This window comes from Phascolarctos cinereus, unplaced genomic scaffold, assembly GCF_003287225.1.
Source record: "Phascolarctos cinereus isolate Bilbo 61053 unplaced genomic scaffold, phaCin_HiC Scaffold_8;HRSCAF=390, whole genome shotgun sequence".
In the NCBI taxonomy this organism is placed as follows: Eukaryota; Metazoa; Chordata; class Mammalia; order Diprotodontia; family Phascolarctidae; genus Phascolarctos; species Phascolarctos cinereus.
The window spans coordinates 2,309,701-2,447,781 of NW_027556291.1; the positions used below are offsets into that span (position 1 = coordinate 2,309,701).

The window sequence follows — 138,081 nt, forward strand, 5'->3', positions numbered from 1 at the left end:
CCCCAAGCCGGCCTAGTGAATTCATTTGAATCCTGACCATGGCTGCATAAGGTCTTGTGGAATTTCAGCCTCACCCTGAATAGGAAATGGCAGTGAGGGATGCCCCCGGCTAAGAGATGGCAGTGGCGAATAAGGCCAGCAGACAGCCACTAGCTGGCCACTGATGTAAGTACAGCCTCTTCAGGCAATAGTGCTAGCCTGGGTCCGATGAGAGGGCGCAAACGTGGTTGGCAGACTCAACAGGCATCTGAGAGAAATGCCCACCGAAGGCAAAGGAGGACTTTTGTAGACATGCCTAGGAGCCCAAAGAAGAGCAGGCCTCAGAGCCTCTGACCAGTGCTCAGGGCCAAGCGGGTAAGACAGGGTGAGAGATCTGCTGTTCTGCTCACCCCACAGAATCTCCCACTCTGGGAGGAGGAAAGACTGCCCAAACATTGTTTATTGGTGGGGGGAGGCAGGGCTACTCCATTCATTGAGTGGAGGGAGAAGGGGAGGGAGGAAGAGAGAGACGGAAAGGGACAGGGAGAGACAGAGACAATGACAGAGAGGCAGAGAGGGATAAGAGACAGATGGAGAGAATCAGACACAGGAGGTGGGAAAAGAGGGAGAGGATAGAAGAGAGAGGGCAGAGTAGGAAAGGAAGAGGGAGGGAGAACAAGTGATAGACCATATCGCTTTCCCTCCCCAGTGAATTAAGCCCAGTTCAGTCCCTTGATCCCATACTGTGTGCCAGCTATTAAACAAGGTGCTGAGAGTGCAAAGATGAACTAACCCAGAGCACGATGGGACGAACCTTGGATCTGGGAGCAGGGGACCCAAGATTATTTACCATGACCACTTGGGGATTGTGGTGGAAGACAGGGCGAAGGTAGGAAAATGAGGCCCCAGCAGCAAGATACAGCAGGCGTATGTCTAAAGTCTGGCATAAGCGGGAGAAGCATTGTGATATAGTAGAAAGCCAACTGGATGTGGAGTCCTGAGTCCCGGTGTTCAAATCCCAACACTACCACTTCCTGGTCATATGACCTGGGGTATGTCATTTCCCTCCCTCTCTTTATCTGCAAAGGGGGGGAGGGGTTAGATTAACTGATCTCTAGGGTCCTTTTCATCTCTGAATAGATGTTCCCCTGAGAGCCTGAATGCTCCAGGGGTACCTCAGAAAGGTGACCAGAGGAAGAGAGGAGTTAGGCTTAACCATAACCCTGAGGATATGGATAGAGTTGGTCAGGATGGGTTGAAATGTGCACCATCAGAGGAAATAAACACATCCAGGAAATCACAGATCATTCAGATATGCCAAGAAGACCTTGTTGCCAATTCCCAGTGTCCAGTTCCAAGAGGGCGCTGCTCTCTCCCACTTGAGATTTCCAAGTGAAGGCTGATGATTACCTGGAAGAGACATTGAAGAAATGGAGCTTCAGGTTGAGCGGGCGGCTGCTGAGGGTCCCTCAAGCTACAATTCAGAGACTAGGGCCCTAGATCTGATGAGAATTGAAAGGCATCCCCCAAAATATGTATTTCTTCCTCCTTAGCCTCTGAATTACCCCACTCCTTTGGGTTACAATCTTAAAATGCAGGTGCTGCTGGAAAAGACAGCCCAGCAGCCAGACTTGTCCCCTCATCCCTTCAACAGATATGTACTGAGTAGCTTTTTCCATGCTAAGGGCAATACAGAGCTGTGTCTAAGGGGTCCCGAGGGAGCTGAGAGTCTGAGTGGGACCAGAAGGCACACAGAGGAAACTAACTGAGAATATGGCCCAGGCCAGTAAAGAATGCCACAAGGTATGATGCAGCCACTGCCAGAGGGCGGCAGCAGCAGCAGCAGCAACACAAATTCCTAGAACACTGTAAGGTTTGCAAATAACTTTACAAACGTGATCTGATTGTATCCTCTTTTTTTTTTTTTTTTTGGCTAGGCAATGGGGTTAAGTGACTTGCCCAGGGTCACACAGCTGGTAAGTGTTATGTGTCTGAGGCCAGATTTGAACTCAGGTCCTCCTGACTGTAGGCCCGGTGCTCTATCCACTGCGCCACCTAGCTGCCCCTTATTGTATCCTCTTAACCACACTGGGGAGTAGGTGCAATTAGGAACCCCCATTTTACAGTTAAGGAAACTGAGGCAAGCAGAAGTTAAGTAGCTTACAGGGTCATCCAACTAGTAAGTATCTGAGGTCTGTTTTGAGCTCAGATCTCCTTGGCTGTAGCTGCAGCATTCTGGGCCCTGTGGTGCCGCCTCATTGGCCCTGGGCTAGGGCCATAGTTCAAGTAAGAGGCAGTAAAGCCCTAGACTAGGGTGGAGGCAGTGAGAATGGAAAAGAAGGCATGGGGTAGGGGTAAGCAGCATTGCCAAGTGGACTCTAAGACTCTGGAGGGATTGAGGATTTAGTCAGCATGGTAGGCCAAAGTGAGGGGGCAGGGAAGGGCAGGGAGAAGAAAGAAGACCAAGGATGTACTGAAGCTCTGAGCCTGAGGAGGATGAGGTCAGGAGGTCAGGAGGTCAGGAAAGGGGCTGACTTGGCTGGAAAGAGAAGTCCAACAAGCCCTGCATTGGGGCCACGATGGAGGGGAGGAGATGGGGGCTTTAACAGAGAAGCTTGGTTGTGAGAGGAAGTGAGAGTGGAGGCTGATTTTTTTTAAGAGCAGAGAGGCATGGCCCAGTGGGACAGCAAGGCCTAAAGATGCTGAATTGGGCAGGGATGAATAAGGGAGCAGGGAGGGGGCCTGGAAGAGATAGGATGGGATGGGGTCAGAGCGAAGACACAGATGGAGTCTTAGAAGGGTACAGGGCTCCCCTCCCCCCTTTAGACTTGGAGAAGAGGATGAGTGCAGACGCTGAGCTCCCAGGATGTGAAGAGCAGCAGAGCTGAGGGAAGCCAGGCCAGATGGCCTCGATCTTCTTAAGGAAGGGGAAAGCAATGTCATCTGTCAAGAGGGAGAGCAAGTGGGCCATGGGCCTCAGGCTTGAGGAAAGCAGAAGAGATTCAGCAGAGCCCCTATGGGAAGGTGGCTAGGGACTCCCCGAGGACAGAAGAGTCCTGCCAAACAGCAGTGAACAAGGAACCTTGGGAATTAATCCAAACCCCTCTCATTTTACGGATGGAGCAAGGAAGGCCCAGAGAGGGAAAGTACCTTGCCTGAAGATACACAGCTAATTCGTAGTGGGCCCAGGCCTCAAACTTAGATATCCTGGCTTATTACTCTGAAACCAGCACCATACCCAGCCATAGTCCAGGGAAGCAACTCATGTAAAGACAGGACTTGGCAACTGGCCTACCTACGCTGAGCCCTGGCCAACAAAGAGTTCTCACCACCAAAGGCCTTGGCACCAGCACTTGGCTATGTCAGTGGAAATGACCCACAAGAAGATACACTCGAAGAACCGTTACCCCCCAGGTCCTATCTCCCCCTACAAGAACCAGAGCTCCTCATGGTCCATCATCTGGCTTTTCTCTTGTTCTCAGCCTTGAGCTCAGCACAGAGCTTGACTTATAAGAAGTACTTAATCAATGCTCTTTCATTCATTCATTCAGTCAGTCAGTCAGTTAGTCAGTCAGTCATATACCATGGGCCATGGATTCAGGCCACATGGGTCTGCTGCTTGGGGATCAGAAGGCCAAGGGGATGGAGGAACGTAGGGTGCCAAGACAGCATTGAAGATGTCCAGGGGAGCCAACCAAAAGCAAGTGGACTGGCAGAATGACAGGAGGGCCGGGAGCTTTGGGGGAGTCAGGGAGGCTGAAGATAACGAAGTTTTTTCTAAATTTCTGAGGTAAGGCCAAGCTCCAGGCTCTGGCTCTGGTGGTCTCTGGAGTTGAGACAAAAAGTCACAAGCAGAAGAGATCCCAGGCCCAGCACCAGACATCTGAAACCAAGGAAGGGAGCAGCGAGGGGATTGTTGCTACCTGAGGAAAGGGTGGCTACCCCATGGCTGTAGCACATTAAGGCTCCTGAAGCACCTTTCCCAGAACAACCCAGCCAGGGAGGTAGAGTGCAAGGATTATTATCCCCATTTTACAGAGGAGGAAATAGAGGCTTGGAGAGAGGAAGTGACTTGCCCAGGGTCACACTGATAAGTGTCAGGGCTGGTACTCAAACCCAAGTCTCCTGATTCCAGGATTGGCCCCTTTCCCAGTGCATCTCACTGACACTAGGGGATGGGAGAGCACTGAAGACAGCCAGCCAGCCGTTTTCACTATTTCTTCTTCAGCCGGGCCCTCTCTCCTCAAAGGAAGCCCAGGCTGCCATCATATGAGGCCTAGAGGCCACGGGATCCGGACATAGTCAGGATTCAAAGGTGGGCATACCTACTGCTTCTGGTGCTCTGTGCTTCCCTGGGCTCCCTCTTCTCTAAGGGCCACAGGCCAGGGATGAGGCATCTAGCAGTGACTGACTCAATGTTGATCCTGCGCAAGAGCCCACAGGCCCCTGGACTTGGACTTGTACCCCTCCTAAACTATATTCATTCTCTCTCTGTCTCTCTCTGTTTCTCTCTCTTCTCTCTCCCCTCTCTCCCCTTTCCCCTCTCCCCTCTCTTCCCTCTCTCCTCTCTCCTCTCTCCTCTCTCCTCTCCCCTCTCCCCTCTCTCCCCTCTCTCCCCTCTCTCCCCTCTCTCTCTCTCTCTCTCTCTCTCTCTCTCTCTCTCTCTCTCTCTCTCTCTCTCTCTCTCTCTCTCTCTCTCTCTCTCTCTCTCACCCTCTCTCTCCTGTGATCCAGGACAAGAGCTAAATGAACCACAAAAGATAAGCCCATAAAGGGTCCCTATGGCTCGCACGTTCTCAGGCTCACTCCATCTGTCTCTGACCCAACCAGCCTTTAATTAAGTCTGTGAGTTGGGCAAATACTCTATCTGCAAACAGCAATAAAGGAGAGGGGCCCACTTGGTAGCAGGCTCAGTTCCAAAGGCCACTGGCAGCCTGGCCTGGCTGTTTGGGTGACCCCCGTGGCCCCACCCCACTCCCAGGGCCCCACTGCTCCCGGTAAGCTGCTGACAAGCTGACCTTAAGTATTCTAGCTGCTGGAGAATGCTCAGGCATACCACAGCCTGGGGATTATGCCTTATCCCAGTGGCCTAGAGACACCTGGGTACCTCCCCCTTCTCCTTCTGTCTGTCAGTATGACATGAATCAGGCCAGCCTGGAATCACTAGAGGTCCTTGGCACCCCTGGTCTGACACCCAGGAAAATTCATTCCATTCCATCCACATATGGACAGGAATAGTTCAGTGTTAAAAGCAGCATCAGAAAGAAACAGGTTCCTTGGATCACAGGAGCCAGAAAGGCCTTAGAGATGATCTTCATCATTCCACAGATGAGGAAACTGAGGTCTGCATACAGGTGGCAAATAGCAGAGTGGGGCTTGCTGGCTCCAAATCCGAGCAGCTCTATGTCCCAGGTGATGAGCAGGGGCTTGGCTAGGTCAGGTTGCCATTAGCAGAGCCCCAGCCGGAGATGGAGCAGGAAAGGACTTGGGGCCAGGGCCCTTTCCTTCACACTTCTAAGGCCAGATCCTTGCTTGGTAATCTCATCAGACACCATGAGGGCCAATGGCCCCTTTGCCCCCCCCCCAACATTCCAGTCCCTCTGCCTTGAGGATGACGTGCAGCCGTTCTATGGGGCTGGCCCCTACCTGCAGCTGCTCTCCTCTGACCGGGATACAAGTGCCAGGGAGGAGACCATATGGGCCTGGTTCGGCCTTTTGCGACAGAGTTGCCACAGCTGCCGCTGATACTTGTCCCCTGTGAGGAGGTAGAGCACAGGATCCGGGCAGCTGTTGGCACTGGCCAGAGGGCGGGTCACCTTGTAGGTAATATTGATGATGCCCAGCGTCTGACAATTCACCTCCAAGAGGCAGGCCAGGTAGTAGATGGTGCGGGTGATATGGAAGGGTACAAAGCAGATGGCAAAGACAGTCAAGACCACGGCAAGGGAGCAGAGGCAGGCGGAGGATTGGGCAGCACCTGGCAGGGGCCAGCACAGACGCCGGGCCATGAGGCCACAGCACACCAGGGTAACCAGAAAGGGGAGTCCAAGGAGCAGAACCCTAACTATGGAACTGAAATAGACATAGCAGTCGAAGTCCTCAGGCTTCATGGTGTCATCATGACACAGGGCGGTGGTCCCTCGAGTGCTGGTGGTGACAAAGAGGTTGGGCACGAGGCAAGCAGCCACGGCCAACTTGATGGCCAGGCAGATGAGGCTAGCGACATGTGGGTGGCCCCAGCGCGGGGCCCGCAGAGGGGGGCAGATGCCCAGGTAGCGATGCACGCTGATACAGGTCAGAAACGGGATGCTGCTATACAAGTTCCAATAGAAGAGGAAACGGATGAACTTACAGAGACCAGTCCCAAATGGCCAATCATTGCGGGCTGCGTAGTAATAGATGAGGGTTGGCAGTGAAAGCACGTAGAGAGTGTCGGACAGTGCCAGGTGGAACATGTAGGTGGCTGTGGCATCCCAGGGGTAAAGACGGAAGAGAAAGAGGAAGAGGGTGGGGGACATCGAGGCCCAGGCCCAACACGAAGACCACAGCATAGCTCACCAGGAGCAGAATGAACTTCAATTCTTCATCAAACCAGCACTCCACCTCCATGTCACCACTGCCGGGGCCAGGGGTGGGGGATGGACCAGGGGACAGGCCAGGAGACGAGCCAGGGAATGAGCCAGGGGATGGGCCAGGGGACGGGACAGGGGATGGGCCAGGGGATGGGCCAGGGGAGGCAGGGGACAGGGGACCGGGATGGGCCAGGGGATGGGCCAGGGGACGGGCCAGGGGACGGCAGGGGACGGGACAGGGGATGGGCCAGGGGACGGGCCAGGGGAGCTGAGCACCAAGGTGTCAATGCTGCCCATGGTCTGGAGAAATAAGGGGCACCTCAAAGGAGGGCACAGCAGGCACAGGGGGGGATCGGGGACTAAGGAATGCCCTGCTGATTTCACAAACTTCAGGAAACAGGGAGGTAAGAGGGCAGGGGAAATCAACTCGGCTTGCCCAGAAAGGTGGGGTAGGGTGTGCCAGATAGTCGGTGGCCTGCAATGGCCTCTGCCCTTCAAAGTGGGTAAAGACAGGCAGATCGGAGCCAGGGATTCCTGACTCCCTGCCCAGAGAGGAGAGGGTGAGGCCGAGGTCACCACTCCTGTCTCAGTAATTCCTATCTCCTTCCCTGTCCCAGGTAGGCTAGTGCCTGTCTGAGGAGATCTCGGCCTTCCTTGCAGCCCCGCAGCCTGTCTGTAATCACAATGGTAGAGAAAAGGGTGGGGGGCTTAGCTAGGGAGACCTAGGCTCACCCCTAGCCAAGGGCTTTGGCACTGCTCCTACCTGGTCCCCTGGAGCTGAGTTCAGGTGCCTCTGTGCCAGAGGGCATATCTAGAGGGTGGGGCAGAGGGCTGAGGCCTGTTCCTCCTCCCATGCCATCCCATCCCAGAAGCTCATAGGCTCACAGGATCTGAGGATCCCAGCTGGAAGGCACCTCACACAGCATCTAGTGCCACCGCCTTACACAGAGGAGGAAACTCTGGGTCTGGGGAGGCTGGGTGATTCACCCAAAGTCACACAGATGACACGGGGCCTGTCTGACTTCTCTTGGGGCCGCAGGCCTTGAAGCAGGTCTCTGCACAATAGCCTGATCTGGAATCAGGGAAGGGGGGGAGAACCCCCTCTTGGTCAGCCCTGTGCCCCCTGGCCTAGATTCGCTGGGAAACTGGGACTCCAAGGATAGGGGTGGGGGGATGAGGGGAGGGTGAGCCTTTGGGATTTGGGAAAGGAAGGGAAGTTGAGGAAGCCTGAGCTGGGGCCTCAGCCCCCAGGAATACTTTCCTGACAACTGCATAACTGGTTCCTGGAGGTAAGAGGAAGGGGAGGCCTTCAAGCTGAGCCAGGGCTAGAGCTCATGGGGCATCAGAGAGACCCACAAACAGCTTGTGGAGATGGGGGGGCTCTCAATCCCCTCAGAAGGCAGGAAGTCTGGCCCAAGGAAGCCCTGCTATTTCACACTTGGTGAAGTCCCAGAAATCTCTCTAGCCCTGGGCTTCCATGGCTGAGAGATGAGGCTTGCTGAGCCTTTCACTGCCAACACACTCAAACACACACGCGCGCACGCATGCACACATGCACACACATGCACACACACATGCATGCACACACATGCATGCACACACACATGCACACACTTCCTCAGTCAAACATACACATTCACATATACACTCATACACATAAACTTACACAGACTCATATAAACACATACTCATTGACATATATTCACACAAATACACATACTTCACACACAAACACAGTAACATTCATACTCACATACACTAACATATACACACACCCAGTCACACAATCATGTACTCACATACACTCATGTAATACATATGATGGCACACATACGAACACACTCATGTACATTTATACATTCATACACACATACACATACTTATACATGCAGTCACATTCCTACATAAACACACACTCACACCCTGACATACACACATAAGCACACGCTGAAATAGTCCCCCCCCACATCACACTCAGTCACAGGAGCACACTGATAGACACACACTGACATGCACACACACACACTCATGTAGTTACGTACACCATCATACTCATGCACACACTCACACTGATGCACACATGCATGCACGCACACATTCATCCACATAGAACGAAGGCCAAGTTCCTAGTGTGACCCAGCTCCCCCAGCTCAGCTCACTCTCCGCTCCCTAGAGGCGGCTACTGCTGCCATCTAGTGGAACCTCCTCTCTCTGCATCCTTTTCTCTCTGACCACATTCCCTTCCCAAACTCCCTATGCTACAGTAATAATTCTTGTGTTGTGAGGCCCTTCACATGTGGCATGGAGAGTGTAGTGTATGGCATGAAGGAAGACAGGCTAGACATCTTGAGCCTCTTCTCCCCCCATTCCCAGCTTCTCCAAGAGAGACATTGATTCCTGCTATTGGCCACTCCTCTCTCCCCAGAGAGAAGGCAAGTGGAATAGAATTAGATCCGTTTGCTCCTTTGAGTATTGTTCATCTAGACAATGTGATTCTCAGGTCCAAACTAACTTCTGATCACTGTTTCATTAATGGGGGAACAGGACCTCAAGCTCTGTATCCCAGATTTGATCCCTTTCCCACCAAATACCAATTCTACAATGAACACACATAGTAGGTAGTCAAGAAACTCATTTATTTGATTTGAATGGCAAAAACAGAGATCAGAGATGGTATACATGGGAGAAGGTACACCAGACAATGTAGAGTAAAGAAGCTCTCCCATTGGGAGCAAGGCAACACAGCTCAACCAAAGGAGAGTCTCAGATCTCATCCAAGGAGAAACTCCCCAAAGTCTCTAGTGTAGCAAGCTGGGGGTAGGGACATGATAGAAGCTGCCAGCTCCTCTCATGTCAACTTCTTCCCAGAGGCTTTTCCTTCAGTAATGGGAAGTAGGGTGGACCGTGTCCATCCTCTCTCTCCAAGATGGAAGCCAGAAGTGCCGGAGGCCACTGAAGAGGCTTAAAGAGATTCTCACCAAGCCTGCATTGCCTTTTGTGCAGACACAGAATGCTGATCTCTACCAATGAGGAGAGAGTCCCATGCTAATAGGCTTGGGGATTCAGGTTACATGTGTTTATTAGCGTCTTATGGTTGACAAAGCGTTTTCCTTACAACAATTCTGTGAGGGAAACTGTGTAAGTACATTTTGCAGATGAGAGAACTGAGGAACAGGGAGACAGAGCACCTTGGCCCAGCTAGTAAGTGTCCAGCTTTCACCCGACTCTCACCTGTGGCTCCCAAGAAGCTGTAGAGTGTGCAGTGGCAAGACCCTGGTGAAACCATCTCTGCAGACAGACTAAAGCAGTTGAGGGTAACAGACAAGCTTCAAACCCAATGATGAGTTGGAGGGGGCGGGGCGGGGTCTACCCCCAGCATGTGAAAACTTCCATTGGCAGAATGGGAGGATGCGAACAATTTGTTCCACTGGCCACGAAGGCGGCTGAAGCAGGGGCTGTGGAGGGCTTAGAGCTTGGGCAGACGTGGAAGAAGCCAAGGTCATCCCCTGAATCCTGGGCCATCTCCAGTCAGCCTGACTTTTGTCTCATCACTGGACTTCAATGATTCTAGAAGAGAGAATGAGGCTGATGACTTTGTGCAGCCCTGCCTCACTTCAATCCAAGTCACTCACAAGTCAAGACGTCACCCCCTCACGTCATTGGTCCTCTTTGGAAATGAAGGGACAACAGGTGTCAGAGCACTTCTCTATAAATGTATGAATAAGTCCTTATCAGTGAGAGAGGATAACAGGGCTTTGTCCATTGGGTGGAGGTGGGTGATGAGACACAAGAAATATCTTACAATTGGCTGAGACAAACAATCACAGCCCTCAGGTCTATGTATGGAGCCCAGTGCTGGAGTACTCCAGGTTTGGGACTTGAGAATTACAGTTGGATGGTTGGAGTTGAGAGTTACCCCTTTCCACACATGTTCTCTACATATGGCCCCACTGCCACCATACTCTAAGTACCCTCTTCCCATGGACCCTGTATTTGGGGGTGAACACACCCCAGTCTTTCAAGGGAATGTTTTTGTAACTGCTCTTCCTGGTATACCTTCTGAGCAAATACCTTTGCTCAAAGCTAATTATCTGGCAGCACAAGAGGAGGTGCTCCTAGAACCTGAGGGTAGCAGCTGCCCTCTGGGGATCCCAGCATACTATTCCAAGTTTGGAGGAGTACTCCAGAAGGGAGTGACAAATGAAATTTCAAAGATATAAAGAGAAACATTCTGATGATGGAAAAGGGACACGTGTCTAGAGGGGGGTAATCTTAAACGTGGGGAACTCATTAAAAAGACCTGCAGAGGAAGGAAGCAAGGGGAGCTAACAGCCAATGAAACAGAAAGCAGGCGCGTCATGGAAGATGAGTGCCAAGACAAAAAGCCAGGTCTTTCTCCTGATGAGTACTGGGGATGGAGGTAACCACAGAGATGACAGAGCATTCAATTCCATTCTGCTCCACACTTTGCATGAAGCAAGTCAGAGCAGCAAGGCTTTCAATGAGGATAAAGCTTTGTGGCCAATATCTCTGCCACAGTGTTCACTTCCAAGCCCAAAAGCCACTTTAGCAGCCACAAGAAAGAACGCTCCAGATCACTAATAAGAAGAGAAACACACATCAGAACAGCCCTAAGGTTTCACTTCACACCCAGCACGTTAACAAGAATGGGAAGAGATCGAAGGAGCCAATGGTGCAGCAGCTGCAGAAAGACAAGCCAGCCCCTGACGCATTTTTGTTGGAACTGCGCATTGGTCCAACCATCTTAGAAATCAGTTGGGAATTATGCTTTGCTTAAAAGTGATTAAAATGTTCCTATCATTTGATGTTGTTTGTCCTTTGTTTTCGAAGAGGACCAATGACGTGAGGGGGTGACGTCTTAACTTGTGAGTGACTTGGATTGAAGTGAGGCAGGGCTGCACAAAGTCATCAGCCTCACTCTCTCTTCTAGAATCATTGAAGTCCAGTGATGAGACAAAAGTCAGGCTGACTGGAGATGGCCCAGGATTCAGGGGATGACCTTGGCTTCTTCCACGTCTGCCCAAGCTCTAAGCCCTCCACAGCCCCTGCTTCAGCCGCCTTCGTGGCCGGTGGAACAAATTGTTCTCATCCTCCCATTCTGCCAATGGAAGTTTTTCACATGCTGGGGGTAGACTCCGCCCCGCCCCCTCCAACTCACCATTGGGTTTGAAGCTTGTCTGTTACCCTCAACTGCTTTAGTCTGTCTGCAGAGATGGTTTCACTAGGGTATTGCCACTGCACACTCTACAGCTTCTTGGGAGCCACAGGTGACAGTTGAGCAGCAGGTGAACACCAAAGATTGATGAGCAGCCCTGAACTCAGCAAGCCCTCACACAGGACAGGCTAGTCCTTCCTGAACACCCCAAACAGCTGTCGTCTGAGGTCGAGATCTTACACGTGCCCCCAAGGAAGAAGCAAAACTACCAATAGCAGCACTTTTTGGTAGCAGCAAAGAATTAGAAACAAAGTAGATGCCCATTGACTAGGGATAGGCCAAGCACATTGTGCTATGTGAATATAATAGAATATTACTGAGCCCTAAGAAACATATGAATAGGAAGAATTCAGAGAAGCTTGGGAAGACTTACATGAATTAATGAAGAGTTAAGTAAGCCAAGCCAGAGAAACAATATACAAAATGACTACAACAATGGGAAATGGAAAGTATAGCAAAACAAAGCCAAACTCTGAGTGATTCAAATGATCGATTTTGGCCTCCTTGTGGCAGAGAGGTGGGGCTCTATGGGTACAGTGTCAGACATAGTCACTGTGTCAACTGGTTTTTCTGAACTCTTCTTTGGGGCAGGCGCCTCTATCTGGAAATGACTCCGATGTAAAAAGAAAAGCTTAGCAGAAAGCTAGAGACAACAAAAATATTTGAGGGAAAAGAAGAGGATCAAAGAATGTCTAGGACCATTGAATGGGGAAGATGGGACAGGATAGCAGATGACAGAGATAAGGAAGAACTTTCAAGTCCTGTGTTGCTTCTATTTTCTCTGCCAAGTAAAAAGATCTTTGGACCGGAAAGGACAGAACAAAAGGGGCTACATAAGAGCTGATGTCCCAGATAAGTAGGGAAATAGTAGGAGGGAGATAAACGGCCTTTCATGAGCTCATGGCATCAGGCCCAGGGGACTGAAGGAAGTAGCAGATATGATTGCTGAGTGACCATCAGTGATTTTTGAAGGACTGTGGGAAATGGAAGAGATGCTATGGGACTAGAAAAAGGCAAATGTAACAATTTTCAAAAAAACAGAATAGATTTAAGCTGACAAACTATAGGCCAATGAGCTTGACTTCAGTTGCTGGTAAAATTATGGCTTGTGTTATTAAAGAGACAGGTAGTGAACACTTTAAAAAGGAAGCAGCGACCACAAAGAGCCAGCATGGCTTCAGCATGAACACGTCATGCAATGCCAAGCTAATTTCCATTGTTTGCCTGGAAGATCATGGGAATGCCGGTAGACCTAGATTGACTTTTCTGCTTTTTTAATTACTACCAAATCATCAGAGGGAGTATTACTTTATAATACAATTGGAGGTCTGGGAGTGCTATGCCCTCTTTATTTCTTTTGTTTTTTCATGCTTTCCCTTGATTCTACACCTTTCGTTACTCCAAATGAATTGTGCTATTATTTTATCTAGCTTTAAAAAGTAATCCCTTGGAAGTTTAACATACCACAAAACCTGTAAACTAATAATTATTAATAGTTAATATTATTAATAGTTACTACTATTGTCATTTTTAAATTATATTGGCATGGCCCAACCATGGACACCCATCCAATTGTTTATCTTCCTTCATTTCTGTAAAGAGTGTTTTGCAGTTCTATTCATATAAATCTTGAGTAGGTCTTGGTAGATTGATTCTGATATATTTCATATCTTTCCTAATTGTTTTGAATGGGATTCCCCTTTCTATAGTCTCCTCCTGGATTTTTGTTCTTTTCCCCAACTCCTAAGAGACTTCAACAACATATATTGACATTCCCTCAAATACCCTTACCTCCCGGTTCCTCAACTTCTGGGTTTCTTATGATCTCCTCATCCACCCACAGAGATGGATATACCCTCGATCTTGCCCATATCTATGTTAGTGAACTCTCAAACTCCCTTATGTGATCACAGTCCATTGCCATTCTACCTATTCTTTGTGCTCTTTCCCCAGGTTATCACCCCTGCACTGACTACACTCTCCTCTATTTCCCATCTTGATCCCTTGGTGAATCAGTTCAACTCTACCCTATCCTCCTCTCTCAACTCCCTTGCCCCCCATTCTTATATAGCCCCCAGTCTCACATCCCCAATTACTTCTTGAACATCTCAAAGTGGATGTCCTGTGGACGTCTCAAATTCAATATGCCCCAAACTAAACTCCCTATCTTTCTCCCACCCTCCAAATTTTGGAAATGTCCTTGTTCCTTTGGAGGGCCCCATCATCCTCCCAATCACTCAGGCTCACACCTGAGGCATCATCTCCGATTCCTTATTCTCTCTCACTCTTCTATGTCCAATCAGTTGCAAGCACCTTCATGATATCTCTTGTATATTCACTCTTCTCTCCTGTGCCCTGCCCCACTTCTGGTGCAAGCCCTCATCACCTCATGCCTGGCCTATCATAATAGCTGCTGTAGAGTCTCCTGGCCTCTTGAGCTCTCCCCCATTCCAGTCCATCTTCCCCTCAGCCATCAAAGTGATCTTCCCAAAGCACAGGTCTGATGCCACCCCCCCCCAAACTCAGTAAACTCCAATGACTCCCCTCCTGCCTCCAGGATCAGATAGCAAATCCTCTTTGGGGCATTCAAATGCCTTCCTATCTTTCCTGTCTTCTTCCACCTACCCCAACCCAATCCAGTGACACTGGCCTCTATGCTGTCCCACAAACAAGAGGCTCCATCCCCAGTTTCCAGGCATTTCCAAGATGTTCTCCCTCCTCATCTCCACCCCCTGACTTCCTTTAAGTCCCTGCTAAAATCCCACCTTCTTCAAGAAGCCTTTCCCAGTCTCACTTAATGATAGTGCCTTCCTTCTGTTCATTGTCTCCCATCTCCCCTGGATGTAGTGGCTTGTAAGATTGTGATTAGGAGCTTCTTGACAGCAGGGACTGTCTTTTACCTTGCTGTGTAGCCCCACTGTCTAATGCAGTGCCTAGAACACAGTAGGAGCTTACTAAATGCTCATTGACTGACTGTTAGATAGAAACACTGGTTTGCTGATGTGGATCATAGCCAAGAGTTTGACAGAGGCACTGGTGCTCTTCTTGTGGACAATACGAAAGGATGGAGGCCATACAATCCTGTGACTAGATGGATTTTGATCTAGTTGTCATTAAGGCTTTATGTCAGCTTGGGAAGAGGTCTCTAGTGCAGTTCCCCAGGGCTCTATGCTTGACCCTGTGCTATTTAACATTTTTATCAATGGCTTAGGGGCATAGATGACTGTGCTTATGACATTTTCTCATGAAACAAAGCTGTGGGGGAGATTTACATACTGGGAGCCCTGTGCACCTATGGGGCAGAAGGAGAGGAAGAGGATAGGAAGGGGTACAAGAAAAACTGGTAGATGTCCAGGCTCATTTTGGTCCCTTGGCATTGTCCAGAACCCTGCTTCATCCTCCCAGAATCCATATGTGTCCAGCCTCAAGTCCCACTGTGCTGTGGGTCATGGTAGAATGTGAGTCTCTGATTTTCTCTGGAGAGCCCATGATATTTCTAGGGCGAGGTTGGGACCTCTGGATGCTTCCTGGCCAGCTTCAGTCAAGGCAGTACTAGGAGAGGAAACCAGGGTGTCTGGGACCTGGTGAAGAGAAGGCCCTGATGAGGCAAGGTTCAACAGGCCTGCTACTGAGCAGATTGGTTTTAGAAAATCCTGGAAAGACTCACATGAAATAATGCAGAGTGAAGCAAGGAGAACCAAGAGAATGTTGTACACAGGAACAGCAGTATTGTCTAAAGAGTGACTGTGAACGACTAAGCTGTTCTGAGTAACGTGATCATTCAAATCAGTTACGAAGGACTTGGGAAGGAGAATGCCATCCACCTCCAGAGAAAGAACTGATGAATGGAAGGCTAAATTGTATGGTTCCACATATGTGTGTGTGTGTGTGTGTGTGTGTGTGTGTGTGTGTGTCTGTGTCAAATGCTGGCCTTCTTTAATGCAGCCTAGGGATAGAGGGAGGGAGACAGCTCAGAACTCAAAATATAACAAAAAAAGAAATTCTAAAAAATGAAAAGAACAAAAAGAAAAGCCCTGCTTCCAGCTGGGCGAGCCCTGCCAGCCTCCACCAGCCATCGGGAACAGCAGGTTAAGACTGGCTCTGAGGCAGATCAGAGATCAGTGTTCTGCCTGTGGAAAGGGCTGGTAAGGGCAATTAAGCAGGCTGAAGGATCGGGAATAAGCCCCAGCCTCAATCTCTGCTCAATCAGGCCAAGCACTAGAGCTGCTTAGGGTCACTTCCATAGGCTTAGCTAGGCCCCTGGAGACTAGCAGATGGAGAGGGAGGCTGTGAGCCAAGGGCCAGTGCTCCAAGTGGTACCTCTAGTCTCCTCACCCCTGCCTCGTGAATCCAAGACATTAGCTGCTCCCAAGAGAAAAGGTTCAGGATCCCCTCCTCACTCCCACCCCACCCTGACTTCCTATCTCTCTCTCTCTCTCTCTGCCTCTGTCTGCTTCTGTGTCTGTGTCTGTCTGTCTGTCTCTCTCTCTCTCACACACACACACATTCTTACATGCAAACATCTACACACGCAGATCTTAGAAGTATATACATTTGCAAACATCCCATCTCATCCTTTAAAAAAAAGCCCTCCCCTTGCCTCTGCCATCCCTCAAACTATGCTCCCATAGCTCACCATCCTTGCACTTCTAAACTCCTAGGGGAAAACCCCCAGACTCCTCCATTCACTGCCTAGTCCTAATTTGATTCTTTGCAACTCGGCTTCCAGCTCTCCCACTCTCTTACAATGACCGTCTCCACGGGCACCAAAGATCTTGTCATCACTATATTCCCTTCTCAGCCCACACCCTCTGACCTCCTAGAGCTTGCTTTCTCTGGGTCCTCCTCCAACTTGTCTGACTACTCAGTTTCCTTTGTTGGGTCTGTCTTCTAAGATTCTGTCGTGGACCCTCTTCTCTTTTAAATTTAGGGCTTCAGTCAATCAATCAGTCAAGTGACTAAAAGCTTACAAAGCAATCAGTGTGCATGCATGCATGCCAACATCCACCTCACTTGGTCTTCACAACTCCCCTGGGAGGCAGCAGCTACTGTGACTATTAGCTCAGTGTTGTATATGAGAAAGTGGACATGCTGAGAAACAAAGAGGCTTGCCCAAGACCTAGAAAGGGCCAGGCCAGGCCAGCCCTCTTTTTACATCGCCACACATGTCATCATGCACATCACCTAGGTCACAGCCAGCATGTCCTCGAGGCCCCAGTGAGCCTGGCTGCCAGCCTCAGGGACCACACTCCCCCTCCCACCCAGTCTGACATGGGGGAATCTTCTTAACACGGATGGACAGAAGAAGTGGGAAGAGCCTCCAGGCCCCTGAAATAGGACATTGGTGAGGTGTGGGAAGGAGGGCTGCCAAAGCCTCAATCTCCCTGTCCAGCCCCCTGCCTCTACAAGCTAATCTCTTCGCCCATAATCTGCTTTCCAAACTCTTATTTCCTGAGCTATTAGGGGCTATGCTACTTCTCTGCCCCTCCACCCCCACTCCCGAGCTAATCTGCCAGAGCCCCCTCTGCCCCAAGGGCCTGGGCTATAAAAGGACTATGGCCGAGAGCAGTGAAAGCAGAGCAGGAGACCGGGCCACTTTTCATATTTCTCTTCAGGTAATATTTCCTGCCACTCCAGTTCCATCCCATGCTGACAATCCTACGTTAGCAGGGGCGGGGGGTGTTGGGAGAAAGTCGTCCCTCCTCCAGCTGAGCAGCTGCCACCCAGGTGAGGTGACCCTGGGTAGCAGAGTCTGGGAGCCGTGTGGTCCTAGGCCCCTTGGCCACAGCCTGGCATACCCCTCTACAACCCAGCCTCCACCACCAGAGAATGGCAGCAGGAAGAGCCCTGTGGTCCAGCGAGCACCACTAATGGTGTTGGTGATGTTTCCAGTCCTGAGGTGATGGGGCATCAGGATGGCAATGCGAGGAGAAGGGATTGGGGAGGACGAGCAATAGCAATGGTGGGGAGGGGGAAGAAACGAGTTTGAGGGAGACTCCTGGCCCTCACTCCCACTTCTTTTACTACCACTTAACAACCTGGGGCTTCCTGCCACCAATAACCGAGGTCCCTTAGGGAGGGAACATGGCAGAGGGGGATAACAACGGACTTTGCATCCAGAAAAGTTGAGTGTGAATCTAGACTCTGCCTATTACTGCATCTTTGTGACCTTGGACAAGTCACTGCCCCTTTCTAGGCCCCTGCTTCCTTCTTTGCCCATGAAACAAACAGATTGAAATCACCAACCTCTCAGGGCCCTTCTAAGTCTGAGTCTGTGAGACAATGATCCTTCCTGTTCATTAAACCTCCTCGGTAGCCAAAAGATGCTTGTAGCCTTCCTGAGGAGGCCTGAGAGTACACGGTCCAGGGACAGAAAGATGCACAGACGCCTGCCTCCATCTATCCCTGCAGACAGGTCTCACTCAAAGCCCTGGGGGCTGGAGGTCTCAATCAGCTCAGCACAGTCTGTTCCAGTGCCAGGTCCTTCTGCATCTGGTGCCCTGGGAGCGTCTTCTCCTCCTGCCCAGGGCCAGAGCCCTGCCTCTCCCTCCCCATCCCCGGCCCCTGAGGACAGAGATCTGGACAGTCTGATTCTCTAGATCACTTCCTTCACTTAGCAGAACAGCTCCCAAGCTCCCAAGGTTCAGGTCTGTGCTAGCCCTTTCCTCTCTCCTTTCTTCCTTCTCCCCTCCTCTCTCTGCTCCTAACCTGCTCTCTACCTGCTTACTCTTCCATTCTCCCCAAGGTCTCCCTTTTCTTTTAGCCTTCTTTCATGCATGGTATGATTAAACCTGGCCCCCCCCCCAACTCTAAGTCTTCTGCATTGGGCCTTTCTTATCACTGCACAGCTGACAATGAGGTAACTCCAGCTCATAAGCACAGCCAGTCTCCAAAAATATACAGCAGGCCAATTCAAGAACAAAAATACATATATATTTTCCTGAATTGAAAGTTCCATTGTGTGTATACATATATATACATATATATATATATGTATGTATTCTTTGTATATATGTAAGTATACATATGTATTTATATGCACATATAAAATAGGACATGAAGAGGTGAGGGAAAGCGTGTGTGTGAGGGGTGAGGAAGGGCCCATGACAGCTGGGGAGGGCAAGGGGTTACAGAACAAGGAAACCAGTCTCTTGTGGCACCAGGTAACTGCTTTGCTGTTGCCCGTCTACCATCATCCCACCACTGAGACTCCTGCTGGGGGTTCAGGAGCTGGCATAAGGGAGAGGTGCCAGGGAGCCAACTTGCTGAGGCCTCTTCTCTCTGAGGATCATGGGTATTGATGCTGGAAGGGACCTTGGAGAGCCTGTTATCTAACCCCTTCATTTTATAGCTCAAGAAACTGAGGTCCAGAGAGGAGTGATTTGCCCAAGGTTACCAAGGTGGTCACAGATACCAGGCTCCACGTCAAGACTTCCAGCTCCCCAGCGAGTAATCTTGCCTCCCTCCCTGCTCCGAAGTGCCCCCAAACTGAGCCCATGTCCACCAGCTCCAAGTAAGACATCCTTTACACTCCCTGTGATTCAGCACCCCATACTTCATGTCCCCCAGTCTTCACTATAACCCCAGACAGTGCGTGCTGTGAGCATAGAGGGGGCAGCTCCCAGCCTTCCCACTCTCACTCCCAGCTCCATTCCCACCACCATTTCTCCCTAATTCCAGCAGCAACTGTTTCCTTCACACAAAGCCCACCCCCCATAACCCTTCCTGTCTCCTGTTCCCCAGGGTATTTAAGAAGACCTGCCCCAATGGGAAGGTGAGAGGCCCAAGGCCAGCTGGAGGGAGGTCCATGTGCATCATTGAGGGATCCCAGGGAGGTTTGGGGAGAGGGGTCATGGTGTGGGGGAAGAGCAACACACAGTGATTTGGAGAACTACAGCAGGGGCTTTTTCTCTAACAGCTTTCCATCTACCTGGGGAAACGGGACTTTGTGGACCATATAGACTCAGTGGAACCCATTGGTCAGTGACCTCCAAATGGCCAGAGATCTTGACATCAATAGGGCAGAGGGGAGGGAAGTAAAGTCATGAAAAAAGAAGGAAGCAAATGAGAGGGGAGGGGGGTCAGCCTGGCTGGAGAGCAGGGAGAGGTCCCTTCCAGGGGCATCTCTTTCCAAGCCTTCTCATTCACTTCCACAGATGGTGTTGTCCTGATTGACCCTGAGCACTTGAAAGATAGAAAAGGTAACGGGGTGTGTGTGTGTGTGTGTGTGTGTGTGTGTGTGTGTGTGTGTGTGTGTGTGTGTGTGTGTGTGATAGACACACAGACAGAGACAGAGAGAGACAGAGAGAGAGTGCCCCACATATGACTCTGTATGTTGCTTTCTATCCTTCTTGAGTCTGCATCTATCAAGTCTGGGATAGAGGACCATGCTGTCCTTCCCCAGGCCCTGAAGTAATTAGGAAGAAAGAGAGAATGTTCTGATCCCATTGCTGAGACTGGGAGCATAATTTCTCACCCAGTGAGCTGATGTCACTAACCCGTTCCAAGCAGAAGAGAAGCACTAAGAGAAGAGGAAGAGCTGGGGGTGGGAGCTACTCTATGTCTGAAGAAGACCCCCTAGTGCAGCCCCCTCCCTTCACAGATGAGGAAGCTGAAGGGCTGAGAAAATGCACATGTGTGCTCACGGACTCGGAGAGCTCAGTACTAAGAGTTGCACTTAGGGGCTTTTCCTTGGGGAAGGGGTATTTGGTTTTTTGTTCCTCTATTAACCCTCCTAAGACCCAACTGGACTTGATTTGGAAAATAACTCATGAGTTAAAAGTTGGTTTGAAATCAAGCTTTTGGCCATGGTGAGCTGTGGGAGGCCAGAGAGAGCCCTGAGTGGCCTGGTGGTCAGGACCCTCTCCTCTGCCTTGCTAGCCCTCTCTGCATCACCTCCATTCCATCTTCTGTAAAATGAGGGAATTGGCCTCGATGGCCTGATGGTCTGAGAGCTAAGCTAAGTGACAGCTTTGGTGCATCGAACGGGCTCAGAGGTTAAATGAGTTTCCAAAGCTAAAAACCCCACAGCCTTCAGCATGTTCCCCTAGAATGAACTTGTCTTTAGAAAAGAAATTTTTCAAGTTAAAAAAAAAAAGTGGACAAATCGTTCTCCTGGCAGAAAGGAAAGTTGTGCTGCTAACCAATAAGCATTTCAAAGGATGGTGACACCTTCTGGCCAGGGCTCCCGTGCACCCTAATGTTCATCTTTGTTGTGTCCAACTCTTGGTGACCCCACTTGGGGTTTTCTGAGTAGAGTACTGGAATGGCTCACCATTTCCTGCTCCGGCTCATTTTATAGATGAGGAAACAGGGTTAAATGACTTACCCAGAGGCACACAGCTATGAAGTGTCTGAACCAGATTTGAACTCAGGTCATCCTGACTCCAGGCCCTGCACTCTCTCCACTGCACCACTTCTCACCCTTGCTGTTTGCCTACTTCCTGTCTAATTCCTACCCACCTCCCAGTCTATTGAGGCTCCCTCTGTCTCCTGCCCTCTTCTACGTCCTCCTTTATGCCTCTCCAGCTCTTGGGCTCTCTGTCTCTCCCCCTGTTCTTCCTCTCCTTTTCTATTCCAATTCTGCTCATCCCCTCCCCTCTCTGGACCTCAGTTTGCCCATCTCAAATGAAAGAATAGAACTAAATCTCTATTCTTACATTCATTCAGTCATTTGATAAGCACATATTCCACACTGACCGAAGTGCCAGACACTGTCCTAGGTGCTGGAGCTACATAGAGAAAAATCACTAAGTCCCTGTCTTCAGGGATCTTACAGGCTAGCAGGAGGGTGAGGCCTAAGCAGCTCTGGTACACTGAGGACCTGTGATTGTTGGTTTGGAAACCCCGTCTACCAACACAGACCCCAACCTGCTTTTCTATAGCTTAGAGTCAGAGAGAGTTACCTGAAGCTCAGAGAGATTAAGTGATGTCCCCACAACTAGTGAGTATAAGAAATAGGACGTGAATCGATTTCGTTCTGCCCCCAAATCCAACACTCAACCGTGCTGCCTTCGGGTTGCATCCATGGGACTTTCAAGTTACTCGTGTCCCTGGGCACAGCCTTATTCTGGGCCAGGCCCCTAGGGTCCTGGTCAGGGCCAGCTTGCTGTTCTTCCTGCCCACCAGGGACCACCACCCCCAGCCCTCCATGGCGGTTTCTCCTCATTTCCCCAGTGTTTGTGGTGCTGACTTGTGCCTTCCGCTATGGCCGGGATGATCTGGATGTGATCGGTCTGACGTTCCGCAAAGACCTCTATGTGCAGGCCCTGCAAGTTCTCCCCAAAGAGCCCACCCAAGACCCATTGCCCCTCACAAACCTTCAAGAATGCCTGCTGCACAAGCTTGGTGACAATGCCCATCCATTCACCTTCCAGGTGAGCCACAAGCCTTGGACTGGACATGGGGGCACTGGGCTCTCCCCCAAGGAGAGCAAAGCTGGCAGAGGGAGGGCAGGTTGAGGTGGGGAAGGGGAGGACACAGAGAGTAGGGGAAGTAGAGGAAAGGCCCTGGCCTTCCTATTTGCTGACCTCCCTCCGACATCCCCCTTCCTCTTACAGCTACCCACCAATCTGCCCTGTTCAGTGACCCTGCAGCCTGGGCCTGAGGATGCTGAAAAGGTGAGATCCTGCTTCCCTGGGGGAACAGGCCAGTGGGACAGTAGGAGAAAGCAGGAGAGACTGATGCAGGGAGCTGGGGGGACCAACCCAAGAGCCGAGGGTCAAGGCCTGGTACGTTGTCTCTGTGGCCCATAAAGGGAGGGGAGAGCCTCATGCCTAGGGCAGATACCTTTGTCCTCCTTCCCCACCCCCCTGCAGGCCTGTGGCGTGGACTACGAAGTGAAGAGTTTCTATGCTGAGAATTTAGAGGAGAAAATCCACAAGAGGTACTGGCTGGGAGGACCCTTCGAGGTCATCTAGGCCAATCTCCTGCCTTTTACAGAGGGATAAACTGAGGCCCAGGGAAGGGAAGGCATTTGCCCAAGGCCACACAGGCAACAAACGGCATGTCACCGGCTCCTTTCCCTCCCCAACTCCAATACAGAGCCAAGAAACAGGCCTACCCCCTCTGGCCCAAGACATCCCTGGCCACTACAGCCTTGCTCCTCCTTTTCTTCTGACTGTCCTTCTTCCCTCTGGAGGTTTAGACTGGGAGGCACATTATAAGAGAATTAAGGTACCAGAGTAGCCCTGTTTGTATGCTGAGACAGAAGGAAAAGGAACGGGTTGGCTGGGGTAGGGGAAAGTGTCTCTGAGAGAATCCACTCTCCCCCAGGAACTCTGTGCGTCTGATCATTCGAAAGGTGCAGTTTGCCCCCCTGGACCTAGGCCCCATGCCCCGGGCTGAGACCACTCGTCACTTCCTTCTGTCTGACCACCCCCTAAAGCTAGAAGCTTGGATGGACAAGGAGGTCTGTGGCCCTCTTCTCTGACTGGGAGCACCGAGCTGGGAGGTGGGGTGGGCTTCCTGGGGTTCCCTGCCCGCCTGGTGACGGGCCGCACCCCCCGGACTGCAGGTTCACTACCATGGGGAGCCCATCTCCATCCATGTGGTCATCTGTAATGGCACCAGCAAGCTCATCAAGAAAATCAAGGTGTCAGGTGCGCTTCGCCCACAACGCCTACTCTTGAGGGTCCTGGGGCAGGGTGCTGGCTCGGGGTGAGGCGGGCTCTGCTCTTATGTTGTGTTCTATTCCTGGCCGTGGCGGGGATGTGCAGTTGACCAGATTGTGGATGTCGTCTTGTACTCCGGGGACAAGTACACCAAGACTGTGTTTACTGCAGAGTTTGGGTGAGAACGTCTACTGAGGACAGGGGACCAAGGCGGGGGGGGGGCAGAAGGGAGGACTTGGCAAAGGGCTGGTGGCTGAAGGGGAGGATAGGGCTGAAAGGAGGAGAAGGGGGCTAGTGGCTGGGGCCTGAGAAAAACTCTGTCTTGGGGGAAGCAAGTGAAGGGGGGCCCAGGAAAGTAGAGGAAGATCACAGGGTTGTAAATGACCACAGAGGTCACCCAACCCAACCCCCCCTCTGAGGAGGGGGGGAAGGAGGAGGCAGAGGAGTCTCTCCCCAGCCCCCCTGGGCTCACTGCTCCCACCTCTTAACTCAGACATGACAGCTGTCAAGATTACCCAGGAGTCTTCTGGAATCATCCAAGATTGTAATGGAATCTTGCATTCATGTTGGGAGAAGACATTCAACGGAAGAGGGAAAGAGGGGTGGACTTAGAGTCAGGAAAGATCTAGGCTTGCTGCTCCTGTACCACATGCAAACTGTGTGATCTTGGGCAAGTCACTGCCCTTCTCTGAGCCTCAGTTTCCTCATATGGAAAGTGGGCCTGGGCAGCTAGATGTCAAAGTGGATGGAGTGCTGGGCTTGCAATCAGGAAGACTCCTCTTCCTGAGTTCAAATCTGGCCTCAGACACTTACCAGCTATGTGACCCTGAGCCAGTCACTTCACCTGGTTTGCCTCAGTTTCCTCATCTGTAAAATGGGCTGGAAAAAGAAATGGCGAAGTACTCCAGTATTTTTGCCAAGGAAACCCCAAATGAGGTCACAAAGACTTGGACACGACTGAAACGATTACACAACTAATGCCCATGGTGCCTACCTCACAGCCCTTGTGACAATGGCGTTTGAGGAACTTTAACGTACTACTGCATGGCCAGCAATCATGTGGACAGGCTTTCACAACAAGGTTACAGAAAAGGAAACTGAGGCCCAGAAAGGAGAAGTGAGTGTCTAGGGCTTTTTCCCGCCCGCCCCGTGACTAGAAGTAGACTCTGCTTGGTCGGTCCTTGTTTGCCCCCTCTCCAACAGAGAGACCGTGCCTGGCCATTCCACCTTCTCCAAGAGCTTCACGGCAACTCCAAGCCTGGCTGCCAACCGCCAGAAACAGGGCCTGGCCTTGGACGGCAAACTCAAGCATGAAGACACCAACCTGGCCTCTACTACCATGTGAGGATGGTCCTGCTCCCTCCCCCCTCTGGCCCTCCTCCTTCACACTGACCCCCAGTGACCCAAGGCCTCAAACCCAAATGGTCAACAGCCTCCCTGTCCCTGCAGGCCACTAGCAGCCAGCGCAATCCCCCAGGGGGCACCCAATAGACCTAGGGCCACCAGAGGGCACCAGAGAAGAGGAGAAAATAGAGTGCAAAGGTGCAAGAGGAAAGAGGGGCAGAAGGAGGGGGATGAAAGGAGAGAAAGCAAATGAAAAGCAAGGTGACTGAAGAGTGGGATGGAGTACCGTGAGCACACGTAGCGCCAGCCACTGGAAGGGTTCAAGCCAAGTTGGCACAGGCTGTCCTAATCCTCTAGCTTCAATTCCCAAGGCATAGGGCCCCCTGTCTCTTCCTTCGTGCCTAAGTCCACCCTTTCCCCAGTCAACGAGTCGCACAATCAGAGAATCTAAGGGCTCAGCAAAAGACTTTGCACATAGTAGAGAAGAAAGAAGGATTTGCTGAGCTGAATGTGAATATTCTAGAATGTCAGAAGTCAAAGGATCTGAGGATCTGAGGTCTTAAGCTGGAAGAAACCTCAGCCAACAATTAGCTCAACTCTGTCATTTTACAGATAATGAAATTGAGACCCAGAGAGGAAAAGTTACTTGCCTAAGGTCACACAGCTCTCTGTGTCTCCTTCAGTCTCAACAAATATTTCTTCAGTACCTACCAAGGGCTCTGGCCTGTGCTAGTAGATGTAAGGGGATGCAATGAATGAAGTTCTGCCCTCAGGATGTTTATTATCTAGCTGGAGAGCTAGATTGGAATGCTCCCATTTCCCAGGCAAGTTGAGGAATAGTTCAATGGCAGAGTTGGCCCACTCCAGCTCTGCTACTTAGTAGCTGTTTTACCTTCTTCAGGTCCCTGGCCCTCTCTGTACCTCCGTAAACTGAGGGAGTGGGCCTGGCTGCCTTCTCAAGCATCTTCCAGCCCTGCCTTTCTAAGCAGAGTATGGGGCCAGACTGGGGAGGGCCTTGAATGCGAGGTGAAAGAACTTGGACTTGGGCCTAGGAGGGACCTGTTGAGAGAGACCTCCTAGTGTGCTGGAAAGCACAATGGCTCTACATTCAAGAGGACTTGGGTTCAAATCTTGCCTGTGACACATTTACTGCTTGTGTGATGTTGGACTGAGGTCAGTGACCTGGAGAGGGCAATAATCAGCAGAATGGAAAGGGACCTTTTAAAGGAAAAAAACATAACAACAACACAATTCCATTCCCCTCAAAAACAACAAAACCGGGGCAGCTAGGTGGTGCAGTGGATAGAGCTCTGACCTTGGAGTCAGGAGGACCTGAGTTCAAATCCAGCCTCAGATGCATGACACTTATTAGATGTGTGCCTCACCAAAAAAAAAAATATATATATATATATGTACACATACACATATGTATGTATGTGTATGTATGTATGTATGTATGTATGTATGTACAAAACAACAAAGCCACTCCTTCTCAGCCTTCAGCCGGGCACAGACAAAGAGGCTCTGGGGATCCTAGTGTCCTACCAAGTCAGGATCAGCACAGTGGCATCTCGTGGAGGGTGAGTGAAGGCCCAATTGGGGGGTGGGGCAAGTTAAGCAGAGAGCAGGGCCCTCCCACAGCTGCCTCCTGCCCTTGTTGGTCCTCTGTTCAGGGGTCTTTTTTCCCGCTCCCTCCCAAGGCAAGCCCTCCACTCATCTTCACCCTCTCCCCACATACCCACGTGTAGTCATGCCAGTCTGTTCAGTGGGCAAATACATCCCCCTGCCCGCTGTGGATTGGAGTTATTCCAAACCTGCTCCCTTCCAAGGTTAGGTGCCTCTTTTGTTCGCCTAGCTGCTAACCCTGGGGATCCCTCTGTCCCCAGCATCCTAGGAGATCTGACGTCCAGGTGAGAAGGAGGAAGGGCTGCCTGGGGGTGCGAGGCTCAGAGGAGTGAGTAGGGGACCACGTGAGGGGTCGGGCTTGGGGAGGTCAGTGACTGCAATGACTAGATCGGGGGCATCTTGGCAGTGACGTGAGCGTGGTGCTTCCCTTGAGCCTGATGCATCCCAAGCCATCTTCTGGTGAGTGGCCCTGGGGAATCGGGCAGGAACACTTCAGTCTGGGAGCGGAGACCAGCTGAGGACTGGGGGTTGGAAGTGGGCCAGAGGGGGCTGGGAGAGGCTGTGGGGAATATGTTGGAAGGATTAGATGCTACTGAGTAAACACGCCTTCCCAGGACTTGGCCACCTGGAATCTTGGAGTCAGAGGCCCTGGGTTCGAATCCTAGCTCAGTTACTTACTCTCTGGGTGGCCTTGGGCAAAGCCCTTATCATCTTTGTTGCCTCAGTCTACTCCTCTATCAAATGAATGGGTTGAATGCAAATGACCTCTCCAGGAAGATCTAGCTCCAGAGTGAGCTGACTTGGGTTCCTAGTCCACCTCTGATGTTTACTACTTGTGTGCCCTTGGGCAAGTCACAGTCCCCTTCGCTCCCTAACTCTCATCAGTTAGCTCCTTTATCAAATGAAGGAGCCTGCCTAGCTGTCTCAGCGCTAGCTCTGGGAGCCCACGATTTCAGTCCTGTGCTCTCTCCCCTGGGCTGCAGATGTCACCAGGTACCAAGGGGTGGGCGGGGGGGAGGGGCTGGCCTTTACAAGTGTCTGAAGGACAATTCGAATTCTGGTGGAGGAGATTCCTTTCAACTTGACAGTGTCTTTCATGTGCTTTTCTGGCTTTTGCCTGCTTCTCTCTGCCTCTGAGGGGAAAAGGACCTGGGTGTGGGGGCACAGGAGAGTCAAGAAGAGGACAGGGGTCTCTCAGAGGAGGGTGCAATTAATGGACAGTCCAGATAGTTGGAGGACAGATGATGAGAAGGGGAAAGGAAAAGGGAAGGGGGAGGGGAAGGGAAAAGGAGGGGGAGGGGAAGAGGAAGGGAGGGGTCAAGGCTGGGAGATGACAGGGAGGGCAATGAAGAAGGAAAGGATTCATTGTAGATGTGGGTCCTTCCTTCTCCCTCATCCTTTTGCTGCTACTCCAGAAGTGAGGATGTCGTCATTGAAGACTTTTCTCAGCAGTGGCCGAAGATCCAGGGTGCAGATGAGACTGAGGAAGAGGCCACCTCTACCGCCTCGGGGACTGAGGACAACTGAGTAGGGCTGTTGAGCCTGGGACCTGGTGTAGCCCTTCGGGCCCCATGAAACTGAGCAAGGCCCAAATAAAGTGCACTGCCTTGAGTGAGGGTGTTTCTTCTTCCAAGATGGGCCCTGACTGCCCACGTTTCACTGGAAGCCTGCACTTCAGGCTTCATCATTGACTGGTCAAGGGGGAAAAAAAGACACAATGGTGCCACTAGTTGAGCTTATTCAGGGTGGGTGGACAGGGGAATGAACTGGATTCTGGCCCAATGGATGGCCTAGAAGCTGGACTGTGATGGGCCACTGCCTCTGCTTGGCTAGGAGCTCCTGATCTTCTCTTCAGAAGATCATCAAAGGTTTGTACTAAACAAAACACCCAGAACTTTCTTTATGAGTCTGAGGTCTACAAGTGAATCCTGTGTCACATGGGCACAGTCCCTTTGGCTCTCTGAGCCAGTTTCCCCATACAAAGGGATTGGACTAGAAGATCATTCAGGTCCATTCTAGCCCCAAGCCTACAATTCAGTCTATGATCTCTGTGGAAATCTACTGAATCCTGCCATTGCAATACCTGGTTGAGGATGTCTTGGCAAGGTGGATGATGATGGCTCTTTAGTCTTAATGGTAATTAAGGAATGACATGTAGATCAGGGCAATAGATTTTTAGTAGGAAGTCTAAGTAGTCTTCATCAGAAAATTCATGTGGGGAGGGCAGCTAGGTGGCGCAGTGGATAGAGCACCGGCCCTGAAGTCAGGAGTACCTGAGTTCAAATCCGGCCTCAGACCAAACAGTTGACACTTACTAGCTGTGTGACCCTGGGCAAGTCACTTAACCCCAATTGCCTAAAAAGAAAAAAAAGAAAGAAAATTCATGTGAAGCTTGGAACTGAGAGCTTTGGGGCAGAACTGGGGGAGTGTACACATAGCTAGTTAGCTGCCAGTGCAGCTAAACCAAGAAAGCCTAGCTCCCCGACAATCTGTTCCGACTTCTAAGCTTGCAGGACGTTGAGAAGTGGTAGAAATGTGGACTACCGAATGGAATCCTACTCAGGAAAGCCAAATGAAGCCTTTCCTCCAAGCCTGTAATAGGCAGCCCCAGAGGATGAAGCAAGGAGTAAATGGGGGAGGTGGGGGCGGGGCAGGGGGAGAATATGTTTCAGAAGAGCAGATTCAGGCTCAAGGTCAGGATCAACCTCCCAACAATGAGAGCCAGCCCAGAGTGGAACAGTAAAACAGTAAAAGGGATTCTTGATCCAGTACAGGTTGGGTTTGGGGACCTTGGAGATCCCTTCTGACTGAGGTTCTAGGATCCTCCTGACAAGGAGTGTGACAAATAGCAAGGACCCTGGCCTTGGAGTCTGGAGGCTCTAGTTTAAAGCCTACCTCCAACACTTCCTGTGTGACCTAAGCAAGTCATTCCCCTCAGAGCCTGAATCTCCTGTGTGCCCCTCCAGGGCTTCCAGAGGGTTGATCTGGTCAGGCCCATGGATGACAAGGGGTCAGAGGAAGCAGAGCCCTTGGAGACCATATAGTCCAACTTCCTCCACCCTAGCCAGTGTTGGGGAGAGGGACTGAGCTCAGGGAGGCTCACAGGCTGGATGGCACTCGTGCCTAGAACCGTAGAGACCATCCAATACATCTAATACTGGAAAGTGAGGGCAGACAGGGATGCGAGGCAGGGAGCAGGAGCCTGCGGGACAAAGTCTGCTGGGTTTGTAGGCAGATCGGGGTTCACATCTTAGCTTCTTGTCATACTGTGGGCGAAACCTTGGCCAAATCGCTTGCCCGCTTTCTCTGTTAAATGAGGGATTAGGCGGGACGGCCCCTCAGGTCCTTTCCAGCTTTCGAGTTAGTATCCTATGAATTCCAGGACAATAAAACTGGAAGGGGCCTTCAGCCCTGGGAGACCCAGTAGCCTAATGCCTCATGGGCAAAGGGAGAAAGCGAGGCCCAGAGAGGGGACGACCCTGAGGAACGCCGAAAGATGTACCGGGCGGGGCCTGCTGAGGCCTTCCAGTGCAAGCCCACCACGTTATAGAGGAGTAAACTGGAGTCCAGAGGCCCGAAGCTGGGGGCGGAGGTGGCTCAGCGGGCACCGAAGCACCTGACTCCAGCCCTCTACTCTTCCCCCGGGGCCGGATAGCTTGCCAGGCACACTCCTCCCCCCAGGCGAAGGCTGGCACGTGCCGGGCGCCCGCAGGGGGCGTGGCCAAGGCCACCAGTTGGGCTCCCTAATGTTCATTCCATCCCTAACTGTTGTCCATGTGAGTCGCCAGCCGACCCGCGGAGAGTGAGAGGGCTGATAATGGCCAGGGTCTCCTGGGTCCCGCCTTCAGGGCAGTCCCCGGTCGCGATGCAGTCCGGCCTGAGCAGCGGCGACGCGGCCACTGGCACCAACAGTTTCTGCGACTTCGGCGCGGCGTCGAGCAAGTTCCAGCTGGTCTTCCTCGGGGAGCAGAGAGGTTCGTTGCGGGGGATGTGAGGGTGGGGCAGCTTGACCGGCGGGAGGGACAGGCAGAGGGCAGGGAGGGGGACAGCGATGGCTGGGACAGCCGGGGGGGGGGGTGCAGGGAGGGAGAAGGGTGAAGGACTGGAACAGTGGAAGGGATCGGGGCAAAGAGTGAGGGAGCAGCGGAGGGGAGAGTCATCCTCTCCCCCACACAGCCCAGCTGCTCCCCTCGCCCACAGTAGGGAAGACTTCACTCATCACCCGATTTGTGTATGACAGCTTCGACAATACCTACCAGGTGAGAGAGTACCTGCTCAGGAAAAGCTGGCCCCTTCCCCTCTTGGGCCCCTTCAAGGTAGCCATAGGGGCTTGAAGGAGACTTCCAGGCCTTAGCAGCTAGCCGGCCCTCCCTCTGGGGTGTTTTGGGGGAGAGGTCACCTGGTACTCCTGATTCCAACTCTCTCTCTCTCTCTCTCTCTCTCTCTCTCTCTCTCTCTCTCTCTCTCTCTCTCTCTCTCTCTCTCTCTCTCTGGCAACTATTGGCATCGATTTCTTGTCTAAGACCATGTACCTGGAGGATCATTCAGTAAGTAATCAAAAGTTTGAGAGGTAGACTAATTTAAAACTGTCCTGTTATCTAGGCCAACTCTTTCATGGTACAATGAAAAAACTGAGGCCCAGAGAGGGGAAGGAACTTGCCCAGTGTCACACAGCACACCAGGTTTTCCAGTTCTTTTCGTTATAAGACACGTAGCCTCAGACCCTCCATTTTCTACCTCTCCATGCCATGATTTTCCTGACTTCTCCAGTTCCTAAGCCTTATGGATAGCATTTCAACACAGCCTGTGCAAACAGTCTAATAGATTTGTCAGTTCCCCATATATCTTGGATAGCAAGCTTTGATCAGAGATATCTAATGCAGAGATTCCCTCCCCCATGACAGCATTCCTTCCTAGCTGCATTCTGTTCAAAGAAAAGCTTTTAAATTTATCATTGAAGTCGTTTAGCTTGCCTTTTTCTTGGGTAAGAATTCTCCTCCAAGCCGTAGTTGTACAAGATACTTCCTCTTCTCCTCTAATTGTAAAATGGCATCACCTTTTATACTTAGGTCAAATATTCATTTGGAGTTTTTTGTTGTATATATTGAGATACTGGGCACAGAAACATCACCCCAGTAGTTTGTGGGTTAGATTATTTCCATGTCTGGCTGATCTAGTGTGTTCCACTTTAAAAAATGTTTTAACCAAGTCATTTTTATTGCTATTCTCCAATTAAGTTGGAGACCTGGCCCTAAAAGGCCCCCTTCGTCCCTACTTTATACATTATTTCCCTTGAGATGCTAGATCTTCTGTTCCTGCAAATGAATGTTGGTTTTCTAGCTGTGTAAGGTGGTTGACCTTTTGGGAGCTTCATTAGTATAGCACTGAATCTGTAAATGTTCTCCGCAGGTCAAGCTGCAGCTATGGGACACTGCCGGCCAGGAGCGCTTCCAAAGCCTCATTCCCAGCTACATCCGGGATTCCACTGTTGCCGTTATTGTTTATGATATTACAAGTGGGTACTCTGGGATTTCATTAATTCCTGGGATGGAAAGTGGGAAAAGGGATGGGAGGAAAGTCTTCTGAGAATCCTGGCCTCCCCATAACCTTTTCTCTATAGATCTCAACACCTTTTATCAGACAAGCAGGTGGGCAGAACGAGCTGGGGATGTCATTATCATGTTGGTAGGGAACAAGAATGACCTGAGCCACAAGAGGTAAGAGACTAAAGGGCAGAGTCTGGGGGTAGAAACCTAGGGCCCTTATGGGCCCTCTAGTGCCTGGGTCCGCCCTCTCAGCGGACCAGGTGTGCTGGGCGTAGTGGGGAAGGGATGCCAGAATTCTGAGGCTACTGACTCGGGGGCTCTTAGCCCAAGGTAAGCTGAGAAGCAGGGACAGCTTGTTTAGACAGACTCCCTGCTGAGATAAATCTGTGAGCCCTCTGTTAGGGGTTATCTTGGAGAATGTCGTTCCTGGGGCAAAAGGGATCTTCTCTACCTCCCTATCTGAACCCATCCCTCTCTGGTCTGTCCAGGCAAGTAACATTAGAGGAGGGAAAACAAAGAGCCAAGGAAATGAATGTCATGTTTATTGAGACGAGTGCCAAAACTGGACACAACGTCAAACAGGTAACGCCTCATTCCCTTGGTGGCCTCCCCATTCCTGCCTGCCCTGCGCCCTTTGCTATTTACTGTCTTGGAGAAAAGGAGAAAGCTCAGGTGGCCGTACTGTCTCCAATGGAAAGCCCTTCAACCACCCCATCCTTTCATGAGGATAGGGACTGCACTTTGTCTATATACTGTCCTGGAGATCCCATTTCCCCCCTCTCCCCCATGTCACCTCTGACACACACACATTCAGCCCACAAGACAATCCAAATCCAATTTTCTATATATGTATGTATATGTATATGTGTGTGTGCATGTGTGCATGCATGCATCCATGTATGCATCCATGTATGTATTTCCCTAGCTCTTCCGGCGAGTGGCTACTGTACTTCCTTTCATGAATAGTGTCTCAGATCAAAGCAAAAGCGAAAGTATCCTGTTTCCCAGTCCAGTGAGGGGCCAAGGAGGGAGGGAGTGGGGGGCAGGGAGGCACATAAGGTTCCTTAGGCAGGGACAGGGAGCTGAAAAGATCAGAGTTTTGGCACCCAGGGAGGAGGAGAAAATAGAACTGACTTTACTTATTTGAGCCCTGAGGAGATGCCTGCCTGGTTCTTCTCCCACCCCCACCTCCCTCTAACATACCCAGCCCCCAACACAAACATCTCACACACACACACACACACACACACACACACACACACACACCACACCACACCACACCACACACACTCATACCACGCACATACACACACATTGAATTCGAAGACAGAAGGTCCAGTTTGCCTCACTGAGCCTCCCCCCTCCCCTTTGCCCCACTCCTCCGGGCAGCCCTGGCCCTGGAGCTCCCTCCCTCCCCGGCCCCGCCCACTGCTCTTGAACTTCCTTAAACCCCTCCGCAGTGGTGGAGATCATGCTGGAGAAGTCCCATGAGCCAGTTGCTGAGGGCGGCGGCGGCCGCCGCTGTTCCTGCTGAGCCTCGCTCCCCTGCATTCTCCTCGGGTAGCCAGCCTCCCCTACTTCCCCGTGGGCGGGATCTATTTACTGGATTTGGGCCTCGCACTTCCAGATTTGCTCCCCGATCTGAAGCCCCCGCCTCCCTTTCCCGCGCGTGGACCCCGCAGCGGGTGGAGGCTGGAAGCCGCGGCCACTTGGCCAGTTTCAACCCCGAGGAGCCGATCCCCGGCGGCCCTTTCCAAGCCTAGTCCGGATGGCCTCCAGCCTTCCCTCCTAGTCCCCGACCCTTGTTTGCCCGACTTGCCCTGACCTTCCCCGTGCATTCACTTCTTTAATAAACGGCTAGTCTTCGCCCCCGGCCCCGCCGCCGAGTGCCTCTGCCCATCTTGGCCGCCGCCCACCCCCTCCTTTTGGGGACTCTTGCCCTTTGTGCCCGACACCCGAGGAAGCTTGGAGCGCCCCCTCCCCTTTCCTCCACGCTGAGGCTGGGCGGGGGGCGCGGGGCGCGGGGGCGGCAGTGGGGGCGGGGAGCAACCCAAGCAACTCCGGAGGACTCTGGGAGACCGAACCAGCCCCTCCCTGCAACCCGGGGCTTTTTAGAGCGGCCAATCACAAAGGAGCCGCAGAGATGGACTTGGCCGTGTGACCAATAGGAGCGAGCCGTCGAGGCTCAGCCAATGGGCTCCCCCGTGGTGCTCTAGCCCATGTTCCGTAGGTTTGTTCTCGGAGCCCGTAGCCACAGGCGAAGATTAGGGACGGGTTTTCTAGGAACAGATAGGCAGATTGACTGACTGACGGTGACAGACAGACAGAGTCTGGGCTGAGAGGGGCTTTAACACGACGAGGTCCCGCTCTGTTCCGCCTAGACAGAGGGTAGTTCATTCCAGCTGCTGGGGAAGCAAAGGGACGGGCGCGCTTCCCAGCTCGGGGGAGGCCCGGGAGCTAATGGGATGGTTGGCTTCCATGACCCATGGCCCACGGGACCAACTTCCTTCGGTCTAAGCAGCTCCCGAATGACACCCCACCCCCACCCCAGCCTATTTACCTGGGCAGTCCAGCCAGCCAGCATGTCGGCGTCCTGGCCAGCCCACGGGGAGACTCGAGGGCCTTCAGTAACTTTTGCCAGCCCTGCCCAGGAATGGCATGCGCAGTTGGCTGTGCCCAGAACCTTCAGGGAGGATGTTGGCCCTACCCCCAGGGAGATACACATGGTCCTTCCCTGGGTTCTGGGGTGATGGCCCCCCCAAAGCGGTACGATACGGCCGAAGGAAGAAGCTTTGGGCTAGGGCTTTGCTTACCAGCGCCACCTGGTGGGGAGGACCTTGCTTTGTCTCCCAATCACAAACCTTTAGCGCCAAATTGACCTCGAGGTTTTCCCAATGGAAAAAATATGTAATGTGCTAGATGACCACAAATAGCAGAACCACTGGGATTCTAGTGTGCTGGGAACCTTTGATATCAATCAAATCAGCAGCACTGTAGTGCTGGGCTATTATGCCCGTGAAGGCAGGGCAAGGGCCTCTGGTGGGGGAATTCCCAAGGTGCTCTGTCACTGGGGAGGAGAGATGGTGTTCAGCCTAAAAATGGGACATGCTGGAGCAGGGGCTCTTGGCCAAGCCTGGGACCAGAGCACCCTGAGTACCTTTGCTTGTCTTTGGACAGAGGGATATCTGGGAAAGAGGCTTTTAGCCTTGGCCTAAGTCCTTTGGAATCTAAGGATATGGGGCCGGGGGGGGGGGGGGGGGGCGGGGAGACAGACAGATGAGGCAGAGAGAGAGAAAAAAACTGCTAACGTTGTCCCTACCAGGGAAATGCCTCACTCTGAAAAAGAGTGGTGATTCTCCCAGCCTGGCAGGTTGTCAGATCATTAACTTCTCTAGCACACATTGGCGAGCATGACGGTTGGCCATCTGTATCACTCCCTAAGCACAGTAAGTTCAGAGACCCCTCACCAGACATAGGTTGGCCAATGGCTAACGAGCAAGGCTCTTGCTCACTTCTTCCAGGTTTTTAGTTTTCGACATTCACTTCCACAAGATTTTGAGTTCCAAATTTTCTCCCCATCTCATCCCTCCCCCCTCCCCAAGACAGTGTGCATTCCTGAATACTCCTTCCCCCAATCTGCCCTCCCTTCTATCCTGCCCCCCTTCTCTTATCCCCTTCCCCTTCAATTTTCCTGTAGGGCAGGATAGATTTCTATACTCCATTCCCTGTATATCCTATTTCCCAGTTGCATGTGAAAACATTTGTTGTTTTTTTTTTTCACATTTGTTTTTAAAACCTTGGGTTCCAAATTTTCTTCCTCCCAACTCTGATTCTCTTTTGTTCAGCTTCATGCCCCAGATGGCAGCAAACCAAGTTTTCGTGTATCTGGCTCCAGCTGTGAGTGAGGAGCAGGAGGCAGGGTGGGAGAGACAACAGAACAGGCTGCCCTGACTTGGGGAAGCCAGAAGTGGGGCCTGTGCTGGCCCCACTGAGCTTCTACCAGCCATTTCCCTTTAGAGGATGCTGAGGAAATGGCACAAGACCTCACAGAAGTATCCAGAATGGAAGCAACAGTGGAGTGGGCCCCTAAAGCCTGGGCTCTTCCAGCCACAATGCCTGTAGAGGATCCCAAGGATATCTTTGTAGTCTGCCAGAGTCAGGGGGGGGCGGTTCTGGGGTGACTTTCCTCCCTCCTAACCCTGGTGAGGTGAGGGCTACTCGGCCACTTCATAGGTCACTCCTGCCTGTTACAAAGACTTTCACATCCTCTTCCCTCCCTGCCTCAAACCTGGCACTTGCCAGGTCCAAATGATAGAGCCACATCAACAGTAATCCAGATTTTCCTTTTATTTAGCTGGGGGGGGGTGGAGAAGGGAAGTTGAGGTTTCCATTGGGCTCCCTGTCTCAGATCAATGCTGATTCCCCCCTAAAGAGGTTCCCTTGCCTTTACTAGGCCTGAAGCCCACCCAGAAAATGAGGAAAAGTGCAGTGTAGTCTAGGACAGTGCAGGCTGAGGTCTGGTTCAGTGCTTCCAAAGTCAGGCATCTTCTAGTGCACAGTCCGCTCCTTCTGGCGATGGTAATCTGGGAATGAAAGAACCTACAGGCAGGCAGGGCAGACAGCCGGCCTCCCCCTTCCTCCTAGTTTCTGCAGCTAAAGAGTCCTAAAACCCAGGGCCCTTGGCAATGACAAAGGGAACTGGGACCATGAGCTCCAGAGCCCAGGGTCTGTCACTCAGAAACATACTGTAGGGGAAGAAGCGGACCCGCATGCTGATGTCCCGAGCTGTCTTCAGAATCTCCACAGCCTGCAAAACAGAAGAAGCTAGGAAAAAGGAGAAATGGGCCGCAACCAGCCCCCAACATCCACCACGTGCTACTCTGTATTTCCTGAGCTGCCCAGTGGGACTGAGCCAGGGCCGGGGGCTCTTCCACCATACCCTACCTTGCTGTGCTCAATATCTTGGAAATCTACTTCATTCACAGCTAGGACCTGGTCTCCTTCCTGTAGTCCAGCCCGATGGGCATCTGAATCAGGAATCACCTGTTGGGAACATGAAGGACATGTGTGATTGGTGTAGGAAAATGGAAAATCTTAGGGAAGAGGGCATGAACCAGATGGGGGAAGGTGATTTGGCAGTTAGGGGGATCAAAGTGAGAAACAGGTCTGCCAGCAGTTAAGAGCTGCTTTGTGAACAGAACGTCCATCTTCTAGCTGCAGGCCAACTGCAGGGTTAATCTCAGATATCCTGGTCAAATACAATGCAGGAGGTCACCTTCCTCGCTGACCCACCTTGGAGATGAAGATACCCAGCTGGGAGGCCTTTCCCCCACGGATGTTAAATCCCAACTGTAAGAGAAGGACACAGTGAAGGAGATTCAACAGAGAAGGCACCACAGACAAGAGCATCTAGTCCCAGCAAAGGACAATAGTAAAGTTTGCTTGTCTCTTGGGAAATAAGTGGAATGGCATTTCTGCTCACCCAGGATTGAGGGAAGAATAGTGCCTGCTTTGGATTATAGCAACTTCAACCCTGGGCCGAGCTCCAAGTAAACACCCTTGGCAAGGCCCACCCCAACCTGGCATAAGAAAACACTGCTCTGCAGGCTCACCTGGGCTCCCGGGGGCTTCTTCAGTGTGATGGTCCGAGGCAGGAACTGGGTCAATTCATTGTTGTAGTCTGGGTGGTAGACCCTCTGCAATACAGAGCCCACCCCCAGGAATCACACTCCCTTTCCAGGGCTCCTCCCTCTCTTCTGCTTTCAGATCATTCTGGAAGCAAGACAAGAGAAAGTAGCCACGGCCCAAGGAGGCCCGCCAATATCACCCAGCTGAGCAGGCAAATAGTAGTCCTCTCCTCCTGAAGAAATGAAAACCATTGGGCTCTACGTGTTTAGAATGCCCTAGAAGGGACAGGTTGGGCAGAAATTAGAGTACAGTATAACTACAGTTATTTGGGTAGCTAGGTGGTGTGGTGGATAGAGAGCTGGGCCTGGAATTGGGAAGACTCATCTTCCTGAGTTCAAATCCAGCTGCAGATACTTCTTAGCTGTGTGACCCTGAGCAAGTCCCTTAACCCTGTTTGCCTCAGTTTCCTCATCCATAAAATGAGCTGGAGAAGGAAATGGCAAGTGTTTTTGCCAAGCAAATCTCAAATGGGACAGAGAGTCGGACACAACTGAAGCAACTCAAGGGAGGCACACGCTGGAGATTTGCTATTCCACAAATCATAAGTACCAGGAACAGAGCAGGATGTCCAGAGCCCTTTACGGAAGGTTCCCAGGCAGGACAGTGAGGCAGATCTGCTTCATTCTAGGCCTTGCCCTACAATCAATCACTGACTTCCTTCTATCCTCTAGGTACCACCCCCCTGAGTCACAGCAGCCTCCCACGCCCCCACTGCCCCCACACAGGAACTGGATAACCACACACCTCATGAGGAGGAATCCAGGCAGGGGGGTTCTCATAGGGCGGCAGGAAGACCACCGGGTAATCATCATAAGGAATCTGGCCTTCCATTTCTGGAGAGGGGCTGAAGGGCACAAACAAAAACTGGCATTCAGCTCAGAAGGGTGAGTCAAACCAGGGCACAATTGATTGAGAGAGTGCTGGTTCTGGACCAGGGTTCAAATTCTACCTTGGGGGAATCACTGCCTCTCTCTGGGTCTTTGTTGTCTCCTCTGGAAAATAAGAATGATGACCTCTGCAGCCCCTTCCAGCTCTCACTCTAAAATTCTGTAGTTCAATCTGAGCATCAGAATGACGCCAAGGTGATCTGAGCCAAACCCTCCCTCCTCCCCCTCAACCGCCCATGGCTGTTAGCTTGGCTCAGATGAGGAAATGTTGAAGGCTGCGATTAAGAATGGGGGGCTGGTTCTGGGTCAGTTATCTACAGGGGCACCAGATGCCACTCCCCCACCACACACACACACACGCACACACACACACACATCTCTCTCTCTCTCTCTCTCACACACACACACACACACACACACACACACACACACACTCTCTCTCTCTCTCTCTCTCTCTCTCTCTCATAGGGTCTCCTTTGCCTGAGGTACAGTAGCAAGAGCAGGGTCTGATTGATTGGTTAGAAACAGGGTTAGATAGAGCTGCTTTAAAGTTCACAAATCAATTTCCACACGTTATCTCATGCCATCCTGTAATACACATTCTGAAGGCCTATCCATAACTATATGTATACACATATGGACAGCCTGGTCCAGACCTGTGATTTCCTTAATACAGAAAACTCCCTCTCCCAATGCTGGCTGGGTAAAAAAGAGATAATATTTGCAAAGTGCTTTGCAAGTTTAAATCGGTATGGCACCTACATGGCAAACTGAATAGAACATTAGCCCTGGGTTCAAGAAGACCTGGCTTCAAAGTCGGCCTCGGAAAATTATTAACTGCTTGGCCTTGGGCAAGTCATTGCACCTCCATCTGCCTCTATTTCAAAAACTCAACTATAAAATGGGAATCAATAGCATCTACCTCCCGGGGTGTTGGGAGGCTCAAAGATTTGTAAAATGCCTAGCGCCAAGTCGGCGCTTAATAAATGATTCTTCCCTTCGGTGCCCCTTCAAGTCTTGGAGAGGGGCCAACGGGCACCGAGAGACGCCATGACTCGCCTAGGGTACCAAACTAGGAGGTGTGAGAGGCAGGACATGAACCCAGCTCTTCCACGCTTACCAGACGTAGGGGGGCGGGAAGGCGCAGGCGCAGGCCAGCTCCGAGCAGTGGCAGGGCTGGAGAAGCCCTTGGCTAGGGCGAGCCAACCTCCTTGGCTTCCCCCGCCTTCCCCCGCCGCCCTCCATCCTGCTGCCAGCCGGCCGCGCCCTCGCGCCCCCGCCCCCGGGCCGGCGCTGCCGCCGCCTCACCTGGACTGGGGCTCCGGCGCCACCGCCAGCTTGGACTTTCGGGCGCCCGTGCCGGTGACTGAGAGCCGGAAGCGGAAGCAAAGAGGACCCCGGCAGGCGGAGAGCTCGGGAGAGCCCGGCCCAGCCGCGGTGTCTCCCTGGGCGGGGCGGGGTGCCGAGGGGGCGGGGCGAGAGCCGGCGGGCGTGCGCCTGCGCTCCGGGCCTGGCCTCCGCCCCTGAGGCCCCGCCCCCTGCGTCCGTCGGCGGATTGGCCGGCACCGCCCAGGCCGATTTGAAACTTGGCGGTTAAAAGCTGCGGCGGGGTGATCGCGGCCCGGGAGGCCTCGGCAAGGATCTCGGCGGAGGTGAGCCCGCGCGGCGGGGCGCGTGCGTGCGTGCGCGCGGGAGGAGGGCGCGGCGCGGGACTTGGGGGGGGACTACGGAGACCCGGCGGCGCGGGGGGGAGGAGAGGGGAAGGGGCGCGGGAGGAACCGGGGCGCCGCGGAGACGGGAGGGAAGGCCTCGCGGAGCGGGGGGAGGGGGGTGCCGAGGGGCTCGTGGCCGTCGTGGGGAGACAGGAGATTCTGGCTCTCGTGAGGAGACTAGGGAGAATTGGGGAGTGAGGAGGCCGAGGCAGTGGTGGCGATCGTGAGGAGTTGGGGGGGGGTTAAGAGTCGGAGGAGACTTTGGAGGTTGCTTAGGTTGAGGAGATGTTGATGTCATGAGAAGTCGGAGATTTGGGGGCGAGCCAGAAGAAATTTGGGGGGCCGAAGAGACTGCAGAGATCGTGGCAGAGGTGAGGAGGCCCAGGAGATTTGGGGGGCCCAGAGGCTGGGAAGATGTTGGCATCGTAAAGGGGGTGAGGAGGCCAAGATGTTTGCATTGTGAAGAGGCTAAGATTTGGGGGTGAGGAGGCAGAGGAGATATTCAGGGGGTTAGAAATTGGATTAGATTGGGGGGGGTTGAGGAAATGTTGATGTCATGAAGTCTGAAATTTGGGGGGTGAGGAGTCAGGAGACTTGGAAGGTGAAGAGTCTGAAGAGGTTTGGGGGAATGAAGAGGCTGAGGAGATGTTGGAAGTGTGAGGAGACTGTGGCTCTTATTGTGAGGAAGCCAAGGAGATTTTGGCCATTATAAGATGGACAAGTAGATGGCGGGGAGGGGGCAGTGAAGAGTCTGAGGAGATTGAGGTGGTTATGAGAAGGCCAAGGAGACTGGGAGATTGGAGAGGTTGGAGATATTGTGGCTGTTGTGAGGAGGCTGAAGAGATTGGGAGGTCCTCAAGTCAAGCACCCCCCAACAGTCCTCACCTTTCTCGAATTCAGGATCAAAACTTCAAGAGGATGATGAAGGAGGAGGTGAAAGGTATCCCAGTCAAGGTGGCCCTGCGCTGCCGCCCACTTCTCCCCAAGGAACTGGATGAAGGCTGCCATACCTGCCTTTCCTTTGTGCCTGGAGAGCCTCAGGTAAGGGGGCAGGGTGGCCGGGGCAGACCGTTTGCTGACACCAATGACCTTGCCCAGTGAGTGGGGCCCATGCTCATCACCCAGCTCACGCCTGCCTGTTCTTTGCTGTTCTAGGTGGTAGTTGGCAGTGGGGACAAATGCTTCACCTACGATTTTGTGTTTGACCCATCGGTGGAGCAGGAAGAAGTCTTCAACACTGCAGTTGCTCCTCTCATAAAGGGCATTTTTCAAGGTGAGGGAGCACTCTGCCTTAGTGTTGGGGGATATGTCTCCAGGCACTAGGGCATCTTGTCCATGCTGTAGATGTCTTTGAACCTTCTTACTCTTTAGACATACATAGTCCTTGTGACTGAAAAAACAGAAACTATTGCTAAGCCTGTTACCTTGTTCCAAAAGTATGTGGGCAACATTGAGAGTGACTCCTAGTTATTGTGCTGACATCTGTTTATCTTGTAGGACGCCAGGATGCCCAGATTCAGTTGACAAGTTAAAATGCAGTGTGACGTTAGACATTTAGGGATTTAAAAAAAAGAAAGAAAGAAAAGAAAAAACAATCCATCTGAAACAAGGTTTCTGAAGCTTTTTCATGTTGTGGAGCCCTTGAGCAGTCTGGTGAAGCCTATGGACCCCTCCTCAGAATGATATATGTAAATGTATAGAATGAAATACATGGGGATTATAAAGCAAACAGATGATGTCAAAGGGAAGCTGTAATTTTTTCTCATCTGAGTTCACAGAAGTGGCAGTGGGGAGAGAACAGGAATTTGTGAAATGCCTGCTATATGCCAGGCATTGTGCTGAGCTTTATAAAGATTATCTCATTTGATCATTATAACAACCCTGGCTGGTAAGTGCTATTATTATCCCCATTTTATAGTTCAGGAAACGTGAGGCAGACAGAGGTTAAGGTATTTACCCAGTGTCACACAGCTAGTGAATGTTTAAGATGGGATTTGAATTCAGATCTTCCTGACTCTAGGCCCAGGGTTCTATCTGCTGTGCCATCCAGCTATTTCTGGTTAAGAACATCTCATATAAAAGAAGCAGAAATGAAAGGATTTATCAAATTGAAATGGCCTTAAAGATTATCAAGCACCACTCCATTACCAAAACAGGAATTCTTAGTAAATGATTTTCCAGCCCCTGCTGAAACATTACCAGTTATAGAGAGCTCCCTGTCTCTCAGTGCGGTTCATCCTATTGTTGGACAGCTCGAACCATCAGAAAGAAGCTTTCCAAACATGGATTCTCTCCTTGGGTCCTGAGCTGCCCTCTCCAGCTGTCAAGTCTAACCTTTCTCCCACACTGTTGCCTTTCAGATTTTGAAGACAGCAGCCATCTTCCCTCGAAGTCTATTCTGCTAGAGACTAAACATGCCCACTTGGGCTTTTTCTTAGGTGACATCACTTCTGACGCCTCACAAACCTATCCTTATTCTTGTAGGTCTGTGACCATGGCCAAGTCCCTTAACCTTTCTGAGCCTCAGGGGTTGGTTTGGTTTGGTTTAGTTTTAAGCTAAAAGTTACAGGCAGATTGTGTGGGAAGTGACCTGTACAATGAGATTGACAGCTTGAGGGAGCCTTAGAGAGCTTCACTACCTTCATGGATGAGGAAATGGAGGCCTAGAGTCCAACAGGCAGTGAACCTCAAAGCTGGATTTGAACCCAGATCTTCTGATTGACAGGTGGTAGGTCCTGGTTCATGATGAGATATTCTAATTAAATGTATAATTCTATGTGCTTGTGGCATAACTAGCCTATGCTGTTGATTAAAGCAAGAGTCAGTAATGTTGTCCCCTTTCATCTCCTTTCTATTGTAAAACTGGTAACAGCTGAGATTGTGCTTTTCTCCAGAGCAGAGGCTCTTGAACCGATGCATGGTCCACAGGTCCGTGAGCCTCAGGGCACACTTTCCAGCATTTTTAACAGTGCTAAATTGATTTGGGCATTAGGTACAGTGTCCATTATTATACAAATGTTTAAACATTTTTATATGCAAGATAAGCTTTGTGTTCAGTAGAAAAGGATTTGGCTGTACCTTTTTTTTTTTTTTTGGTGAGGGGAATGTGGTTGACTTAAATAAATTATTTCCTAAACTATAAAATGCTGAACTACAGAAGCCACAAAGATGTTAATTATGATCATGTATTCAGAGCTCTCTTAACTGACAGCCTTTAACTTGGTAACAGAGCCAGAAAATCAGGAAGTAAACAAAAACAAAAACAGCTTCTGGGCCACTGAAAGAAATGTTCTAAAACCAGCCCCATGCTCCGAGGAGAAGCCGACCTAGCCAATTCTGAATGCCTTCCTTCTCATGTCTCACCTATTCCCCCCTCCCTCAAGAGAAGCATCAAAACAGCAGACAGCAGGTAGCCATACTGATGGCAAGAAGCAACAGGGACACCCTGAGAGGGAAAGAGGGAAGATCTAAAAAGTTGACTGGATTCAAAGCACAGCAGTCTGGGCCCTTTCAGTAATAAGGCTATCAAGCCTCTCAGGTTCAAGCCTGGCATACGTTAATATAGGTTGTATTACAGAACCACACCTGACATGACCCTTGGTGTTCAAAACCAATTAGACCGTGTTCTGTATACAAGCTGTGGGCAGCTAGGTAGCCCAGTGGATAGAGCGCTGGGCCTGGAATCAAGCAGACTCATCTTCCTGAGTTCCAGGCTAGCCTCAGACACTGCCTAGCTGCCCTAGAAGAGTGGGACATGACTGAAACAACTGAACAACAACAAAAATACAGACTGTTGGAAAACTTCCTTCTGTGGAATATCTCATTCTTCACTGATGCTCTCTAAGTGAAATGGTGTTGTAATGACCTTCAGAGATCATAAAGACAAAAACTGTCACACAAGGAGAGTGAATAGTGACCAACAGACGAAATAACTAAACTTTTTTTCAGTCAATCAACAAGCAGTTATTAAGTATTTACTATGTGCAAAGTTCTGTTGCCATATTTGTTCTTTTTAGGTTTTAGAATGGTTGACCTATATTGGAACTCCATCCCTTTACAGATAGGGAAACTGAGGCACACAAAGGTTGTAAATGGCGTGACTACAGTCATGTAGTTAGTTAATGGGAGAGCCAGGGCTAATTCAGAATTGGAAAGGACCTCAGAGGCCATTTGGTCTAGCCCAGACCTCATAAAAAACAGGTCATCTTGTCTCATATTTGTTTAAAGACCTCCAGTGTGAGGGGAGATGCTGTGTCTTGGGGCAGCCCACTCTTTGAGATAACTCTCATGGTTATAGAGTTCTTTGCTCATAGAGGCCAGGTCTGCCTCCAGGTTGTTACTGGTTTGAGTTTGGCCTCCTGGAGCAAAGCTTGGCCGCACATATTTGAGGGTAGCTCTCGTCTCCCAGATTGTCTCATGTTCCGAAGATTCTTCTTTCCCCTCCTGGTCAGTATTCACTAGATTTCTTCAGCTTCTCAGTGTGTCTTCCTTCCTAAAATGTGGTGCTTCGAAAAGAACAGAACCCTGGACCTGGGCAGTGCCCATGCCAGGGAGGGACTGCTGCCTTCCCAGTCCTAGGTACTCTGCAGCTCCAGGCAGCCTGTTGGGGGGCCACCATATTACACCGTTGACTTGTCTTGAGCTTGCAGCTCTTTCAGACAAACCGCTGTCTGTTCCTGCTACTTCCTTATTTTAGGATCATAGATTTAGGACTGGAAGTCCAACCTCTTGATTTTACGGATTAGAAAACTGAGGCCTGAGAGATTAAATGACTGGCCTAGATCACAAACATAGGTCATTTGAATTGTAGTCTTCTGAAGTTCAAGTCAAGTGCCTTCTCCACCACACTTGATACTTAAGAAGCTGATTTTTTTTAACCCAAGACGTTTTTGTCCATATTTAATCTCATCATACTGAGTTCGCCTCAACATTCTAGCCTCTCAGGATTTAGCAGATTCTGACCAAAATCCAGTGTGTTAGCTGTCACTCCAAGCCCTGCCCTCCCAGTTCCTTCGTCTCTTCCATTCCTGTGACCTTTTCTAGAGGTGTCGTAAAGATCAAATGAGACACGTTGCAACCTTAAAGTGTTACAGAAATGCTGTTAGGGTGCAGCTAGTGGCCACACTGCTGGACCTGGAGTCCAGGACACCTAATTTCCAAGCCTGGGGCCCTAAGCTGTGTGACTCTGGGCAAAGCACTTCGCTCTTTGGTCACAATTTCTTCATCTGTAAAAGGGAGATGATAATAATAGCATCTGCCTCCCGGGCTTGCTGTGAAGGTCAAATGACATAGTGGATGTAAGACACCTTGCTAGCCTTAAATGTTGGCCATTATGATGACTGCGGTTGTTATCCTGCCTTTGAGTCATCTTTGTATGTGATAAACCGGCTCTTCACGTCTTGATCCAAGTCACTGGTCAACCATTGGGCTGCCCAGGGCCAAGCCCGTATTCCCAGGACCCTCCATTTCAAGGTGACATTGGCAAGTATTCATGCCGACTCTGGGCCATTCATTGGGTTCGAACTCCTATCTAACAGTACTACTGTCTAGCTCACAACTGTCTGTCTTTTCCAAGGGAGTAGAAGGAAAGCATTTGTCAAATGTTTCCCTAAATCCTGGCAAACTCATCTCTAGCATTCCCCTGATCTACCAGTGAGGTAACTACTGAAACAGAAATGAAGAGGTTAGTCTGGCATCTTTCCGGAGACCTTGGGATAGTCTGCAACCCCCTGCAATGAGCACACACAAAACCTGTGTGGCAGGGGCAGCTAGGTGGCGCAGTGGATAGAGCACCAGCCCTGAATTCAGAAGGACCTGAGTTCAAATCTGGCCTCAGACACATAACACTAGCTGTGTGACCCTGGGCAAGTCACTTAACCCCATTGCCTAGCCAAAAAACAAAAACAAAACCTGTGTGGTTTTAGCTGGGCCAAGGACAGAGGCAATGTCACCTACACACCAACATATAGATGCAGCCCAAAATCACACTCATTGTTTTCATCCGAGTCCAGTGGCTTAAACTCAAGAGTAGCTACTTGCTCTTCTCTTTTCAGTTTGGGGCTTCAGCTCCCTAATATCTTCTACATATTGTATTAAGCCTGAAGGTTTACAAAGCTTTTTTCATCACAACTAGTCTGTTGGGGATACAGTCGTGGAGGAATAGCGTGGCCTTATTCAAGTTACAGCTAGTGAGCGGCAGAGCCGGGCCTTGAACCTAGACTTTCTGATTGATTCCAAATCTGATTCTCCTTTCTCCTGCGTACCAAAGGCTTGGTAACAGTAGTTATTCTGTTCGGAACAGTGAAAGCAAGCCAACTCTAAGATTGTTAGCAGAGCCAGGAGGTCACAGAAACACCAGAGCTCAAGTGGCTTCTTGTATGAGGAAACAGGGAGAGGAGGAAGCTTGTTCATGCTCATGGACTTTGTACCTGAGTTGCCCTGGAGATTCCTGAAGGTGGTAGAAGTCAGTCAGTGGTTTGGCGTTTTGGGTCAGAGAAGAGCATTCTAGTATATGGGGATTCTGTTTAACTGATAGCAAGATATACCTGGATATGTGTTTTCAGCTAAGGGGATTATTAATAACAAATTCGTATTAAGCTTACTTCCTACTTTGCATGGCTTCTAAAATTTAATTACAGTTTGAATACTCTACTCCAGGGTTTCCCCAGTTAGGGGTAGACAAGGTCCAGGTGTTTTTGAGACAGCTTGATTTTAATTTGGCTGGCAGGGTGATGATGGAGTTACTGGATTCTAGTCAAAATAGGCCAGGGTATTTTGGGAATGAAAAGGTTCTGAGAACCACTGTGTGTGATCTCTGTTCTGCCTAGGGTATAATGCAACCGTTCTGGCCTATGGACAGACTGGCTCTGGCAAAACATTTTCAATGGGCAGTGCATATACTGCAGCTCAAGAGCATGAACCAACAGTTGGGGTCATCCCTCGGGTAATACAGCTACTTTTCACAGAAATGGACAAGAAGGTGGACTTTGAATTCACCCTGAAAGTGTCTTACTTGGAGGTAAGTGATGTATCTTCGAGTATTCTGAATTAAAAATAACTTCTGTTGAATTGAAAAGTAGACTGCCGGGGTGGGGAACCTTGACTGAATCCAAACTTCACAGAACAGATCCCCTTAATAAAAGGATTTGTTCTGTGAAGTTTGGATTTAGTCAAAAGGCCGCACCCGAGGACCTAGAAGGCCACATGTAGCCTCAAGGCCACAGGTTCCTAACCCCTGGAGTATGCTTTCCTCAGCCAAAACATATTTAACTTAAGAGGGGTTGTGAGGGTCAAATGGTAACGTATACAGATCTCTTTGCAAACCTTCAGTTTAGTGCTTTGGAAATATCGTTGCTACTGCTAGGCTAAGTTGGATGATCAAGCAGTAATGATGGCTGCATGTGTGGGTTGGGAAGCAGCGTAGTACCGTGGGAAGAACACTCACTGGCTGTGGAGTTAGAGAACCTGAGTTCAAATCCAACTTCTGAAGCTTATTTTCTCTATGACCTTGGGCAAGTCACTTGGCCTCCCTGGGTCTCCTTTTCCTCCTCAGTTAATTGAGGAGATTAAATGAGATATGGCCTTTAAGCACCTTCCAGCTCTAGATCAAGATCTAGATAACATATAAATACAGATAGATGGAGAAGTCAATAGCCACCTGACAACTTGAACATATGTATTTAGGGACCATTAGTATACTCTAAAAAATTAGATAACCATTTCCATAGGAGAGGAAAGGAGTTGTAGACAGTATTGCATCGTCAAAGAGAAGGAGGTAGGTTTTCAAATTAGACTTTTAAAAGATCTAACATGACCACCTATTTGATCCTGGTGGAGAGCCATGTGTGGAAGTTTGAAAGCAGGTTTCTTAACTTTTTTGTGTGTCATGAACCCCTTTGGCAGTCTGGTAAACCCATGGACTTCTTCCCAGATTAATGTTTTTAGATGAGTAAAATATATATGCTTACAAAGGAAACCAACTATATTAAAATCTAGTTATCACAGTATTTAAAAAAAACGTTTAGAGGTCCCCAAGTCAAGAACCTCTGGCATAAACTTCTTTAAACTCTTACTTTCCTGCCTAATCTAGGTATGGTTAAGGTGCTTTGGGTGTGAGCCCTACATTTAAGGACCTGGTATCTGGAAGCAAGCTAGTTGAACTTCTGTTGAGAAAGTGTTGTTGGCCTCCTCTGCTCTCTTAGGTATCTGTGGGATAAAAGCAGCGATGAAGGAGGCGGCTCTGCTACTAGATGGCCGAATTTGGGGGCATCTTTTAGCTCTGTTCTTTTATATATGTCTGCTGTTTCACCATGAAGAAAAACCTTAATTTAGTTTATACGGTATCCTTTAGTGTAAAAGCGAAATTTCTGGAATTTCATCTTTGGGTTTGAGGCTACTATTTTGGAGACTGGATGTCCCTATCTGACGCAGACTGGAAGTATATTGGCCAGATGCCACTACTGATCACCATGGGATCTTTGACCTACTGTTTCTGATCCCTCCTTAGGCAGCTTGGTTCCCCATCCCACCCCATTCTTACTGTCCTGGTGCTGGGCCTACTTCAGTCACCTTAACAAACTGCATCTCTAAGCTCCTGCCCTGCCAGCCTCAAGCTTCCTCTGGAGTAGGGATCACCAGTACCACCACCTATACCCAGCAGAAAGTGGCGACTTTGATGTTTTTCTTTTGTCATCTTGTTTTTAACAGATCTACAATGAGGAGATTCTGGACCTGCTATGTCCATCTCGAGAGAAATCCTCCCAAATAAATATACGAGAAGATCCTAAGGAAGGCATAAAGGTGAATTGCTTTCTTTTTGTGATACAGAAATGTTTGGCAGTGCTGATGGTAAGGTTCAGCTCACGAGCACTTATACATGCCTACTGTGTGTGTGAGGTACTGTGCGGAGTGCTGGGGATACAGAGAGAAAAATGAAACTGTCCCTGCCCTTAAGGAGCTATCATAAGTGAATGTGAACATCACACCTCCAGATTCTTGTAGCCCCCATTTTCTCTGAAGCCAGGGAATGCTAAATATATTCCTGAATGGAAACTTTTGGGGGTAGAGGCAAGGAGAAGAGAAAGCCACATTCAGTCTCTTAAGGATTCCCATTTCTGTTTTTATATATGCTGATAGCATCTAGGACTTGTTTAGAACACAGAAGCTTAGGGAACTTAAGTTGCTTAGGGAATACAGGAGTATAAGTCATATTTCTTACCCTCAGGTAGTTTAGAGTCTAATTGGAGAGGTAAGACAGACATACATGAAACGCTTAAATTACTGCCTTTTATTTTGTGTTATATAGGCAGTACATACTCAAAGAGATCAATGTAGGTTAGAGCAGTCAGGAAAAGTTTTCTGGAAGAGGCGTTACATTTATGTTGGATTAGACCTTTAAAAGATGAGTCTGTAGAAGAGGTGCTTCCTTCTAGACAAAGAGAATGTGAAGTATTTACTGCGTACTACTCTATACAAGTCCTACTCCACTGCCTCATCATGGCATCGAGGCTACCCTGGATTCTCAAAGGCTGTGCCAGTGGGGCAAAACGGACATTTTCTACCGAACTGAAAACACTTTGAGGATGGTTCCATATGACAGGCTGTAACTCCTATCTTTAGACCAGCCTAGTTAGGTATGGAAAGGCTCATCACCAGCAGGTTGGCCACTAGGTGATGAATTTATTTGGCCACGGCAACCCATAAAACAGATAAAACTACATTTGTGTGAGACCCACTTCTCCTTCTGCAGTGATGGTGGCAGAGTGGTGTGAAACGGGGCAGAGGGTGCTAAGCATCCCTGCTTTTAGACTTTATGTAAACCATTAATTACCTGTTGGTGTGCTAAACATGAACTCTTTGTCCGACAACCCACGTGTGGAAATGCTCCTGGAGGATCTGAATTGTGTCAACATTGAGATTCTTGCTCTAAATGAAACCAGAAGACCTAAAGAAATGCCTTCTACATGGAAAGGCCACTTGAATTCTCTTAGGAGAAGCGAATAAAGGAGTTAGTGGAGTTGGTTTTATTGTGTGCCCAAAGGTAGCAAGAAAAAAAAGATCATTTTGTGGAATACCTGCTAATCTCACTTTGCAGTGTTCATAACAAGCATAAGCAAAGAGACCAACGTAAATGTAATTGTAGCTTATGTGCCAAGATCTGTTGTGGAGAATGAAGTAGAGAGATTCTATGAAGGACTCAACAAGATCCTCCAAAATAAGTTTATGAGTAAATCCGAAGATACTAGGTGTAGGGCAACATCTCAAAAAAAGAAACAAACAGAAAAACAAACAAACAACATCTCAAAAAAAGAAAGCCAACTTCATAACACATAACAAAGGACTAGTTACTTATGGGGGCATCATTTTAAAGTCAGCCATCTGTGTAGTTAGACCTTGGGCTAGTTAAAACAAAGGTCCAAATCAGCTCCAAGTTAGAAGAAAGAATAAAGATAAGAAAATACTACACGTCATTATAATAGCTCCCACTCTGTTTAAATGAGCTGACACTAAGCAGTGTGAAATGGTTAAAAGTCAAAACTTCTCTGATGACCATGATTCCATAGGGAATTTTAACCAAGGTAAACAGTCTTGATAAGGAGGGAGTCAAAAAGGACACATAACTTTAGCCAGCACAACAGTTTTTTCTGCTTGGCACCAAGTTTATCAAAGTTGAGGACAACATTTGTTTCAAGTACCAGCTCACTCTAAAACCCCATGGAGAAAGCTAACAGATGATCACAAACAATGTTTCACAAAATAGTGTAAAGAAGTCGTTGGGGAAATGAGTTTGCAGAAAGTTTGGCATGAGACCCAACTAAGCCAAATCATCCTGTGAGAATGGAAGGACAACAAAATAGAACAGATTTGTTGTAGCAGTCGAGTATCATTGCTGGCAACGGAACCATATTTGGACACAAAAACATCAGTAGCTGTTGGGCAAGAAAGGATCTGGCAAGGGCTTTTAAGAAAATGAAGCTGAAAAGAGCTGTTGCACCTGACTGGGCACATGAAGAAGACAAGAGCCTCACTAGAGGAGGTGTCAAGAGAACAGAGAACTCACTCTGTATTTATCACCCAACAAGGGTGACTGAGCTGACTGAAGCTATCAACCTCTCTATTACATTCTACTTTCTCATCTCAGCAGAATCTTTGCAGGTGGATTGCATACTCAACAGGGATATCTTGATGAAAAATGGAAGGGAACAGACAGCCTTTTGCCAATGACTTTATAACAGACCACATTTCCTGACAGAAAACTATAGAGAATACAGTATCCTGTTGTGTGTGTCCTGTTGACGTGGCAGAGTAAAACCTAACCTTCAAAGACTTTGCACAGTGTATCATGGGGTATGTGTTGCAAGCTCCCTTGGTAACACAACTGATCATCATTCTCGGGAAATAGATGGTCCTCGAAGGTGTTTTACACGAACCTCCTCCATCCCAGGAGCGGAGTCCAGATGGAAGAATTACCTGTGGTTGGGGAGGTCTTCTAGGAGTTCTTCTTTAGGGATAACATTGTTTGGATTGTATCAGGCCTTAGAATGCTACACAACTTCCTTAGGAGATTGGCCTATTAGTCATTCTTACATATTGCTCAGATATATGCATTTGGATGAATAATTTGTTGGCTTAGTGCATTAGTATAGGCACCTTGAACAGACACTGCGAACTCAGAATGAGTAGGGCCTAGAAGTGAATAGGAGGAAGAGATTGAGCTGAGTTACTTTTGGGCCATCACATAGTTCTTTCACTGAAACTTAGTTGCTGCTTGACATGCAAGACCATCTTTTCAACACCAGTGTTTTCCTAACAGTAGTACCTGGCTATAAATCGTGGAGCCTCATGGTCTCTGAAGAATCCAGATTGAAGATGTCCTGAAGGACAGTGGAGAGACACCTTATGGGCATAAATAGACCATATCATCTTCCCAAAGGCGACTTACACGTAAAAAGTTGGCGCAAAAGACATAATCAAAAATGCATATGCTCCGAAGAGGGGTTGGGCCAGTCATGCAATGAGAACAGGAGAATACCCTTAGTGTTAACTTTTAACGAAATGTTCAGAGACCCTGAGGAAAACTTCCAACATGCCAATTAGTTTCTCCATAGAATTGTGAAAGGACATGGACAAGAATGACACAGGATGAGAAGGCGTGCATGGGTTGTGATCTAGACTGGTGGAGGGAGCACCCACATCGATGAGATCACTGATCCATTGACGTATCAAAGTACATGTAAAAGGTACTGTGCCAAAACCCCCTGGGAGTGAGGATGGGGGTGGGAGCAACAAAATAAGGATGAAACATAGTCCCTGCCCCCAGCAACTGCTTGACTGAGGCAATAACCTAAATAATCCAAGTACTAAAAAATAGTATACACCAAGGAGTGTGGTCTTGTGGAAGAGATCACTAGATTTGCAGTCAGACCATGAGTTTGAATCCCAGCTCCTGTTACTTCTGGGTGACTTTGAAAAAGTCACTTTCCCTTGTGGAGTTTCTGCTTCCCCTTCTGAAAAAAGAGGAAAAAAAGGGAGAGTTGGACTGGCTAACTACCACTATTATAAAAGCTAGCCATTGGACTAGATGATCCCTAAGATCTCTCTTAGCTCCCAGTCCTCTGATACTATAAAGATTAAATGAATGACCCCAACAAAGTTTGGAGGAAGGAAAGATCACTTTGGTCTACAGAGGTTGAGAAAGGGATAGAGAAAGAATGATAGTGGTGACAGGGAGGATGTGCGAGACCTGGGCTTGAAAAGAAACTCTTGGGGGGGGGGTTGTTAGATTGGGGACTTTTCAACTGCTTAACTTCCCTGCCTCTACCCTACCCCCACCTCAATCACTTTTATTGGCTGGAAATGTGCTTAGAAAGGTTTGTTGACACTGAATTAGACATGACCCCAGATTTGTACCTGAACAAGAATCCCTTTTGTGATCTGCCTTTCCCTGAGGACCCCCAGTCAGAAGGACCCCACTATCTCCTGGTGTCATACATTCCACTTGTGGATAGCTCTAATTGCTAAGAAGTTCTTCCCTAGGTCGGACCTCAGTTTGCCTCTTTGCAGTTCTTGCATTCTGATTCTAGTTCTGCCCTCTGGGGCCAAGCAGAACAGATCTTATCCCACATGACGCCACTTCAAAGATAGTTATCCCATCTCTCAGACATTAACCCCTCACCAACCAAGGTCTTCTCCAGTTTCTTCAACTGAGTCCTCCTATGGCATGATCTCTCAGTGTATTTTTTTTCCTAAGGACCTCCACAATTTTTGTCAGAACCCACAGGTATTTAGGCAGGGTTTGAAGGTTTGGGTCAGATCAGGCATTGAGTCTCGATTCTAAGTACTCAGATAATCAATCGATCAACATTTTTTAATTGCCTACTGTGTCCCAGGCATTTTGTTAAGCACTGGGGATGTGGAAAGAGGCAAAAGATAATCCCTGCCCTCAAAGAGCTTCCCATCTAATGCTAAAGCCCTTAAGAAGGTCAAACCTGGCTAGCATGAGCCATTGAAGTAAAAAATACCCAGCAGGCAGTTAGAGGTGTACATCGGAAGGTCAGGGATAGAGATGAAGAATTAGGAATTATGATGAAATCAGGCTTTATAGAGTGGGAAGGAACCTTAGAAGAAGTCTGGTTCAGTCCCTTCATTTTACATATAAGAGAATCAAGGTCCAGAGAAAAGATTTACCCACAGTTGTACAACTAACTACTAGTAGACCTTGGATTAGCACCCACGTGTCCTGACTTCCCAGTCCAGTACTATTCCTCCTATGTCATCTCATAGTAAAACGGAGGAGAAGACAGGGAGAAGGTGGAAAAGAGAAACAGTTGTATTCCATACTTTTGTCTTCTGGTGTTGGTTCCAGGGGAGCTCTCAGTCAAGACTCCCCTAAAATCAGAGATTATTTTCCAGCCCCTTTGCCCTGGGGCCTCTCGTGCAGATGAGAGACTGAAGTGCATCCTGCTACCGAGCTTTGTGTCTCTTAAGACTGCTGGAGTTCAGAACGATCACTAGCTTGTGATATGGATTCACCAGTCCTTAAAAACAGTCTAGTTTCCATAGTTGTCAATACAGTGAGGTTTACTAAACCTATCCTGAAACATAAAGATAGCACTTTCCCTCCACGAGCCTTGTCTTTGGTCAGGCACTTGAGTTATCACAGGGAAATTTTTTCTTCCTTTTGAATTAGATCATAGGACTCACCGAAAAGACCGTTTCACTTGCCATGGACACCGTGTCCTGCTTGGAGCAGGGCAACAACTGTAGGACTGTGGCCTCCACCGCTATGAACTCCCAGTCTTCCCGATCTCATGCCATCTTCACCATCTCCATTGAGCAGAAGAAGAAAAGTGACAAGTAAGTTTATGATATCTACAGTCAACATTTCTCATGTGTTAACTCTACTGAAGTTGGAAGTGCTCAGATTGAATTGGCATAACACCTGATCTGTTGATAAGATTATATAAGTTAGCTCTGATGCTGGATTCTTGCTAGAAGCCGTAAATGCTGGTTCCACCAGGCATCCTGTCTTTATCACAGGAACAGTAGCTTTCGATCCAAGTTACATCTTGTAGACCTGGCTGGTTCAGAAAGGCAGAAGAAGACGAAGGCTGAAGGAGACCGTCTAAAAGAAGGTAAGAACATTTGACACCGGCATTGTAGACAAAAGTCATTTAACCCTGAAAAGGTGGCAGGTGTAGGAAGCCAGGAGAAAGTGGGCAGCAAAGGAGGTGGATCAAGGCTGCTTGAAGATGCTTGCTGACAGCAGGGCCATTTGGGCAGATATTTCTTAAACCAATATTTTGAGAATTTAAATTTTGAACCTAAACACTAATTTCCGTATACAGAGCAGAACACAAAAAGAAGATTGTGTGTGAAACCGTCTCCATTTTATAATGCTTTTTTTTTTAAACTATAAATTCCATACTTTACTTTCAAAACTTGCCTGTGTTTCTTTCTGTTCTTTTCTGCGTGTTTCGGTGGTCCTCTTTTTTTTCGGGGGGGGGAACAATCAAAATATAACCTCCTTCTCCCAGGGTTTCACCCCACCCCCACCCCCTAGATCTTTGAGGTTCAGAGCACTGTGTCTTCAAGGCCAACTATGGCATCTTGGAACTGGATGCCAGGGACCTTGGATCTGTGGGCTTTGTCAGTCAACATTTATAAGCATGCGCTGTGTACCAGGCACTGAGCTAGGTGCTGAGAATGCAAAAAGAGGCAAAAGACAGTCCCTGCCCTCAAGGAGCTCACTGTCTAATAGAGAAGACTGCAGTCAAACACATATGTACAGGTAAGCTCTATACAAGACAAAGGGGAAATTATTAACAGAAGGAACACACTAGAATTCTGAGGGGCTGGCAAAGACTTCCTGGAGAAGATAGGATTTTAATTGGCCCTTAAAGGAAGCCCAAAGGTAGAGATGAGCAGAGAGAGCATTCCAGGGGTGGGCCATGGCCGGAGAAAATGTCTGGATTCAAGAGATGAAGTGTATTTTTCCCTGGAGCAATAGAACTGCCTGAGCATGTGTCAGCGACTAAGGTGTAAAAAAGACGAAAGGTAGGAGGGGGCTAGGTTCGAAAGGGCTTTGAATGCCAGAGGATTTTATATTTGACTCTGCAGGTGAGAAGGAGTCACCCAAGTTTACTGAAAAATTACTTTGGAGGCTGCCTAGTGGATGAATTGGAGTGGGGAGTGAGTGGCAGTGGGCGGAGCCACCAGCGGGCAAATGAAGCAGTCCACATTCATCCTGGCGGCTACTCCCTGGCTATAGCTTTACTTGTTCTGCATAGAGTATTCTGAGTGCAGATTTGCACCACAGTTTTGTACAAGGGTAGAATAACATTTTTTATTTTGTTCCCAGCATTCTTAGCGATAGACACAAAATGGTGGATCTTTTGGGCTGCAGCCTCACAATGAGTTGTATATTTGCCATTGCTGCTTTCCCATCTCTCCTAGCTATCCTCCTTAATTTCAATTCAACAAACTTAATATTAAATGGTCATAATATAGAATCAGAATATATTTTTGTTACCTATACTTAATTGGATAAAATGCTATGTAACTTCTTCTAAAAAGCATTTAGAGTAAACATTTTTTATTTCTCAAAAAAACAAACCAAACCCCAAAACACCTATATAGACTTTAGATTAACTTCCCTCTCTATCCCCTCGAGTGGCCCACTGGGCCTCAGTGGAAATAAGTTCTGCACCTTTACTGTAGCTGACAAAGTTGCATGAAATCCTGCGGGTGACCTCAGAAGGCAGGATCAGAAAAGGTTCTTCTTTTTTCTGACCCTGTTTGTACTGTCTCAGCCTCAAATAATCCAGGAGCAGTAATTTTCTTGAGTGCCCATATTGTATACATTTTTCTTGAATGCTAGTTACTTTAGGGATATTGTAAAGAAGTTTTTATTTTTTCTAAAGATGGAACTACTCAATTTGAGAAATAAATTCGAGTATATTTGTTTAAAAAATTAGAACCAATTACCTTATCTTAAATATAAGATATAGGAGTTCAGAAGAGGAATATTAGTGTAAGTTAAAGTAGTTGAAGAAGGATTATTGATGGAAGTGAACACTGACAGGCACATAATAGAAACAAATTTGGATCGACAGAGGGAAAACCATGAGCCAAGATAGTGAGAGGGGAATTCATAGAGTGTTGTCAAAAAACAGTGTAGAGACTGACCCCACTGGAGCAATGGGGACATGTAGAGAGGAAGGAGAAGTGACGTAATCTGGTGTCAGATTATAGAGAACTTTCGAAGACGCTTAGAGGAATTTGGACTTGATGCAGCAGGAAGTCAGGAGTTCTTGCAGGTTTGTAAGCAGAGGAATGGCCTAAAAGTGATTTAAAGGAACATCAGTTTGGCAGCATTGATTAGGAAGGACCCATGGTATGGGGATTGGGAAAGAGATGGAAACAGAGAGGTTAACTCAAAGGTTGCACTAATCTAGGTATGAGACCTCTCTTAGGGTAGTAGAAGGAATGGGAAGTAAGAAACGGATACATTTGGAAAGAAGAATCAATAGGAGTTGGCTGGCCAGATAGAGGGAGTGACAGACACAGATGACTCTAACCTTGATTGGCTGGGAAAACAATGATGCCACTGACCAAGGAAAATTGGAAGATTTCCTAGGAGAGGGAAACAGAGTCAGATAAGAGGGAAAGGGTGACTTTTGTTTTTGTACTTTTGAGATGAGGTGAGGTGATGGGGAGACAGCTAGAGCTATCTTCTGTAGTCAGTTGTAGTTCAGGTGAAGGAGCAAGGCTGGAGGTCTAGATTTAGGAGGGATCAGCATTTGTAAATGAAATTTTGATAATAGATGAGTTCTCAGAATTAGCAGAAAGAAAAGGATAGAGCCATAGAGAAACCCCCTATAGTTAGAGAATGAAGGAAAGAAAAGGAGTCATTGATGTAAACAGAAATCGTTGATGAGGGAAGAGAATCTTGTGAATATAGTGTCATAGAGGCCAAGAGAAGAAAAACATTTCAAGAAGAATGGGGTGTGGGGTAGCTAGGTGGCACATTGAATAGAGCATCAGCCTTGGAGTCAGGAGGACCTGAGTTCAGACACTTGACACTTACTAGCCATGTGACCCTGGGCAAGTCACTTAAGCCTGATTGCCTCACCAAAAAGCCAAAAGAAGAAGAAGAATGGAGTAGTCAGCCGTGTCCTGTTTCAACAAGGTCAGTCAGTCAATATATACTTATTAAATACCATGTGCTAAGCACTGAGGATACAACTTCCCACAGTACCTGCTGCTAAGGAACATGCATTCTATGGAGACAACATATAGATATCTACATACGTATAAGATATTCAGAGAAGGTAGAAGGTAATCTGAAAGGGGAAGCCATTAGTAACTGCAGAGACCAAGAAAGACCAGCAGAAAGTGGAATTTGAGCTGAGTCTTGAAGGACACCAGGGAGACAAAGAGCAAAGGGTTTGGAAGTAGGAGATAGGAGTGTTGTGTTGGAGGAACAGCAGAAAGGCCAGTGTCACTGAATCATGAAGGGGAGTAAGGTATAAGGAGACTGGGGAGGGAGGAAAGGGCCAGGCTGTAAACGGAGGAGTTTATATTTGATCCTGGAGGTAATGGGGACCCTTTGGGGCTCCCTGGGGAGTTGAGGGGTGGGGAGAGTCTGATATGGTCAGACCTGTGATTTGGAAAAAGCACTTTGGCAGTTGATTGGAGGATGGACTGGAGTGGTGAGAAACTTAAGGCAGGGATCATCGTATCAAGGAGTGAGGCGTAAGAAGACTGGGAAGGTAAGAGGGAGCTAAGTTATGCAGAGCTTTGAGTGGCAAACAGCATTTTGTATTTGATCCTGGAGAAAATAGGGAACCACTGGAGTTTAGTGAGTAGGTAGGGTGCCATGATTGAGCCTGTGCTTTGGGAAAATCACCTTGGTGATTAAATAGAGGATAGATTGGAGTGGGGAGAGACTTGAGGTAAGCAGATTCCCATGTGTGTCATCCCCACCCCCCAAAGCTATTGCTATAGTCTAGGTATGAAGTGATGAGAGCCTGCATTAGGATGGGCGCAGGGTCAGAGGAGAAAAGGGGGCATATACAAGAGATGTTACAAAAGTGAAATCAACAGGCTTTAGCAACTGGTTGGATTCAGGGGGTGAGACAGAGTGAGGAGTCCAGGATGACCCCTAGGTTGGGAATCTGAGGCTTGGGGAGGGTGGGGTTGACCTTTATAGTAACAGAGAAGGTAGGAGGTGAGGAGGGTTTAGGGAAAGACAATGAGTTCTGTTTTGGAGATATCGAGTTTAAGATATCTACTGGACCAAGATTAGAGGTCAGCAGAGAGGTTGGGGCAGGGTAGGTAGATTTGAGAATCATCAGCATAGAAATGGTCATTAAATCCGTGGGAGCTGAGGAGATCACCCGGTGAAATAATTTAAAGGTAGAAGAGAAGAGGACTCTGGACAGAACTGTGAGGGACAAAGAAGGCATGATATGGAGAAAGATCCAGCAAAGGAGACTGAGGAGAGGTCAGATAGGTAGGAAGAGACCCAAGAGAGAGGGGAGTGTCCTGAAAACCTAGAGAGAAGAGAGGATGATGGGGGAGAGAGTGACCCACAGTGTCAAAGGCTGCAGAGAAGTCAAGGAGAACGAGGACTGAGAAAAGGCCTTTGGATTTGACAATTAAGAGATCACTGCTAACTTTGGAAATAGGCATTTTGGTGGAATGGTAAGATTGAGACTGGATTGTAAAGGGTTAAGAAGAGGGTGTAAGGAGAGGAAGTGAAGGCAGCTATTGCAGACAGCCTTTCAGAAGAGATTAGCAAGATTCTTCAATGTAGGATCATGGTTATCTGGAATGGAAGGAGTAAACAGGGTTCTTTGAGAACGGGGAGACATGGGCATGTTTGCAGGCAGCAGGGAAGGAGCCAGAAAACAGGGAGAGACTGAAAATAAGTGAAACATGAAGTGAACATTAGAGTACATTAAAACATAGAAAATATGAATTTGTGGTTTTCTAAGTCAATATGCTATTTGCAGGAATCCTTATACACGGTTTAGTGACCCCTATTTCTATTTGAGTTTGACATCACTGGTACAAGGTATCCTCAAAGTCTTAGAAAATCACTAAAACTTTTGAGATACCCTGAACAATATGCTAAGTAGATAGGAGATATCAGACGTGCTATTAAGAGTTGAGATAGATCAGTCTGAGCTGGGAGCATCAGAGACGGCTCTATGGAAGAGCTGGATAGAGTGAAGGGGTAGAATGTCAGCTGACAGATATGGAGGCATTCCAGCAGCACAAGAAGAGACTGAGGTCTGAAAATGTGGGGGATGGAGGTTACAGAGTGAGTAGTCTAGCTTCCCTGGTACGTAAAGCTTCCAAAGACAGAACAAAAGGTGGGAGCATTGAAGCGATTGCAGCTAGATCAAAAGACAGGTGTAGGTATTTCTTCTTTATTTGCTAAGCAATGGGGAGCTAGCAAAGGTTTTTGAATAGTGAAGCGACGTGATTAAAAGGCTGCATTAAGAAGATTCATCTGCATAGGACAGACTAAAAGGGAGAGACGAGAGGTGGGTTGGGCTGTTAGGCTAAACCAGGTTACTTTTGTTTCTCTGATGAAGAATGAAAGACACCAACAAATTGGACTATGCAGTGTGCCAATGAATAACCTAAACACCTCATCAAGCTCTTTGAACTCCATTGGACTAAATGCTTCGTGCCAGGTTTCCTTCCACCTGCTTTTCCTGGAGAACTAAGTGAGACTTTAACTTTGAGTTTCTAGTGTTTCTCTAGACTGTTCTTTTTCCCATTTCAGGAAAAAGAATTCTAATGCACACTAAATCTACATAATTTTGATTTCTCTCTTTCCTTACTTGTAGGTATTAATATTAACAGAGGTCTTCTATGCCTGGGAAATGTAATTAGTGCACTTGGAGATGACAAAAAGGGGGGCTTTATCCCCTACAGAGATTCCAAGTTAACCCGGCTGCTTCAAGGTAAGTCCCCACCAGCCTCTGAACAAAGGGACAAACTCTCAGGGTAATGATTTGGGAAAGGGAGAAACTGGGAACTGATAAAATTCAAACTTTGATTTGTGTTAGATATGGGTCTGTGACCAGGTAAAAGGTGGTAAGAATGGCAGGCAGCTTTCGGGGACAACAGAAAGCTGGCCTGGTGGCTGAAGCACACCCAATAACACTTAACACACTGGTGGCTAAAAAGGATGCTCATCAGTATCTGCTAGTCCAGGGATGGGAGACCTGCAGCCTTGAGGTCACACGTGGCCTCCTAGATCCTTAGATCCCACAGCCTTCTGACTGCATCCAAATGTTAACAAAGGCCAAAGGTCCCTGTGCTAGACTAGTGGTGTTCAGGGAGGGTGCCATGCTGGGTTAAAATTCACCAAGAGGAGACCTCCTGAGAATGTCTAATGACAAAAGGGGCATTAATATGATTAGACTAGGTCTTGGTGATGGCTCTTTAGAACAGCAGGAAGCCCTTTCTCAAGTAAGATTAGGGGACAAGTAGAGTCACCCTAGAAATGAAAAACTTAGCACTTCACAGATGGTAGGAGGCACCACATCTCCACCATAGGCCTGTATGGTCTCTTAGAGCCTCCAGATTTGAATTCATCAAGCAAAATCGACAGCTTTTTCTGCATCTTCTTTACTTGGTTTCAACTCCAGAGCACTGTTCTCTTTCAGACTCACTAGGTGGTAATAGCCATACTCTCATGATTGCCTGTGTGAGTCCTGCAGACTCCAACCTAGAAGAAACAGTGAATACACTGCGCTATGCCGACAGGGCAAGAAAAATCAAGAATAAACCCATTGTCAACATTGATCCCCAGACGGCTGAACTTAATCATCTGAAGCAACAGGTACTAGAGGCAAAATTTGATGGTAGTCAGTGGTATTACTGAATTTGAATTATTGTCTAAATTTATTATTATCGTGGGCTTAAAGAGATAGTGAATTAGTGCTGGGACATAATCACATAATCACATTTGTTAATCTTGTTTTGCAGGAGAAGATATTACTAGGGGTGGTGGTTCTTTCTAAGATGGTCTGGCCAGTTCAAAAGCATTAATGGACCCCTACTGGATTTCTTCTTTTTACCATGCCCTAAAAATTACTTCATCCAAAATCTCAGGATGCTATAGAGGTAGTCTGCAGTGAGATAGAGATTTTCTGCCGTACATATCTCAAAGACATAGAAGAGAATCTCTGGACCTGAGTGCCAGAGATCTGTATTTGCTTTGGTTAAGCATGCAGTAGCCTACCTAATTGGGTATATAATTGTTTGGCCCCCACCAAGAATCTATTAAGTAATCTTAGACTTAAAATGTTAGAGCTGAAAGAGACTTTGGAGGTAATAGGGTCTAACCCGCTAATACTCATCAGCTCTTCCTCCCAACTTCCTTATTCCTGTAAGTTGAATCACCGTTGTTCCAGAACTTCTCTTCATTCATTCTCCAAAAGCAAATCTTATCTACTTTTTTCCTTCCGAATGGCTCGTGCCTGTCCTTTTCTCTACATCCTCACTCATCCACAATCCCTGTGTTTCTGGATAAAAACAGTCTCCCTACAAGCAGCGTCTGTATCGAGTCTTTCCTTCTGCTCCCCTTATTTGGATCCGTTCTCCCTACTGCTGCCAGATCAGTCTTCCTCAAAGATTGAGTCTTCTCCTCATTCTTATAGTCAGAAACCTTCAGTGGTTCATGCTTCCTGCTACAGAAAGTCTAAAGTCTTCTTCCACATTGTTGGGACCCTCCATCATGCACCCTTATTTCTATCCAACCCTATTTCTCACAGTTTCCCCAACACACACACTGTGCTTCTGTCAGGCCACTTGCTTCACTGTCCTGCCGATGTATTTTGTTCATTCCTATCATTTCTTCCTGCCTGGAATGATCTTTCTTCTCTTCTTAGCTTCTCTGAATCCTATCTGTTCTTCAAGACCCTGCTCACCTCGAACCTCTATGAAGCCTTCCTATTTAGCACCCTACTTAATGTCTGACACCCAGCTATCTTAATGCCTTTGCTTTTGAGTCAGGTTTGTTAGTCATGTCTCCAAACACATCTCAGTCTTGCATTCTGTACACACACACACACACACACACACACACACACACACACACACACAGAGCCTAGCATGATGCTAAGCATGGAATAAGTACTCAGTAAATACATTGGACTTTTTGCTTTGGTAAGTGGTGATGGCTCATCCTAACAGCAATGGATAGTGGGACCAACTTAATGCTATTCCTTTATTGGTCACCTCATAAGCATTTACACTTCTGCTTCCTTCCTTTAGCATCCAAGATTGCCTGAAATTTAATAGGCATCGTGTGAAATGAAAATGTTCCTAATCCTGGTAATTAATTGAACTTCCAAGGGATAAATAGCTTTTGGTTGATGAGGTTATTGTTTTCCTTGATTCTTCAGGTCCAGCAGCTGCAAGTCTTGTTGCTCCAGGCCCATGGAGGGACCCTGCCCGTGTCTATCAAGTAAGAGTTGGGGACCAGTGAGAGTGGCTTCTTGTCCAGTCCTCTTGTACCCAGTCTTGTCGGGGCTCCTGACATCACTTGACACAAGTACAACGATCCTAATTTGTTGGTGCTTTAGTATCTGGCAGGTTGTCTTTCTAATTCTCTTCCTTTCATTCGGACTGGGTGACGCACCTGTATTCGAACAGGATGTTACATGGGGGAAAAAATGGCACCAACCAGGATTTGCTTTGGTCCAATCCCTGCACTCTCAGTTTCTTTGAAGTTTTGATTCCTTTTTTGGGCTTTTAGAATTCATTCATTTCCAAATATACCCTCCACTCTGACTAATACAGAAAGCCTTATCCTATACAAAATATATTTTTTTTAAGTTTGGCAAGACCAACTGCATTTAACTGTAAATACAAAATGCCATGCCTTTCTGATGAATGGAGGGCAGCCGTACATTGGCTTTAGTTGTAATTTAGTCTGGCCTTGGTTTACATAGGTCCATGCAGTCTGAGCTGGCCATTCCAGATTCCAACCTACCTCCAGATTCCTGTGTAGCTTAAAGCTTTGGCCTATAGCAGGAATGGGATCTGAAAACTTAGTTTGAATCAGACATTTGAAACGCACTATATAGAAGCTAACATACAGATCTGACAGATCTTATCCCTGTTCTAAAAACCTTTGGGCATTTGTTTTCGTGAGTATTTAACCACTTGTGGAGATATAGCAAGTTTGTTGTTGGTTTTTAATGCATTCAAATACTGAGATGTCTAAAAACACTTATTGTACATGAAACCTCAACCATGATATCATTTTCAAGGGGAAAAAAAGGAATGCAATTCCAGTGAGGGAATTGATGGAGAAGACAGGGGTCAAGGGCATATGTAGAAGGGTTGGCCTTGGCAAGAAGGGCAACTTCATTGGCAGAGCCTGCCAGAAAGGAGGAAAAGGTGGCAGACAGTGCCAGGGAACCTTGAAATGGGGACAAGGGGAGAAGCTGGAGCTTCCAGTGAATGGCCTCCATTTTCTCAGTACAACGGGGAGGTGTGAGAGGCTTGAGAAGAGTAGACATGGTTCAGAGAAGCTTTTGTGGGGAGTGAGATAGTCAATCAGGTCAGAATGAAAGGGTTGTTTTGCTGCAGTGAGGGTTCTGACATAGTCCATAATGATGGGAAAAGACAATAGTCTGGTCACAGGATTGTGGAAGCCAGGTGGACAACCAGAGTACTTCACTGGTGCCCTCATGAAGAAATGTTGGGGCAGATCCCTGTGATGGTCTTCAGAGAAGAAGGCGCCAAGCAGTTCATCGCATGGGCAGTCATGGATGGGCTTCAGTCCTCATCATGGGAGGGAGCTTGCAAATGGATTAGCTCAAAGACTCAGTGGGGTATGGGGTGGTGAGATGGGACTAGAAATACCCTTTGCACCATACTGCTATCCCATTTTCCCAAAAGTTTTTATTGAATAATGAATTCTTTCTTCAGAGTTTTTTGATCTGGACTATATGATCTGTTCCATTGATCTATTTCCCCCCAGCCCCCTTTAAAAAAAAAAAACCCAGTGCAGTACTAAATCATTTTAATAGCTATTGCTTTATGCGGGGGCGGGGAACCTGCAGCTTCAAGGCCATGTGTGGCCTACTAGGTCCTCGGGTGCGGCCTTTTGACTGACTCCGAGTTTGACAGAACCAATCTTTTCGTGAAGGGGATTTGTTCTGTGAAGTTTGGACTCAGTCAAAGGGCCTCACTTGAGGACCTCGAGGGCCACGTGTGACCTCTGGCCACAGGTTCTCCACCCCTGCTTTATAGTGTGAGAAGTGGTGTCAAGTCAACAAACATTTGTTAAGTGCTAACCATATACAAAGAATGGCAAAAACAGTCCCTGCCCTCAAGGAGCTCCCAATCTAACAGGCATAGTTGTTGGATTCACTGGGATTTGGAACCAGGAGGATCCGGGCTTCTAGAGGCCAGTGACTTCTTTGAGCCTCATTTTCCTTGTCTGTAAAGTAGATAGTGCCTGCAGTATGGGCTAGTGAGATTCAAGAGAGATAATGGTTCTGGTGCTTCCTGTCTTTAATTGCCACGGTAAATGGCCCCTGTTAGAAGCCGACTTCTGGAAGTCTATTTGCCTTTCATTTCCTAATTTCTCATTCTATTCTTGTTCACTAGTTCTTTCATATGGTTTATTATCACTTCATAAGAGCAGATAAGACCACCCTTTAGGATTTTGATTAATGTTACATTAAACTGACCACTTTGGCTCTACTCAGGCATGACATCCAATTGCTTAATTTTTTTCCCATTGAGTTTTCCCCACATAACTACTGAATGCAATTTCTTCAGAACTCTATTCTAAAGTGTGGGCCTTTTCTTTTTTTTTCACTGCTTTGAGGTGTTATTGATTTTACCTACAGCTCCTGTGTTATTTGGTACATATGGTTGATAATGGTACCTTTTCATCATGATATTCCCTTGTTTTCTTCCTATGGTGATTACACGTGGAAGGAACCCACTGGCTTTTTGATATATTTCAGGCTCTTTCTTCTTGTTTTTCTGTACCTTAAGGTTGCCTCTGGTTGTCATCAGTTCTTCACACCTATGAATTCTTATGTGACAGTCTTTTATTTTAGAAAAGAGGATTTGTGATTGAATTCCTTTCTCTGAGCTTCCATCTGCTTCTCTCATTTCCCATTTTTATACAAGAATCTTGTGCAGTTCAAATTGATGGCTTTGTTTATATGAGATGGTTTTCTTTGGGCCAACTTGTAAAATCATCTTCTTGTCATTATCCTGAACTTTGACAATATGTCTGATTAAATGGAATTTAGGGCTCACTCCTTTGGGCAGCCTGTAAATTCTATTCATTTATAATCTCCCTACTTTTCCAGCTTGGAAATTTTCTTACATAATTCCCTGAAATATAGTCAGCCTCTTTTCTACCCTCCTTAGAATATCATTGTCCTGAGTGCCTGGAGCTGTTTTTGCATTTCTTTGCGTCCTCAGCGCCGGATATGTGGCACGTGATGAGAGCTTGTTAAATGCTTGTTTGATTTTCTTCACTGTTTTTATGAAGCCCAATAATTCTTATTCGTTTTTTCTGCTTGTTCTGTGTTATGAATCCATCATGACTTTTGTTTGTCTTGAGTCTGGAATTTTTTCCCATTGTAGAATTTCTCAGGTTTTGTTTTGTACATTACCTACTGTTTCTACCTTCTACCTTCTGTCTTCCAGTAGAATAATCTTTTTTTGTTTTTCAGTTGAGCCAGTTGCTTTGTTTCTCTTTTACGTAGCTTTTTGCATACTTCTTCATCAATATGTTCATAGATTCTAGTCATACTCTATTCCTTGTTTTTCCTTTGAGAGTTTCTAGTAGTTTTTGTTCTTTTGGTTGTTGAGTGATTTGTTTGAAGAAGATATTGAGCAGAGAGGACCTTTCACTCCTCCATCATCCCAGGAAGTCCTTGTCCATTCATTTTCTTTTGCTTTTTGGTGAAGCAATCAGGGTTAAGTGACTTGCCCAGGGTCACACAGCTAGTAAGTGTCATGTGTCTGAGACTGGATTTGAACTCAGGTCCTTCTGACTCTAAGGCTAGAGCTCTATCCACTATGCCACCTAGCTGCCCCCCATTCATTTTCTAGAAGGCTAGTGTCCATTTTTATTTCTTCTTTTGCTCTTAAGAAAGGGTCTGCAAAGCTTTTGTACTAAACTTAATTGATATCTACAGATGATCACTTTAATTCCCAGCATAGACAATTGACTAGAATATGAGTAAAGGTATCTCGGTTTCACGTTGCTCCTTTTCTACCAAATGACCATTGCCAAACCATAGCCCCATGTCTCCTCGTTAATTCTAGTCTGCTAGGCCACTCACATTTCCTCCGTCCTTCCAGCCCTCCATATGGCTGCCCCAGGTCATAGTCAGAGAGCTGTTTATTTAACACCCCTAATTCTTTACTACCAACATTTCCCGATTTTGGCTTTGAGGACTTTTATGTTCTCTGTTCTCTAGATCCCTATGTAGCACTTAAGTGTTTCAGAAATGTGACTCAAGCTTAAGAGGCAGTGTGATGTAGGGGAAAGAACACTGGACTTGGGCAAAAGGCCTGGGTTTGAATCTTGACTTTGTCACTTACTAGCCGGGTTATCCCGGGCAAGTCATTTTACAGACCTCAGTTTCTTTATCCATAAAATGAGAGAATTGGGTTAGTTGCTTTCACCTTCTACGATTCTAAAACGACTGATGTGCCCACAACTTGACCAGATGACTTGGATTTCATAATTGCTCCTTTTGTGGTCAATTTGGAAATATAAAATCATGATATGGTCAACGTTAAAAGGGGCCAGCTAATAATAAATGTGATGGGCAGATCATCACCTTTAGACCTGGTTGGTGGCGCGGGCACCTTTCGAACTCTACAGAGAAGCCTTTCAAGCTCTTTGGAGAATAAGATTTTTCGATGCATGAGAATCATGGGGTTACAAAGGAAACCAGTTATATCAAAATAGAGTTATGGGAGTATTCAAAAACCATTCACAAGCCCCAGGTTAAGAATCTCTGATCTAGAATAGTGAATCATTTTCAACAATGTTCCTTCATGCATGCCTAGCATTTAACCAGCAAATGTTCTGCAGTGTACTTTGAGACCCCAGTATTAATTTTGATATGATCCACCTTGTGGTTTTTGCTTAAGAGCAAGCTAAGGACTCAGAGGCCTTCTGGATTCATGGCATCTGTGAACTGGGTAAGAGCTTATCTACTTTATCCCTGGAACCCTATTCTGTCCTTTTTGGAGATTAAGGGCAGCAGCTGGCTACCATCCTCTCTGTGGTAACCCTTATTTGTCCTAAAGATTATTCCATTTCCCTGAAGTCTTTGGATCAAATTACAATTCTTTTGACCTTTCTAAAATCCCTTGAGAACATTTCATACTAACTGAGTACATATTGTTGGTCTCCTTCATTTAAAAAAAAAACAGCCTTGATAGACATCAACAAACATAAACATTTTATGTACAAAGAACTGAAAAGGAGGAGTGTGTGTATGTGTGAATCTCCATTACATTATAGTTTGTGGATTTCAAAAAATATGTATTAAATTTGACATGATAGCATGCATCCTGCCCTAATTATCTGAGCCTTCTGCTCTCTTTGTATTTTTTAAATGTTTCACTGATGCTTGATTTTTTTTCCTTTTGTTTTATTTGACTATTATCACCATGCCTCCAAACTCTGTACTATTTCATGTAACGAGTAAGTATAATCAAACCAAATGTATACATGGGTTATGTCTAAAATGGATATCGCATTTGGCACCTCTAGTCCATGCCCTCTCTGCAAAGAGGTAGGAAGCATGTTTCTCCATCAGTCTCCTGGAGTCATATTTGTCACTGCATCAATCAGAATTGTTGAGTTTTTCAGAGGTGTTTACATTTACAATAGAGTAATCATTTAGTGACATGATGGACTCAAGATATAGAGTGAGATCATTTGTTTTGCTTGACTATCCAGATTTCGATGTGTTTTGTTTTGTTTTCTAATTGGGGAGGTGAAGTGGGAAGCAGAAAAAATAAATACTTGTTCATTGAAAAAAAATTGTTTTAAACAATATGAATTATTTTCCTGGTTTTAGTCACTTCAATTCAAATAAGTCCCCTTTCATATTTTCTTAAAGCACAATAATATTCCATTACATTCATGTACCATAATATTTGTTCCATTCCTCAATTGATGGGTACCTGTGTTGTTGCCAGTATTTTGCTACAACAAAAAGTTGTATATAAATATTTGTGTGTGTGTGTAGTACAAATAAATATATATACAAATATATATGCAAATGAATGTATATAAATATTTTTGTACAAATGGGTCTTTCCCCTCTGTTTTTGACCTTTGGGGGATATGTGCCTAGTAAGTGGTTGAACTGGATCAAAAGAAGATGCACAGTTTAGTGACTTTTGAGGCCTACTTCCAAATTGCATTCCAGAATGGTTGCACCAATTCATAGTTCCACCATCAGTGTGCCTGTCCTTCCATCGCCCCTCCAACAATCATCATTTGCCTCTTTTGTGATCTTTGCCATTTTGATAGGCATTAGGTAGAATCTCAATGCTATTTTAATTTTCATTTCTCTTATTAGTGATTCAGAGCATTTTTCATCTGGTTGTTGCTAGCCTGCCTTTCTTCTTTTGAGACTTCCTATTGATATCCTTTGACAGATGCTACTCCATTTGTCCAGAACAGGCAAGAAATGACATATGTGATCTACAGGTATATCTATAACCTACTGCCCTTACCCCTTTAATACTGTTCGAAATAAAGAATTATGCTTCCTCTTTCCCCTGGAGGCAATAGGAAGAGGGTAGTTAAAGTAGATAAAACTAGTAGACAGGCAAATGAAATATGCATTTCAGGAAAAGCAAAAGAGAGAGCCTTCTCTCTTCTGCATCCCCTCGCCGTCTTTTTGGAAGGGGATGTTCTGATTTATGATGGGTTGTGACATCTGCTTTTGGCCACTGACTGTCACTCCAACTCCCTTCTGTCAGCTTCTCTTCTTGAAGTCCATCTGTAAAAAGCCTTGGGATTAGATTCTAGCAAGTCTGAACAGATTGAATTTTGGCCTTGTCTTTTCCTTATAGTATATTGTGCTGAGCAATATTGGAACCACTCCTTTATACTATCTGACCATGGGACTATTCAGTGAAAATTTAACTTCACTTCTCCCTACTGATATATAAGTGGCTCAATCTTATAGCAAAGATTCTAAAGAGAGCAACCACTGATTGCCATTCTTATTATGATCACATCTGACTCTGAATTCTCTGTTGAGAGGTGTATCAGAAAAATAGCTCTTCTCATTCCAGAGTCTTGCCGGAGCGTGGTTTTTTTTAACATTATGTTGTGCTTTATTGTTTTATTTTGTTAAACATTTACCAATAACATTTCTTTTTTAAAAAAAATTATTTATTTTTAGTTTTTGACATTCACTTCCACAAGATTTTAAATTTTAAATTTTTTCCCCCTCCCTCTCCACCCTCCTCCCCAAGACGGCTTACAATCTGAAATAAGCTCTACTTATATATTCATATTAAGCATATTTTCCCATTAGTCATGATGTAAAGAACAATTAGAACTAATGGGAGAAACCACGAGAATGAAGCAATAAAACAAAACACAAGAAAGGAGAGCAAATAGTGTGTTTCCATATGCATTCAGACTCTATAGTTCTTTCTTCGGATGTGGATAGCATTTTCCATCATGAAACTTTTGGAGGTGTCTTAGATCCTTGCATTGCTGAGAAGAGCCGAGTCTATCAAAGTCAGTCATCGCACAATGTGGCTGTTACTATCTATATTGTTCTCCTGGTTCCGCTCATTTCACTCAGCATCAGACCATACAAATCTTTCCAGGTTTTTCTGAAGTCTGCCTGCTCATCATTTCTTATAGCACAATAGTATTCCATTACATTCGTATACCACAACTTGTTCAGCCGTTCCCCAGTGGATGGGCATCCCCTCAATTTCCAGTTCTTTGCCACCACAAAGAGTTGCTATACATATTTTTGTACCTGTGGGTCCTTTTCCCATGTTTATGATCTCTTTGGGATGCAACCCTAGAAGTGCTATTGCTGGGTCAAAGGGTATACACAGTTTTATAGTCCTCTGGGCATAGTTCTAAATTGCTCTCCAGAATCGTTGGATCAGTTCACAACTCAACCAACAATACATTAGTGTTCCAACCTTCCCATGTCTTCTCCAGCATTTATTCTTTTCCTGTTTTGTCATGTTAGCCAATCTGATAGGTGTGAAGTGGTACCTCAGAGTCGTTTTGATTTATATTTCTCTAATCAGTAGTGATTTAGAGCATTTTTTCATATGACTAGAGATAGCTTTAATTTCTTCATCTGAAAACTGCCTGTTCATATCCTTTAACCATTTATCAACTGGGGAATGAGTTGTATCCTTATAAATTTGATTCAGTTCTCTATATAGTTTAGAAATGAGGCCTTTATCAGAGACACTGGTTGTAAAAATTCTTTCCCAGTTTTCCTCTTCCCTTCTAATCTTGGTTGCATTGGCTTTGTACAAAAACTTTTCAATTTAATGTAACCAAAATTATCCTTTTGCATTTCATAATGTTCTCTATCTCATTTGGTCATAAATTCTTCCTTTCTCCATAGATCTGATGAGTAAACTATTCCTTGCTCTCCTAGTTTACTTACAGTATCAGTCTTTATATCCGAATCATGTACCCATTCTGGCTTTATCTTGGTATAGGGTGTAAGATGTTGGTCTGTGCTCAGTTTCTGCCATACTATTTCCCAGTTTTCCCAGCAGTTTTTGCCAAATAGTGATTTCTTATCCCAGAAGCCGGAGTCTTTGGATTTATGAAATAGTAGATTAGTATAGTCATTGACTGTTGTGTCTTGCATATCTAACCTATTCCACTGATCCACCACTCTATTTCTTAGCCAGTACCAAGCAGTTTTGATGATTGCTCCTTTATAATACAGTTTTAGATCTGGAATGGCTAGGCCACCTTCCCTAGCATTTCTTTTCATTAGTTCCCTTGATATTCTGGACCTTTTCTTCTTCCAGATGAATTTTGTTGTTGTTTTTTCTAGCTCTATTAAAATAATTTTTTGGTGGTTTGATTGGTATGGCACTGAATTAAATAAATCAAGTAGAATTGTCATTTTTATTATATTAGCTCAGCCTACCCATGAGCAACTGATATTTTTCCAATTCTTTAGATCTGACTTTATTTGTGTCATTAGACTAAATTGGATGTAATCATATGTACACACCCATGTGAAGTATGAGGGGGGATAACTTGGGGCACTTTCACTCCCTAAGAAATAGCCCATGAAATTTCTTTGTGGCCACCTCTAGTGTAGAACTTCTCAGGTAGTTTTCTCATGACTTGATTTCTGTTCTAGTGTGGAGCCATCGGAGAATCTACAGTCCCTGATGGAAAAGAATCAGTCTCTGAGTGAGGAGAATGAAAAACTGAGCCGTGGTCTCAGCGAGGCAGCAGGTCAGACAGCCCAGATGTTGGAGAGGATCATTTTGGTGAGACTTTAAGACCTGGGGAGTAGTATTGAGTAGCTTTAGTATTCTTACTTATTCCTGCTTCTGATTTGCAAAGCTCATGTGGAATGGAATGGATTGGTGATATAAAACCCTTCAGGGGAGCCTCTTTGGTGCAAAACCTGTGGCTTTGTAATAAGAGTATTACAAAGTATAGATTAATCCCTATACAGAGCGGGTTCTCATTCTAGGGTATTTGACTATAAAGTAAACGTATCTATCTTTTTATATCCATTTTCCTATTCCATCCCATTTCAAAATGGAAGATGTATTATAGAGCACTTTGGAAGGGAGGAAATTTGGTCATTCTCTTGCCACCATAATCCAGTGCCCAGACTTGGTTCAGTCTCCAATCCCTTCCTGCCAGTCCAAATATATAAATTCAGCCTTTGGCAGGCAAGTTTTTGCCTGAAACCAACAAATTTCCACTCTGTCTACCTTTATGACATGTATCCACCTGTGTTACAATGTGTTTTCCAACAAGGAAGGGTAGTCTGCTTCCAAACCTCTGTTTAAAGAGGACCAAACTTAATACCTATGACTGGCATAAGGGCGAGGGTGACAAGTGGCACTTCGCCCTTTTACCTAAATGTTTTAATCACAGTTCTGTACCTGATGCTTTGAGGTGATGCTACCATTGGAGATATGTACCAGCTCTACACCTGTGTGGCCTTCAGAGAGTTATTAAGGCAGCTGCCTGACCAAGTAAACCTGTTGGTGGGTTGGGCTGCTTACGCTTCGTGGCAGGTGCAGGTTTGCACAGGAACAAAAGTGTATACCAGAGATCCAGAAGAGAACTTTAGTGCACTCTGCACACACATATTAGATCAGAGCTTGAAATAGAACTGAAAAAAGTTCCTTCACCAACCTGGGTCTCCCTCTGCCCTCGTCTCCCCCCACCAGCCACCTGATCACCTCTCTTGTTCTTCACGCCAGATCGGCCCTGCCAGAGGGGCACCAACATTTACTCCTGATGTTAGGTTATGTAGGTAACACTGGAGGCCTGGCATCTGTTGAGTTACTTTAAATAACGGAGAGTGGCATGCCAGGAAACCCAGCCTTCTTACACAATCTGAAACTTCTCTACAGAGAAGAAGTGTGAGCTTCCGAGGCAGGTCTGGGACCTTGCTTGTCAGGTGTGGGGGTTTTTGGCTTGTTTGTTCGGGAATTGGGGTTAAGTGACTTGCCCAGGGTCACACAGCTAGTAAGTGTCAAGTGTTTGATCTGAGGCTGGATTTGAACTCAGGTCCTCCTGACTTCAGGGTCGGTGCTCTATGCACTACGCCACCTAGCTGCCCCTCAGGTGTGGTTTGTGAAGTGGCCAGTGATGACTGTAGAGAGAGTGGGGTGGCCAGCTTCCCTTGCTGAATTTACCAGTGCATTTCTGTAAATAATTAAAGCCTCTGAAGGCCTCCAGGATTGCACTGGAGGAAGCCCCCTCTGCATCCAGTTTTCTTCTTCCTAGTCATAGATGAGGCCTCTGACAGTCTTCTGTGTTTTTGTTACAGACAGAACAAGCAAATGACAAACTGAATGCCAAGCTGGAAGAGCTCAAGCAGCATGCCGCGTGAGTGTCTTATCACACGTGTGGGGAGGGACCAGTGCCCCCTTAACCTCCTCTCCTCTGATACTCGTCCTTCAACTTTCAGGTGCAAGCTTGATCTGCAGAAACTGATAGAGTCTCTGGAGGATCAAGAGTTAAAAGAAAATTTGGAGATAATTCATAATCTGCAGCATGTGATAACTCAGCTCTCGGTAAGCCAAGTAAAGATGGTATTGCTACACACACCACTTGTATACCTACGCGTATCCATTTTGAGAATTGCTGAAACCTCGTCAGGTCGTAGTTACTGTGACACATTCTTCTCCTTAACCCCCTGGACTGCTGGCGTGGTTCCCTGCCACAGTCTGGTTTGCTTGACTGCCACCTTGGCACAAGAGGTCTTTTCCCATATAGAACCTGAAGTGGAATATGCTGAGGCCTAACGGAAGGACAGCATTGTTCCAGAGCAAGATATGACCGTGGGTAGCCCTAGCCCTGCCTCTCTTCAGAATGACCAGCTAGATTTCCCTCTACGTGGAGCTGCAGTTTCAGATCTGGTCTGTCAAAGAATTGCTGAAGAAGAGGCTAGACACCGGTGCTCTGCTAGGCTGTGCTTTGAGGTGGCTGATGAGCAGGTCTGATTTGGGAAGCTTCTGTGAGACAGTATGTCCCTCTCGTCTGTCGCAGCAACCGTGAAGAGCATCGGTCTGCCTTATAGCCAGGGCCTGAGTGCAGGGTCATTTGGTAAGATGCAAGAAAGACAAGGACATATTTGTGAAGCAAGATGAGCTTCCCTCGCGGAGAATCGGACGACTCAGCCGACTGATAACCTAGATGTTCTCCCAGAGGAAGGGGCAACTGGTGACTGACTGGCTCAGAGGAGCTCTGTCTACCCCAGGGATATGCAAAATAGGAAATAATTAACAGGAGGAAAGTGTTAGAATTAAGAGGGGTTGGGAAAGGCTTCTGGTGAAAGATGGGAAATACTCAGCTCACAGATGTCAAAGATTTCAGTAAACTGAAAAGGCCGTGGATTTCCAGGGATTTTAAATCACTTAGATCCGAGGTTCCCAAACTGAGGTACTAGAAGCAAATGTCTATTTTGAAGAAAGCTTTCTTTATGAAAAACTAATGTATCCCTTTATTGTCTGTATGACCCCTGGGCAAGTCACTTTCCCTCTCTTAGCCTCAGTTTCTTCATCTGTAAAATGGGGTATTATAGCACCTACTTTGTAGGGTTGTTGTGAAGATAAAATGAGATAATATTTGTAAAGTACTTTGCAAATCTTCAAGCACTATAGAAATACTAGCTGTTATTTGAAAGTTTGCTCTTATAGTGATTCTTAATCAAACAGAATTCCATTGAGTAATGTTTCAAAAAGCCAGCTGGGGACGTGTGCATAGCGAACTCTAGAATTTGTTCCTTTTCGTATTGAGTAGGGAGTATGGGGGCTAAAAGGTGTTAGGAACCCCTGACTTACATGAAACAAACTTCCCTTATCCAAGACTCTTAACTCTCTTTTTGTATTGTGACCAAAGTCACATAGCTGGTAAATGTTGGAGGCAGATTTCCAAGTGGGATCCTCCCAACTCCAGGTGCGGCCCCCTTTTCATGGCACTACCTGGCTGATGAATGTTAGTGACTGTGCACTTGTGATGTTCTGTATGGAGGGCAAACACCCCCATCTGGGTTGTGTAGTCTCTCACCCCAAATTCTTTCTCCTGGTTCTATAATAATAGCAATAGCTCATATTACTATAGATTTGCAAAGCACTTTGCTTATGTTTTCTCCTGTTTAAATCCTTGAATACAGTATCCTCTCTTACAATCTTAGGCTGTAATTTAGACATCCTTGTTACATTTACCTGTAAAGATATATATATGTACATACATATATGTCTCTTTCTTCCACTCCCACACCTGAGTCTGCGCCACAGAAAGGATTCTGCATGCTCTGGAGATAGTGCCTGAGTCCTATAAAAATAAGTGCGTGTTTATTTGCAGGTGTGTCCCAGCAAGGATGGCTTAGCATTTCTGAACCTCGCCACCTTGGCTGTCAACTTTAATAGGTCACATTTTATATTACACGAGGCTCCTAGTTGTAACCTTTAAATGAGCAGAGAGATAGGATTGTTATTGAAAGAAGTACTCTAACCATGCTAGGATTCAAACTAGCCAAGATCCTGCAGGGCCTGGGCAACCACAGGTGTTTATTAAGTGCCTGCTCTGTGCAGAGCACTCTGCTGGGTACTTCAATTCAGTCCATGCCCATGGCCAGAGAGTTTAGCTGGGTTTTCTAATTTTCTCCAGCTTCATTCAACAGCCCTTGAAGTAGAAATAAAGAGAGTGTATGGTGGGTATAACCCAAGACTGAGGGGCGTAGATCAGTCAAGGTTGGCAATAGGCCAAGGGGCTCAACAGAAGGGGGCAGTGGAGAGTTGAACTGGGTTCGTCCTGGCATCAAACAGGGAAGGGAAGAGAGTGAAGCCCAGGGTGATAGATAGAGAGTGGTGCAGAGGTGATGGCCTGGGACAGACCTGAGGGTTGGGGGTCACAAGGCGGAGGGAGAAGTGGCATGACAAAACGTCATGATTGTATTCCTCAATGTGGAGGTGACCATTGATAGGCAATGGCAAGGTCAAGGGTATGCCTATTTCCGCAGGTAGCTGAGGTGGGGTGGAGGAGCTCATGGGAATGGAGTAAACTGTAGGCTGCAGTCCCCTAGGAGTTAATCTCGATGTAAACTCATTAATCCAAATAGAAGTGGTCTCCGTTCCCCTTCTCCGTGTACCAAACAGAAGCTGAAACATTTGCTTCGTTAGCAGTTTCTAATTAAGGACCTGTGGGTTGTTTTTGTTGATCTCTCTCTAGACCAGGTTCTTGTTCTTTGAGAGTAATGGTGTTTTACTGACTATAAAACGTAGATCAAAGACAGGGATTGGGGGGCTGGGAACCGTACCTTTGAGTTTATTAACATGAAATCAGTGCACAGTGGACAGAGCTTTGGGCCTGGAGTCAGGGAGACTTGAGTTCAAATCTAGCCTCAGGCATTTAGTAGCTGTGTGACCCTGGGCAAGCCGCTTCACCTCTGTTTACCTCAGTTTCCTCAACTGTAAAAGGGGGATCATAAGAACACCTGCCTCCCAGGCTTGTCATGAGGATCAAATGAGATCATTGTAAAGTACTTGGCACGATAAGTACCATGTAAATGTTAGCTGTCATCATGTTGACATGCTGGTGCATGTTGGTACCTTCTCTTACCTGTGGTCTTAGAAAACTGCCCAGAGCACTGAAAAATTAAGTACCTTGCTGAGTGTCACACAGCAAGGAGGGGACCCAAGCTAGACTAGAACCGAAGCCTTTCTGGCGTTGAAGCCAACTGGTAAAGTGTATGAAGAAAGGGCACTTGGTAAAAAGGAAAAGGCCAATTGCCCAGGACAGTGCTCCAGTCCAATAGGATCATCTCTGGCAGAAGAGGACGTAGCACTTACCATATGGCCTTATTTTTATAGAAGCCACAAAGTTTTTCATTATGGAAGAAAAAAAAGATGGCGGCAAATGTAAAATGGGCTTGTGGGTTGGGGTGTAGATGGCTTCAGGATTGTGCTTGATCCATTAAAAGGGTTTCTAAATGTAGATTTTTTTTAAAACATTAGATGGTTGCTATAACAAGACCTGTCGTCTTAACCAAAAAGCCTTTTTCTAAACGGAAGCATTGTTTCACAGGACGAGACTGCGGCATGCGTGGCTTCAGCTGCTGACGTTCCTACTGAGCCAGAGGCCGTGAGTAACCTGCCCTTTTGTGTACAATTGCAAGCTTTCACTGAGTGGCTCCCTGGGACTCCGCCTGTCCTCAGCAGTTCTTTTCTCTACCGTCCTTAGAGCGCTCTGGCATTCGGGGAAGCTTGGTCTCTAGTACCTGGTACCTAGTAAAGGCTGACTGTGTGCGTGCCATGTACTTTCCTGAAGCCTTGGCATGCAGCAGCCTTTATGTTGTTTCACAAAATGTCCAGGGAGCTAAAATGAAGGGGAGAGAAATTAGGAAATTGTGTCCGAGAGCAAGAAGGGATTGGAGATGAAGCAGAGGCAAAGTTGGTCTTTCAGGCCAAAGAGAAATTTGTTCGAGCTGAGCCTCTTCTCTGGTGAGAGACCAGAATGAGGGAAAGGTAGGCGACTAGGGTCGAAGGTTGGACCCCAGAGTCAATTGGCATATCAGGCTGGTTGTTCAGGTGCTTTTCCTGCCTGCGAGCAAAGTAAAAACTTCTGGAAAGACTTTTTAATAATACTTTTGGACTGAGAGGGTGCAGAAACAGCTGCCTGGTAAGAGTGAGTAAGAGCCAGCCTTCACTACTGCCACCCACCTCCCAAGATACCATCTCTATGGGGCTTTCTGAGGGCCTCTTTTGTGAACAACATAAGAGAAAATGAGTAAGACAGTTTCAATCAGAGATAATAGGGACAGCCAAGATGCAGGTTTCCCAGATAATTATTGTCGGGAGAAAACACCAGTTCTAGGGTCGTCAGTTAGAGATGCCATCGGAATTATGGTGCCAGTAATTGCAGTGAGATGAATGGTTTGAGGTAAAGCTTACAGACATTGAGTGTGTATCGTAAGAGCAGGCACACTTATGGGATGGAAAGGACAACTGCAAATAACTGGAAGATAGGGGCAGCTAGGTGGCACAGTGGATAGAGCACCGGCCCTGAAGTGAGGAGGACCTGAGTTCAAGTCCAGCCTCACGCCAAACACTTGACACTTACTAGCTGTGTGACCCTGGGCAAGTCACTTAACCCCAATTGCCAAAAAAAAAAAAAACCCTAGAAGATGGCCAAGAGAACTGACCGGCTAACAGGCCATAGAGAGTCCCAAATGCCTGTTTCTTTTGCCAATCATTCTTCCGTTCTCTTGCAGCAAGTGGAAACTAGCCCCAACACCAGCAGGTCCTCTGCTGGTTTCACCACGCGGCATGCACTGCGCCAGGCTCAGATGTCCAAGGAGCTGATAGAGTTGAATAAAGCCCTAGCTCTGAAAGAAGCCCTGGCCAAGAAAATGACTCAGAATGACAGTCACCTGCAGCCCATTCAGTTCCAGTACCAGGTAAATTCTGCTGGCTTCGAGATAGAATTTGGGTATGTCTATCATCTCTCTTTCTTTAAATGGACTTCCCTGCTAAAGATTATGGGCACTTCATCTCGATTCAGAGGACAAGGGGCTTGGCCCAATATAGCTTGAGTGTTTAACTTTTAAAATACTAGAGGACAGGAGCCCTAGTGTTTATTTCAGTCTTCAGAGCGTCTGCCTCTACAATCTGCAGGGAAATGCAGTTGTATAACACTCTAAAGGATAATCTTTCCTTGCTTTCAGGGAAAGTCATATTCTAATGATGGAACTAAGCTTCTGATCTTGTAGCCAGGCTGTTTTTGTTCCATTGAGCTATGGTACAAAGTAGAAAAATAATTCCCTTTCTTGTAATCGGGCTCACAAGGCTTTCAAAGTATTTGTTTTGGAGTCACTGTGGTACTTCTTTTAAGGCAAGGCTCTGGCTATTAGGTTTCCACAAAGACTGGCCCCCACCCCTAGCCCAACTCTTCTTTTCAGCCTTTCTGGTTTGATGTACCTGTGAACTTGTCAAGATGTACATAGAGCTCTTTCTCCGTGGTCTTCCTCCATTCTTTCCAGCCATGTTCTAGTTCAGTCAACCATATACATTCAACCTCTGCTACCTACCCAGACACTTGTATGTTTGCACCTATGTGGACCTACCAAATTTACTTTTTTATTTCCACCCACGTGTTTTGAATATATGTAATTTATAAAAATGTGTTTCAGCCACGAGAGCCAGACAACACATTTCTACCCTCCTTGGGGACCCGTAGTGATTGGGCTTCAGCCCATATCTGGTCTTTTCCTTAGACTCAAGGTGCTTAAGCCTCAAACATGAAACTTTTCAAAACTACCTTTCATATGCAGAGCACGTTGTATATGTTATTGACTGGTTTCTACATATAGGCCATGGCATATTTGTTATACAGTGTAACTTAACAAGATTATTTTAAAATGTTATCCTAGTTTAATGAACACCAAAAAATGGCATTTCCATATTCAAAATAGAATAGAAAAAGATTATATGTGAAAATTCAAATCTCTTGCATGTAACTGGGGTTTGTTGGTTTGTTTTTTAAGGAATATAATATATTCAACATGGTTTTGGGTTTTTTTTCAAAGCTGTCCTGCTTCTCTTTTTCCTTCTGATCTTTGATTCTCTTCTGTCCATTTAAAAAAATTGTTTCTTTTTTGGGGGTGACTATATCATTAGCTTCCCTCTCCCTACCAACCACCTCCCTTTTCTGTACACACCATACAAAAAGAAAAATACAGTTCTTGAAACAAGTAAATCTAATCAAGCAAAATAAATCTGCACATTTGCCACATCCAAAAATGTATCTCATTCTGTACTTTGCACCCATCACCTCCGTCAGTAGGGTGGGTGGCCTGCTCCTTCATCAGTCTTCTGAGGTCACGGTTGGTCATTACATTGATGAGAGTTCAGAGTTGTTTTTCTTTACAGTGTTGTCATTACTGTATAAATTCTCCTATTTTTGCTTACTTCATTCTATATCAGCTTATACAAGTCTTCCCAGGTTCTCTGAAACCATTCCTTTTGTCATTTTTTTTATATCCAATACCATTTCTTTTTTTCTTTGCTTTTTGGTGAGGCAGTCGGGGGTAAGTGACTTGCCCAGGGTCACACAGCTAGTGAGTGTCATGTGTCTAAGACCGGATTTGAACTCAGGTCCTCCTGACTCCAAAGCCGGAGCTCTATCTACTATGCCGCCTAGCTGCCCCTTCCAATACCGTTTCTTGACATATGTACCATAATTTGTTCAGCTATTCTCCAGTTGATGGGTACCCTCTTTGTTTCCAGTTCTTTTTACTACAGCAAAGTACCACTATGAGTACTTCTGTTTGTGTGGGTCTTTTTCCACTTTCTTTGATCTCTTTGGAGTATATGCCTTGTAGTGGTATTGCTGAATCAATGTGTGTGCACAGTTTAGTGACTTTTGGGGCCTAGTTCCAAATTACCTTCCAGAATGGCTAGACCAATTCATAGCTCCATTAACAATGCATTAGTGTACCTGACCTCTCACACTTCGTCCAACATTTGCCATTTTCTTCTTTTATGATCTTTGCTAATCTTGTAGATATGAGGCAGACTCACAGAGCTGTTTTAATTTGAATTTCTCAAATTCTTTGTTATTTGAAGCATTTTTTTTGTGACTTTTGATCACTTGGATTTCTTCCTTAGAGAATTGCCTGCTCATATCTTTTGACCATTTATCAATTGAGGAATGGCTCTTATTATAAATTTGAATCAGTTCTTTATGTGTCTTGGATATCAGAGTATGCTCAGTACTACCAGTCTATATTTGATGCATTCTATTTCTTTTCTTCATCCGTTCTTCTTTTCCCCTCACCCAGTCACTGATAACAGGTTCTTACTCTTTCTTTTTTTCCTTTTACTCTCATCCTCTTTGTTTTTGCATGACTATTCCCTCCCTGAATCTACCCCTCCTTTCTTAATATACACCTTCCTTCTCTTTTTCCTCGCCTAATTCCTTGTTGTATTTAATATATTTCTATATCAAATTCTCTGTGTGTTTATGTTTTCAACCTGTCTTTTTTCAATTCAGATTAAAGTGAGATTTGTCTGTAACCCACCTCAATCCCCTTTCCATATTTATTATAGTCTTGTGAACCTTTATTATGTGAGATAGTAAGCTGCTTCTTCTTCAGGCCTCTTTCCTTCCTAATGTATTCCTTCTTTCTTCCTTTTTCTCTTAAAATCATCAAGATATAGCATAACTGTTCCCTGGCTCTATTCTTTACTCCTTCTATGATCCTTGAAGGCATTAGGTTCTGAGGAGACATTTGTTTCTTCTCCCTCATTATGATATAAACCAGCATTATATAGTCCTCTCCAATTGCTTAAATGCATTCACGTTTTTATGTCTTTCTTAACTCCTTTGTTTGCATTTCAAATTAGCTATTCAGCTCTTTTCTTCATCATGAATACTTAGAAATCCTCTATTTCATTAAAGGCCTGTTTTTTGTCCTGTAAGATTATAGTCATCTTTGCATAGAGATTATTCTTGGATATAACCCTATGTCTTTTGCCTCTTTGAATATCATATTCCAAGCTTTCCACTCCTTTTAAGTGGTAATTGCTAGGTCCTGTGATCCTGACTATGGTTCCATGGTACTTGAACTCTTTCTTTCTGGCTGTTTGCACGTATTTTTTTCTTTGACCCCATAGGCCCTAGATTTTAGCTGTGACATTCTGTGGAATTTTGATTTTGGGCTTTCTTTCAAGAGGTGACCAGTAGACTATTTAAATTTTCACTTTGCCCTCTGGTTCTAATAGGTCTGGACAGTTTTTATTCATGATTTCCTGAAATATAGTACCTAGACTATAGTATCTTTTTTATAGGGCAAGATTTTTCAGTAGTCTGATGATTGTTGCTTTATCTCTCCTTGACCTTTTTTCTAGGTCAGTCTTTTTTAATAGGATATACTTTGTTCTCTGATTTTTTTCAATCTTTTAATTTTGTTCTAGTATTTCCTCTTGTCTCATAGAGCCATTGACCTCTGTCCAATCTATTCTAATTTTCAAAAATACTCTTATTTGAGTCAGGTTTTTACCTCTTGTTCTAAGATATTTATTCTCCTTTGCATTCTTTCCTCAAGAATTCTCCTTCCCTTTCCCATTCTTATCTTTAGAGCTCTTATTTCATTTGTATCATCATCTTTTAATTCTTCATTTCTTCCATGAGTTCCAGTTAGTCTCCCTGCCTCAAGTCTCTCTCTACTCCAGTACATTTTCCATTCAGCTACAAATTGATCTTCTTAAAGCTCAAGTTTGCTTTTCTCTCTCTCTCTCTTTCTCTCTCATACTCGTGCACACAGGCACACCCACACACACAAATTCAGTCAACTCCAGAGGCTCCCTATTTCTTCCAAGATCAAATATAATATCTTGTTTGGTTTCTAAAGTCCTCCATCATATGGACTCTTCCCACTTTTCCAGTCTTCTTACACCTTACACCCCACCATGTATTCTGTGATCCAGTTAAGTCTGGCCTCCTTGCTATTCTTTGAACTAGATTCTTCATCTCCTGATTCTGGGTATTTTTACTTGCTATTTCCCCATGCCTAGAACTTTTGCCCTTCTCATCTCTGCCTTCGAACTTCCCTGCCTTCCTTCAATTCATAGCTAAAATCCTACCATCTGTGAGAAGCCCTTCCCAACTCATTACTCTTAATGCCTTCCCTCTGTTGATTACCTCCACTTTATCTTGTATATATCTTGTTTGTACGTAATTGTTCACATGTTTTCTCCCCCATTAGGCTATAAACTTCTTGAGAGCAGTGATTGTGTTTCTGCCTTTCTCATATTCCCAGTGCTTAGCATGGTGCCTGGCACATACTAGGCACTTAGTAAATATTTGTTGACTTACTGTTGAGCATCCTTGGCTCCATTAAATGTGTCTGTTGTCAGTGATTTCTTGTGTTTCTTCATTCTTTCCAGCCTTAGTTCCTGAATTGGAACTTTGTGTCAGGGCTACATTTCTGTGGCATCCTCTTTTATCGATCTGTGTTATCTGGGGTCTGGGGAACAAAGAGCCATGTTCTCTAGTACCTGTGGAGCTGCAGGCCAGCCCACTGTGCTTGTACCAATGTTGATATGCACACAGTGGCCTGTTGCCAATCCTTGCCTTCCTCATCTGAGCCTCGGTTCTGGTCAGAGCAGCACAGGTGTGGGTCCCTGTCTCCTTGCCCAAGCACAGCATCAGGCTGTGGGGTTCCCCGCCTTGTGTGTGGTAGCAGGCTTCCCTGAGCACATCCCAGTGCTGGGGTTTTCTTGCCGCACCCCTTACCTAGGGCCTGCAGGTTTGTTTGGGGGGTTTGGTTGTTCAGACCTAGCATAGCAAAATGTATTTAATTTGGGCAGGTAGGTGGTCTAGTGGATGGAGTGCTAGACTTGGAGGCAGAAAGTGCTGCTTCAGATCTTACAAGTCATGTGACCTTGGGCAAGTCACTTCATCTCTGTCAGCCCCATTTTCCTCATCTGTAAAATAATAATAGAACCTGCCTCCCAAGATTTGTTATGAGGATTAAATGAAATAAAGTGCAAAGCACTTTGTAAGCCTTAAAGTGCTACATATATAAATTTCAATAATCTACCTACTATGTCTCAGGCACTCTGCTAAGCACTGCGTAAATTCTGTTATTATAAGATGAATATTTACTCTGATTTCCCTTTGTAATTCTCAATCGTTTTTTTAATACTTTTTGGAGTAGTCATGGAGCAGCTGAGCCATTCTGTTCTTGTAACTCACTCTGCTGTCTTGAGGAGAGTCCAACAAGAATGACTTTTTTAAAAATTCAGTAAAAGCATATTAGTTGGGAAATAGTGCTGTAGTCTCTATAAGAAGTATTTCTGGTACTAATTTGTCTCTGGCTCTTCTTTTCCATACAAAGCTGACTCCTACCCTGAGTCTAATCTTAACTGACAACCAGTGTTAGCCAACTTCCTTTCATCTGTCTTAGAGTGAAGGAAACAGGAAGGAATCTGTTCACTGGGTTTTCCCGATCATGGAAACCACCAAACTACCTATAATCTTTTTATTAAGTGTATGCAGAATTGTAAGTGCTTGTTATAGAATTATTTTTCATTCTCTGACTTTTATATCACAAAAACAGCTTTCTCAGTAGTGGTTTCCTATTGACATAATTCATAGGAGATCAGTAAATATTGAGATATAGAAGATTTTTTTCATTCCTGGTAAATGGTTTCTTTCTCTCTGACCCATAACCCTTCTAGGATAACATGAAAAGCCTAGAGTTGGAAGTTGTCAGTCTGCAAAAGGAAAAGGAAGACTTGATCCTTTTACTTAATTCAGCAAAGAAGGATGTGAACCAAGCCAAGTAAGGCCCAAATCATTGGTTCTGCTGAGCACTTGGGGGACGGCACTTTGCTAAACACTCGGGGGTGGCTGGGGAGGATCCGGAGAGGACTCGGGCATTGGCTCTGTTGATACTCCCAAAGAAGTCACAACCTACTTTGAAAGACAAGACACAAACACAAAAAAAGCTACTCACACAGTTTCAGAGTTGGAAGTGATTTACTATGTAGTCATCTAGTCTAACCTGGACTGGAGTGTGACTCCCTTCTACAACCGCCCCAACAAGAGCATCCAGGCTCCATTTGAAGCACCTCAATGATGGGGCCGAAACTTATTTTTCCAAAAATTATTCTACTGTATAAATCTATAAAAGAGGGGAAATCTTTCCATATTTCTCCATTTCTTCTATAGCAGTGCTTCCCAAAATGTTTAGGGTTCTGTTATCCCATCACAATTTGATTTCTCAACATCTTTCCCCTCATGGATATTTTAAATAACCACTAAAGGCAACAGAAGAGACAACTTTTTTATAGACAATGATTTCATTGGAAGTTTTTAAGAGGGAGGTCACTTCAGAATAGGAGATGGTCAAGGAAGTCTCTGAGTTAGTTGAGATTTGTGAGCTGTAGGAGTCTTTCTTCCATGTAATAGTGGTAATGGAGCTTTGGAATGAATCCATTGTTACAGGAGACTTCCTCAGCCAACCATCGGTCAGGTCCAAATAATACCAAAGAGTATATCCCAAGCTGCGCCAATGCTCTGCTTCACTGATTATCTATCCCACCTTCCCTTTCCTTGACATGGCATGTATTTGTCACATCTGATTTCCTTTGCAGACTTAGAAAATGGATATATTTCTTCTGGCAAATCTAAGGTTAAACTGCTTTCTAGGATGTGGTGGTAGAGGGTGAAGTAGAGTTGATTGTGGTCTCCTTGTATACTCAGACAGATGAATGCAAGGCTTACCTTGTCTCTGGCTTTAGCAGGCATCCATTATGCAAGAAAATTCTTCTGACTGGGCTAGAGGAGGGCATGTGATCTCTCCTATGCCTACTGCTGAGCACTAAGGTCAGTCGCTCAGTCTAGGACTGTAGCATTTGGCATCAGGGTTGAACGCTTGGATTTATTGCACTTTTATACAGGTTGAGTGAGCGTCGTCGGAAACGGCTCCAGGAACTGGAAGGGCAAATTATTGACCTGAAGAAAAAATTGAATGAGCAGTCGAAGCTTCTGAAGTTAAAAGAATCCACAGAGCACACGGTCTCGAAACTTAATCAGGAGATACGGGTAATGAACAATCCTTGAAAATACTACCTTTGCTTTGACCCAGAGATTCCGCTAATTAGGTGCATTTATAAGAACAAAGTCCCCATAAACACCAGAATATTTATAGTGATACTTTTTTGGGGTGACCAAGAATTTGGAAAAGATTAGCTGCCCGTTGATGAGACCGAAAAAACAGAATGCGATACAGTAATGTGTCCTAAGAAATGATGAAAAAAGCACCAAAAGACTTACATGAACAAAGCCAGGAGAACAATATATACCATGACCACAGTAATGTAAATGGGGAGAAAGACAGAAAAACAATGGAAAGTGAATGGCACAGACTTGTCGAGGACAAGCCTGGTCCCAAAGAAGAGATGTGAGAAGACACCTCCCCTCACTCTTCTACTGAAGCAGGAGGTCTATGGGTGTGGAACACTGCATGTGTTTTTAGATTTTTGTTTTATTTTGTGAGGCAATTGGGGTTAAGTGACTTGCCCAGGGTCACACAGCTACTAAGTGTCAAGTGTCTGGTCTAAGACCGGATTTGAACTTGACTCCCGGGCCAGTGCTCTATCCACTTTGCCACCTGAGGGGTTTTCTCTTCTTCCTTCTTCTTGTTTCTCTGAAACATTATTTGTTGTACTGGGTGGGTTTTTGGTACATGGGGTTAAGTAAGAGGGAGATTTAGGTGATATGGCAACAAAAGATGTCAATAAAAATGTTTAATTTCTTTTTATGCCCCATTTGGAGTTTTTAACCACTGCTTCCACCTGGTTAGAGGGGTGCTGGGAAGGACTCTAAATTTCTGTATTAGAGAATGCTTAGGGTAACTGCTATTGGCAGAATCTAAATTATATAACCTCTAATCAAGTTCTTACTTTAATGCTTTTCCTTCCATAACATCTCCAAATTCATTGGTGACATGCACCTTCCTAGTACCATAAGGGTTTGCCTTTAAAAAAAAAAATCTGAAATTTCACTTGTATCTACCTTTGTGGATTAAGAAGAAAAAATGATTAGTATATTTTGCTTTTATATCACTTTCCTTATCTAATATATCCCTCGACCCTCCCCCGCTCAGCAAACCAACCCTTACAAGGAAGAATAAAAAAGAAAGGAGGAAAGGAAGGAGGTTGAAGCAAAATATCCGCCAAGACTAGCAGCACGTGCCGTTCATGCCACGCTCATGGTTCCACACTTTTGCAAAGACATGAGAGAGGAGCTGGTGCCAGATCTGGTCGTTATAATTTCACAATGCTCCATCTTGTTGTTATTGTTCTTCGCGTTGACACTGTGCTAGTCCTGTGGGCCGTGTTCCTGGCTTAGCCCATACACAGCTGGCCACGTCTCCCTGTGCTATGCATGTTCATCCTTTCTTACGGCACAATAATATTCCATTGCATTCATGTACCACAACGTGTTTAGCCATTCCCCAGTTGATGGGCAAGTACTTTATTTCCAGATCTTTGCTACTACAATTTTTTTTGTTGCTACAATTACAATTTGCTGCTATGAATATTTTGATGTATTTGGGAACTTTGTGTTTCTCATTGACCTCCTTGACACATATAATAGTGGAATCTCAGAGTCAAAAGGGGATGAAATATTTGTTGATTTCTAAAGTGTCTCATTAATCTCTACTTGGAAATCCCAGTTCATCTGCACGTGGGCTCAGAGACGAGTAATCCTCATTTCTTTTTTCTCCTCTAGTTGATGAAAAGCCAAAGAGTACAGCTGATGCGTCAGATGAAAGAAGAGGCTGAAAAGTTTAGACACTGGAAGCAGCAAAAGGACAAGGAAGTGATCCAGCTTAAGGAGCGAGTGAGTTTCCTCATGATTCCTTAAGAGCCTGTGACTTGGCTTACTGCCAGCTATTGTTCATAGTTTCTTCTGAGAAATTAAAGCATTCATTCACCAAATGTTTGTTGTGCACCGACTATGTGCGAGGTTCTATTTGAGGCAACCTGGCATTTCCAATACGTGAGATCTTGTCCCAGCTTTGCCACTAGCTGGTTGTGTGACCTTGAGCATGTCCCTTCACCTCTTTGAAGTAGTTTCCTTATCTACAAAATGGGGATAATAATTACTAGCCCACCTACATAGTAAGATTGTTGTAAGATAAATGAGATAATGTGTATGAAAACACCTTGTAGAATTTATAGTGCTAATATCAGGACAAGGTAGCTTCCCTCCAACAACCTGTAATCCTCATGGAGAGGTGGGACAGCAGTGGTAACTATACAAGAGTCAATGTAAGAAAAAGCAAAGTGTGCAAATGCTATGTGAGATAGAGACAAGTTAAGGAAGGAATTCAGAAGTAGAAGAGGGGCCAGAGGAGTAGTCAAGTCTTCATCTGACATCCCATAGTGTTTTCATGTGTACTGTTTGATGCCTCTCTGATCAGAGAGAGAGAGAAAGAAAGAGAGGCAGATAGAGATAGATAGGTAGACAGATATCTGTCTCTATATACCCACATATCTCGCTATAGCTACAGCTGTCAATATCTGTCTTAAATAATCTGCCTCTCTGGCAAAGTGAAGCTCCTGTCCGGCTTGGTGTCCCATGGCTTGGCTGCCTGAGTAGCATGTCTCCTTTCCTATCTGCCAACATTGGGACTCTCTGGAGAGTAGGAGAACAGTTGTCTCATGATGGAGGTTTCTACCCTCTGGCAGCATGCGGTCAGTCAAAAATAGACACTTCACCCCAGGTTTTGGGTGCTGCCAGTTCCTAGTGCCAGTGAGAGAGGCAGAGGCGGGGACACAGGGAACTAGAGAATGGTTCCTTTTGATTTGATTTTGATTTGATAAGCTGGTTCTCAGCGAGCACCATGGGAGAAACATGTTCAGACTCAAACTTCCCTCTTCTTAGGATCGTAAGAGGCAGTATGAACTCCTAAAGCTTGAAAAAGACTTCCGGAAACAATCCAATGTCCTCAGACGGAAAACTGAGGAGGTAAGAACTCCGCGTCTTGTTCTATATCACTTTGTCCGGTCTGCTCTTATTGCTGACATATTTATGTTCATTCTTGAGGTGAGCCCACATCCTCTCCCTTACTGAGGGACTAATTAGAGAACCGTTGCTGACCCAACCAGTCGAGTTAGCAGATTGGCCCTAAAGTGTGGGTCCAAAAACCCTGTTGGAAGGGGGAGGACAGAAATATAGTGGTAACATAAGGGGCTAGTGTAATGGTTTCTAGGCACTGAAGAAAGCGTCACTGAGATTTTTTGAATTCTATGCTGGAAACTTTCAGCAAGAACACATCTGTGTTGCTATGTTTTCTTCTCCACGTATGAGGTCTGAGGCTGTTCCTTCACATTTGTCCCTCTTGTAGGTTCAGAATAGTAGCACTGCACTAGTGATATGCCTGTGGAGCTGTGAAGTCAAAGCTAGTTCCCATGTGACTCAGAGCCCCTAGACTTGTCTTTGCTTTTATGGGGATACTTGCTCCTCACTCCTCCTCAAGCCAACAGAAATGTGTACCATTTAGGCAGCGGCTGCCAACAAGCGCCTCAGGGATGCTCTCCAGAAACAACGGGAGGCCGCAGATAAGCGGAAAGAGAGCCAGAGCCGAGGGATGGAAGGAACTGCAGTTCGAGTAAAGGTACCAACCAAATGACTGCTTGGCCTTTGAGGAGCACGTTAGATTGGAAGCTTATTTTTGTGTCCCCAGCATTTAGCACAATGCCTGGAACACAGTAGGTGCTTAATAAACGTTTATTGATTGAATGCTTAAATAGAGATTTCAAAATAATGATTTTTTTCCCCCCTGGGAAACTATGCTCCCTGAAGACATGAAGGACTTGGACCTGGTAACTAAATGAATTCAGCAAACATTTTTAAATATCTACTCTGTGATAGACATTGGGGCTGTAGGTATGTATGAGGCAGCTAGAGGGCGCTGCAGTGTACAGGGCACTGGGCCTGGAGTCAAGAAGGCCTGAATTCAAATCTTGTCTCAGACACTTACTAGCTATGTGACCCTGGGCACACCACTTTACCTCTGTTTGTCCTCAGTTTCCTTGACTGTAAAATGGGAATAATAACGGCATCTACATCCAAGGGTTGTTGTGAGGATCAGTGAGATGATTTTGTAAAAGGCACTTAGCCCAGTGCCTGCCACAGAGTAGGTGTATATGAATGCTAGTTGTTGTTATGTGTGAAGATAGATAGACAGTCCTGTACCTCAAGGAGCTTCCCTTCTAGGGGGGGGGGGGATGGACAACTAAGTATACTTAGATTAGTATGTGTAAAGTTATATAAAGTTACTCCATGGAGGAGAGAGCATTGACTCCTGAGAAGATCAAGACAGGCTTCCTGAAAGAGGTGGCAGGGATCCTGAGAGGAAGAGTCGGGGAGCCCGGGCCATTCCAGGTATTGGAGACCACAGAGGTAGGAGATGAAATGGCCCACAGTCCCAGCCAGAAAGGTAGGTAGGATCCAGGTCTGGAGAGATTAAAATGCCAGGCTGAACATGTATCTGATCCGAAAAGCAGTAGGGAACAAATGATATTTTTACTCATTCTGCTAACATTTATTAAGTGCCTATTGTGTGCTAGGTGCTAACACAAAGACACATGAAGTTCCTACCCTCAAGGAGTTTACTTTTTATTGGGGGGACACAACATGAACAAAGAGTTTAAAAAAGTACTTTCTGGGGGAAGAGGGGCATTAGCAACTGGGAAGATCAAGACAGACCTTAAGGAAAGGGTAGCCTTGGAGCTGATCTTTAAAGGAAACTAGGAATTCTGGGAAGCAAAGTTAAGGAAAGGATGCTTGCCTGACATGGAATTAGCCCGCACAAAAAGAAGGACCCAGAAGGCAGTACATGAAGAATAGCAACTAGGTCAGTTTGGCACATTGAGTACACGAAGGGGGATAATAGAGAGCCAATCCTTCAAGGAAGACAGACCAAGGACCTGGCAGTAGTTTGGGTCTATTCTGAGGTTTTGAAGAGAGAAAGAGAAAGGAGGGTTCATAGAATAAATTAGTGTAGAAAAGACGTAGAAGGTGATGAAAGTCCATGAAGAGAATGTGAAAAGAGAAAAAAGAAAATCAGCATCATCTACAGGTTCCCATCACTTGAACAAACTGTAGTATGTGAATGTAACAGAATATTATTGTGCTATAAGAAATGATGACAGAGATGACTTAAAAGGCCCCTTGGTAGCATGAACTGATGCAGAACAAAATAAAGAGAACAGTTCCTACAAGGACAAGAGCATTAGAAAGAAATCCTCAGGAACTTTGCAGGAAAGGCCGTCAAGTGCTGGAGTTGGAAGCCACATCGCCAAGGACTGAGGAGTGAGTAAGAAGAGGGGAAGTGGAGGCAAGCACAGACAGCTCTTTCTAGGAGTTTGGCTTAAAAAGAGAGAGGGCATGATAGAATCTAGTGAAGGTTTTTTCAAGATAGTGGCATATCGGAAGACAAATCAAAACCATGACCATCCCTTCATGTGGGTGATGTGGAGGGAAGGGGTCGGGGGTTGAAGAACTGAATGACTAGGGTGTTTGAGGGGGCTTCAGATGTATGTTGAATTACCTTAGCTTAAGGATAGGGGTTGTAGTTAAGGAAGAGGCAGTGAAATGAATTTGGTGGATGAGGTGGTGAAGTAACAGATTTTTTTGTGGCTTGTCAGACACATTCTGTAGCCCTTTAGGGTGTTATGGATAACGACTTTATGTTATATTACGTTTTTTTAGCTCTAGGCGAAAATAGGATGTCACTACTTGGTAATTGCCCAACTGACTAGATGAAATTGTCACAGGGCTGAATCCAGCCTGTATGGTCTATATGTTCTCATATCTCTGACATAGACCTCCATGATATTTTATTTGTCTCTCTCTTTTAGAATTGGCTTGGAAATGAAGTAGAGGTTATGGTCAGTACTGAAGAAGCCAAACGCCATCTGAATGACCTTCTTGAAGATCGAAAGATACTAGCTCAGGAACTTGTTCAGCTCAAACAGAAAAAAGACGCTGGAGAAAACCCACCCCCCAAACTCCGGGTGAGTGCCCATGAAAAGAAATGTGGCCAGCACTGGTATTCCACAGTCTCTTCACGCTCAAGAGAATCTCTTTCCGTAGATGAGGGTGGGGGTGGGGGGGGGAGTTTTTTGTATACTTTACTTGGCTTTTCAGTATAACTAATCAAGTTCATGATGGTTTCCATTCTACTCTTAACTCCAAGAATAGGAATTAGTAAAAAAATTCTAAAGCTTCACATGTCTGTGTACAGAAATACCCAAAGTATAGGCAATAAGCAAGATAAACTAGCGGTCCAAGCAGGAGACAGATCTGGCCTTTTAGACAGCACTGAGGTTTGGTGGGGTGAAACCCCAGACTCAAACGTGCTTCTGGATATATATGCCACATTCAGAAGAAATGGGCTAGGCAAAAACAGAAAGGAGGATGGTATTTTATGTTAAGAAAGTATGCTTTTGCAAGGAAGTCAACAGACCATAATAGGTAACATAATGGAAAGTATATGAGTGAAGATCATTGGAAAGAGAAAATAGAATCCATTTTGTCATTAGCGTACACTCTATATAGTCCACCTGGACAGAAATGAAACAGGAGAGTTCAGGAAACATCCCAAGCTTGACGTAGAGACATGCTAGAATCATGATGGGGGACTTAACTTATCCAGATATCTGCCCTTTCTCCCTCTTCCAAAAGCCAGAACAGCAAAGAACTTCTTGAATTGTCCTGGTAGACTTGTCCAACAGGAAGGAATATTTGCTGTTTCCTTGGGAGGAAATGCTGACTTTCCGGTAAAGTTTGTGTTAGAGGGAAGGAAAGGTATGCAGAGTCCAACATGTATCCCAGAGTTTTGGAGAGCAGATTTCAAAGGGTTCAGAGGGTTGGATTGTGGTTCTACAGGCGAAATCAGCTGAGAAAGGATGGATTACTCCTGAATGAAATTCTGAAGACTCAAAAGAAAACAATTCCATTGAGGAAGAAAAATGTGAGTTGTTTGAAGAGACTAATATGACTGCACAGAGAACCAGCCACCCATCTTCTATTTTAAAAGGGCATATAGTGAAGATGTAAGTAAGGGAAGTCAGAAGTTGAATGACAAAGTATTGCATTATGCTTTCCTAAAGAATAGTGTGAGGAGTGCTAGATGTTGAGAATGATGAAAAAGCTAAGGACAACAGAAGGTTTTTAAGTAACATTGGAGAAAAGAGAAGGATCAAAGAAGGTATAATAAGAAAATTCTAGGAAAAGACTACAAAATTGTATTTTTTAAAAATTATTCACTGTGACCAAATTGGATTTCTACCAAGATGATTCAATATTCAAAAAAACAATCAACATAATCATCGTGTGTGTGTGTGTGTGTGTGTGTGTGTGTGTGTGTGGGGGAGGGGGTGTTATAAGCAAAAAACACATATTAGTAAATATAGAAAAAGATTAAAAGATTTTGCCAAAACCCAGCATTCGTTTATGCTAGAAACCCTAAAAAGCAAAGGCATAAAGGGCCATTTTTAATGTGATAAGTGGTTGTGGGATTGGTTTTTTTTTTTTTAACTATTATTTGCAATGGGGAATTACTATAAGCTTTCCTAATAAATGCAGAAGCAAAGCCACCATTATTTGACAGTTCTAGAATTGCTAGCAATAGCAGTAAGACAAGAAATAAATTAACAATGTGATCCAAAAAGAGACGATATGATGGTTTATTTAGAAAGCTTGAAGCAAAGAGGCTGAGACAGAAGATTCAGTGAAGGCTGCAAAATAAGTCCTTGAAAAAATTGGCATTTCTATATCTCATTTCTATAACCAAAATCAGCATTTTTATGACAAAACCCAAGAGGAAATGATTTCTTTTTCATTCTAAATAGCCTCAAAATGCATAAAATATCTGGGAGCCAACGTAAGACAAACTCAAGACCTACACTGGTATAATCACAAAACATTTTTTCCAGAAATAAAGGAAGACTTAAATAACTGGAGGCATAGTTGTTGTTTATAGTTAGGCCATGCCAGTTTAATAAAAATGACAATATTGACCTAAATTAATTCACACTTTTAGTTCTATGTCAATCAAATTACCATGGAATTCCTATATAGAACCAGACAAACAAAATTCATTTGAAAGAATAAAAGATCAAAAATCTCATAGCAAGTAATGATGAGAAAAGTGTAGTGATGCAAGAATAGCATTTCTTTTTTGTTTTTATTCATGTAAAAGAGGTTTCTTTTTTCTTTAATTTGAAATAGCAGTAAGTTCTAAAACTGTAAGTTAATAAATGCCACTTTTTCTTAACTCAGAAATTTAAAAAAACAAAACACTATTAGCAGTCAGTTCCAAAGTATTTGTTCCACCAACAACAAATGGAGCTCATTTTTCCAAAGTGAGAAGAGAGGCAGAGTCATACAGTGTCAACAGCATTGGTCTTGGAGTCAGGAAACCAGGTTTGAATCGCACCTCTGACATTTGACCAGGCATCTATGACCATGGCAAAGCCAACTTCTCCATCTGGGCACTGGGAATAGTAAATGCAGACGTTATCCACCTCTCAAAGCTATGAGAAATCAGTGAGGTGAAAGACAGAAAGCAGAGGAAAGCCTTTCAAATGCTACATCAATGCCAATTGTGATTATTGCTACCAAGCTTGATCAAGGCATGTAGAGCCCCGACTCCTTCTTTGTGTAGACATGGCCATGTTGCAGACAGACCTTTTCTTGTAGGAACCTTATCTAGGATGAATGAGTGAAGGTACAGAATGAATGTACAGACAGAGAAAGTCTAAGCTTGGGCTTTCAGTGGTACTCTTAGATAAGATCTTAACAGTTTTTTTATTGTTCTTTTTGTTTGTTTTTGCTTTTCAGTGAGGCAGTGAGGTTAAGTGACTTGCCCAGGGTCACACAGCTAGTAAGTGTCAAGTGTCTGAGGCCGGATTTGAACTCAGGTCCTCCTGACTCCAAGGCCGGTGCTCTATCTATTGCGCCACCTAGCTGCCCCCCAGAGTTTTTATGTATTCAGTTTTGCCCCCCTTGTTTTTTAAAGAGAGGTTGACTATTTCCTCCTCTATCTTAGCTGTCATCTTAGGAAACAACTTCCTTGTTCTGCCAAAAAATAGCATTTCTAGGCCTCAATTATAAATCAGTAATCATCAAAACTATTTGGTATTGGTGAAAAAAGTCAGCAGAACTGATCAAAACCTTTTTTTAAAAGTCTGAAAACATGTATAGTGTGTAACGGTGGACCTCCCACCTCCCCAAAGGAGTAGGTTTGGAGTGTCTATCTTCTCTTATTTCTTCATTTGATTCCTGTTTGATCTTACAACTTTGTTACATTTACTTATGATTTTTTGGTGTGTTGGTGTTCTTTCTATTTATACTGTTGTAGTTACTGTGTATGTTGTTTTCTCTGCTCCATTTACTTAACTCTGCCTCAATTCCTATAGGTCTTTCCATGCTTCTCTGTATTCATCACACATCATTTCTTACAGCACAGTAATATTCCATTACATTCATGTACCATGATTTGTTTAGCTATTCTCCAATTGATGGACATCTACTTTGTTTCCAATTCTTAGCTATCACAAAAAATGTTGCTATAAATATTTTGGAGTATAGGGAACTTTTTTCTTCTCAATGGCTTCCTTGGAGTGTGAGCCCAATAATAGGGACTCTGGTACAAAGGATCTGGACATTTTAGACATTTGATTTGCATAATTTCCAGTTGCTTTCCCAAATGCTTGTACCTTTTCACTGCTCATATTGGTGTACCTGCCTTTCCACAATCCTTCCAACATTGACAAGTCAATTTTTGTCGTTTTTGCCAATTTGCAGGGTGTGAGGTGGAGCCTCAGGGTTATTTTGGTTCTGCTTAACATTTTTGTCAGTGATTTGGATAAAAGGATGGGTAGCATCATTATTAGCTTTATGCCATCTGCAAGTTAAGGAGGGATAGCTAATGCACTAGATGACAAAATCAATATCCAGAAAGATTTTAAAAGCTATTTGGTGCAGTGGATAAATCAGTGGACGTGAAGTCAGGAAGACCTGAGTTCAAATACGGCCTCCATCATTTACTAGCTGTGTGAACCTGGGCAATTCATTTAACTTCTGTTTGCCTCGGTTTCCTAAGCCCTATAAAATAGGAGTGCTAATAACACCTACCTCCTGGGGTTGTTGTGAGGAGCAAATGAAATAGTGTTTGTAAAGCATTTTGCAAACCTTAAAGTGTTATGTAAATGCTAGTTGTTGTTATTAAATTGGGCTCCATCAAATAAGATGAAATTAGAAGGGACAAATGTGAATTCTTACAGTTGAGTTTGAGAAATCAACTTCAGCAGGGAAGGACAAAAATGGGAAATGGTGACATAAAAGGTACATATTAAAAAATTGTTTTAATGCAAATTAAAACAACTCTAATAAGGTACCACCTCACACCTCTGAGAAATGGCAAATGCTAGTGAGGATGAGGGAAAAATAGGTACACTAATGCACTGCTGGTGGAGTAGGGGACTCATCCGGCCATTCTGAAGATCAATTTGGAACTATGCCCAAAGGACTACAAAACTGGGTAAACCCTTCAATCCAGCACCCCATTACTAAGTCTGCGTCTCAAAGAGATCAAGGAAAAGGACCTATTTGTAAAAAAAAAATTGATAACAGCTTTTTGTGGTGGCAAAGAATTGGAAAGTGAGGGGATGCTCATAATCAGGGGGTGACTGAATGAGCTGTGGTAGATGATTGTGAAAGAGTACTATTGTGCCATAAGAAATGGTGAGGGGGGCTGGTTTCAGAAAAACATGGCGAGACCTACATGAACTGATGCAAAGTGAAGTGAAAAGAACCAGGAGATCATATATGCACAGTAACAGCAATGTTGTAATGATGACCACCTGTGAAAGACTTGACTACTCTGATCAACACAATGATCTAAGACATCTCTAAAGGACTTATGATGAAAAAATATCATCCACCTTCAGAGAGGGAGAGAACTGATGAACTCTGAATGCAGATCGAAGCATGATTTCCTTCCTTTATTTTTCTGGCTTTTTTTGAAATATGGCTAACTATGCATGATTTTTGCATGATTTCACATATATAGTTGACACCATATTGCTTGCCTTCTTAGTGCGTGGGGGAGGGAGGAGAGAGTTTGGAACTCAAAATTTAAAAAGAAAAGAATGTTAAGACTGAATACCATTGACAAAATTAAGAATTGTTTTAAAAAGAAAGCTTCGTAAAATGAGGAAGTCATAGTTAAACTGGCAGTTCATCTGAAAAAGATCAGGGAATTTTATCAAACTGCAAGCTCACTATGAGACGGCAGTGGGGTAACAGCAACAGCAAATCTGTTGTGAAGCATTGCCCTCAGAAATAAAGAGGTGACGGTCCCATTGTACTGTGTACTGGGAAGTCCTCTTCTGAAGTGTTTCATTCAATTCTATGCATCACATTTTAGAAAGGAGGGGAAACCAGGTTGGTGAATGGCTTTGAGTTACTGTCCAACTAGGAAAGAATTGTTCAAAGAATTGGGGGTAGTTGGCCTGGAGAAGCAAAGGTTCACAGAGAGCATATCCATTGTTTTCAAGCATTTTGGGGTGATGTTTTAGAGGAAGAATTAAGCTTTTTTGCTTGGCCCCAGAGGAGTAATGGGGTGGACATTGCGAAGAACTAAATTGAATCAATTTAACTTTTTGGTCATTCCTGATAAATCTCAGGCTTCTTTGTTCGTTAATGTTCATTTCCTTTTCTTATATGGTCAGATTTAGTCTGTACTTTGTTCATCTGGTTTTGCATTATGTAACAAAGGGCTTTCCATATTTCTGTGTATGTTTTGTATTTGTATGTTCCCCTTACATTATTGTATTCTTTACATTAACATATCATAATCTAGTTTTCGATTCCTCTATTGTGGGACATTAGGCTGCTTCCCTTTTCTTGTAATTACAAATAATGCTGCTCTGAAAACTTGAACAAAGAGCTCTTATTTTGTTTTAGATAATATTTTCAGGGTATATTCCCATCCATGGAGTCATTAGGTCAAAGGGTAGGATTATTTTTTCTAACTTCTACTGCACAATGCCAGACTGGTTTCCAAAAAGAATTCTGCAAGGTTGCAGTTCCATCAGCAATGAATTTATATTGTCTGTTTCTCCACAGCCATGCCAGTGGTTTTGTTGCCTCTAATTATTTTTGCTTTTTTGGTGGGAGGGAGGCGATTATCTTAAAATTGTCTTAATTTGCATCTCTTTCATTATTAGTGATGTTGAGCATTAGGGTTTTTTTTTGCTTTTTTTAATTAACTAATTTATTTTTAGTTTTCAACATTCACTTCCACAAGGTTTTGAGTTCCAAATTTTCTTCCCATCTCTCCGCTACCCTAAGACGGCGTGCATTCTGAATACCTTCTCCTCCAATCTGCCCTCCCTTCTATCTCTCCCCCCTTCTCTTATCCCTTTTCCCTTCAGTTTTCCTGTAGGGCATGATAGATTTCTATACCCCATTTCCTGTATATCTTATTTCCCAGTTGCATGTGAAAACAAGGGGTTTTTTTTAAATGTAGTTTTTTTCAGATCTGTTTTCTCCCCTTCCTACACTTCCCTTTTCCCCCACTGTGAAGAGAGAGAGAGAGAGAGAGAGGGAGGGAGGGAGGGAGGGGGAGAGAGAGAAAGAAAGAGGGAGAGAGAGAGAAAGAGAGAGAAAAAGAAAGAAAGAAAGAAAGAAAGAAAGAAAGAAAGAAAGAAAGAAAGAAAGAAAGAAAGAAAGAAAAAAAAGCAAAATACATTCCTGAATTGGCCATGACCAGAAATTGTATCTCATTCTACACTCTCCATCCATCGCCTTTCGGTAGCTTGTTTCAGCATCAGTCCTCTGTAATTATGATTGGTCATTTCATGAATTAAAACTCTTAAGTGTTTCAAAGTTGTTTGTCTTTACAATGCTGTTGTCATAGTATAAGTTGTTCTCCTGGTTATGCTCATTTCACTCTCCATCAATTCATGCAAGTATTCCTAGGTTTCTCTGAAACCGTCCACTTTGTCGTCTCTTACAGCCTAATAGGATTCCATTAGATTCATCTATCATAATTTATTCAGCCGTTGCCCAACTGATGGGTGCCCCTTTAGTGTCTAGTTCTTTGTGAACACAAAAAGAGCTTCTATCAAGACTTTTGTATGTATGAATCCTTTTCCTTTCTCTGATCTCTTTGAGATATAGGCCTAGTGATCGTAAAGCTGGGTCCAAGGGTATGCACAATTTAGTAATTTGAGGGAGGGGGGGAGGAGAGGGTATAGTTTCAAACTGCTTTCCAGAATAACTAGACCAATTCACAGGTCTACTACCTCTCCAACATGTCATTTTCCTTTCTTGTCAACTTTGCTAATCTAATGGGATTGAGATGGGACCTCACATTTGCTTTAATTTACATTTCCCTAATTTTAATGATTCAGAGCATTTTTCTATAGCTATCAATAACTTGGATTTCTTAGAAAACTGCTTGTTTGTATCCAGTTACTAATGAGAGAATTGCTCTTACTATAAATTTGGATCCATTCCTGTATATTAGAAATGAGTTCCTTATCAGAGAAACCTACTGCAAATATTTTTCCCCAAAATATCTGTTTCCCTTCTAATTTTAACTGTGTCGGTTTTGCTTGTGCGAAAACTCTTTAGTTTTATGTAATCAAAACTGCCCGTTTTCTGTTCTGTGGTTTTTCTCTGCCTCTTGTTTGATCATGAGCCCTTCGCCTAGCCATAGATGAGGAATGTCGTTTTCCCTTGCTCTCCTCCTTTGTTTATGATGCTACAATTTGGTTACTCATTTGGAGCTTGTTTTGGTATAAGGTGTGGGATTTAGATCTCTACCTAGTTCTGCTGGGTCTTGTCCAGCTTTCTGAGCACTTGTTTGCTTGGTTTGGTTTTTGTAATAGTGAGTTCTTACCGCGCTAACTGGGGGCTTTGGGTTGGTCAAACACCAGTCTGCTGGGCTCGTTTGCTTCTGTGTTTTGTTCTGAATCTGTTTCCAGATTGACCTCTCTGTTTCTTATCTAATACCAAACTATTTTGATGATTTCTGCTTTGTAGAGTCTCCTTCCATCTCACTTTTTTTCATGATTTCCCTTGAGAGTCCTGACTTTTTTTTTCTTCCAGATGAATCTTACTATTTTTTCTAACTCCCTCAAGTAACCTTTTGGTAATTTGATTGGCATGATCCTAAATAAGCAAATTAATTTAGGTGGTATCATCATTTGATTATGTTGATTTGGCTAGCCTATCCATGAGTAATATTTCATCAGTTATTTAGTTCATTGTTTGTGTAAAAAGTGTTTTGTAGTCGTAGTCGGATGGTTCCTGTGTGTGTCTTGGCAGGTAGATTCCCAAGTATTTTATATAGTCTGTAATTATTTAAGCAAAAATTTCTCTTTCCACTTGTTCCTACTGGGTTTTGTTGGCAATATGCAGAAATGTCAGTGATTTATGTAGATTTATTTTATGGTTTTAAATTATTTAATATTTTTTTAGTTAATTCTCTGGGGCTCTTTAAGTAAACCATCATCTTGGCAAAAAGCGATTTTTTTTTCCTTTTTGCCTTCACTTGATTTTTCTTTATCGTTAGCACTGTATCAAAGAGTGGTGACGATACTTGGACATACTTGCTTTACCCCATCTTATTGGAAAGGCTGCTCCCTACTTTATCTCCATTACATATAATGTTGGCTATTCATTTTCCATAGACACTATTCATCGTATTGAGAAAAGGTCTATTTATCCCGGTGGAGTTTGTTTGTTTTGTTTTGTTTTAAACCCTTTTCTGCAACTATTTATAGCCATATGGTTCTGTGGATAGTTTTCCTGATATCTGCAATCCTGGTATAAATCCAGCCTTTCTTGCCATATTGCTATAATCTCTTCGTGAACATTGAAAAAGTCTACACCAGTGTTGATTAGGGGTATTGATTAGTCTAGAGTTTTTGTTCTCCCTTTTGACTCTCCCTTGTACAGATATCAGGGCCGTCTTTGTTTCATAGAAGGATTTTGGTAGGTATTTCTCAAACTGCTTATGTACTATTAGAATTAATTTTTGTTTGAATATTTGATAGAATTCACTTGTAAATTTCTCTAGTTCTAGGGTTTCTTTCTTTGGGAGTTCATTTGTGATTTGTTCAATTGTTTTCCAAAATTGGGTTATTTAAGGCATTTCTTTCTTTATTACCATTTTCCATTTCTTCTGTTAATCTAAGCAGTTTTGCAAATATTCATCCCTTTCAGGTTGTCAGTTTTATTGACATAATTTGGGCAATATAATTTCTACTAATTTCCTCTGTTCATTTGCTGGGAATTCCCTTTTTTGATACTGATAACTTGATTTTCCTCTCCCTTTTTTTTACAGTCAAATTACCCAATCTGTTCTATTGATTTTTTTTAACAGCTCCTAGCTTTATTTATTAAGTCAGTGTTTGCTTTTTTTTCTTTCAATGTTGTTACTCTCTTATTTTCAAATTTTCTATTTTGGAGTTTAGTTAAAGGGTTTTAATTTCTTGATTTTTCTAGTTTCGAGTAGTGTTTCAGGTAAATTGTTAACAATTTGTGCTTCCTCTTTTGAAAATTGTTCATATCCTTTGACCATTTATCTAATGTGTCCTAGGAGCTGTCTTCCTAAATTTTTAACAGTTCCTTATATATTTTACATGTTCATAGTTGTTCTCAAAAAATAGTGTTTCTTCAGTCTAAAACTCTCCAGGTTTTCCCCTTAGGAAAGTGGGAACAAAAATAAAGGCCCTCCTTTGAAATGGATTAATGATATTTACTTCTCCAAATAGGATTAGAGCCTCTCCACCCAGTGCTTGTGTTTGACTCCACCACTTACCCCAAGGCAGTATCCTCTTGCATTTAAAGTTGAGATTTTGATCACTGGAAGGAATTTTTTTCAGTCCTTGAAGAAAGTAATCTGGGAGAGCACTGAGTAGTTCTGGAATGTTAACCCAAACCTGTATTTTTTAATATATTATTCTCTTTTCTTGTTCAGGATTCTCATAAGTGTCAGCTGACATTGTCTTGGAGCCCACGGTCAGGTTGAAAGGCATGGGGAAATATGCCAATTTCCACCACTTCTGTCTGGCTTAGATAGAGATTGATGATAAATTAAATAAAGTTGCTTCTGCCAGTCACAAGATTATACTATTAGTATTAAAATTTTTTTTTCTTCAAAATTATTTGTAATGAGCAGGCAGGGTTTCCAGGCAGGAAAACTCAGTATGAGATAATATATAAAGGGGGGAGGGGACTCCCAAAAATGTGATTGTTTTAGTGGATGAAATAAAACTTGTGATAAAATCCAGTCTTTCTACTTTAAAACACTCTCTCTCTCTCTCTCTCTCTCTCTCTCTCTCTCTCTCTCTCAACTCAACACAATAAAAAGGGCTCTTAACCCCAGGAGCCAACATAATAAATAATGGAGAAATGTTCCCACCAAAATGAGTCCCAAACAGGGATGCCTGTTTTCCCTGCTTTCATTTGACATGTATTCAAACTACAATAAGACAAGAAACAATTGGGGGCAGCTAGGTGGTGCAGTGGATAGAGCACCAGCCCTGAAGTCAGGAGTACCTGAGTTCAAATCTAGCCTCAGACCAAACACTTGACACTTACTAGCTGTGTGACCCTGGGCAAGTCACTTAACCCCAATTGCCTAAAAACAAAAAACAAAAAACAAACAAAAAAGACAAGAAACAATTATTAGGCAAATCAACATTAGAAGTGTAATTTGCAGTTGACCTGATAGCATATCTAGAAAATCCATTTGTCTCTATCAAGAAATTAGTGAGGGGCAGCTAGGTGGATGGAGCACCAGCCCTGCAGGCAGGCGGACCTGAGTTCAAATCCAGCCTCAGACACATAACACTAGCTGTGTGACTCTGGGCAAGTCACTTAACCCCAGTTGCCTCCCAAAAACCTCATGATAATCTTTTACATTCTTATTGATTAGCAACATTTTTTGAAACCCCACTTACAGTAACAAATGTCTATGACACATGGGGGCAATCATAAAACTACTGACTGAAATAAAGGAAAAATCTAAATTGGAGGAGTACTCAAGGTTCATGAGGAAGTCATATTAATGAAGTAAAAATGGCAAATACTCTCCAAATCAATTTGTGTTTTTAATTCAATACCAATCAGAATACCAAGGGATTTCTTTATAGGACTGGATAAAATCAGTAAATTTATATGAAAAAAAATTAACTGCTAAGAATATTCAGAAGACACCTCGGGGTCTGGCTGCCTGGGGCTAAAGGTAAAGACGGCCTTCACTCCAGATTTTAAAATGTATTAGGAAGCAGTTATCAAAACAATCTGGAAAAAGAAGAAAAAGTCAAGAAATAAATAATAATAAAATAGCTAGTGAAGTGCTTTACATTTGTTGACTCATTTGATGGATGAAATGCAATAGATGAGCAAGACACTGCTTCTTTGCTCCTTCCCTGCAGAGGCGGACATATTTACTTACTGATCTGCAGAGTTGTACATCAGATGATTCTGTCACAAAACAGATAGAGAGCCTGGAGACTGAGATGGAGCTCAGGTAAGAGGATTGTCCCTAAAACATCGGAAAGACTCATAGTTGATTTCAGATTGGAAACTAGATTTCTTCTGGCTGTATGGAATTAATATGTAAATTCAACAACTTTTGTGTGAAAGGCCTCATTTGTGAAGGTGGAAGATCGTAGCATCTGGAGAAATGCACAGCCAGTTCAACCAAACCCAAATCCTTGAGAATAGTTTAAAGGAGCAAGAGTAGAATTCTCTGGATCCCGCTACTGGGTGGGACCTTTAAAAGTGACGTCATCCAACCCTTTCTTTGATAGAGAAGGAAACAGCGCCAAAATTCCTTGTCCAAGGTTAGTGACAGAGCCAAGGCTTCTAGGCTAGTGCTGTATGCCATGTGGTTTCTGCAGTCACATTGGCTAGAAACCTGGAAGAATTTTTATGGTATTCTTTTTTATTTACTTAGGATCGTAGACTTTTCGAGCTAAAAGGGACAATCTCTAACATCTCCTAGCAGTGCCTGCTGTTTCTTAGTCTTGGGATGCATTTACAAATCATAAATATTTGAGTGCCTGGTTTTCCCAGAGCATTGAGGATGAGGAAATGGAGAAGAACAGGGGCATAGGCCTTGCTCTCAAGTGTAAGGTGTGTATGCATGGATTGATGAAGGAACTCAAGAGAGTGTGTCAAGCAGAGAGTGAAAAAAGTCACTTTAAGCAGAGACGGCTTCCTGGCAGAGATGAGCCTTGAGCTGGGTTTTGCAATATGGGATAAACATTAAGTGCTGAAGTGTAGAAAGTCCAGAGAAAGTGGAAGAGGGGAGGGAAAGCGGGCAAAAGGCAGAGTCCTTAACACTGGGCCCAAGGACTTGGGAGCAGTCATATTTTCTGTCACGTGCCCTTTATCAACTTAATCGTGTATAGTATTTACTCATTGTCTCATGTGCATTTATATTGTTTATTTGAAATTCTCGATATTGCTTCCTAAGTACAGAGACAATGTCTTCTTCTTTGTATCCCCGGCAGCACCTAACTAGCCTACTGCTGAACTAGCTGTATGAGCTGAGGCGTCACTAAGTACTCTCAGTTCACTGGCAGATTGTGGAAGGACCAGAGAATTAGTGTTTCAGTTCACATCAGAAGTCAGTCACTGAGCTAATTGGAAAAGGGTTCAAGAAAATTAGAAGGTTTTCTGGGCCAGCCACATTTATCTAAAAAACTCTTGGGATCATTACCAAAGCTTTGACTTGGGGGGGGTGTGGGGGGCTGGGGAGGGCCTATGGATTTAGAGCTGTAAAGACCCTTAGAAATTGCCTAATTCAAGGGGCAGCTAGGTGGTGCAATGGACAGAGCACTGGCCCTGGAGTCAGGAGGACCCGAGTTCAAATCCAACCTCAGACACTTGACACTTAACTAGCTGTGTGACCCTGGGCAAGTCACTTAACCCTGATTTCCTAGCGAAAAAAGAAATTGTCTAATTCAGCCCCCGAGAAAGAAATCAAGGCCTAGAGAGGAGAAGTAATTTGCCCAAGGGACCACACAGCTAGTAAGTGCCAGAAACCATGTCTGTGCTTCCAAATTCAGTTCTTTTGGCACTGTTGGGCCTTGGGATACCTCAGACTGGCCCCCAGTCCCATGAGCCTAGGGTAACCCTGGGACACTCAGGGCCAGCAGAAAACCTGAGCTATTGAATCAAAGCCACACTGGGGCGGGGCAGGGGGGGGGGGGGGGGGGGTGTAGTTCTTTCAGATGTCACACCCAAGCCTGGTGTGCTTGTGATGCTTGGTCTTAGTTCAAGTTAATGTGGCTAGACGTAATTGCAGGTTTATAGAAAGATAAAGTCTCATTCATTACCAAAAGAAGTCGTGTCATTTTAAGATTTTGATATAATGGGATTTTTCATATATATTATAATATCTAATATATATTAGATATAATATATATGTTTGATTCCATGGATTGTTAGAAGAGTCTCCTCAGGGCTCATAGGTCCCTTAGAAATCAAGTCCATCCATCCTCATTTCACAGATGAGGACACTAAGGACAAGAGGTTTAGTGATTTGGCCAGTGTCTGAAGCAAGATTTGAACCCAGGTCTTCGTGACTTTAGGTCCAGTGCCCTTTCCACCATGCCATGCTGCCTCCCTAAGTTCTCTTCTCCTTAGGCTTCAGGCAGCCTAGCAGTGAACATCATTGTTTCTCTTCCTGAAGGAGTGCCCAAATTGCTGACCTACAACAGAAATTGCTGGATGCAGACAATGAAGATAGGGCAAAGAACCGCTGGGAAAATATCCCAACCATTCTAGAGGCGAAGTGTGCTCTCAAATACTTGATGGGCGAGGTAAGCTTCACTGGTTACTGGGGGGTAAGGACCTAGCCACGCGGATGCAGATGGGATGTTGGCCTGGGACTTCAACATACCACCGATAAATCAGATTAGCAGTCAGGGGAAAGCCTGATGGAAGGAAGTATAGGAAAGATGCTTAGGGGTTTCTTGCAAGTACAAGATTTAACCTGGCTTTTCAAAAACATGGCAGTAATAGGGCAGGGCTATGTAATAGACTCAGAAGACAGTGTCAGTCGGCAGGTTTGGGCCTTTTGTGGTGGGGTTGGAGAGGGGAGTTGGAGGAGCAAGGATCAAAGTAGGCTTTGGGTTTTTTGGAGGTTGGTGGGTTTTTTTGGTTTTTTTTTTTAAGAAAAGAAGTTCTAGATTCCTAGCCTGAGGAACAGATGGCCAAGGATGGGCTCCCCTGGTATACATGTTAGGCTAGTCCAGGAGTGGGGAACCTACAGCCTCGAGGCCACATTTGGTGGCCCTCTAGGTCCTCAAGTGCAGCCCTTTGACTGAATCCAAACTTCTCAGAACAAATCCCCCTAATAAAGTTATAATCACTTGTTGCATTTTGACTGAGGTCCAAACAGGAGATAGGAGCTTAAATTGCTACAGGAGAAGGGTATAAATTGATTTGGTTAAATTGGCTTAAATGTCTGTACCACCTCATTTAGGTATTTTCATAGGAGGCAAGTGAAGAGTCTGAAACAACGATTGGAAGTATTACCACTATTTGTAAATTTCTGTTTTTCTCCCCAAAGCCAACCCCTCTATGTGTGATCTCATCCTATCCTTATCTTCTCCAGCAGATTTCCCCCACCATCATCCCCATTCTCTCTAATAATATTCAGTCTCTTCCCTATGGGTTCCTTCCCTGTTGCCTACAAACATCTAAGTCTCCCCCATCCTTCAAAAATACTAGATGCTACAATACAAAAATACTACCATACCCGCCAGCTGCTGACCTATATTTCTCCTCACCTTCTCAGCTATCTATATTCTCCTCTCAATTGTAAATACTCAACAATCTGGCTTCCGACCTCATCATTCTACTGAAACTACTCTCTTCATGATTTCTTAATTGCCAAGCCTAAGGCCCTCTTATCTTTCCTCATCCTTATTGACCTCTCTGCAACATTGGCCACTGTTGACCGCCTTCTCTTCCCTGGATACCCCCTCCTCTCTTCATTCTCTTGCCTGTGTTTTGCCATATCTTCATCCATATCAAATCCACTGATGTGCCCATACCAACAGTAGGTGTGGTTCGGCGCTGCCCCTAGCTGTGTCCTAAGCCTTCTTCCTTTTCACTCTCTACTAGCTGTGCAGCTGATCTCATTAGTTCCCACGGGGTCCTGTCCCGCTATCTCTGTGCAGGTGACTCTCAGATCTGTACTCCAGCCCTAGTCTCTCCCTGAGCTCTGGTTCCATATCACCAGCTGCCTTTTGGACATTTCAGGATGGATGGCCCTGAGGCATCTCTAAAACCGAGCTCACTGTCTTTCTCCCTCTCTCTCTTCACTAAGTGCCCAAACCCTCCCTTCTTCTGAGCTTCTCTGTTACTATTGATGGCATTGACAGTCTTCTCACTCTCCCAGGTTTGCAACCTTGGTATTATCCTCTGCTCCTCGATACTGCATAACTAATTGGTTGCCAGCTCTTATGATGTTTATATCATACATCTCTTTCACTTAGCTCTCAGCTGAACTACTGTGATTGTGGCCCATTTGGTGTCCCTGCCTCAGGCTTCTCTCCTAGCCAGCCTCCACCCAGATGGATTTTCCTAAAGTATAAATCTAACCCTTTCACCTCCCTACTCAGTAATCTCCTGAGGCTTCCTGTTGCCTCCAGGACCAAAGATCCTTTGTTTGGCATTTCTTGGTCTTCACAAATTAGCCCTTTCCTTCATTCCCTAATTCTCCTAAATCAGGGGTAGGGAACCTGTGGCCTCGAGGCCACACAAGGCCCTCTAGGTCCTCAAGTTTGGCCCTGTGACTGAATCCAAACTTCACAGAACAAACTGTCACAGGGCCGAACTTAAGGACCTAGAGGGTCTCGTGTGACCTCAAGGCTGCAGGTTCTCCACCTTTGTCCTAAATTCTACCCCTTCCACGCACCCTACACTGTGCCAGTACTGGCTGGCACTGTTCCTTGCACAGGCCTCTCTATCTCCTGACTTTGTGCCTTTGCGCCAGTTTTTCCCCATGCCTGGAGTTCTCTTTCTTCCAACCTCTGTCTCTCAATGTCTCGAGCTTCTCTGTGGCCACCTCCCCCAGGAGGCCTTTCTCAGTTTCTTTGGAGGTTCCCTTGCCTCTCCTCCATAGGTAGCTGGTGTATGCCTGTCTCTATACATACAATATGGACCTTGGCACTGACTGTCCCCCATACCTCGCTTGCTCTTCCCTCCCAAACTGACTTTTAGATCCCCTTGCTTCCTTTAAGACTCCAAGAACCAGCTTCTGCAGGAGGCCTTTCCTTTTTCTCCCAGCATCTAGTGATTGGGGTTTATATTGTCTCTCACATTAGAATGTCAACTCCTTGTGATCAGGGGAATGTTTTTGCTTTTTCTTTGTATCCCCAGCCATTAAGCATAGGGCCTGGCAGTTAATCAGCTCTTAATAAATGCTTACTTAGGATACATTGGTTTGGGTTAATCAATTTAATCTCATGAAAGAATCCTGATTAATGCTATAAACATTTGCAATTCACAGTAGAGGTCCTGAAGTAAAAGGGAAGTAGGATTTGTGATGTCCCTGAAGAAACATGTGTGGACCAGACCCACTTGTGCAATCTCGGCCAACACATGCATGTTTTCCCATGCGAGCAGAGGGAACACAGAGGGAGATGGGACACAACTGGGCATGAGAGTTTGCCTGGCCTCGTTCTGTGTCAGAGCTGTGAGGTGCTGGACCCTATTTTTCTCAGCTGTTGGCTGTGGCCCTGCTTGGAAGTGGGAAGCGAAACCACAGCTCTCTAGAGACTTCTTGAAGTCTTCGAATGTTTTAGTTGACAGTGCCCTAGGCAAGTTAATAGATTTGGACTAAAAGACATCTGTGCCCATTGCTTATTTTAGGAAAATGGTGACTGCCCAGCCTAGCACATAAAAAATAGCAGTTCTCTGGATTCATTAATCTTCTTGTACCCCTCCTAGCTGGTCTCTTCCAAAGTACAGATCAGCAAACTTGAAAGCAACTTGAAACAGAGCAAGGACAACTGTTCTGACCTGCAAAAGATGCTCTTGGAGGAACGGAATCACACTGCTGAGATGGAGAGTGAGCTACAGGAGGAGCTGGTGAAGCTAGAACAACAGCATCAAGAAAAGGTGAAAGGCACAGCCATTCAGTGCCCAGGGCTCCACAGGCTGGTCCCAGGTCATGCTTTTGCCTCTCGCCTAGAGCTAGTTCTTTGCCAAAGAACATCATGCTTACTCCTGATTCGCTGTGAGATTGCCTAGATCAGCATTTGGGATAACCTGGAACTCTTTCATTTCTTTGGGCACAACCCAAATCCATGAACGAGTCACCATCCAGCCTTTGTCTTTCTCTAGGTACTCTATCTTCTGAGCCAATTGCAGCAAAACCAGGCTATAAAGACACAGCTAGAAGACTCCATCAGTGAACGGGAGCAGCTGCTGCTTGACAGGCTAAAGTTTCAGGTACTGTCCGTAGGGCTGGGGTGCACAGGCTTGGCATAGTTGTTTGTAAGGTCTCTCAGTAGCTACTATATAGTCTAATATACTATAATATACTGTTATCGTCTACTATAATGTCTTGGGTTTTTATTGACACAAGTTTGTTTTGATGAAAGACCAGGAGACCCCCAAAGCATTGTGTCTGTGTGTCCTCAACCCTAAACACAGGCTGTGGAGAGCAGTGGCACAAGGGCGTCCATCTGTTGCTCCCAGAGCCAGAAGAAGAACTTTTTCCTGGTTCTATTGCCTGGTGTGCAACAGCTGGCAGCCTTGTAGCAGGGTGGTTTTGTCCCCAGGAGTTGTCTGGTAGTCCACAGGTAGCGTCCTAAATAACCCTCCTTACCCTGGAAATAGGATGAAGAGCTTGAAAAGAATAAATGCTTCTTGAATGAATGTCACTTTCTGCTTTTGTAGTTAACAGAAATGATGAGTGCTCGGGCCTTTGGGCCTTTGGTACTAGCAGCATCAATTGTCTTTGACCTGATTTTACGCAGCTTTCCTCCTCATTATCATTTAGGATCTGCTCTCTTGACTGTCACTACTATGCCTTGATTCAGCCAGACAGCTTCCCAACTTACTGAATACTATAACCTTTTGGAATGAGCAGGATATAGAACCAGTAATGCTGAACTGTAGCTGAGGGCTGCCGGGCCCAGCAACATCACCGATTTAGCATCAGTTTACTATGCTGACACACAATACACTTAAAGTTCAGCCATGTCCAGGATGAAGGACAACTGGACAGTGAGATTGTCCACCAGTCACCCACAACTTGGGGACATTGCTACTCTAGATTTCTCAGCTGGCTCTTAACTAGGACCCAACATGTTTGCAGAATGCCTTGAGTCTGAATCTCTTCCAGAGATTAGGAGCCCCATGCCCTGAAGTGACATTGGAGTGCTTAACCTCTTCCCAATTTAGAATACCTCTCCCTACCTGAATCCATTTTTTAGGTTTCCTTGAGTCTCTCTCTCTACTGAGGTACCATGTGGACCACACTTACTTAGCATATAACGTTCCTGTAGTTGAGGCTGTGAAACAAAGTTTCTCTAGGCTTCGAAAACCCAGCTGAGGGGCAGCTAGGTGGCGCAGTGGGTAGAGCACCAGCCTTGGAGTCAGGAGGACCTGAGTTCAAATCCGGCCTCAAGGCACTTGACATTTACTAGCCGTGTGACCCTGGGCAAGTCACTTAACTCCATCACCTAGCCCAAAAAGAAAAAGAAAAACACCACTAAGTCTTCACAGGTTTCTTATTCATTCTGATGAGGGGAGAGCAAGGCCGGAACACACAAAGAACAGCAAAGGCGTCTTGACAGGGCTGGCTAGTGGAAAATCAAGGCTGCCGAGAGCAGTGGGGTAAGGGTGGCCGTCGTTGCTCCCTGAGTTTTTGCTGGCTCTATCGCTTGGTGTGCCAGCAGCTGGCAGCCTTGTAGCAGGGTGGTTTTGTCCCCGGGAGTTGTCTGGTAGTCTCCGTGTAGTGCCCCACATAACTCTGCCTGCCCTGGCAACAGGATGAAGAGCTTGAGAAGATGCGAGAAGTGTGTGAGCAAAACCAGCAGCTTCTCCGAGAGAATGAGTGCATCAAGCAGGTAGGATTCCCACCCACGGGGAGATCTGGGAAGCCCCGGCTGCTGCTGGAGCAGGAACTCCCTCTGAGAGCAGCTCTCAGCGTGGCCATGCAGCTACACCTGGGGCTGCGTTTTGCCTTTCTAGGTCATATATATTTCAAAATGCAATGAACAAGAATACTTGCATTCGCCCTTGCCCAAATCTAGTTCTCATCTGGGAAGGCCTGCAGCCTGCTTCGCCGTGGCCTTGTCGTTACTTTGCCATGAGGCCAAAGCTCACTTGATACTAAATGATTTGTACTGTGGTTGTGTACTCAAAAGCTGCCCTGCACTCCACGCACGCTTTGTCTTTCTTTTCAAACAGAAACTGAACCTTCTCCAAGTCGTCAGTGGGCAGAAACTTCACCTTCCGAAGGTTACCACTCTGTCTCCAGATTCTTCCTTTGAGTATATCCCACCCAAGGTACAGTGGCTGGAGTTAATGCCAGTGACGCCATCTCATGCCCCTGGTTTGTGAGTGTAGGTGTGGTGGGTTGTAAACCTGCCAGTAGAGTCCCAGAACTCCTTTTATAAAAAACACCTGTCACAAGCTACAATGCCCAGTATACCCCAGCATCACCATTGCCCTGGACTGTCCAGCTAGGATACTAGCTGATGAAGCCAAGTAAAATAGACTTGAGGGAGTATGAAAACTTTGCCCTGAAAATGTAGCTGGTAACAGCTGCTAGGAAAGATGTGGCGCCTATTCATTTAGTTTAACCTTACACACATAATAACTATAACCTTCTCTCTTCTTAGCCAAGGCCTTCCCGTCCAACTAAAGAAAAGGTCCTGTTACCAACCATGGAAGTCGAGGATCTGAAATCTAACACAGAGCCCTCTGAGAGTGAAGCTGATAACGATGAGGACGATGATGAGTGGAAGCCAAAGAAATTAGTCAAAGGTTCCAAGAAGAGCGTGCAAGGGGTGAGAATCATGTCCCCAGCTCTCTGGCCACGGTCCTTGATCTTGGCTTTCACAGCATGTGAAGCATCTGAGCTGGGGCTGAGCCACGCCAACTTTCCCCACCATTATGTTCTTAGAACCCTAGTTGCCTCTCCCCAAGGAGTCATTAAGCCAGCTTTCCAGAGCCTGGGCCTAGTGTGGAAGGCTGGCAGGAGTTGACTGTTAACGCTTCAAGGTCTGTCTAAGTAGATGTTCCACATGGTTACATTGAGGCTGATTTGAAAATGTCAAGTCAGAACTTGGGCAGGAGCCTTCTCTTCTCTACCCAGTTCTTCCCCACTGATCTTTTGAGTGAAGGGGAAGACATTGACTTCAGAAGAATGGTGAATCAGGAGTTCATACACCAGGTTAAGATCACTGAGGAGCAATCTGACTTGTTAGTGTGACATGTTTTGTCTAATTACCATCCTTCTGTGGTTTTCAGTTGACAGTGTGAAGCCTCTCCTTTGTCCATTCACCAGCTACTGCTCTTCCCTGATGCCAGTGGGGCCACTTGGCCCTTCTTGCATCCAGTGGGTATAGTTTCACTCTCATTCCTGCCGACCCTCATGAAAACAGTTGACTTTCTGGGAGGCTGCTTCATTCCGATAGCCATCAGCTTCTTGTACAACTTCCATGGTGCCAGAGAAAAGCTGGCAACGTACGCACCGGGCTCTTAGAGTTAGTCTAGAATCTTTATTGACCGTCACTTGGACTGGGTATAGTAGGAGTACAGCTGACTCTCCCTGTCTTCAAGGGGCTAAGTAGTTTATCAAAACACCTAAGTGTAGTCACATGCTGAGAGGGGCCAAAGTGGCTCTAGAGCTTGGAGCCCACTGGGTTAGACTAGGAAGGCACCGGGAGGAGGAACGGGCATTGTAGCATTTCAGAGGAGGAGGTTGATATGGTGAGGAGAGCGGTTCAGGAAGGGCAGGGGAATTGGGTGGGGGACAGCAGGTCTCTGTAGCTTGAGTGGAGCACAGGAGCCAAGGACACGTGAGTGACGAGAGTGAGAGAGGCCCAGGGGGATGAGGAGACTAGAGGCCTAGCCCTTTAGTAAAGAGGTGTCCAAAGTTTAGATTTTCTCCTTTCTGTGCCTTCCACATCAGGTGCATGTGTCTGTTCGATAAGTTATAAAAAAAGGAGCCTGGGTGGAATAAATATTAAAGTGGTATCTCATCCCAAGTCACCCCAAGAGCCCAGTTTGTCATTTAGCTGTGTCGTTTTTGTTGTGGTGGTTGTTATTCAGTCATATCTGACTCTTTGTGACCCCATGGACCCTACTGTCCGTGGGATTTTCTTGGCTAAGATACTGGAGTGCTTGGCCATTTCCTTCTCCAGTGGATTAAAACAAACAGGTGAAATGACTTGCCCAGAGTCACACAGCTAGGAAGTGTCTGAGGCTGGATTTGAACTCAGGTCTTCCTGACTCCAGGCCCAGCACTCTATCCACTGAACCATCTCGCTGCCCCACATCAGCCATGTTGCCCGTGGCCAAAAGCTGCTAATGAATTGGCAGTGTAGGGTGGTAGAAAGAGCACCAGGAGACTGGAGTGATCTTGAACATGGATGACAGCTTACCTCACTCACAAGAAATCTTGTCAGAGGGAGGGTGGGCATTGTTAGCTTCCGTTTGTCGGGATTTGCCTCTGGTCAGAGGTGATGAGTAATAGGGCTGAGTCTGCCCCCTGCCGCCCTTCCAGGGCATTGGACTAGCTCCCTTCCAGCCCTAACGTTCCGTGAGCCTAAGGAAGCCAAGGTTAGAGCGCGTACTTTATGACAGGCTGGGCGGGCATTTGTTGCAGCGAGCACTTTTGAAGAGATGAGAACCCAGGTACAGAGAGCTAAACACAAGCCCATGCCGCCAGTCTCTCAACTCCCAGCCTGCCGTTCTTTTTCTCTGCTGCCTACCTACTGGCAGCTCAGGGTAACACTGGGGCCAGTACAAGAAAACCTGGAGCCAGGAGGATTGAGGAAGAAGTTCGGACTAAGACATGGGAGTTTCCCTATTTTTTTCTACAAGACTTGAAAGTGAAGGGGGGAAATGCCCCTTAAATGGAATTTCCAGCCTCCTGGGTCACATAGCTTTTTTCCGATTTTTTTGTTTATTTTTTTGCCTTTTTTTTTTTGTGAGGCAGTCAGGGTTAAGTGACTTGCCTAGGGTCACACAGCTAGTAAGTATTAAGTGTCTGAGGCAGGATTTGAACTCAGGTCCTCCTGACTCCAGGGCCAGAGCTCTATCCCCTGAGCTACCTAGCTGCCCCAGCTCTCATGAATTTAACTACCATCTTTATGTAGATCTGTATCTCCGGCCTCAGTCCCTCTCTTGAGTTTCAGTCCTGTATCACCAGTCGCCTATTGGACATTTCAAACTAGATGTCTCCTAAACATCTTCAATTCAACATGTCAAAACTGAATTCCTGACTGTTCCCCCTGATTCTTCCAAACTTCCCTATTTTTGTCTAAGGCACCACCATCCTTCTGGTCCCTCTGGGTCATAATCTTGACATGATATCCCTTGTCTCACATTTCCAAATCAGTTGCCAAATCTCACCCTTTCTCCCTTCATAACAGGTCTCACCTCCAACCCCTTCTCTCGACTCCCACAACTCCCATCTTGGTTCAGCCCCTCCTCACCTCTTGCCTGGATTATCACAGCAGCCTCCCAGTTGGTCTCCCGGCCTCAAATCTCTCCCCAGTCCAGTACTTTCTAGGTGCTGATTCCAAAGTAACTTTCCCCAAGTACAGAGCTGACCATGTAGCTCCTACTCTCAACTCCTACTGAAACCAGTTCCAGAGGCTTCCTTTTGCCTCCAAAATAAAATACAGGCTCGTGTTTAGTTTTTAAAACCTTATATGAGCTGGCCCCAATTTCCCTTCCCTTCCTCTCCCACACTGCACTCCCCACCAACCAGCCTTCTCTCTGTTCCTCACAGATAGTGCCCATATCCCACCTCTGTGTCTTTGCACTGAGTGTTCTCCAGGCCTAGACTTCGATTCTTCCTTCTCTTCTCTCTCTGCCTTGTAGAAGGTGCCGCTCAGGCGCCATATTCTGCAGGAAGCCTTTCCTGCTCCCTCCCAAACTACCTCGTACCAAACCACTTGGTATTTATCCAATTGTCGTTTCCCCTGTTAAAATGTCAGCTCATTGCAGGGAGGGCTTATTGTTCAGGAGGACTCTCCCCTCTCGGGGGAGGGCTGCTCATCCACCTTTGGTATCCACCTGTCACCCATCTCTCCCCTCTGGCTCCAACAAGCTGGAGCACATGCAGCAGCCACACCCCGGTAGAAATGGGCTACGTCAGGTTGAGAGTAACAGGCCTCTACCTCATTGGTGAGTGAGGGGGATGGCGGCCCCCAGCATGTGAAAACTTCCCCCGGTGGAATGGGCAGACGAGAGCGATCTGCTCCAATGGCCACGAAGGCGGCTGAAGCAGGCGCTGTGGAGCGCTTAGAGCTTGGGCGGACATGGAAGTAGCCATGGTCATCCCGCACGTCCCGGTGACTTTTGTCTTGCCGCAGGACATCGATGATCGCAGAAGAGGAGGTGAGGCTGACGACTTTGGGCGGCCCCGTCTCACAAGCCACGGTGTCATCTGTGATGTCACCGGTCAAAAACCAAGGACGAGCAGAGTGCCTGGCGCAGATTTGTTGAATGATCTACCAGAAGAGCCTTTCGCAGATTGCCACTGGGCATCCTTGGACTTCCGACATTGCTTTAGAGGCAGGACGGTCAGGGTACCCTGGGCATTTGGAGCCTGGGAGCCTGTTCTGGAAGGAAGGCAGGCTGGCAGGCTCTCAGCTTTCCGACCTCCTCTGAGCCCGCCTCTTCTCTTCTTGTTTCTCACAGTGCTCCTGCAAGGGCTGGTGTGGGAACAGACAGTGTGGATGCAGGAAGCAGAAGGCAGGCTGTGGAGAGGACTGTAGCTGTGACCCTGCAAAGTGCAGGAACCGCGGCCACCAAGCGGTGAGTGACGTCCTTGCTCTTGGGCCCAACCTGCTGCTTGCCTTTCCCTTCCCGTTCTTTTTCTGGAATAGTTCTGTGTATCGATTTCTTTGTTTTCACACCTCACCCTCATTTCCAAATTTATTACTTTCTCCTCCCCTCCCTTTGAGCCCTTGTAACCAAGACTAAAAGGAGGGGAAAAGGTCACTTTAGGTCAGCTAAACTGCCTAACCAGTTGGCCTCGGAGAGCAATGCTGAGCCCTCCTTCTGTGCCCTCACCCTCCTTGGGGTCCATTTATCTCAGTCTTCTCCCTCGCGTCCTCCAGGTTTCTTCCTTAGAAACCTTGTAGCCCCTTGGGTTTTTCCAAATATTCAACCAGTCAGGTTGCCCAAATGGGGAACTTTGTGCAGCTCTGTTCCCATCCTAGGAGCTCCCTTATGCTGATGCAGATCATTCAGTTATTTGCCTATAGGAAGCCCTGTGCTGAGTGCTAGGAAGATGCAAAGTCTTGATAAGGCCCTGCCCTGGTGAAATTTAGTTTCTAATCCCTCTCATTTACATAGGATTTGAAGGTTTCCTAAGTACTTTCTTTCCCACAGCCCCATAAGGTAGGTCCTTATATATCCGCATTTTACCTAGAGATTAAGTGACTTGTCAGTGGTCACAAAGCTAGAAAGTATAAGGGTTTCCTAAGTCCAAATCTAGCACTCTTTCCAAGGATCCTAGGCTTAGAGCTGAAAGAAACTGCAGAGGCCATGTAAGCACACCGCCTCTGTCAGGAATCTTCACACTGGCCCAACCAGTTCAAGGCTTGCTGGGATTTCTGTGAGCCAAGCATTAATGTCATGGCTCTAGGGAGTAGAGGTGTCCTTGCTGGTACCTCAAAACTCTGGACCTGGTGCAGTTCTACGCTAAATGCCGTCGTTCATCTGGGGGAACCATGAGCCCACAACTTAAAGAGGAGACCACGCCACGGTGACCTCGCGATGGCCACCACTGTGCTCCAAGCTGCCGACACCTGGCCAGTTTCAGACTCGCTTTGGAAGTACTGAAGTCATTGTCCAAGTCACCTCTTCCACTCCTTTCACTGGGATGATTAATGGGAATGAGGAAGTTCTAAGTAGATAGACATCTCAGTGTAGTAAATGATGGCCCTGTTGGACACATTTAGAGCAGTTGTCTTCAAACTCCTTTCCTCTCTGGCGGGGAAAAAAAATAGGTTGGCTAACACTGGTACCTCTGAAAGGCTACCACCTGTACACCTTGCTCTGAATGACGTACACTGCTTCTCACCATGACAATCTGCCTGTCCGTCTCTCAGGATACATCCAGTACAGAGAATATGCAGGACCCTGAAGGCTCCTTCAAGCTGGAGGATCCCACAGAAGTGACCCCGGGACTGAGCTTCTTCAAGCCCGTCTGTGCTACTCCCAATAGCAAGGTAGGAGCTGCCAGAAGAAATGCAGGGGGAGGCAGTGTCTGGAAGGGATGGCCATGCCCAAGAGTTGTCATTTGAGTGGCTAGGCTAGACTTTTGCTCATAGCAGGAGCTCGTTCATCCCCATCTCTGTCCTCCTAGATCCTTCAAGAGATGTATGATGCGGGCCAGGTGCTGTCAGTCACAAAGTTGAAGAAGTGGACTCCTTCCCCTGCCCCTCTAGAGACTGGCCCTGCAGGTGCCTCCCAGGAGAACAAGGCTCCAGGGGAGAAGAAGAAGAAGCGAGTTCTGAGCAGCACCACTAGCTTCTTCTCTGGCTGTACCCCCATCAGCGAGGAGGAGGCAGCCCTCTAAATTAGAGGCTAAGCCTGGGAGGCATCTTCATGCTGCTTTAGAGGTTGCTGAGGCAGAGGGCTTTTAGTGACTATTTTGGATTTCTGGCTATTTGTTGCATAATAAAGAAGTTCCCTTCTCCTCCACCCCCCATTATCTTCCTTCTCTCCAGATGCTACCTCTGTTGTGAGCGGGCTGCCTGGAACCGGGGAGCCCCAAGCCATTCCCATAACCCTAAAGAGTCCCTCACGTAGGTTGATCCGTCAGCTGAGAAGGTTCCCCTTTCCCACATTTCTGTTGGAGGTCAGTCTGGTGCCACCCAAACCAATATGAGGTGTCTGCCCTCATCCCAAGAAGGTGACTTCGATGAGGCCTTGTTGATAGTCTTGACCTACTTACTCACTGCTTAGGTTAGAGGCACGGGTCTAGGTTCTACCTTGAGACAAGGGCATGCCTTGTCCTGTTGTTTTAGTAGGAATAGAGATCCTTGGTCTTCATGCTCTTGAGGCAGATGTTAATGACACTTTGTTAAGTTAATATTGGGTAAATAAATAAACTTTGGAAGCTTTTATGTCTTTTGTCTGGCTGCTAGGGAAGCAGGCCTCAGGTTGCTTACCTGGGTACCTACGATGTGGCTGTGTAACTGTGGAAACCAGAGCTGCTCATCTTTTTCTGTCTCTTCAGGGCCTAAATGTGTGCTTGAGGTTTGAGGGTAGGGAAGAGTAGACCAGGGTGCAATGAAACAAATTGCAGTGTGATATGGCCACCAGAAACACTAACGCAATCTTTGCCTGACTTCAGAAAGGCACAACTCCCTCGAATAAGAAGGTGCCATCCCCCAATGCTCTGCCCTCATCGGGCCACACTGAGGGATCAGTTGTAGATGCCACATCTTAAGAAGGATATTGATAAGGTAAAGAGAATGCAGAAAAGGGTAACTGGGATATAGAAGGAGGGGGAGAGGGAGATTGGAGGGCCTGCAGGCATCAAGAGCGTGCCATATGAGAATCAGTTGAAGGAACGGGGTATATTTAGTCAGAAGGAAACTCAGGGTGGGGACAGTTGGCTATTTAAGTATTTGGTGGACAAACTCCTTTTATGACACAAATATGGTTTTGATACCTAAACCAGGAAGAGGAAAAAAAAAAAAAGGAAACTCTAGACCAATATCTTTAATGAATGCTGATGCAAAAAATTTAAATAAAACACTAGCAAAGAGATTACAGCAATATGTCACAAAAGATCATCCAGTGTGACCAGGTGGGATTTACATCAGGAATGCAGGGTTGGCTCAATATTAGGAAAACTCTCAGCATAACTGGCCACCTCAATAACAAAAACAACAGAAATGATAGGATTGTAGCAATAGATTCAGAAAAAGCCTTTGCCAAAATACAATGCCCTAGGAGGCATAGGAATAAATTGAGCCTTCCTTCAAATGATAAGTAGTGTTTATCTAAAACCAAGAACAAGCATTATCTGTAATGGAGATAAACTTGAAGCCTTCCCAGTAAGGTCAGGAATGAAGCAAAGATGTCCATTTCCCCCACTATACTAGAAATGCTAGCTATAGCAATAAGAAAAAGAAAAAGAAATTGAAGGAATAAAAATAGGCAATGAGGAAACAAAACTCTCACTCTTTGCAGATGACATCATGGTTTTCTTAAGAGAACCCTAGAGAATAAACTAAAAAATGAGTTGAACCAACAAACAATCCAGCAGTTATAGGATATAAAATAAACCCACACCAATCATCAGCATTTCTGTATACTACCAGCAAAGTCCAGCAGCAAGACATAGACAGAAAAATTCCATTGAAAATAACTGCAGACAATAGAAAATACTTGGGAGTCTCCCTGCCAAGACAAACCTAGGGATTATATGGACAAAACACTTTTCGCACAAATAAAGACAGATCTAAACAATTGGAGAAAGATTCATTGCTCCTGGGTAGGCCAAGTCAGTATATAGTAGAAGGGACAATGCTACCTAAGTTAATTTACTTCTTCAGTGCCATACCAGTCAAACTACCAAAAAATTATAGAGCTAGAAAAAAAATGATAAAATTCATCCGGAAGAACAAAAGGTCCAGAATATCAAGAGAATCAAAGGAAAAAATGCATTAGGAAAGCAGCCTAGCCGTATCAGATTTCCAACTGTACAACAAAGTACTCATCATGAAAACAATCTGGTGCTGGCTAAGAAATAGGGCGGTGGGTTAGTTGAACAGATTAGGTACACAATACACAGCATTTGATAGTAATCTAGTATTTGATAAATCCAAAGATACAAGCTTCTGGGGTTAAGAACTCAACATTTGACAAAAATTGCTGGGAAAACTGGAAAGCAGTTTGGCAGAAACTAGGCATAGACTAACATCTTATACTGCATGCCAAAATAAGATCAAAATGGATAAATGATTTGGACACAAAGGGTGATATCATAAGTAAATTAGGGGAGCGTGGAAAATTTTGCCTGTCAGATCTATGGATAAAGGGAAGAGTTTATGACCAAACAAGAGACAGAGAGGATCATGGGAAGTAAAATAACTTTAATTACATGAAATTTAAGAGTTTTTACGCAAACAAAACTAATGCAGCCGAAATTAGAAGGAAAATGGGAAACGGTGGAGGTGGGGGGGAATGTTATAGCAAGTTTCTCTGATAAAGGCCTCATTTCTCATATGTATAGGGAACTGAGCTAAATTTATAAAAATAAGAGCCATTCCCCAGTTGATAAATGGTCAAAGGATATGAACAGGCACTTTTCAGAAAGAAAAATCAAAGCTATCGATAGCCATGTGAAAAAATGCTCTTAATAACTACCGATTAGAGAAAGGCAAACTAAAACAACTCTGAGATAACACCTCACACTTATCAGATTGGCTAATGTGACAAAAAAGGAAAATGACAAACATTGGAAGATATGTGGAAAATTTGGGACACTAATGCATTGTTGATGAAACTGTGAACTAGTTTAACCATTCTAGAGAACAATTTGAAACTGAGCCCAAAAAGCTATAAAACTGTGCATACTCTTTGACTCAGCAATACCACTATTAAGTTTGTACCCCAAAAAGATCAAAGAAAAGGGGAAAGGACCTATTTGTACAAAAATATAGCAGCTCTTTTTCATGGTGGCCAAGAATTGGATATTGAGGGGATGCTCATCCATTGGGGAATGGCTGAACAAGTTGTGGTATTGGTTGTTGTGCTTCATTCTTGAAGAGGACCAAAATGACATCACTATGTTGGTGTCAAGGTACAGTGTGTCCGACTGTGACTCATCAGACCGGTATGAGCCTGGAAGACTCTACCATAGGTCAGGCACAAAGAGTCCATATGAACATCTGGAGTGGAACTCTCTCTAAATTTGCACATCTCATGTTTCTTTTCAATTACTGCAATCCTGCATTGCTCACAGAGCACCTTCTTTGATGAGGGTGTGCCATGCTAGTGGTCTTGTGCCCGTGTCTCCCATGTCACACAATCAATTCCAAAGTTCTTGAGAGTGGCCTTGTATCGCTTCTTCTGACCTCCATGTGAGCACTTGCCTTGTGTGAGTTCTCTATAAAATAGTCTCTTAGGCAAATGGGCTTTTGGCATTCAGACAACATGGCCAGTCCATCAGAGCTGTGCCCTCTGCAATAGAGTTTGAGTGCTTGGCAGTTCAGCTCAAGAAAACCAGGTGATCTTCAGAATCTTCTTAAGACAATTCAAATGGAAGTGATTCCGTTTCCTGGCTTGGCATTAGTATGCTGTCCAGGTTGCACAGGCATACAACAATGAGGTCAGCACAAGGACTCTGTAGACCTGCAGTTTGGTAGGCAGTCTAATAATAATAATAGAGTCTCTTCTCTCCCACACTTTCCTTTGGAGCTTCCCAAACACTGAGCCAACTCTGACAATGCATGCATCTACCTCATTATCTATGTGGACATCCCTGGAAAATATACTTCTGAGGTAAGAGAACTTATCCACGGCATTCACAATTTCTCCATTTGCTGTAACCAATGGTTTTACATATGGGTGGTAGGGTGCTGGCTGGTGGAGAACCTCTGTCTTCTTGGTGTTCATTGTTAGGCCAAAATTAGCACAAATAGAGAATCAATCCATACTCTGTTGGCATCTCAGCCTCAGCTACATTGAGTACACAGTAATCTTTAACAAAAAGTCATGCACCAACTCTCCCTCCACTTTAGTCCTGGCTTGTAGTCTTTTCAAGTTCAATAATTCACCGTCAGTGCAGTAGCTGACCTTGATTCCGTTTTCATCTTTGTTGAAGGCGTCTGAGAACATCAAAGCAAACATCATGCTGAAAAGCACGGGAGCAAGCACACAGGCCTGCTTCACTCCATTATAGAACCCAGGCAAGCGTGCCGTCATGAAACTGACATACAGTACTGATGAACTTCACCAGGCAACCAAATTTTAGGGAAAGCCATGGTGTCGGATTGTGCTGTAAGAAATGATGAACAGGAGGGTTTCAGAAAAACCTGGGAAGACTTACGTGAGCTGAACTGATACAAAGGGAAGTGAGGAGAACCAGGAGAACATTGTACACGGTAACAGCAGTATTGTACAATAATAAAGATTTAGCTACTCTGATCAAGACAGTTCCAAAAGACCGATAATGAAAAATGCTCTACACCTCCAGAGAGAGAACTGATGAATTCTTAATGTAGATTGAAGCATATTTTTTTTTAATTTTTTTTATTTTTTGTCTCTGTTTTCTTTTGCAACATGGCTAATATGGAAATATGTTTTACATGACTTCACATGTATAATCTGTGATATGACCATTAATCCCATATCTTCCTTCTACCCCAAAGGTTAGTCTCCTCCAACCAGCTTCCGAGGGGAACTAAGGACGTAGGGACTGTGATTTCATTAATGCAGAGCATTCCCAATGGAGCGCTCTACCTTGTAATGCAGCTGTGAGTCTTGCCTAGGGCACAGAGGGGGCCATAGCCAGAATGTGTCAGAGATGGGACCTGAACTCTAGTCCTCATGGCTCTAAGGACGGTTCTCTATCGCCTCTCCGGGGGAAGTAAGGCTACTTCCTCCACCAATCTGGACTCCCCGACAAAAATCTGCTGGTGGGGAAGGGATGATGAGGTCGTGGCAAGAGTCATGACTGACATCAGTCAGGCATTTATTAAGCGCTTACAATATACCAGGCCCTGTGTGCTAAGCACTGGGGGTACAGTCCCAGCCCCCAAAGAGCTCCCATTCTATTGGGAGAGACAATGTGCAAAAAGTTGTACATACAAGATATATGTAAATGGAATGTAATCTCAGAAGGAGAGAGCTAAGAGGAAGGAGGAACCAGGAAAGGCCTCTTGCCGAAGGTGGGAGACCAACTAGATGACAATTGTAATGATCCAGAACCAATAAGGATTGGCTGACTCAGAGGGTGGGGCTAGCTCCCCGGACAGTAAGAAGGAAGTTAGAAGGGAGAGTTTGAGGGAAAAGAGCATGAGTTCTCGTTTGGGATATGTTCAGTTTTTGAGATGTCCAAAAGGCAATTGGTGATGGGAGATGAGCTCAGGAGAGAAGTCGGGGCCTAGAACGTGTCTGCATAGAGAAGACAATTCAAACCATAGGAGATAATATAGAGCAAAAAGGGAAGAGGGCCCAGGATATAGTCCAGCAGGTGGGAAGCGCGATCCAGGAGAAGAGGGTGGTCGGCGATGTCAGTGACTTCAGAGACATCGAGGACGAGGTCTGAGGAAAGGCCGTTTGATTTGGCACTTGGTAACTTTGGAGAAAGCAATTTTGTTGAGTGGTGAGGTTGGAAGCCAGACTGCAGGGTGAAGGGAGAGGAACTGGTTGCCCTGATGGCTTTCTCAAGTTCAGCTATGAAGGGAAGGAGAGCTGTAGGCCCATAGCTAACAGAGATGCTCGGACCATGGGAGAGCTTTTTAAGGACTGGAGAAGACATGGGAGAGTATGTGCAGCCAGTCTATGGAGGAAGATTTCAGCTAAGTGAGAGAGTGGGGGAAATGGGAGGGGCTAATGGGTGTGAGCAGACCAGATGGGATGGGAGCAAGAATGAAGTAAGCAAACCTTTGGAATCCCGACTGCTACTTGCCACTCGTGGGACCGTGGGTCTCAGTTGCCTTGTCTATAAAACAAGAAGTTGGCTTTAGATGAGCTCAGGTCCCTCCTCCCCTTCCAACTCTGAAACTGTGATCCCTTAGCTCTTCACTTATGTGACCCTATTAATTAAAGATGAGGAAGGGGAGGTACCCAGCTCCTTGCCATGACCAGCAACCCTCACTTCTCTTGCTATATTCCCACCAGAGAGGAGAAAAAGGAGGCCCTCTGAAGGCAGAGGTACCTGCAGCCCCAGTCAGGCCTGGCTTAGAAACTGACATTGTAGGAGGGAAGGGGCAGGGCCTAGGTTTCCCTTCTCTTGCCTTTCCAAACAAACCCTCCCCTCCAAACTGACATACAGGCAGGGAAAAGCCAAAGCTAAAAGGACTGTCCTGGGAATTACTCTCCAGGCTCCTGGCTCCAGTTCATGCTCTAAGGTAAGGGGCAGCTTCCCAAGCCCTGTAGTGGAGGCGCTTCCCCCTTCTCAAGGGCTTTCTTCCACCTCCTGTACTTTGCTTTTTTTTTTCTTTTTTTTTTTTTGTGAGGCAATTGGGGTTAAGCGACTTGCCCAGGGTCACACAGCTAGTGAGTGTTATGTGTCTGAGGCTGGATTTGAACTCAGGTCCTCCTGACTCCAAGGCCAGAGCTCTATCCACTACTCCACTTAGCTGCCCTACCTCCTGTACTTTGAAAGAAGGCGCTCAGTCCTAACCCAGGCTAAGGGCACTTGGCTAGACCCAGCTTCCTCCCTTCAAAGCTAAGGGGGTGATGGACAGAGGGCCCAACTCCAATGAGGCCTAAGGGTAAGCCTAGGGGACTGTGCGGGCCAGCCCCTGCCAGTAAGCAGTCAGATGCTCTGCATTTTAATGTGGAAGGAAAGAGGGGAGCCTCCTGAGCTGGCAGCCTAGGCCTCTCGGGACACAATAGGAGCGGGAGGGGGGGCTGGGCCTCTGGCACCAGGCAGGGTTCCTTCTCTCAGCTCCCAGTGCCGCTGGGGTAGATGGAGGCCGTGAACCTTCTTGTTCCCAGAGAAGCTATGCCTTCTTCCCGGAGCTTCTGCCTCAGTTGGAGCAGGGTGTTCAACACCTCGGAGCAGCAGTGTTCACCTGCCCACCGGGCACTTTCAGAAAATCCCCCAGAAACCCATCCTGCCTTCACCAGCTTTCCAAGCCTCTTGGAATTGGCTGGTTTTTTCTGTGGGAGCAGGAGAGGATACAGGCCTCATGAGCAACTGTACACTAGCAGGTTGGAACTGGGGAGCGATCCCGGGAAGTCTAAGCCTGGACCCACTATTGGAAATGGCCCGGGTGGAAGAGCTCAACAGTCAGTTCTGTGCTGGCATGTCCATAGAGGCTGAGATCCTGGAGGAGGGGGAGTGGGAGCTGAAGAACGTCCAGGCTCCCCTCATTTTTTACATGGGGGATTCCAGGCTGCCAAGCCCCTCAACTGTCACCCCCTGGCCTTCCTCACCACCCCGCCCCCCACTTCTGACCCTGGGCCCCTCCTTTCACTGCGAAGTTGCCAAAGCCGTGGCCACCTCCCCCAGCTTCCCGCCAGCCCCCCTTCTCAGCAAGCCCTGGTCTCCTGGAGCCAGGACAAAGCCCCGGGACTGGGCGGGAGGAGGAAGGGGGGGGGCAGCAGCACAAAAGAATTCCTCAGCCAGCTCTGAGCCTCACTGACCGTCCGGATAGGACAGCGGCTGGGCTGGCAGGCGGATCTCCCCGCTCCATCGCCCCTGCTGCCTCCTTCCCTCTCGCTGCCGCCTCATCCGGCCTTGCTCCTTCCCCGGGGGTTCGGTGCATGCGGGCTGAGTGGCCGCTGGTCCTAGGCCAGGACCTGCCCAGCAGCCTGGAGGCGGCAATAGCGTAGCTACCTGTAACTTAGGGGAGCTGAGGAGGAGGAGGCGGCGGCGGCTGCCGCGGGAGGCAGACCCACCCTGACTGAAGAGCAAGGAACGTGGGAGCGCCTGTGTGAGTGAGTGAGTGAGTGAGTGTGTGTGTGTGTGTGTGTGTGTGTGTGTGTGTGTGTGTGTGTATGCTCGCGCGCCCCCGAGAAGAGCAGCCCCCGCGGACCGGCAGCTGTACCAAAATCAGGTGTGAGGCTGGTGGCCTGGGCTGGGGATGGCTGGGGGGCTCCGGGACAGTGAAGGGACAAGAAAGGGAGACTCACTGGCTCGCGCCCAAGCAAGCTCTCAGCCCAGCGCCGGCTCCGGGACAGAGCAGCTTCTTGTGGGCTAGGGGCAGCTATCTGGGGCTTTGCCGGGGACACCTGGAGGGGGGCGGGGGATGCTGAGGGAGGAATGGGGTCACAGGAGGTCTGGGGTCTCGGGGCGGGGAGAAGGGGGACGCTGGCCGGCAGAGTTCCAGGCTGGGGCCACCGGGAGGGCGCCCATAGAGCGGAGAGTGTGGGGCAGCCGAAAGCCCCAAGGTGGGAAGCTCTCCTCTCCTAGGGGAGCTCACAGGGTCAGAACGAATGGTAGGGTCCGGGAGCACTTTTCAGGGACCACACTGTCCTCTCACAGACTGGGGACCCGAACCCAAGCCCACCTAGCCCGCTGGGGCGTGCATACACTCGGATTGACTCCCGGAAGACAGCAACCCCGCCCCCAGCCCAGGCTGGAGTCTTTCATATTAGTGCCCCCCACCCCAGGCTTGGAGGTCCGGAAGGAAGGCAGAAGTATCAGCCCCAAATTGGAGCCCTCCCACTACCACCACCACCCCAAACACACCCTGCCCGATGTTCAGTGCACTTCGACCCACCGACCAAAGACAACTAGAAGGGGGGGGGCCGCGGAGGAGAGAAGGGAGGGTCAGGGAAGCTGCTTCAGGACTGGCCTTGGCAGGGCTTCCGGACCCACCAGGCTCCCAGGGCAGCTTCTGCAGGTGCTGAGGGCACCTCTCTATGCCGGGGCTGACTCAGGAACCAGGCTGCCGCATGAGGACCGGGCTGCAGCCATTCCTGGAGGGAGTGGAGGATAGGGAAGGGTTTAGAGGCTGCAGGGCAGGGCTGGGCTGTTTAATCCTGGCTCTGGGCTAGGTGGAGCACTACCTTTCTTAGTTACAGGTCCGTCCCCTGAAGTGGACTTGTTTTGGTCTGGGCCAAGGATTGTAAAGGCTTCAGTGGAGGGGAGAGTCCCATTTGGAACCTGTCTCATCCCCGGCCAAGCTTGCCTCAACTTGCTAAGGTGAGGTGCCCTGCCCACATCAGCATCAAAGCTCACCCCAGACCCAGCTGTCCACCCCCAGGAGGCTGGAGGAGATGCCACACAATACTTGGGTTCCCTGCCTGTCCCTTGTGTCGGTCTCTTTGGTAGAGGCTACCTGGACATTCCTCTGCCCAGCACCCTGACTCAGGCACAGCCACACTAGCCCCATCTTGCTAAGCCTTGGGCACGCGGATGGTAGCCCCTCCCAGCACCAAAGCCCCAGGTGTTGCCTCAGGCTGCTCATATCTTGAGACTAGGAGGCAGGCCAATTGCACACAGCCCTGAGAGATTATGTCCCCTCCCTTAGGACCTATTCAGGCCTTCGAAATGGCAGAATCCCCTAGCTGCTGCCCTGGCTGGGCCCGCTGCCTCTTCAGCCTGTATAGCTGTTACTGGAGGAAACATTCCAAGGAGAAGATGCCGACTAGCAAGGTGGCCTAGAGGGGAATGTGGCTGTGGCTGTGGCTGTGGGTGGGCAATGCCAGAAAATCACTGGGGGGGCAGGGCCGGGCTGCCCCCAACAAACGCCTGTGCCCAGGGCCAATGGAACAACGTGTGCAGTCACCTTTAGAAAAGGTGTGTCTCCCCGCCTATGTCTGGGAGCCCCTCCTTGGGCTCGGTGACTGAGCGCCCTTCTCCTGCCCCTTTACAGTGTGACTGGCTCTGGTTTGGTCTCCTGGCGGCTGCCTTCCTCCTCTCACTGGGCTGCTTGTACATCGGCCTTATTCTGCTCAATGATCTACACAATTTCAATGAGTGTGTCATGGACCTGACCCCTACTCCCCAAACTGCAGGCGTGAATATGCATGCATCCACGCTAGTGCACACACACACACACACACACCATACACACCCCATACACACACACACACACACACACACACACACACACACACACACACACACACAATGAACTTAGAGTTCCAATTTCTTCTGCCATCCTCACCCTCTTCCCCCTCAGCCCAGCCCAGCCCTTTTAGAAGCCAGCCTCAACCCCAATTCACCCAATACCTCTGGTCCCAAGCCCTTCACGTTCCCCCTGAAAGACCTCTTTCCTCCCTCCCTCCCCCTGCCCTTCGAAGGGACCCAAGGCCAGGCCCTGCCCCTATCTGGAAACCTCCTTGTCTCTTCCCGTCCCAGGTTCTTGTTTCGACGCTGGGGACACTGGCTGGATTGGTCCCTGGTTCTGCTGCCTGCCGTCTCTGTGCTGGTTACATATTCCACCCTGCTGCTGGTAGGTCTGGGCTCACCTGGTCCGGTCCGTGCCCCGGGGGCTCCCCCATTCTTTCACAGGTCACTGCACTCACAGTGAGAGAGCCCCTAGCCCAACCCCTCTCATTTTACCGTGAGTCCCAAAGAGGGGAAGGGGCTTGAAGACCAAGGCCCCCCAGGGGGCTCTCCTATCTGCTCACTGCTCCTTCCCCCTCTTCCGCCACCCAGTTCCTGGCCCTGCTCCTGCATCTGTGTGCGCAGCCTCTGCACTTGCACTGGCTTCACAAAGTAAGTATACAGGGACAGGCTGGGGGTGCCAGAGGCTGAGAGGGCCAAGGGAGGGGCATGCCTCCCCCATGGATGGGTGGCAGCTTGCTTGTGTCCTCAGGGGCTGCTGTCACTGACTGTGCTGCTCCTGGCTGCCACCCTTGTGGGGCTGGAAATCCAGTGGCAGGAGGAATGGAGAAGTCTGCGTTTGTCATTGCAAGTGAGCATTAGTCAGACCACCTCTTGGCCCCCATTACACGGGGCAGCCGGTCTCCCTGGGAAGTGCCCAGAAGGGACTGCCTTGGGCTCCCTAAAACCATAGGAGGGATAGAAAGGAGCCTGGGAGATTGGGGGTCCCAAGGAGGGTGCCACTGCTCACCCACCCCCTCCTGTCTCCAGGCCACAGCCCCATTTCTGCATATTGGAGCAGCGGTTGCACTCACCCTCCTGGCCTGGCCAGTGGCTGATGCCTTCTACAGGTCTCAGAGAAGAGGTACCAGCCCCTGCCTTCCCATCTTCCCATGAGCCCTCACCCCTGGCCACCTCACCATATTTCATCTCACTCTGTCCTCTCCCCACAGGTCCCAAGGTGCTGTTACTACTCCTGTTCATTGGTGCAGCCCTGGCTATCTACCTGGCACCCCTGGGCATCTCATCACCGTGCCTAATGGAGTATAGTCATCTCCCCCCCAAGCCCAGGCTAGTGGGGCACAGAGGGGCTCCCATGGTGAGTTTGCACCATGGTGAAAGGGAGAGTAGGGAGGGAAGGCTGCTACCCCCCACGCCTCCCCCTCTCCTTTGCCATGAAGGGTGGGGCACCTTTCCCTCTTCCCTCCTCACATACACATGTGCACATACATGCAAATACAAATACACCAACTTTTCTTCCCAGCTGGCCCCTGAGAACACACTGATGTCCCTCCGGAAGACTGCCGAGTGTGGGGCTTCTGTGTTTGAGACAGATGTGATGGTCAGGTGAGGGAGGTCGTGGCGGGGGGGGCCGAGGACGACCTTGAGATGATGGGGTGGGGAAGGGAGGAGACTGGCCCTCCTCCAATACATCCTATGCCCCCAGCTCCGACGGAGTCCCCTTCCTCATGCATGATGAACGTCTGGATAGGACAACAAATGTGGCTTCTGTGTTCCCCACCCGAGCTGCAGGACACAGCAGTGACTTTTCGTGGGCCGAATTGCAACAGTTAAATGCAGGAACCTGGTTCCTGGAGGTAAGGGGGTGCCCTCTGGGGGAGGCCCTGCCAGCTTCAGCTGGAAGTGGCCCCTGCTCAGGCAGCTTAGCCCAGGGGACTCAAGGAGGCCCGAGGCTCAGTCTCAGATGGGCTAATAAGTTAGAGCAAGTCATTTTCCTCCTGGGCCTCAGTTTTCCAATGTGTAAAATGAGGATTGGCTTTCTAAAATTCAGTGACTGAACTATGTGCCCCACCCCCACTCCAGAGACCACCATTCCAGGGAGCCAGGAAGCTGTCAGGCACTGAGCAGCAGGAAGCCAAGAACCAGACGGTGCCATCGCTAAGGGAGCTCCTGGAGGAGGCCGCTAACCTCAATTTGTCTGTCATGTTTGATCTGCGCCGACCCCCCCCAAACCACACTTATCATCACACCTTCGTCAGCTGCACCCTGGATGCTGTGCTGAGCGCCGGGGTGCCCCAGGCCATGGTGATCTATCTGGGATCTCATCCCCCTGACCCCGTGGATGGGATCACATGGGGGATCCCTGCCTCCTGCCCCAGTGGGTCCCTTTCTGTTCTGATGCCCTCAGCCATGGCGACACCCCCACGGTCTCTGTCCCCTGCCCTGGGATGTCAGAATGATAGCCCCATCCCCTGAAAGCTTCACCAAACTCCAGGTACTGTGGCTGCCAGATGAAGGCCGTGCTGAGGTCCAGCTCCGGGCCCCCAAGCTTCCTCAGGTGTACGGCTATCAAAGGGAAAACAGGACTGAGAGGCCCCAGCTCCTCAACTTGCCTTACCAGGCCCTACCGCTGACAGACATCAAGTGAGCATGAGGAAAGAAGGAGCCTTAAGTAGATGGGAGAAGATGCCATTCAGAGCAGGCTAGGGATGGGTGCCTGCAAGACTTCCCTTCTGGGGCCAAGAGTCTAGGATTGGGGAAGAGGGGCAGAGCACAGCAACTGAGGCTGGCCAGCCACATCTCTGCCATCCCCATTCATTAACATATAATTTCTAGAGTGACAGACCTTTGTTAGACACTGTCAAAGAGAAATATGGCCCCATCCCATGCCTTCATCTCGTCTAGGGGTCAGGAACCTGTGACCTTGAGGTCACACATAGCCCTCTGGCTCCTCGGGTGCAGCCTTTTGACTGAGTCCAAGTTTTACAGCACAAATCCTTTTATGAAGGGGATTTGTTCTGTCAAGTTTAGATTCGGTGAAAGGGCTGCACTTGAGGACCTGGAGGGCCACATGTGGCCTCGAGGCCGCAGGTTCCCCACCCCAATCTAATCCAACAGCCTCATTTTACAGAGAAAGAAACAGACCCAGGCAGAAGTGACTTGCCTAAGGTCATAGAGGTAGTTAGTGGCAGAGGCAGGATTTGAACCCAGGTCTCCTGCTCTTTGCACTGTACTGCACTATCTCATAGGAAGAGCTGTCCCTAACTTGGATGTTCCTGTCTCTGGAGCTGGGCTTATGCCAGCTGGAAAATAGCTGTTCCCCCCCCCCAATACTGGAGTGGTTTGCCATTTCCTTCTCCGGCTCATTTTACAGATGAAGAAATTGAGGCAAACAGAAGAAATCAAGGCCAACATTTCACTTATGTCTGATACTATCCTCTAGTCTTCCATCACTTCCTATCCATGGCTTCCTTGCCCACTGTCTAACAGCGCACACTCACTGGCTGTGCCTTCCCCTCAAGCTCTCCTCCTCCATCTCTCTTCCCTTTCACAGCTGAACTCTGGGATAGAGTTGTCTGGACTCTTTGCCTCTACTTCCTTACAATACACTTCCAGACATTTTCAGTCTGGCTTCTGATTCCCTCCACCCTGAAGCGAAATCCAATGGCTTCCCTGTCCTCTCCTTGTAGCACCTCCTCCTCCTAGCTATTCTCTCCCCCTAGGCTCTCTTCAGTCCTCTTGTCTGCTGGATGGTGCCTGTGACCCTCTCTCTCCACCATCCTTTGGCAATCTCATCATTTCCCATGGGTTTAATTATGTATTGTCCCTACACAGATGACTCTTAGATTTCTCCAGTCCTCAATCCACAACTTCCTGCTGACCATTTCCAACTTCATGTCTTCAGCCTGGACTCAAGATCTTCTTCCCCTGCCACCTCCCCATTTCCAGTCACTCAGGCTCAAAACCTGGAATTCTTTCCTCTCTGTCATCCCCCTCTCCAGTTATTTGCCAAATCCCATCAGTTCTTCCTCCACAACATCCCCTGTTTGTCAGCTTCTCTTAACACCCCCCACCCTCGCCACCTTCCTCATTCATCCCGTGGACTAGTGCAAGATTCTCGGGCTTCCAGCCTTTTCTCTCTCCAATCCATCCTTCCAAGCTGGCCAGTCTTGTTAAGGTGACCCCCCATTGCCTATAGGATCCACTAGTAGATGGCAGGATGCATGGCTAATTCCTCAGCCTGGCCTCAAAAGCCCTCCCCAATCTGGCTACCCCCATCCTCTGCCATCACAATTCATGTTGCTCCTCTCTGCAAACTCTAGCTTTTACACCCGTTGTCATTCATCTGCCCCCACACTTTTGCACAGATTGTGCGCCATGCCTGGAATGCCCTCACTCCTCAGCTCTACCTCTCAGAATCCTTGGCTTCCTTCAGGGCTCATCCTCTGTGCCACCTCTTGCAGAAAGCCCATCCTGACTCTCTCTAGTTGTCAGTGCTCTGTCCTTCAAATCACCCTGGACTGACATATAAGCGTACAGGCTGGTACCCCATCCCCATCCCACCCCCCTCTGGACTTCAGAATGCCCTACACATAATAGGGTTTTTGTAAGGGATCTGTGAGGTAGGTGTGTGAGCAGATTGTTGATGGAGAGCAGATGACAGGGTGTGATCAGAGCTGAGCTGTAAGAAGATGAATGTGGCACCTTGGCTTAAAGAGGCAGGGAGTCCAACGCTTTGGTGAGAGCTAATGATGTCCCAGACTAAGGTGGGAGCAAAAAGGAGAAGACAGAAGAGATGTCATAGGGGAAAATTTGGTGGGAGTTGGCAACTGAATGTTGGGAGTGAAGGACGACTGAGCTTTCGAGTCTAAGGGCTTGAGGGAATGAATGGTAGTGCTGGGAAGCCACAGAGGGTATTCAGGAGCAGGGACTTCTGCTGTGAGGGGTGGCTGGTCAGCAGGCACCAAGCAGCAGAGAGGTTAAGGGATGAGCATGAGGCTCCCCCCGTGGAGGCTGTGGCCCAGGAGCCATGCCTTTGTCCATCACCCACAGGCTCCTGCAACGCAACAACATCTCTGTGAACCTATTTGTAGTGAACAAGTCCTGGCTCTTCTCCCTGCTCTGGTGTGCTGGGGCTGCCTCGGTCACTACCAATGCCTGCCAGCTGCTGCAGCAGCTGCCCCATCCTGTCTGGCTCATCGTAAGGACTCTTGGCTTCCCTCTTCCCCTCCCTCTCTACCTTCCCCCTCCACTGCCATCCATGCCTTCCCTTAATCCTTACCTCATGCCCCCTCACACAAGGCATCTGTCAGGGGAGGGCTCACTCAGAAATGTCTCCACAGCCCCCTCCAACCTACCTAATGATCTGGATTGTCTCAGACTGTGTGTCTGCCCTGCTGCTTCTCTGGATCTTCTTCCTGCAGGGGTGAGTGTGCCCCCTCTGCACCTCTCAGCCCCTGGTGGTGTCATGGCACTAGATGCCACCAGGGCTTGGAGTCCCCCTTGGCCACGTTATTGGATAGCCCCCAAACTGGGAGTGTTTGAGGGAAGGGGGAGCTCAAGCTACCTGAACTGACAGTGCAATCCTTCCCTCCCTAAAGGAAATGGGCCAGAGAGAGAGAGAAACCTGGTAAGAGCTACAGCATTACTCATTTGTTGGGCCTTTGCTCCTTGGCCTCCCTGTTGCCCCTGCCTCCCCGACCCTGCAACATCCATTCTCATGACCAGTGTGTTCCTCCAGTTTCAGAGACCGCTGTGCTGCTGACCAAGATCAACGCCATCATGCTGGAATGAGTGTCATGCCACTTCACCCCCAACCCCTCTGTAGCCTGAGGCTTGCCTGCCTTTGCTGGCCCCCAGCCACTGACCCCAAGATGACGCCGCCGGACTGTTGCTTCTGGTGGATGGGGTGGAGAGTGGTGGGCGGGGTGGGGGGGGATGGTGAGAATGGTTAGTTGGATACCACAGGGAATCCCTGGGCACCAAGTGATGTCAAGTGGTGAGTGAGGATCGGGCCCAGGCTGGTCCGGGAGGTACATCTGCCTGCCCTCCCACATGAGAAGGGGGCGATACCCGCTGGCAGCGGGGAAGTGGGAAGGTCCGGCAGTATGAGGCAGTGTATGGAGGCCAGGAGAACCCCTGGAGGAGATCTCCTCATGTCTCCCCTCCTGGAGAACTGGCCTGCATCTGGCTCTTTCTGCCCACTCTTTCTGTCATTCAATGAATCGAATCCCCCACATGGTGTCGTTTGTCTTCAGGGCTCCGGGGGTGGGGACAAGGATCAGGGACCTGGGCTGGGGCCATCATTGTCGCGTTGAGTCGCATCGAGTCGCGCCGCCTCCCTTAGCTAGCTGTATAATAGCACCACCTAGCGCTCACAGCTCCGCCCTTCCCAAGGACCTGACAGCTCTGGCTGCTCATCAGCCGCGGTCTGCTTCTTGCCTCTCTCACCAAGAGAACAGGGCATTGCCTGGGCGCTCACCTTGAGGAGTCCTGGCTCCGGGACCTGGAGGCCCCTCCCCCACCCCTATCATGCCACTCCTGACCTCTCACAAAGCGCCAGCAAGGGCTCAGACAATATCGGCGGCAGAGCTAAGGACATGAGAGACCTGAGTCCAACCTTCTCCTGTTATAACTGAGGCTCAGAGAGGAAGTGATTTCTCATCAGACAGGACACTGGTTTTGGAGTCAGAGGACTTGGGTCCAAATCTCAACTCTGATACTCTGTGAGACCTTGGCCAAGTCACATAACCCCCTTGGGGCAGGGGTGGGGAACCTACAGCCTCAAGGGCACATGTGGCCCTCTAGGTCCTCAAGTGCAGCCCTTTGACTAAATCCAAACTTCACAGAACAAATCGCCTTCATAAAAGGATTTGTTCTCCAAAACTTGGACTCAGTCAAAAGGCTGCAGGTTCTCCATCCCTGCCTTGGGGCTTCAGTTTCCCCATCTGTTATAGAGACCACCTAGTCCAAACTCCTCTTTGTAGACGGAAAAACTGAGGCTCTGAAGAGGGTATTCCAGCCCAAGTCCTCTACCTCCAAATCCCCCATTTTTAAATTTCACCCAGCCTCTCCCAGACTACTCAGGCAAGAGGAGCAGAACAGGTTTTCACTGGGCTGTGGATAGGGAGCCAGAGAGTTGAGGGAGGGGGAACCCTATCAGACCTCCTCTGACTGGGCTGGCTTCATTTGCCTTTACTAAGTCAATATCTCCTATGTCAGGCTTAGCTGGGATGGGGAGAGCCCCCCCCCCACACCCCACACACCACACACACAGCATGGGAGTGGGGGAACTGGATGAAAGGGAGCCAGGGCACTTAGATTCTGCTCCTGGGTCCTCCTCTGCCCGGGTTGAGATGCAAACTGGTTGCATCTGAAGCACGGGTACCCATGGGGCTGTATCTTCAATGGAGGGCATCTCTGTGTGTCCACGGCAACAGGATGTGGGGATTACAGCACAAGCTGCCTCTTGATTGGCAGGGGCGAGTTTGAATTTGCTCAAGAGGCTCTGAGCTCTTCTACAATCCCTCCTCTTTTCCTCTCTCCTCCCTCCCTCCCTCCCTCTCTCCCTCACATAAATAAATTCGATACGGAGGGAAGGAAGGGAATGTTTCAACTCCCTACAGAAGAGCAGCCTGTCCTGTGGCCAGAGAGAATGGGCATAGGCTCTGGGTGCAGATGATGGGAGGATGAATCCGTGTTTGATGGGAGGGACTGGGCAGGTCCCAGGCTGGGGGAGGGCTCATTTGGGATTGTTTTTTTAACCAAGTCTTTTCCGTACATCTGTGTCAGTTTCATCTCAGCTTCCAGCCCTCCAGTCATAAATCTGAGTCCCTATCCCCAAAATTAACTGCTCCTCCCCCACCCTCCCACCTCAGCTCCTTCTAGCTCTTAGGCTTACAGACCTGCAGTCCCTAGCCCTGAGCCCCAGGAAGGGATGGCTCGCTGGGGTTCAAGTTTTCCTGCTCCATTATTTTTAGCTGCTGACTCACAACTCCTGGCATCCGGGGCTGGGGCTAGCGGGCTGGGTTGGGGGGCTATTAATAGAGCAGTTGCCGAGCTCCAACCCAGTTCAGTTTCAGGGCCACGTGAAACTCAGATATGTCTTCATATCATGCCCTTTGGGGATATTGTGGACCCAGACAGTGGCCAGGACAGATGCTCCACCCTAAAGCCTGGAAAGGGGAAGCCCTTTCTGGATCCCCTGGGTGCAGCTTCTCACCCAACACCCATGAGCCTAGAATGTCTGGAGTTGGGGTTTCACCCAGAGTTTCGGCCCCGGTGGGGGCAGCTAGGTGGCGCAGTGGATAGAGTACTGGCCCTGGAGTCAGGAGGACCTGAGTTCAAATGCGGCCTCAGACACATAACACTCACTTAGCTGTGTGACTCTGGGCAAGTCACTTAACCCCAATTACCTCACCAAAATAAAAAAACAAACAAACAGAGTGAGGGCCCCAGGGTCATGGCTGGGAATGGTTCTGTTTAAGGGATGTCCTAGGCCCAGAGCCTTTGAAGAGAGAAAGCTGAGAGCTTCCTCCTCCAGAGGTCCCTGATGGGGAGATGCTGTGGACAGAAGGGTAGTGACCCTGGGACTAGAGACCAAGAGGGAAAATGCTGAAGTAGCAGAATCAGAGCTGGAAGAAGCCTGAGACGGAACCTAGCTGGACTTCCTCTGCTAACATGGAGGGAACATGACTGGGCTGCTGCTGGAAGGCTCAGTTCAATTCAACAGACACATGCAGCAGAGATAAGGTTGGAAAAAAAGGCCCTCCCAGGCAGCCACATTCTACCGTGGGATGCAACGTGAAAATACAAAATAAGTTAGTGAGAGAGAGAAGAGCGCTAAGGGATTTAGGAGATGCTTTCCATTGGTGGGGGCACCAGAACTCAAGTTTGCAAGAGGTCAGAGATGCCCAGAGGCAGAGAGAAGGAGGAAGGGCATTCCAGCAAGGGGAACAGCCTGGGCAAAGATCCAGAGGCAGGAGATAGTTTGGCTGGAGCCCAGAGTTAAGGGTGGGGGGTGCAATAAGGCCCCTATTATAAAGGGCTTTAAATGCCGACATGGGGAGCCCCTGAAGCTTCCCATGGGCATGGACAGAGCTGGCTTTAGGAAGATGATTTTGGCAGCTGGGAAGAGCAAAGGGGCTGAAAGCGGTGAGTCCAACCAGGAGGCTATTGCCATAGTCCAGGCCAGAGGTGGGGAACCTGTGGCCTCGAGGCCACACGTGACCTTCTAGGTCCGTGGGTGTGGCCCTTTGACTGCATCCAAGTTTTGGAGAACCAATCCTTTTCTGAAGGGGATTTGTTCTGTGAAGTTTGGATTCAGTCAAAGGGCTGCACTTGAGGACCTAGAGGGCCATGTGTGGCCTCCTGGCCACAGGTTCCCCAGCCCTGGTCCACACACAAGGTGCTGAGGAGGGCAGGTGGTACCCATGTGGGAGGAGGGAGAATGGCCAGGGCTTGGCCAGTGGCTCAACTGGGACAGTGAAGAAGTGGGAGGAGCCTGAGATGAGCCTCAGGTGGTGAGCCTGGAGTCCTGGGACCCTTTGCTCCCTCCCCCCAACCCTAGGCAGCTGCTCGTCTCTCCCCACCAGGCTTCTGGTGTGTTTCCTCTCTTAGATCTGGCCCCCTCTCCTCTTCCCACCCCAGATAAGCCAGAAAAACCAGAAATAGCCCCCAATTCCATGATGCTACAGCAGGTACCCCAGGGAACAGATGGGTATCAGTAGGTAGGTCTCCAGGCCACCTGCAGCCCATTTTCAGGGATGCCCAGCAGGCAGGGATGGGGGCGGGCACAGAGCTGCCCTCAGATCCAAAGCTCATCCCTCGGGTTCCAATCAGAACTTCATTCCCATCGATCTTTTCACCAGCAGCCACTACCTCCAGAATGTCAGAATTTTAAAGTTTGAGGAAAATGAAAAGTAGGCCTCATGGAAGTTAGGAGCTCCCTATCTGAAGGGCTGGAGCTGAGCACGGAACTTCAGGCATGAGCCAGCAGATGGGGGCAGCATCAACACCCACTCACCTCCCCTGCTGGAGACCTAGGCTTCCAATGTGTCTGGGGAGAGAGGGGGTGGTAACAACCC

At 46.8% G+C, this 138,081-nt stretch overlaps 6 protein-coding genes across 13 annotated transcripts; 4 read left to right on the forward strand and 2 right to left on the reverse strand.

The window, feature by feature from the left end:
• Positions 1 to 5,621: 5,621 nt before the first annotated feature.
• Positions 5,622 to 6,848, reverse strand: P2RY4 (pyrimidinergic receptor P2Y4). Its single transcript, XM_020976406.1, is given in 3 exon segments — positions 5,622 to 6,491; positions 6,493 to 6,610; positions 6,799 to 6,848. Coding segments are annotated over 3 exon segments (1,038 nt in total).
• A 12,435-nt stretch (positions 6,849 to 19,283) lies between these two features.
• Positions 19,284 to 27,896, forward strand: ARR3 (arrestin 3). Its single transcript, XM_020976507.2, has 16 exons — positions 19,284 to 19,300; positions 19,531 to 19,561; positions 19,706 to 19,766; positions 19,944 to 19,988; positions 21,964 to 22,163; positions 22,347 to 22,406; positions 22,605 to 22,672; positions 23,062 to 23,197; positions 23,303 to 23,387; positions 23,505 to 23,577; positions 24,603 to 24,740; positions 26,240 to 26,323; positions 26,630 to 26,653; positions 26,776 to 26,828; positions 27,353 to 27,362; positions 27,785 to 27,896. Exons 1-16 carry the CDS (start codon positions 19,284 to 19,286, stop codon positions 27,894 to 27,896), a joined length of 1,197 nt encoding a protein of 398 aa, XP_020832166.1.
• Positions 27,897 to 30,234: 2,338 nt separating this feature from the next.
• Positions 30,235 to 33,872, forward strand: LOC110201050 (ras-related protein Rab-6B-like). The gene is made up of 6 exons (XM_078147901.1): positions 30,235 to 30,343; positions 30,570 to 30,628; positions 31,779 to 31,884; positions 31,990 to 32,086; positions 32,404 to 32,497; positions 33,543 to 33,872. The coding sequence occupies exons 1-6, from the start codon at positions 30,235 to 30,237 to the stop codon at positions 33,558 to 33,560; spliced, it is 483 nt and encodes a 160-aa protein (XP_078004027.1). The 3' UTR covers positions 33,561 to 33,872.
• Positions 33,873 to 36,247: 2,375 nt separating this feature from the next.
• Positions 36,248 to 39,927, reverse strand: PDZD11 (PDZ domain containing 11). 4 transcript variants are annotated; one of them, XM_020976481.2, is made up of 7 exons: positions 39,799 to 39,927; positions 38,553 to 38,595; positions 38,348 to 38,447; positions 37,528 to 37,611; positions 37,208 to 37,264; positions 36,860 to 36,958; positions 36,248 to 36,722 (listed from the first exon to the last, which is right to left on the reverse strand). In XM_020976481.2, the coding sequence occupies exons 3-7, from the start codon at positions 38,432 to 38,434 to the stop codon at positions 36,579 to 36,581; spliced, it is 471 nt and encodes a 156-aa protein (XP_020832140.1). In that variant the 5' UTR covers positions 38,435 to 38,447; positions 38,553 to 38,595; positions 39,799 to 39,927; the 3' UTR covers positions 36,248 to 36,578. The 4 variants fall into 4 exon arrangements, with proteins under 4 accessions (XP_020832140.1, XP_020832139.1, XP_020832138.1 ...); XM_020976480.2 differs by having other exon boundaries at positions 38,553 to 38,650; positions 39,799 to 39,910; XM_020976479.2 differs by lacking the exon at positions 38,553 to 38,595 and having other exon boundaries at positions 39,799 to 39,910.
• Positions 39,928 to 39,942: 15 nt separating this feature from the next.
• Positions 39,943 to 118,415, forward strand: KIF4A (kinesin family member 4A). 3 transcript variants are annotated; one of them, XM_020976477.2, is made up of 31 exons: positions 39,943 to 40,142; positions 41,103 to 41,243; positions 41,358 to 41,475; positions 47,030 to 47,220; positions 48,909 to 49,001; positions 54,391 to 54,557; positions 54,741 to 54,835; positions 60,566 to 60,682; positions 61,391 to 61,566; positions 63,134 to 63,195; positions 72,119 to 72,251; positions 73,778 to 73,836; positions 73,919 to 74,024; positions 77,539 to 77,595; positions 78,725 to 78,910; positions 84,696 to 84,799; positions 85,920 to 86,064; positions 87,757 to 87,867; positions 88,915 to 88,998; positions 89,534 to 89,647; positions 91,896 to 92,051; positions 103,500 to 103,594; positions 105,767 to 105,896; positions 109,036 to 109,206; positions 109,432 to 109,539; positions 111,087 to 111,164; positions 111,508 to 111,606; positions 111,942 to 112,109; positions 115,978 to 116,094; positions 117,396 to 117,515; positions 117,653 to 118,415. In XM_020976477.2, exons 2-31 carry the CDS (start codon positions 41,121 to 41,123, stop codon positions 117,863 to 117,865), a joined length of 3,696 nt encoding a protein of 1,231 aa, XP_020832136.1. In that variant the 5' UTR covers positions 39,943 to 40,142; positions 41,103 to 41,120; the 3' UTR covers positions 117,866 to 118,415. The 3 variants fall into 3 exon arrangements, with proteins under 3 accessions (XP_020832136.1, XP_078004076.1, XP_078004077.1); XM_078147950.1 differs by lacking the exon at positions 117,653 to 118,415 and having other exon boundaries at positions 115,650 to 116,094; positions 117,396 to 117,485; XM_078147951.1 differs by lacking the exons at positions 39,943 to 40,142; positions 41,103 to 41,243; positions 41,358 to 41,475; positions 47,030 to 47,220; positions 48,909 to 49,001 and adding an exon at positions 51,802 to 52,441.
• Positions 118,416 to 125,605: 7,190 nt separating this feature from the next.
• Positions 125,606 to 134,234, forward strand: GDPD2 (glycerophosphodiester phosphodiesterase domain containing 2). 3 transcript variants are annotated; one of them, XM_020976579.2, is made up of 17 exons: positions 125,606 to 126,035; positions 127,000 to 127,126; positions 127,455 to 127,579; positions 127,800 to 127,903; positions 128,288 to 128,381; positions 128,588 to 128,647; positions 128,748 to 128,846; positions 129,026 to 129,119; positions 129,208 to 129,353; positions 129,519 to 129,601; positions 129,702 to 129,852; positions 130,079 to 130,300; positions 130,491 to 130,639; positions 133,090 to 133,196; positions 133,339 to 133,421; positions 133,597 to 133,625; positions 133,737 to 134,234. In XM_020976579.2, exons 3-17 carry the CDS (start codon positions 127,475 to 127,477, stop codon positions 133,948 to 133,950), a joined length of 1,740 nt encoding a protein of 579 aa, XP_020832238.1. In that variant the 5' UTR covers positions 125,606 to 126,035; positions 127,000 to 127,126; positions 127,455 to 127,474; the 3' UTR covers positions 133,951 to 134,234. The 3 variants fall into 3 exon arrangements, with proteins under 3 accessions (XP_020832238.1, XP_020832237.1, XP_020832239.1); XM_020976578.2 differs by having other exon boundaries at positions 127,006 to 127,126; XM_020976580.1 differs by having other exon boundaries at positions 125,607 to 126,035; positions 127,006 to 127,126; positions 133,049 to 133,196; positions 133,737 to 133,877.
• The last annotated feature ends 3,847 nt before the right edge of the window (positions 134,235 to 138,081 follow it).

Bases quoted from the DNA above. Each gene is read 5' to 3' on its own strand.
- PDZD11 (XM_020976481.2), bottom strand. From the start codon at position 38,434: ATGGAAGGCCAGATTCCTTATGATGATTACCCGGTGGTCTTCCTGCCG. The intron at 37,265-37,527 runs GTGAGCCTGCAG...CTTCTCTTACAG, and splicing joins AGAAGCCCCCGGGAGCCCAG to TTGGGATTTAACATCCGTGG. The intron at 36,959-37,207 runs GTGGGTCAGCGA...TGTTCCCAACAG, and splicing joins TGGGTATCTTCATCTCCAAG to GTGATTCCTGATTCAGATGC.
- LOC110201050 (XM_078147901.1), top strand. From the start codon at position 30,235: ATGCAGTCCGGCCTGAGCAGCGGCGACGCGGCCACTGGCACCAACAGT. The intron at 30,344-30,569 runs GTTCGTTGCGGG...CCTCGCCCACAG, and splicing joins CTTCCTCGGGGAGCAGAGAG to TAGGGAAGACTTCACTCATC. The intron at 31,885-31,989 runs GTGGGTACTCTG...TTTTCTCTATAG, and splicing joins TATTGTTTATGATATTACAA to ATCTCAACACCTTTTATCAG.
- ARR3 (XM_020976507.2), top strand. The intron at 19,767-19,943 runs GTCAGTGACCTC...TCACTTCCACAG, and splicing joins AGACTCAGTGGAACCCATTG to ATGGTGTTGTCCTGATTGAC. The intron at 26,654-26,775 runs GTGAGAAGGAGG...GCATCTTGGCAG, and splicing joins CTAGGAGATCTGACGTCCAG to TGACGTGAGCGTGGTGCTTC.
- KIF4A (XM_020976477.2), top strand. From the start codon at position 41,121: ATGATGAAGGAGGAGGTGAAAGGTATCCCAGTCAAGGTGGCCCTGCGC. The intron at 88,999-89,533 runs GTAAGAACTCCG...TGTACCATTTAG, and splicing joins TCAGACGGAAAACTGAGGAG to GCAGCGGCTGCCAACAAGCG. The intron at 89,648-91,895 runs GTACCAACCAAA...TCTCTCTTTTAG, and splicing joins GAACTGCAGTTCGAGTAAAG to AATTGGCTTGGAAATGAAGT.
- GDPD2 (XM_020976579.2), top strand. From the start codon at position 127,475: ATGGCAGAATCCCCTAGCTGCTGCCCTGGCTGGGCCCGCTGCCTCTTC. The intron at 128,382-128,587 runs GTAGGTCTGGGC...TCCGCCACCCAG, and splicing joins CATATTCCACCCTGCTGCTG to TTCCTGGCCCTGCTCCTGCA. The intron at 128,847-129,025 runs GTGAGCATTAGT...TCCTGTCTCCAG, and splicing joins GTCTGCGTTTGTCATTGCAA to GCCACAGCCCCATTTCTGCA.